Here is a 144,179-nt window from a genome sequence, read left to right as displayed (position 1 = left end):
AGTGTCCACTGGTTTGCTCCACTGTGAAGTTACTGGTCTTTTCTCTTGTAAATTACAAGCTATTTGTGAAGAGATCAGGGGATTTAAGTGTAGGGAAGCTCTGAGCATATTTGAGGAGGAAGGAGCCAGTGGAGAAGCAAAATTAGGGAAGATAATTGAAAAGTATGGAATCCTGGAGGTTGGGAAGAAGTGGTTCCATTGATCGTTTGATTCATTCATTCATTTATTCATTCATTCCATTGTGTAACTTATTCACCAAGAATTGTAGATCTGATTCACATATAATTCACAGTTGTTATTCTGTGCTTTTGTGTGACATCTGGATGATGAACCTTGGGATCAGTTACATTGCTCATTATAGACTATAGATTACAAAAGAAAACATTTTCTTACTGTTCTAAAAAGTAGTTTGATAATTTCTTCTCTTTGCAAGCTCAATTTGGCCTTGGAAATCAATGCTAATATGGCTCGTAATTATCAAATGTTATATTTGTAGTATTATCAATATTTTGTTTGAACACATCTATTTTTCCCTTTATCTATTTTTACCTTTCCTCTGTCTATAAATCTTTTTAATAAACTTTTTATTCTGAGAAAGCTGATAATGCAGAGGGAATTCCCTGGTGGATCAGTGGTTAGGACTTGACACTTTCACTGCTGTGGGCCTGGTTTCCATCCTGGTTGGGAAACTAAGATCCCATAGTCTGCACAGCATGGTCAAAAAAATAAACTAAAATACAGAGAGATCCTATGTAGCCTTCACCCAGGTTCTTCTCATCTTGCAAAACTAGAGTTTAGTATCCTAATTGTGTACCATTGAGACTGAAGATTCAGAATATTTCCAGCATCACAGAGATCCCTTATGTTCCCCTTTTATAATCATTCCTACTTCCCTCTCACCCTTATCCTTCCACTACACCTGTGAGCATAGCTATCATCAATATGTGAATGTGTGTTTAATGAAGCCAAGCTCTTTTTGGATGTGTGCTCCTATGGTATAGGTAAAGAAGTATAAGAGATCCTTTGCTTCTCCCTCCCTTCATATGCCTCAAAAAGTCAAGTAAATAGCAAACATTCATCATCATCTACAGCAAAAACTAGCGGGACTTACTGTATTTTTTTTTAATTAAAAAAGTAAAAAAAAAAAATAGTGGCTGTGTTGCACAGCATATGGGGGTCTTAGTTTCCTGACCAGGGAGTGACCCTTGCGCCCTGTATTGGAAGTGCAGAGTCTTAACTATTGGATTACCAGGGAGGTCCCACTGTGCTTTTTAAAATAAACCATACATTTTGTAATAATTTGGATTTCCAAAAAAGTTGTAAAGATAGTATAGTGTTCTCATATATCCTTCACCTGGTTTCTCTTAATGTTAACATCTGACATAACCATGATACCTTTGTCAGAAGCAAGAGATGGATACTGGTACATTACTACTTACTAAAACTCTTGACTTTATTTGGATTTCACCAGTTTTTATCACTAATGTTCTTCTGTTTCAAAATCTAGTCCATGATACCACAGTAGATTTAATTATGGCATTATTTAAATTATAAGAATTCATCATGTTAGACAATTTAAAATTATAGAAAAATTCTTTCTGATACTAAAATACTTGCATGTGAAGATGATATCCAAATCCACCCATTTAACAAATAATATTGATTTAACACTCTTGTAGGAAGAGATGCCCTAGTACCCAGAAAAAAGAATTGAATGAGTAAATTGATCAGCCATTAGGTATTTCAAACTACTTAAGGAATTGTGCTCATAATATTTCACAGTTATTTGCTTGAGAGAGAATTCAGTTCAGTTCAGTCACTCAGTCGTGTCCGACTCTTTGCAACCTCATGGACTGCAGCACGCCAGGCGTCCCTGTCCATCACCAACTCCCAGAGCTTACTCAAGCTCATGTCCATTGAGTCGGTGATGCCATCCAACCATCTCATCCTCTGTCGTCCCCTTCTCCTCCCGCATTCAATCTTTCCCAGCATCAGGGTCTTTTTGAATGAGTCAGTTCTTTGCATCAGGTGGCCAAAGTATTGGAGTTTCAGCTTCAGCATCAGTCCTTCAAATGAATATTCAGGACTGATTTCCTTTAGGATGGACTGGTTGGATCTCCTTGCTGTCCAAGGGATACTCAAGAGTCTTCTCCAAAACCACAGTTCAAAAGCATCAATTCTTTTGTGCTCAGCTTTCTTCATAGAGACAGAATTAGAGCTGGAATATTTTTTTTGTAAATTATTTATTTGACTGCGCCAAGTCTTAGTTGTGGCACATAGTATGTTTAGTTGTGACATGTGAACTCTTACTTATGACATAGGGGATCTAGTTCCCTGAAAAGGGATGAACCCATGCCCCCTACATTGGGAGCCTAGAGTCTTAACTACTGGACCACCAGGGAAGTCCCAGAACTGGAGTATTTCTAAAAAGAAAATTTGAAGTTTCACCAAAACAAATACCATTGTCTATCAGCTTACTCCCACTTTCTGAGTGGTGGGTGTATAATATTGATGTATAATATGATAATATTTTAGAAGTCTTCCTTCTACACTATTTTAGAAGTCTTCCTTCTACACTATTCATCATTCATTTAGTTCAACACTCTTTCATCAGATATTTGTTGAAGGCCAGCCATATGCCCAGTACCATTTGAAACCCTTGGGATTCCTTGGTATAGAGGGGGCATCTTGATTATAAAGGGTTCTCTCCATCTCCACTCACATATCACAGCAACTGCATCTCTATAGCTTTTATTGATCCCATTTTCCTCTTCAGGTCTATGTTGGACTGAAATATTAAATAGACACTTACCTCCAATGGGACTATACTCAGGAGTAAATCCTTCTTGTCATATAAACAGTGTTTCCCTTTGCTTCTATGACAGGGGTTTTTAGGGCTCAGCCTAGCTTTTTTGATAGGAGAACACTCTTTTTGAGTTAGACTTGGAAAGGGACTCCTTATATTCTATATTTGTTTTTGCATTTGTTTTTTTTTTCTGAATCCCACCATTAAATGTCATCTGGGCTGTAACAACCTTAGTTGAAAACTGTCCTCTCAACAAAAAACAGCAAACAAACACCCCGCAAAGTATGATGCCTCCATATAAAGGTTAAAATAGGCAAAACTAGTCTATGACGATACATTAAAATAATGGTTACCCTTTGGGGACAATAAATGTGGAGAGGACACAAAAAAACCTTCTAGGTACTGAAAATGTTCCATACTGTGATGTGGTTGGTGGTTACACGAGAGTCTATATATATAAAGTTTTTCAGACTGTGCTCTTAAAATTTATGTACTTTTGCATACTATTAATAACTTAAGGAAACAGTCCCTTATCCTCTCTCATTAAAAGAATTCTTTTCTTGACATCTGTGACATTATGATTTATAATGAGAAATGTATATTTAGTCTTTGTCCCTTTGCTGGCGCAGAACTAACATGCTTGGAATTTCCTTAGGAATGAGAGTGATAAAGATGCCTTTGTTATGTTAAGGGTAGTTCTTGGAAAACCTCTGTCTCCAAAAATGGGGGCTGGTTGCCAGGGGAATCCACACGGTGATGAGAAGGTTGAACCTTTTAGTCCCACCCCCAGGTCTCTTGGAGAGGAGAGGTGCTGGGAATTTAGTTCAGTTACCAGTGGCCAACGATTTAATCAATCATGCCTCCATAAACACTCAAAAGTGTTTATGAGTTTATGGGTTGTAGAGCTTCCAGGTTGGTGAACATTGGGAGATTTGGGGGGAGTGGCTCACCTAGAGAGAGCATGAAAGCTCCGCCCCCTTTCCCCATGCCTTGTCTTACTCATCTCTTCCGTCTGGCGGTTCCTGAGTTTTGTCCTTCTATCATATTGTTGTTCAGTCACTCAGTCGTGTCCGATTCTTTGCAACCCCATGGACTGCTGCACGCCAGGCTCCCCTGTCCTTCACTGTCTCCCAGAGTTTGCTCAAACATGTCCATTGAATCGGTGATGCCATCCAACCATCTCATTCATGATCTATTAATAGACATTTCTCTGAGTTCTGTGAGCTGCTCTAGGAAATTAATAGAACCTGAGGAGGGAGTTGTGGGAACCTCTGACCTATGACGGGTGGGTCAGAACAACAAGTGACAACCTGGATTTGAGACTGGCATCTAAAGTGTGTGTGTATATGTTGGGGAGGAGCAGTCTTGTAGGACTTAACTGATGTAATCTCATGCTATCTTCAGGTTGATAGTATCAAAACTGAGTTGAATTGTAGGACATTGGTCATTGTCCACTGAAAATTGGAGTGGTGTTACACAAAAAAACAGACACCGGCCTCTCTCTCTTCCACTTGATCTCATGTTCCACTTGGTCTCTTGAGTCCATATTTATTTACATGTGTATTTTTTCCCCAAAATTTCTCTTGTACATTCCCCTCTAGCTTTGCATTATAGAGTATTAGTAAAATCCCTGATCTGGTACTGTGGTTGGGATTCTGGAGTAAACTGGAATAATGTAGAGAGTTAAAAATTTTCATTAAATAACAGAAACCGTTGCTGGCCAAAATCTTGGGCTTCTCTGCCCACTGAAGCCGAATGAAGTATACGGAGAGAGAGTTTGGGGGAAATAGAAAGGTGGCTTTTATTCTCAGCCAGTAGAGAGAGGAACAGAGTAGGCTCATGCCTCAAGAACTGTGCCCCCTCTCCATGGGGAGTCTGGGGACTTATATAAGGCAAGGGCTCAGAGTCAGGAGTTGATAATGAGTAACAAAGGTAATGAGGTAATAGGATCTTGATTTCTTCCTCTTGCATTGTTTCAAAGACAGCCATAAACTGGAGTCAGTACCCAGTAATTGAGTCTGGCAGTTCGGTGGCTCTACGGCCTACTTTCTGATATGTAACTACAAGGGGAAGCATTGTTGTAAGGGTAAAACACTATATAGGGGATGCATTTAACATAGAGCCAATAGGAGAAGATGTGAATTATAGCTCCTGCAGAGTTAGGGGGCAAAAAAGCAGACTTAGTTACAGACGTGCAGACTTAGGAGCAATTAAAGTGAGAAACTAAGAATGTTCAGGCCTGCTCACTGTTCTCTTTATCTTCTTTGTTCTCAGAAAAGGGAAAAAGAAAAATTCATTCCTCTTTTTTCATTTTCATAACAACAAACCCCGCATATGTACCACAAACAGATGCCATATACTTATATGCTATAAACTGGAACTTGGGGGGGAGGGGGCGGTTTCCTAGAACTAAGAGGAAGAGGTGGAAAATGAATCCTGAGGCACAGTTAGGAGGCTGTATAGACCAAGTGTTTCTGGGGATCCCAAGCCCCTTATATGTGTCCATAGTTCTGGTAAAGAAGGCTGTCCTGGCTAGAGGAGCTGGTGTTTCAGTGATGAACCCCTGGAGCTACAGTTCTCAGCTATGCCATCTTGTTCATTCCTGATGATGCAAAAATTTCTCTACCAGTTATGTTCCTAAAAAGAAAGGGCACAGGACCCTCTGGTGTTTTTCTCAGAAAGAGGAGGGTCCCAGAGAAGGGTCCTGGGGCCTGGGAATGTTTACAGTTAGTTCAGCTCATGCCTGCAGGCTTTGTTCTCAGGGCAAGGTACCCCTCCTTGGAAGTTTAGGTCAGCGTGGCTCTGGCACCACTACACAAGTGTATTGTCACCATAGGGTCAAAATCATCACTTCCTTTCAACCCTCGGCTCAGACTGGCTTGCTGTACCAAGCTTCTCTTTACCCTATGACCAAATCTCTCTCAGTGGTCCCATTGTTTGCTATTATTGGTGTATTGTTGGCTTTCTCTAGTTGCAGTGAGTGGGGGCTACTCTCTAGTTGTGGTGTGCAAGCTTCTCATTATGGTGGCTTCTCTTGTTGTGAAACACAGGCTCTAAGTACACGGGCTCCAATAGTTTGGGGTACAGGATTTGTTGTCCTGCAGCATGTGGGATCTTCCTGGACCAGGGACTGAACCTACATCCCCTGCATTGGCAGGTAGATTTTTGACCACTAGGGAAGTTGGCCATTATTCATTCATAAAATATGACTATATTCAGTTGCCCATCCTGTCTCCCAGCAGCCCCCTCTGCTCATTGACTCAAGTATCCCATACATTCATTCAACCAAGTCTTTATTAAGCATTTATTATTAATGTTTACCAGGCAATGTGTACACTTCATATGTATATACAAAACATTAGTGGGGATGTAGGTTGACTTGCTTTTGCCCTGAGTTGTCCTTTAGCAGCACATCTATCAGAGGATGGACTTAGGTGGTAAGAGGGTGTTGCTCAAATCTACCTACTGCAAGAAGAATCAAGTCCCATCCCAAAGTCAGCCAAAATGCTCAGTTACATTTTCTTATAACTGAGACAGAGAATTTAGATTATTCCACGTGAAAAGCCTGTCCATTACTCAAAGTAAATGTGTTAAAAATAGTAACTCAGTGTGAGAATTGCAAGTGAAGTTTTATTTGAGGCAAAACAAGGACTGCAGCCCCAGAGGCAGCATTTCAGATAGCTCTGAGAAACTGTTCACAGGAGGTGAGGGGAGGAGCCAGGTTATATAGAAGTTTTGCAACAAAGGGCAGGTACTCAGGAACATCAAAAGATTGTTGTTGTTGTTCAGTTGCTCAGTCATGTCTGACTCTTTGCAACCCCATGGACTGCATGGGCTTCCTGCATGCCAGGCTTCCCTGTCCTTCACCATCTCCCAGAGTTTGCTCAAACTTATGTCCATTGAGTCGGTGATGCCATCCAACCATCTCATCCTCTGTCACCCCCTTCTCCTGCCTTCAGTCTTTCCCAGCATCAGGGTCTTTTCCAGTGACTTGGTTCCTCACATCAGGTGGCCAAAGTATTGGAACTTCAGCTTCAGCGTCACTCCTTCTAATGAATATTCAGGATTGATTTCCTTTAGAATTAAATGGTTTGATCTCCTTGCAGTCCAAGGCATTCTCAAGAGTCTTCTCCAACACCACAGCTCAAAAGCATCAATTCTTTGGCATTCAGCCTTCTTTATGGTCCAACTCTCACATCCATATGTGACTACTGGAATAACCATAGCTTTGACTAGATGGAACCTTTGTTGGCAAACTAATGTCTCTGCTTTTTAGTACACTGTCTAGGTTGGTCATAGCTTTTCTTCCAAGGAGCAAGCCTCTTTTAATTTCGTGGCTGTAGTCACCACCTGCAGTGACTTTGGAGCCCAAGAAAATAAAGTCTGTCACTGTTTACATTGTTTCCCCATCTATTTGCCATGAAGTAGTAGGACCAGATGCCATGATCTTATTTTTTTGAATGTTGAGTTTTAAGCCAACTTTTTCACTCTACTCTTTCACTTTCATCAAGAGGCTCTTTAGTTCTTCACTTTCTGCCATAAGGGTGGTGTCATCTGCGTATCTGAGGTTATTGATATTTCTCCTGGCAATCTTGATTCCAGCTTGTGCTTCATCCAGCCCAGCATTTCACATGATATACTCTGCATATAAATTAAATAGCAGGGTGACAATATACAGCCTTGACATACTCCTTTCCCAGTTTAGAACCAGTCTGTTGTTCCATGTCTCACTTTAACTGTTGCTTCTTGACCTGCATACAGGTTTCTCAGGAGGCAAGTAAGATGGTCTGATATTTCCATCTCTTTAAGGATTTTCCACAGTTTATTTTGATCCACACAGTGAAAGGGTTTAGCGTAGTGAATGCAGAAGAAGTAGATGTTTTTCTGGAATTCTCTTGCTTTTTCTATGATGTTGGCAATTTGGTCTCTGGTTCCTCCACCATCCAGCTTGTCAGCCTCAAAACATTATTGTTAGTTAAAATCAGATATCTCAAGGAATATAGCACTTTTCTATGTGTGGGAAGATTCCAGAGTCTGGGCTCACAGAAGCCTTTCCTTTGATATGCACCTCAACTATCTGGGGTCAGGATCCTGTGTTATCACATCCTGAGTTCCCTCAGGGCTCATCATGGGGAGTGGCTGCAGTCCAATAGCTGGTAGATGGAAGGGGTTCTTTTCCTTCCTAAGTGTCCTCAGGGCTTGCCTGCTCACATTGGAGGACTGCAGTTAATGACTGTGGCATCCTTTGTTTACTGATATGGCCAGAAATATTCCATTTCTCATGGTTATAGTATTCCGATAACTAGTTATCAGAAAACAACTGAGAAAAGTAAGCCTGTGTGTGTGTGTGGTTTGTGTATGCATGTATGTAAATTTTTGAATGAGAGAGAGAGTTCTTTCAATTTGACTTTTGCCAAAAACAGCATCACAAAATTTGTCAGTTTAAAAAGAGAGTTAATGATGTAAGGGTGTGTGTGTGTGTGCGCTCAGTTGTGTCTGACCCTTTGCAAACCCATGGACTGTAGCCCTCCAGGCTCCTCAGGCAAGAATACTGGAGCAGCTTGCCATTTCCTTCTCCAGGGGATCTTCCCGACTCAGGTTTTGAACCCATGTATCTTGTGTCTCCTGCATTGGCAGGCAATTCTTTACCACTGTGCCCCAATGTAAGGGTACTTCAAGCCAAATATATTTTGATAAGCATGTGATTGAACCAAATCTATGATCCAGTTCCAATGAGGATACGCTCAGAAGTCTCACAGGGAAAGAGCCCCACTCCCACGAGATTGGCAAAGTTAAATTGTTGAGACACTTGCTTCATGCACACAGGATCTCAGGTATTTCACTGAAGTATGTGGTATGTCAGGAGGGCAAAATCCTAGTGCTCGGACATTTTAAAGTAAAGAAGGCTGGTCTAGTCCAGTGGTTCTAATCCTTGGCTAGAGATTACCATTGACTAGGGGACTTTGTTAAAATACTGATTCCATTCTGATTCAGGTGGACTAGGGTGAGGTCTGACTGAGATCTAATCCTGTAGAGCAACACTGTGCCTTAGAAGGTTGGGAAATAAATTTCTGTCATCCACCTTGGTCTAAAAAGATAATAAATGGACTAAAACAACAAGCCATCCATCAACTGAAATTCCATAACTTCAGCAATCTTAGGGGAACCAATCATCAGGTATCATTCTCCAAGCAAATGTCCTTAAAGACCGAACCAAGGACAAAGGTCATCTGCTCAAAGCTGGGGGTATAAAACTTAATCTCATTGAGTTTCTAAGATAGAGATGGACTAGTTCCATCTTGTTGGAGTTGAGACATAGGGTTCGCTGAGAGGAGACCTAGAGATCAGAAATGAGATCAGCAGGTGCTTTTGTTAAAAAAAAAAAAAAAAAAAAGCAAAACTCATTTGTGAGGTACATCACACTAAGGAACATAAAAAAGCAGTCCTTTGAAGAGTCCTAACTTCTTCACTTCTTGTGAAGTCATCTGCTGCTGAAGTTTGCCTAATCCTACTTCTGTGAAAAACTGTAATGATTTTTAGCTTGGTTTTGAAACTGTGAGCTTCAGTTACAATTTTGTAAACCTATTTTTTTTTTTTGTAAACCTATTTTTTTTTTTGTAAACCTATTTTTTTTTTTTTGGTGTGTGAAACAATTCAAAAGCCTTAAAAAGTAGACATATTTTAAGTGATAGCATTTTGAGACACACACACACACACACACACACACACACTTTTACACTTACAATATACGTGGCTTCATTTATTTCATTTCAGCTTCCAGGGGGAGAGAGTATGTGGAATTAATTTCCAATAGGAAAGTAAGGCATGATGTGTAAGAAATTGTCTTTAGGGCACACATAATAATATTGGGGGAAAGTAGAAATGTAAGTAGATAGGGTACATCTTTTTGGTGTCCTATGTTTCTCTATGAATGGAACAAAGTTGCACATTCCCAAGAGCACATGCATGTGTGCTAAGTTGTTTCAGTCATGTCTGACTCTGTGAAACCCTATGAACTATAGCCCGCCAGGCTCCTTTGTCCATGGGATTTTCCAGGCAAGAATAATTTAATGGATTGCCATGCCTTCCTTCAGGGGATCTTCCTGACCCAGGGATCGAACTCATGTCTCTTATATCTCCTGCCTTGGCAGGAGAGTTCTTTACCACTAGTGCCACCTGGGAAGCCCTGAGAGCACAAGGTCATGTAATTTTTAAAACTGAAGTAAAATTGTCATACAATATTACATTAATTTTAGGTGTACAACACAGCAATTTGATGTTTGCGTATGTTGCAGAAGGATCTCTATGATAAGTCTAGGTAACATTCATTAACCATACATAGTTATAGGAATTTTTTCTTTGTGATTAGCACTTTTAAGATTGACCTGCTTAGCAACATCCAAGTACACAATACAGTACTATTAGCTATAGTCACCATACATTACATACTTACTTATGTTATAATGGGAAGTGTATACCTTTTGACTTCCTTCATCCATTTGGCTCATCCCTATTGCCTCTAACCCTGTCGCTGGCAAACACCAATATGTTCTCTGTAACTATGAATTTGGTTTGCTTTTAATTCTGCAGATATGTAAGATCATACAATATCGTCTTTCTCTGACTTCATTTAGCATAATATCCTCGAGGTCCATCCCTGTTGTTGTAAGTGGCAGAATTTCCTTGTTTATGGTTTAGTATTGTTTATGCCACATCTTGACTCATTCACCCATCAAAGGACACATAGGTGTTTTCATATCTTGCTGTTATAAATATTACTACAATGAACATAGGGGCGCATATATTTTTTCAAACTAGTATTTTATATTCTTCAGATAAATACCCAGAATTGGAATATCTGGGTCAGAAGGTAGTTCTGCTTTTAATTTTTTAATTATATACTGTTTTCCATAGTGGCTATACCAATTTATATTCCCACTACCATTGCACAAGGGTTCCCTTTTCTCCACATTTTCACCACACTTGTTATCTAAAGTCTTTTTGATAATAGCCATTCTAATGGGTATGAAGAGGTGTCTCATTGTGGTTTTAATTTGCCCTTCCCTAATGATTAGTGATATTGAGCATCTTTTCATGTACTGGTTGGCCATCTGTAGGTTGTCACTGGAAAAATGTCTAGTGAGATCTTCTGCCGATTTTTAAATTGGATTGTTCCTCGAGCTGTGGGGGGGGGGAAGGTTGCTAGTTATATTTATGAGTTCTTCATATATTTTGGATATAACCCCCTTATCAGGTATATGATTTTCAATATTTTCTCTCATTCAGTAGGTGGCCTGTTCATTTTTTAAAATAATTTTATTTATTTTTGGCTGTGCTGGGTCTTCGTCGCTGTGTGGCCTTTTCTGTAGTTGCGGTGAGCAGGGCCTACAATTCAGTTGTGGTGTTTGGGCTTCTCTTGTTGTGGAGCGTGGGCTCTAGAGCACAGGCTCAGTAAGTGGGGCACATGGACTTAGATGGTCTACGGCATGTGGGAATTCTCGGATCAGGGTTTGAACCTGTGTCTCCTGCGTTGCAAGGTGAATTCTTAACTACTGGACACCAGGGAAGCCCCTGCCTGTTCATGTTATTGATGGTTCCTTTGATGTGCAGAAGCTTTTTGTTTGTTTGATGTAGTCAGATTTATTTTTGCCTTTGCTTTTGGTGTCAAATCCCAAAAAATTATCACCAAAATCAATGTCCAGAAGCTTGCCAATTTTGCCTTCTTTTAGGAATTGAATGGTTTCAGGTCTTAATATTCAAGTGTTTAATCCATTTTGAGAAAAGCCTGTGTACAGAGTAGGACAGTGTTCCCGTTTCAGTCTTTTGCATATGGCTGTCCAGTTTTCTCAATACCACTTATTGAGTATTGAGATCATCAATCTCAATGAGTATAAGAGATTGTCCTTTTCCCCTTGTATATTCTTGGCTCCTTTGTCATAAGTTAATGGATCACATATGCATGGGTTACTTTCTGAGCTTTGTCTTCTGTTGCAGTGATCCGTGTTTTATTTTTCTGTCAGTACCATACTGTTTTGATTAACATAGATTTTTTCTTTTATTTATTTATTTTTCAAGTACCACTGGCTTGAATGCAAGGATTACTTAGAAACAAGAATGTGACCTTTTTCATTAATTTTATTTATTCAGCCATATCAGATCTTAGTTGCAGCATGCAGACCCTTAGTTGCGGCATGTGGGCTCTAGTTCCCTGACCAGGGATCCATCCCAGACCCCCTGCATTGGGAGTGTGGAGTCTTAGCCACTGGATCACCAGGAAAATCTATACTATAGATTTTTAAAATAGTTTGAAATCAGGATGTGACAAAGACATATCCCCAACAGAAAAATGACATGCAAATTTTAATGCCGTAGATTTTAAAAATGAATTAAGCAATGTTTCTCTTATTTTTTGAACAATTTTTTTTACTTATTTTTTATTAAAATATATTTTATATGTGATGTGTCCATTTAAGGGATACAGTGTGTAAATTTGATAAATTTATGGATATATATAGTAATATGATTGCCATTTTAGCACTAACTAGCACCCCATCATGTTATATAATTATCCCTTCCTTTTGTGGTTGGAATAATGCCACTGTTTTTGTTTTGTTTTTGCATTTGTTATCAGGTAAGCTTTAGAAAATTTTTTTCAGGTGAGTTTTGAATATTCAAGTGTAGTTGTTTTAGAATGTTGGGTTAGTTTCAGCTATACAGCACAGTGATTCAGTTAATGCAACACACATTGTTTCTCAGATTCTTTTCCCTTATAGGTTATTACAAAATACTAAGTATATTCCCTGTGCTATGCACCAGGTCCTTGTTGGTTATCTATTTTCCATATATAGTAATGTGTATATGTTAACCACAAACTCCTAAATTATCCCTTCTCCCACTCTCCTTTCCCTTTGGTAACCATAAATTTGTTTTCTACATCTGTGACTGTCTATTTCATAAATAAGTTCATTTGTATCATTTTTTAGCTTCCACAAATAAGTGATATCATATAACATTTGTCTTACTCTGCTTTGCTTACTTTGCTTAGTATAATAATTTCTGGGTCCATTCATGTTGCTGCACATGGTATTATTTCATTCTTTTTTTTTTGAGTAATATTCCACTGGATATATACCACCCATTCTTTATCCATTCATCTCTTGATGGATGTTTAGGTTGCTTTCTTGTCTTGGCTATTAAAATAGTGCTGCAGTGAATGATATGGTATTTGTATTTTGTCAAATTATGGTTATCTCTGGATATATGCCCAGGAATGGGATTGCTGGGTCATATGTTAACTCTACTTTTAGTTTATAGGACCTCCATACTGTTCTCCATAGTGACTGTAAGAATTACATTCCCACCAGTAGTGTAAGAGGGTTTCTTTTTCTCCACGCCCTCTCCAGCATTTATTATTTGTATACTTTTTGATGATGGCTATTCTGATTGGTGTGAGGTGATACCTCATTGTAGTTTTGATTTGCATTTCTTTAATATTTAGTGATGTTCAACATCTTTTCATGGGACTTTTGGCCATCTGTGTGTCTTATTTTTGTTCTAAGCTTTTTCTCTTTTGTCACAGTTGTTTTTTCTTTTTTTTAAAAAAGTTTATATTGGAGTTTAGTTGATTTACCATGTTGTGTTAGTTTCAGGGGTGCAGCAAAGTGATTCACTTATACATATACATGTATCTATTCTTTTTCAGATTATTTTCTCATTTAGGTTATTATAGAATATTGAGTAGTGTTCCCTGTGTGATAAAGTAGGTCCTTGTTGATTACCAATTTTACATATAGTAGTGTGTATATATTAATCCCAAATGCCTAGTTTATCCCTCCTCTTATGTTTTCCTCTTGGTATCATAAGTTTGTTTTCTATATCTGTGAGTCTATTTCTGCTTTGTAAATCAGGTCACTTGCATCATTTTTTACATTCCACATAAAATTGATATCATATGATACTTGTCTTTCTCTGTCTGACTTATTTCATATAGAATGATAATCTCTAGGTCTGTCCATGGTGCTGCAGATGGTATTGTGTCATTCTTTTTATGGCTGTGTAATATTCCATATATATATGGAATATATATACCACACACACACACAGATACATATGCACATCATTTTTATGTATTGATCCATTTGTGAACATTTAGTTTGCTTCCATGTCTTGGCTATTGTAAATAGAGTTATAGTGAACATTGTGATGAATGCATTTTTTAAAAATAGTTTTTGTCTTTTCTGGATATATGCCCAAGAGTGGGATTGTGGATCATATGGTAACTCCATTTTTAAATTTTTTAAGGACCTCTATATTGTTTTCCATAGCAGCTGCACAAATTGTCATTTGTGCCAACAAATGGAGGAGGATTCCCTTTTCTGCACACCTTCTCCAGCTCTTCCTAATTGTAGAGTTTTTATGGTGACCATTCTGACTGCTGTGAGGCTGCTCTGGTGGCTCAAATGGTAAAGAATCCGCCTGCAATGCAGGAGACCTGGGTTAGATCCCCGGGTTGGGAAGATCCCTTGGAGAGGGGCATGGCAACTCACTCCAGTATTCTTACCTGGAGAATCCCCATGGACAGAGGAGCCTGGTGGGCTACAGTCCATGGGGTCTCAAAGAGTCGGACATGACTGAGTGACTAAGCACAGTTAAAGATGAGACCAGATGCATTCTGACTGGTGTGAGGTGTTAGCTCATTATAGATTCGATTTGCATTTCTCTAATAATTAGTGATGTTGAATTTCTTTTCAGGTGCCCTTTGGCTATCAACATGACTTCCTTTTTTTAGTTTTTTTATTTTCTCCCAGCTTTCAGAAAATTTTATTTTATACTAGAGTATAGTTGATTTACAACTATATTGTGTTAGTTTCTAGTGTACAGCAAAGTGATTCCCTATACATATATATGTATCTTTTCTTTTCAAATTGTTTTCCCATTTAAGTTATTATGCAATATTGAGTAGTGTTCTCTGTGCTATTGTTGTTCAGTTGTTCATTCATGTCCAACTCTTTGAGACCCCATGGACTGCAGCACTCCAGGCTTCCCTGTCCTTCACTATCTCCTTGAGCTTGCTCAAACTCATGTCCATTGAGTCAGTGATGCCATCCAACCATCTCATCCTTTGTTGACCCCTTCTTCTCTTGCCCTAAATCTTTCCCAGCATCAGGGTCTTTTCCAGTGGTCGGTTCTTCACATCAGGTGGCCAAAGTATTGGAGCTTCAGCTTCAGCATCAGTCCTTCCAATGAATATTCAGGGTTGATTTCCTTTAGGATTGACTGCTTTGATCTCCTTGCTGTCCAAGGGACTTTCAAGAGTCTTCTCCAGCACCACAGTTCAAAAGCATCAATTCTTTGGTGCTCAGCCTTCTTTATGGTCCAATTCTCATATCCGTACATGACTACTGGAAAAACCATAAATTTGACTATATGGCCCTTTGTCAGCAAAGTGATGTCTCTTCTCTTTAATACAGTGTCTAGGTTTTAATACACTGTCTAGGTTTGTCTTTCTGCTATATGGTAGGTCTTTGTTGATTCTCTGTTTTACATATACTAGTGTATATATGTTAACTCCAAATGCCTAAGTAATCCATCCCTTAACCTTTACCCTTTGGTATCATAAGTGTGTATTCTAAGTCTGTGAGTCTGTTTCTGTTTTGAAATCAGTTCATTTATATCATTTTTTAGATTGTACATATAAGTGATATCATATACTTCTTTGACTTCACATAGTATATAATCTCTTGGTCCATCTGTGTTGCAGCAAATAATGCCATTTCTTTTTATGGCTGTGTAATATTGCTATATATATGTAGTAGTCTGTATGTGTTCATCCCAGATGCCTAGTTTATCCTTCCCCTCACCTTTCCCCTTTGGTATCATAAGTTTGTTTTCTAAATCTGTGAATCTGTTTTGTAAATCCATTTGTATCTTTTTTTAGATTCCACATATAAGTAATATCATGTGATATTTTTGTTTCTCTTTCTGACTTTACTTCCCTTAGGATGGTCATCTCTAGGTCCATCCATTTCGCTGCAAAAGGCATTTTTTCATTCTTTATATGTCTCAGTTGTATATTTTATATACATATACCACATCTTCTTTATCCATTCATCTGTTGATAATTAGGTTGCTTATATGTCTTGGCTATTGTAAATACATTTGCTGTGAACATTGGAGTATGTGTGTCTCTTTGAATTACTTCTTTTGTGTTTTCTGGATATATGCCCAGGGGTGGGATTGTGGATCATATGATAAGTCTAGTTTTAGTTTTTAAAGTGGCCTCCATATTGTTTTTCATAACAGCTACACCAATTTACTTTCCCACCAACAGTGTAGGAGATTTCTTTTTTCTCCATATCCTCTCCCACATGTAATGTTTGCAGGCTTTTTGATGATGGGTATTCTGATATGAGATAGTTTTGATTTGCACTTGCTAATAATTAGCAATGTTGAGCATCTTTTCATGTGCATTTTAACCATCTGTATCTCTTCTTTGAAAAAGTGTCCATTTAGATATCCTGCCCAATTTGTGGTTGCTTTGTGTTTTTTTATATTGAGCTATATGTGCCATTTGTGTGTTTTTGGGGAATTTATCCCTTGTTGATTGCATTGTATTGCACGTATTTTCTCCCATTCTCTAGGTTTTCCTTTCATTTTATTTATGGTTTTCTCTGCTATGCAAACACTTAAGTTTAATTTGGTCCCATTTGTTTATTTTTGTTCTTTCTTCAAATACTCTAGGAGGTGAGTCCAAAAAGATATTGCAGTGATGCAGGTCAAAGAGTGTTTTTCCTATGTTCCTCAAGGAATTTTATAGTATCTGTTTTTACATTTAGATCCTTAATCTGTTTTGAGTTGACTTTTGTACATGGTACTAGAGAATGTTCTAATTTTATTCTTTTACATGTGACTGTCCAGTTTTCCCAACACCACTTACTGAAGAGACTGTCTTTTCTCCATTGTATATTGTTGCTTCCTTTGTCATAGATTAGTTAACCATAGATGTGTGGGTCCATTTCTGAACTTTGAATCCTATTCCATAGATCTTTATTTCTGGTTTGCACCAATACATACTGTTTTGATTACTGTAGCTTAGTAGTGTAGTCTGAAGTGAGGTAGCCGGATAGTTCCAGTTATCTTTCTCAATATTTTTTTGGCTATTTGGGGTCTTTTGTGTCTCCATACAAATTTAAATTTTTTTTGTTCTAGTTCTGTGAAAAATGTCATTGGTATTTTGATAGGGCTTGCATTGAATGTCTTTAGTATAGAATTTAGACAATATTGAGTCTTCCAATCCAAGAACATGGGCTATCTTTCCATCTATTTCATCTTCAGTTTCTTTCATTAGTGCCTTAGAAGTTTCAGAGTACAGGTCTTTTGCTTCTTTAGGTAGATTAGCTTCTAGGTATTTTCTTATTTTTGATGCAGTGATAAATGGGACTGTTTCCTTAATTTCTTCTTTTTATCTTTTGTTGTTAGTGTGTAGAAATGCAATAGATTTCTGTGTATTAGTTCTGTATCTTGCAACTTTACCAAATTGATAGATGAACTCTAGTAGTTATCTGGTAATGTCTTTAGGATTCTCTATGTTTAGTACTGATGCTTGTGAACTGTGGTGTTAGAGAAGGCTCTTGAGAGTCCCTTGGATAGCAAGGAGATTCAACCAGTCCATCCTAAAGGAAATCAGTCCTGAATATTCATTGGAAGGACTGATGCTGAAGCTGAAACTCTTAATATTTTGGCCACCTGATACAAAGAACTGACTCATTTGAAAAGAGCCTGTTGCTGGGAAATATTGAAGGCAGGAGGAGAAGGGGATGGCAGAGGCTGAGATGGTTGGATGGCATCCCCAACTCAATGGACATGAGTTTAAGTAAGCTCTGGGAAGTGGTGATGGACAGGGAAGCCTGGCATGCTGCAGTCCATGGGGTTGCAAAGAGCCGGACACAACTGAGTGACTGAACTGACTGACTGACTGATGTATAGCATCATGTCATCTGCAGTGATATTTTTACATTTTTTCCAACTTGGGTTCCTTTTATTATGTTTTTTCTTCTTTGATTGCTGTGGCTAGGACTTCCAAAACTGTGTTGAATAAAATTGCTCAGAGTGGACCTTCTTGTCTTATTCCTGATTTCAGCTTTGCACTGATGAGTATGATGTTAGCTATGGGCCTGTCATATTTGGCTTTCATTATGTTGAGGTGGGTTCCTCCTATGCCAACTTTCTAGAGAGTTTTTATCATAAATAGATGTTGAATTTTATAAAAACTTTTTCTGCATCTGTTTTGTTGAACATATGCTTTTTATTCCTAAAGTTGTTAATGTGGTATATCACACTGACTTGAGAGTATGGAAAAATATGGAAAAATCCTTGCATCCATGGGATAAATCCCAGTTGTTCATGGTATATGATCTTTTAAATAATTTGTTGGATTTTGTTTGGTGGTATTTTCTGAAGAATTTTTGCATATACATGTTCATCAGTGATAGTGGCATGTAATTTTCTTCTTCTTCTTTTTTTGGTATGTTTGTCTAGTTTTAGTATCAGAGTGATTGTGGTCTCATGGAATGTGTTTGGAAGTTTTTTTGGAATAGTTTCAGAAGAATAGGTGTTAACCCTTTGATAAATGTTTGATAGAATTCATCCATGATGCCATGTGACCCTAGACTTTGTTTGTTGAAAGTTTTTAAATTACAGATTCAGTTCTTGTAATTGGTCTGTTCATATTTTCTATTTCTTTCTGGTTCATTCTTGGGAGATTTTTTCCTAAGAATTTGTTTCTTCTAGGTTGTCCATCTTATTGGCATATAGTTGCTGGTAGTAGTGTCTATGATTCTTTGTTTTTCTATGGTGTATGTTGTACCTCATCCTTTTTGATTTCTAATTTTATTGATATGAGTCCTTGCCCCTTGTTTCTTGATGAGTCTGGCTAAAGATTTATCAATTTTAATTATCTCCCAGCTTTTAGATTCATTGATCTTTTTATTATTTTTTAAAGTCTCTTTCATGTATTACTACTCTGATCTTTATGATTTCTTTCCTTCTCCTAACTTTGAGTTTTGCTTGTTTTTCTTTCTCAAGTTGCTCTAGGTGTAAGTCTAAGTTGTTTATTTGAGACTGTTCTTGTTTCCTGAGGTAAGCTTGTATTGCTACAAATTTGTCTTTTCTTTTTTTTTAAATTTGTCTTTTAAACCTGTGTTTGCCTTGTGCCATAGGTTTTAGATCATTGTGGTTTTGTTTTCATTTGTCTCCAGGTTTTTTAATTTTTATTTTCTCTTTGAATTCTTCAGTGATCCATTGGTTGGTTAGTTGTATATTGTTTATCCTCCACATATTTGTGTTTTTGCAGTTGTTTTTCTTGTGCTGTGCTTAGTCACTCAGTTGTGTCCAACTCTTTGGGACCCCATGGACTGTAGTTTGCCAGGCTCCTCTGTCCATGGAAATTCTCCAGGCAAGAATACTGGAGTGGGTTGCCATGCCCTCCTCCAGGGAATCTTCCCAACCCTGGGATCAAACCTAGGTCTCCCACCTTGCAGGCAGATTCTACACCATCTGAGCCACCAGGGAAGCCCTATATTTTTTTGTTGTTGATTTCTAATCTCCTAGCATTGGATATCCCAAAGAAAGGCAATGCCAAAGAATGCTCAAACTACTGCACAATTGCACTCATCTCACACACTAGTAAAGTAATGCTCCAAATTTTCCAAGCCAGGCTTCAACAATATGTGAACCATGAACTTCCAGATGTTCAATCTGGTTTTAGAAAAGGCAGAGGAACCAGAGATCAAATTGCCAACATCTGCTGAATCACTGAAAAAGCAAGAGAGTTCCAGAAAAATATTTATTTCTGCTTTATTGACTATGCCAAAGCCTTTGACTATGTGGATCACAAAAAACTGTGGAAAATTCTGAAAGAGATGGGCATACCAGACCACCTGACCTGCCTCTTGAGAAACCTGTACACAGGTCAGGAAGCAACAGTTAGAACTGGATGTGGAACAACAGACTGGTTCCAAATAGGGAAAGGAGTACGTCAAGGATGTATACTGTCATCCTGCTTATTTAACATATGCAGAGTACATCATGAGAAATGCTCATCTGGATGAAGCAGAAGCTGGAATCAAGATTTCCAGGAGAAATATCAATAACCTCAGATATGCAGATGATACCCTTATGAAAGAAAGTGAAGAAGAACTAAAGAACCTCTTGATGAAAGTGAAAGAGAAGTTAAAGTTGGCTTAAAGCTCAACATTCAGAGTACTAAGATCATGGCATCTTGTCCCATCACTTCATGGCAAATAGATGGGGAAACAGTGGCAGACTTGATTTTTTGGGCTCCAAAGTCACTGCAGATGGTGACTGCAGCCATGAAATTAAAAGATGATTGCTCATTGGATGACAAGCTATAATAAACCTAGACAGCATATTAAAAAGCAGAGACGTTACTTTGCCAACAAGGTCCATCTAGTCAAGGCTTTGGTTTTTCCAGTAGTCATGTATGGATGTGGGAGTTGGACTATAAAGAAAGCTGAGCACCGAAGAATTAATGCTTTTGAACTTTGGTGTTGGAGAAAACTCTTGAGAGTCCCTTGGACTGCAAGGAGATCCAACCAGGCCATCCTAAAGGAAATCAGTCCTGAATATACACTGGAAGGACTGATGTTGAAGCTGAAACTCCAATACTTTGGCCACCTGATGCAAAGAGCTCACTCATATGAAAAGACCCTGATGCTGGGAAAAATTGAAGATGGGAGGAGAAGGGGACGACAGAGGATGAGATGGTTGGATGGCATCACCGACTCAATGGACATGAGTTTGAGTAAACTCCAGGAGTTGATGATGGACAGGGAGGCCTGGCATGCTGCAGTCCATGGGGTTGCAAAGAGTTGGATACGACTGAGCAACTGAACTGACTGAGCATTGGACAGGACTGTGTCCAGGGGCATCTGTGGGCTCAAGGGGTCTTCCAGCAGCCTGTCTGCTAGTGGGTAGGGCTGTGTGGTCACCTGGCTAGTTGACTGGACTGAGGTTTCTCAATACTGGTGCCTACAGGCTAATAGGCGAGGGTAGGACTGAGTCCTGAGGTTCACAAACTAGATGGGGGATTCCAACATAGCACTTGCCAGCACCAGTGTCCACATGATAGAACAAGCTCCCCCAAATGGCTGCCACCAGTGTTTATGACCCCAGGATGAGTGCCACTGGCCTCCTGCCTCTCTGGGAGACTCACCAAAATCAGCAGGTAAGTCTGACCCAGGCTTCTTTAAAATTACTGTTTCTGCCTTGGGTCTCAGAGTGTATGCATTTTTTGGTCTTTTAAGAGTGGACTCTATTTCCTATAGCCCTTTGGAACTCCCATAGGTAAGCCTTTCTGGCATTCAAAGCCAAGTGTTCTAGAGTTTAATATTACTGCTGCAGCACCCTCAGGCTGGGGAGCCTGATGTGGGGCTCTGACCCCTCAGTCTTTGAGGAAAACCTCTACAACTGTATTATCTTCTGATTTGTGGGTCAGCCACCTGGGGTTTGGGTCTTGACTATACTATGGCTCCGCTCCCCCTACCCATCTTGTGGTTTCTTCTTTACGTCTTTAGTTGTAGAAGGTCTTTACTCTCTACTCTTTTTTGTTGTTAGGTGTTCTTAGATAAAATTTTGGTGTACCTGTGAGAAGAAATGAATTCAAGGTATTGGCCAATCTGCCATCTTGGCCAATTTCCTTTCCTTAGACTTTTTGATACTTGTGATTACAAAATTATTACATGCCCGGTCTTCCCTGGTGGCTCAGCTGGTAAAGAATCCACCTGCAATGTGGGAGACCTGGGTTTGATCCCTGGGTTGGGAAGATCCCCTGGAGAAGGGAACATCTACCCACTCCAGTATTCTGGCCTGGAGAATTCCATGGACTGTATAGCCCATGGGGTCGCAAAGAATTGGACACGACTGAGGGACTTTCACTTTCACTTTTCATCATAAAATAAGAACAGTCCAATGATTTCTTTTTTTAAAACTTGCCAGAACTGGACCCACATTCAGTTTTTAATTCTTTGTTTTGGGTTGCAGTGGGTCTTTGTTGCTGCATGTGAGCCTTCTCTAGTTGTGTTGAGCAGGGGCTACTCTTTGTCGTGGTGTGTGGGCTTCTCATTCTGGTGGCTTCTCTTGCTGGGGAACACAGGTTCTAGGCTCACAGGGCTAGTAGTTGTGGCTCGAGGGGTCTAGACTGCAGGCTCAGTAGTTGTGCACGGGCTTAGCTGATCCTTGGCATGTGGGATCTTTCTGGATCAGGGATCAAACCTGTCTCTCCTGCCCTGGCAGGCGGGTCGTTTACACTGAGCCACTAGGGAAGTTGATGGACCCACATTTAGACTTAGTTTAAATGTTGCCAAACTGATGTCTAGCAGTGTGGGAAGGCCCTCAAGTTCTGGGTATTACATTTTTCATGTATCTACTGTAGTATTTGTTTGAATAGATTACTGTTGAATTCAAACTATATTAGATTGATTCTTCTGACCTGGACCTCTAAACAGAGAAAATTATAATTAAAGAAATCGCTACAAATAGAAAATACACTAACTTTATTACAGGTGTAGTTTAAAACTAGGAAATAAATAAACCACAGGTAATGCTGGGCAGAAATAAGAAACACTGTCACTGGTGGTTTGGTCAGCAGTATAGGAACTGAATTTGTGGAACTGATTACTTAATGAAGAAAGATCAGACAGTGAAATAAATCAGTGCAGGATCAAAGAATAAAGGGGAAGGATAATAATTAACACTGGATAATCCTACATTTAAAAAGTATCCATTAAGCAAGAAAAGGGCCCTGTGAAACTATAACCAAATGCTATGTTTTAATACATGAAAATTTTTATTTTTTTTAATTTTTTTAATTTTTTTTAGAAAAATGAAAGCTGATTTTTATTTTATCATCAACAGCCATTCTTTAAACATGAACATGCATACGTAATATTCTATGCACACATCACAGTTTTTTAACGTTAGTTAATAAAGGTTAAACACACAACATACATCCTTACAAAAATTTTTAAATGTACAGCTTATAGACACTCAAATGTAAAATAAATTTGCCTTCTAGTAGCTCAAAATATCATAATTAACTTCTCACTCTTTATAGAAGATAATGCATCCAATTCAGAAAAAAAGGGATTTCCAATTATGCATTGTTTATATTTAGATTTTAATATGCATTTTAAAAAATGTGCAACAGGTACACCAAGGGATTCTCAAAAAATTTCAAAACTCAGTATATTTTCCTTATGTTCATCAAATTAATCTATTAAAATTGAAACAAGTTGAATTTTGAAATTGTCTTTGGCAACATAAAAACACCAGATAGTTATTTAAAATTAATTTTGAAAATGTCTCAAACCAAAACCAGTGTCTTTGAATTTTCTCTATAATACTGAGTTCTGTACAAGCATATCCATTATACTTCAACAAAACAATGTTAAAACTTATATACTGTTTTGCTTTTTATGAGAAACTTTTATAGTCTAGTTAAATATGTTAAGAAAAATAGCCCAAATAGCTTAGAAATGTAAAATTTCATTTTTTCTCCATTGGTTACATATTGGTCTATTGGGCTTACAAACAGCAACACTCTTGGGCTGATATTCTTAAGAATTTTGCTTACATTTTGAGGAGGGAAAAAAATTTCCTAGGTCAAAAATGAATCATGAATAGATTATATGTTGATACCCATAAGATAGATTCTACTTAAATAAATGAAAGGCAGTAGTGAATGCAAAATAAAAATGGAATGAAGGCGGCTTGAAAATTAACAAATTAAAAAGCAAAATAGCACTCTATTCAGATGTATTGCCATAGTCATTCATTCCTTTAAAAGCTGTGTGTATAGACTTCAAAAGCAAAATGTTGAAACAAGCATTGCACACTGATGATGCAGAAAGTTTTACCAGAGATACTTTTGTTTCCTAACACCTAAGAGACATACAAGCAATTTTCTTTTGCTCACAAAGTCAGTTAACTGTGGCTACCACCCCCTCCAAATTAACTCTTATTCCAGCTAACCAAATAAGTATCTGCTTAAAGAGTCTGATTATCATCTGGTTAAGTCATTTCAGAAAGCCTGCCTCCCAGCTATAGTTTTGTTTTTTTTTTTTCTTTCAAAAAGCCTCCCAGCTATAGTTTCCCATACTGGATGTTTCCATATGGAATCTAGCACTGGAATATAGAGTTCTGCCTTGACTGGACTTGGATTTTATGATTCTTTCCATTTTTAATAGCTTTGTGTTTCTACATAACAAATGGCCTTACCCGTAAGATCGAAAGTTTTTTTTGTGCTGAAATGTTCCCACAGACAACTGCCTATTACGGTTTTCCCCTGCACACTTGGAGAGTGTGGGATAGGAGAGCTAGAGAGCATGGGTCTCCTTGAGGCCTGGAAGCTTTCCCTCAGTAAGCCTGCTCTGTGAGAGGTCAATGTTCTGGGTTGGGTCAATCTTTGTCCACTCTTAGACTTACGGCTTCTCTCCACTATCTGTCCACGTGTGAATCTTGAAATTGCAGAAGCTGTAACTTGTCAATCACATAAATCACACTTAAAGGGTTTTTTCTCACCACAATGAATGATGAGTAACCTGGCATTTTTGAGCAAAGCCTCTATCACATAATTCTTTCATATGGTTTCTCACCAGTATGAGTTTTCAGCTGGTTACACCAGGTGAATCTCTTCCCACACATGTGGCAGAGGTAGAGTTTGAGTCCTTTGTGTATACTCACGTGCATTCTCAAGCTGCTGGCTTCTAAAACCACTTCTCCATATATGTTGCACATCAGCTTGCCTTTGGAAAACCTCCAATCCAGCTCTTTCCTGGAGCTTTCCAGCTCCTAAGGATTCTTAACACTGGCTGTATTTTCTCCTGGAGTATAGTTGAACTGACTGCACATTTTGGTTTCACTATTAGTTAGCACAAAGACATCTAATGTTGGAAATGTATTTCATCAACTCAAGTTCTGAATTATTTCTTTGTGCAGCTTGTTCTGTTACAAGTGTGGATGATGTATCTGCATCTAGAAATATTTCAGTAGATGCATTTTCTAAAACATCACTGAGATACTACATTTTTTAATCTGCCATTTTCTGGGAGTTCAAAGCTTGCTTTCAACATAACATCTTTGCCAAAGCCTCTTGTTGAGGATTTGCCTGCACTAAATTTGACTTTGTTTTCAATTCTAGTTTTTGGATGAAGAGCTTTAGCTTTTTTTTTTTCTTTCCTTTTATGTTGTTGTTGTTTAGTTGCTCAGTCATGTCTGCCTCTTTGAGACCCCATGGACTGTATGTAGCCCACCAGGCTCCTCTGTCCATGGGATTTCCCAGGCAAGCATACTGGAGTAGGCTGCCATGCCCTCCTCTAGGGGATCTTTCCGACCCAGGGGTTGAACCTGGGTCTCCTGCATTGCAGGCAGATTTTTTACCATCTGAGCCACAGAGTTTACTCAAATTCATGTCCATTGAGTGGCTTGATTTGATTAAGTAAATTTTAAAGCTTTAATGTCTTGCAGTCAGAAAAATGTGGCCTGTATAATTATTGTAAAAATTGAGATTTTCTTGATAAATCTATTTGTAAATGGTGAGCATTTGAAAAAACGTTTAGTTCACATGAGATAGAAAATTTTATTATATGGAGATTTAATTATACTGATTATAATATGTTCTAGTCTGTTCTGCATGTCAAAATTAGATATGTTCAAGTTTTACAAATTTAGAATTCTGATGTCACCTTTGTTTATTGTTTGATAGGTAATATTTTAAAACTCTCATCCCCATGTTTCTTCTGTATTTCTTGCCTCTCTATCTGCTGTGTTCATTCCTTCTGGCATGCCTTACTGTATTTCCTGGATCTAGAAATCACATTTTTTTGTGTGTTAGCTCTGAATTCTAGAATAGTTTCTTGACTCATTTCTGTAAAGTCTCACTACCTACATTTTTGGTTTAGAACTTCAGAAAAAATTTTATTCAAAAACAACCATTCCTGATCTGATTAATGCTTTTTGAAAGATATGACATAGCAGTAAATTATGCTTTGAATTGAAATCAGAAATCAAAGTTTGCTCTTCTGCTCTGATTCTGGTTAGAATGAAGTCCCTTTTCCAGGAGACTAAATGTTTTCATTTGTTGACTGATTTTAAGGAATGTTTAAAAAGATAATGTGGTCATACTGCTTCAATCTTACAATCCTAAATGACAAAAAAACATTAAGTTTTCTACTTTTTTCTGTAGCTTCTTCTCAGAAACTACTTGGTTACAGAGTATAGGAAAGATGTGTGCATGCTAACTCGCCTCACTTGTGTCCTACTCTTGGTGACCCCATAGACTGTAGCCCACCAAGCTCCTCTGTCCATGGGATTTCCCAGGCAAGAATACAAGAGTGGGTTGCCATTTCCTCCTCCAGGGGATCTTCCTGACCCAGGGGTCAGACTTGAGTCTCTAATGTCTTCTGCATTGTCAGATGGGTTCTTTACCACTAGCACCCCCTGACATCCAATGTTTTGCTAAGCATTTGCTTCTAGCCAGTCAATAAGCAAATGCCGGCGGGTGCTGCTTTTAGGTGTTTACTGCAGGGTTGAAGCTTGCTCCTTGCAATGTTGAGCTAGGCTAAGATTTTCCTCCATATTCACATGGCAACTTGAAGTGACTTGAGTGCCTCAGGCTCCTTAACAACGTGGCCAAACAAGTTGCTCTAAGTAAACCTTTCTTAGTCAGTCAGCTGTGGGGCAAGTGAGACAGAAGGCAGTTGCCACAGTCTCCCAACACTTTCTGCTCAGCACAGATCCATGTGCTACTCAGAATCTAGGGGTCTTTATAGCCTCCATTTGGGAGCCCCAAAGATTTGATTTATAGGTTAACCTTCACTGGCAGCTGGCACTGTGCGCTGCTTGACACTGGTTGCTAGCACCCTCAGTACACCCCCCGTCTGCATGCTGACTCACTGGAAAAGACCCTGATGCTGGGAGAGACTGAGGGCAGGAGGAAGGGAGCGACAGAGGATGCGATGGTTGGATGGCATCATTGACTCAATGGACATGAGTTTGCGCAAACTCTGGGAGGTGGTGAAGGACAGGGAGGCCTAGCGTGCTGCAGGCCATCAGGTCACAAAGAGTTGGACATGACTGAGCAACTGAACATCTGCATCTTGTCATTTCCTACCCTGAGTGCAGCCTGACCTGTTCTCCAACCCTTAAAAATGTTATCATTAGTTATTTCAATAGAATTTGGGAAGAGAAACTCAAATGATACTCTCGGAATAGGAGTACCCCTGCCAGCTGTGACCATTTGATTCATTGTGAGAGTGTACAGAGAATGTAAGGTATTTCATTATGCTGATCAAATTTTCTCCTCCCCCAACCTCAAGTGCCTTTCAAATACCTTTTTTTGAGTCATGTACACCCAGAGCAGACTATTTTTAGTGACTTAAAGAAATAATAACTGGGGGATGGGATTTAGAAATGGCTATGTTAGTGGTTCTTGGTCAAGGGAATAGGAGTACCTCAAATCAGGTTCAGTCTCTAAGTGAAAAGAAAGCAAAGTAATACAACATATAGTGAGTAGTATATTGTTCCCTGATGCAGAGAGCTGACTCATTTGAAAAGACCCTGATGCTGGGAAAGACTGAGGGCAGGAGAAGGGGACGACAGAGGATAAGATGGTTGGATGGCATCACCAACTCAATGGACGTGGGTTTAGGTTGACTCCGGGACTTGGTGATGGACAGGGAGGCCTGGCGTGCTGCAGTTTATGGGGTTGCAGAGAGTCGGACATGACTGAGCGACTGAAATGATATTGTTCCCAAATCACCATATGAAACCGAGTAAGCTAGGCTGCATCACCTGATGTTCCCACATTCTCTTTTCTTACCGCTAGAATGTCAGGAGAGGCTGGCTAAAAGTACACCCACTGCTTTTCTGAAGGCAGAACAAGTGAGATGGTTTGAACACTCTGAGTCTGAAACTGGCGAACCCAAATCCCACCCATACATTATATATCATATTAAAACCTTTAAAAGCTCCATCTTGACATACCACCTGGACAGTGTCTTAGGAAAAGGCCTCTTGGTCCAAGTGAAGTCAGGAAGTCTTGGGAAGAATCTGAGTGTGAGACAAACACATCCCACAGCCAGCAGTCTCCCCACACTTCTGTGTGGGAAACGGAACTGGTGAGTACTGAAGGGAAATCACTATATGGGCAGTGGGATTACAGGTAGATGGTGGAGGTCTCACAAGATGCCTAAGTAGCAGAGTGAGCAACATAAGGAAATCACTATTATGGTATTGAGATTTGAAGTAAGTTTCTATTTCAAAACAGATTGTTTAAAAGGGACAACACAGGATGTGGGCAATGATGAGAAGAGGGGGAAAAAAACAAACCTCACATACTATGTTTGAAGTCATCTTTGATGTTCTTTGTGTTACTTTACACTAAGATGTGATGGAGGGTAACCAAATACTTGATGAGGTAGTTTCCTTATAACTTCTGAGAGGGAGCGAAGGTATACATGCAGGTTAAAGATGTACGATACAGAAGAATCAATTTCAAGTAGTCTCAATATTGAAACCCCAATTTAGACATGCTTATAAAAAATGGTGAAACCGTTAGGGAAATTTCACACTGGATATTATCTTGTTAAGATGTGATAACATGCTTATGTTCAAGTTTATTTACAGAGGAGTTGCTACAATGTCTAGGGTTTGTTTTAAAATAATGGAGGGTGGTGGTGGATGAGAATGTAGATGAAATAAGATTGCTTATATGGATAATTTTGGGAGTGGGGAAATGAGTAAACAAGGATTATAGGATCCTTCTGTACTCATCTTTTTGCCTTTTCATACTGTTCATGGGGTTCTCAAGGCAAGAATACTGAAGTGATTTGCCATTCCCTTTCTCCAGTGGACCACATTTTGTCAGCACTCTCCACCATGACCCATCTGTCTTGGGTGGCCCTACACTGCACGGCTTATAGTTTCATTTGAGTTAGACAAGGCTGTCGTCCATGTGATCAGATTGGTTAGTCTTCTATGATTCTGGTTTCTACTTCTGCTTTATTGACTATGCCAAAGCCTTTGACTGTGTGGATCACAAGAAACTGTGGAAAATTCTGAGAGATGGGAATACCAGACCATCTCACCTGCCTCTTGAGAAATGTATATGCAGGTCAGGAAGCAACAGTTAGAACTGGACATGGAACAACAGACTGGTTCCCAATAAGAAAAGGAGTACGTCAAGGGTGTATATTGTCACCTGGCTTATTTACCTTACATGCAGAGTGCATCATGAGAAACGCTGAGCTGAAGGAAGCACAAGCTGGAATCAAGATTGCCAGGAGAAATATCAATAAACTGATATGCAGATAATACCACCCTTATGGCAGAAAGCAAAGAAGAACTAAAGAGCCTCTTGATGAAAGTGAAAGAGAAGAGTGAAAAGGTTGGCTTAAAGCTCAACATTCAGAAAATGAAGATCATGGCATCCAGTCCCATCACTTCATGGCAAATAGATGGGGAAACAATGGAAACAGTGACAGACTGTTTCTTTGGACTCCAAAATCACTGCAGATGGTGACTGCAACCATAAAATTAAAAGAGGCTTGCTCCTCGGAAGAAAAGCTATGACCAGCCTAGACAGTATATTAAAAAGCAAGAAACATTACTTTGCCAACAAAGGTACGTCTAGTCAAGGCTATGGTTTTTCCAGTAGTCACGTATGGATGTGAGAGTTGGGACTATAAAGAAAGCTGAGTGCCAAAGAATTGATGCTTTTGAACTGTGGTGTTGGAGAAGACACTTGAGAGTCCCTTGGACAGCAAGGAGATCCAACCAGTCCTAAAGGAAATCAGTTCTGACTATACATTGCAAGGACTGATGCTGAAGCTGAAACTCCAATACTGTGGCCACCTGATGCGAAGAACTGACTCATTGGAAAAGACCCTGATGCTGGGAAAGATTGAAGGTGGGAGGAGAAGGGAACGACAGAGGATGAGATTTTTGGATGGCATCACCAACTCAATGGACATGAGTTAGAGTAAAACTCCAGGAGTTGGTGATGGACAGGGAGGCCTGGCGTGCTGCAGTCCATGGGGTCACAGAGTCGAACATGACTGAGTGACTGAGCTGAACTTGTATGTATGTCCGCCAATTTTCATATATGTAAAAAATGTAGTGGAAGTTATTCTGACTTTAAATAAGCCTAATCATTGAAAAAGCTGTCTTCAAAAATTCATCTGCCATATTCTCTGTGTACAAGTTGGGAAGGGTGACTAGAGATTAGGAGGGTGATTGTTTCCCTTTGAAACAAATTATATAAAGAAAAAGAACCAGTCATTCTTTTGTAAGTAAGATGTATTAATGAGGAGTGAAAAATGTAAATTCTTAACCTATGCCACCTTTTATATAAAATTTGCTTATTTATACTTTTAACCAATTTCTAAGTTACAGCAATGTACAAATACTACCCCAAATATAACATGACTACATTTTCTAACAGAACAGAGATGCAATGAAAGATGAGGTTTCTGAGACAGCCTATTTCAGTCCAGAAATATGAATGTAGGAACTAGACTGGTTTGATATTATAAATCATTTCTAGCTACACAGAAAGGATACAGAATGTAGTGTTTGCTTTTACTTTATTAATTTATTTTGCAGGACTCTTTGACTTTCCGAATATGTACTGTTTGGAGGTTTGATGCATGCATAGCCTTTTAAAATGCCTTTGTCTTAATACAATTTCACCTCAAAATAATTTGATTCACAGCATACACAGAAATCTAAAAGAGACACGGTATTTACAAGATTTAATAAGTTCTTGCTGTTGTAGGCAAGAAACTGATCAGTTCTTTTACAGTAGGGAAACATGGACATTGGGTGTCATTATAAATAAGAATTCAGAATTGTTCAGTCTCAAAGCAACATTTCATGGCTTTAGAAATTAAAATTGAGTCATCATTCTGTTAATCTCTGAATGCTCAAGCCGTGCAAAACCTACTTGTATTAAATATTTGGGGATGCAAATAATACAGGAAAAAAAATACATGTCTGGTGAATGTGAAATTATCAGAATTATCTTTTACAATAAGAAAATACTGTTAATTCTTTCAAAAAGATACAGTAGTGGTGCAACAGACAGTGCCAAATTTATTCTGATTTTAAAGTTACATTTCAATTGTCATTTTTCTCTATGGATATACAGACACACACTGTAACGACTCATTCAAAGTCTGAAGAATGATTACAATATTCAAATAAATCAATTTAAACTATAAGGGGACATCTTCACATTCCAGGGTACATCATTGATATTTTCAAAGGACAATTTTTCTAGGCCTTATATTCTTGCTTTTTGTTTATACTGTCAAAAACATTACAATTACCTTTTAAAATACTATATAAAGTTCAGTTGCCACAGAAAGTTGGAATATGAACCTTAGATAACCGGGACAAAGCAATGTCAAAATTTAAGGAAATATTGATTTCTTATAATAATTATAAGTACTAAAGTTGAGACCAGCTCCTTAAAATTATTAAACTGCTCATCACACTCCCATCTTTTCAGGGAAATAAACAAATTAGCAACACTTTCCCCACCATCATTAATCTGCTCTAAAACTACCTTTATTACAATGCATTTCTTTTGTTTAAAACACCACTGCCTCTAACTCTCTCAAACAAGGTCATTATTTGAAACATTTTACAAGGCTTAGAAAGTTTCTGGCTCCTCTTTTGCCACTTTAAATTTTTAAGACCTACCTCAAAATGTAAGGGGCAATGTACTGGGACAAAATGACAAATGTGCTTTCAAAAAACTCAGTTTACAAAACGGTGAAATAATGTAAAATGTATAGTCAGGTCTATGTTACCAGATACATCAAACTGGTTGTAATTTAAGAAAACACCTTTTTACTAGGAACAAGAAGTGCACCAACTGATCCAAAAAGCATAGGCACCTCAGCAGCCAGATCCTTCTGAAAAGGCATCTTGAAAGGTGACAGATTTCTTGTTCAAACTGGTCACAAGCCAGAAGTAGTCTATATATGGGACATAGTTAAACATATCAAATGTATCGGTGTCAAGTAATTTTGCTAATTTTAAAAACTGACTACAGCCTATGTTGGTGTATGAAACGTGTGCAGAACCAGAAATGAACGTATACAAAACTCCCTTAAACATCATCTCTGATGTCTCAAACCCCACCCTCTACACCTATCAAATAAGACTGGTATCTCATTTTTCCTGGCAGGTGAAAACAATGATTTACTAGATAGATCACCAAAGGACTGGAACCATGCATCTACTGTGTGATAACAGTTCAATAACCTGGATGTATGTTCATGCAATAGTTTTAAAGTCATCTACATGGTTTTAATAAAGCATCAAACTGTTTTCATACATGCTACCTTCACCCTCAACTGACAAGTGCCAAGTTAACTGCTGCCACTTCAGCATATCACTAAGAATACTGGGTAAACCTTTAGCTAGAACATCAAGCAATATATGTATTTTTTACCCTATTTTGTTACTTAATACCAAGTGGGGTTTACCATCTCTAAAGAGATATGAAACCATACAAAGGCAAAGGCATTGGCATTATTACAGAACAGCAGGACTGATAGACTTACTGGAGATTGACAGACACCAGTGCTACAAAAGCTTTTAGAGAATGAGTGCTATTTTCAGGTCAATGCTTTTAAGCCCATCTGCTTTCTCACCTTTATTTTCACAGTTTTGCCACAGTTGTTATATGAGAGATGTTTTATCAGTGTAATTACATAGCCACGCTGACTCTGTGAGACAAGTAGATACTTTCAGGACATTTTCCACATATGAAAAAAATGTTTTCAGAGCTGCAGGTACAGTGTGAAATTGTGATTTTGATGGAAAGCTATGATAAGTTATTATGCCTTTGGTTTCATTATGCTATTAAGTGCAGCTTGTTTTTCCAGATCTGCCAGAGATTACTGCTAAATTAGCATATAATGACAGCTTGAAGCGAGCGTGCGTGCCTGTGTGTGAGTGAAAGAGAAGGGGGACAGCTGGTATGGGAGAGCAGATACTCCTCAGGTATTTTACCTGAGGTAAAATCCTTTAGGATTAGGAAACTTACCAATTTTATTGCTGTTTACTTGTACCCAAATAAGGGGAGATTCCAAAATCCAATTTTGAGCTTGGAAGAAACGTCAACTGCCCTAATTCAGTGTCCTATTAATAATTTTCTGGTGGTGCACTTTAGTGAGTCAAATGATTTTATATCTCTTCAGTTATTTATACCCTAAGTTTCTAACTTCATAAATAAGGAGTGCTTTAGTATCATCTGAACTATCTGAACAAACTTAGTATCATCTCTGAATACAGTATGGTAAAAATTAAGTTCTTAATTTCAAAGTCCTTTGTATTCACCTTTCTCTTAATCTTATTTCTTAACTAGCCTTTTCTTCCTCCCCAAATAGCGCAGTGTGCAACTTTATGATATTGGCTAACTATAATTTTCCTCACACTGATTTGTTAACATATGTGCAAATACATCTTTATTGAATGAGTAATAGTAATTTTTTTCAGCTAGATTAGGATTATGGCACAAGTATTCTCTGTGCTGTAAACATCATGAACTCATCACAAAATTGGAAGGCAGGGCCGGGTGGGGAGGCTCTATGGACTGCAAACGTTTCTTATAGAACCACAGCTGAGCTCAAGATTCCAAGTGGATTTTGGAATGGATTTACATTCGGCATACATTCACTATGCTATTGGCAAAGCGCAGTTTTATGAGAAGGTCATTCATAAAATCAGAATTCATAAGGACTTGTTGGTTATTTTAAAAAACGAGTGGCCTAATAAAAGCATGCAGTAACTTAAAAAATCTATCTATTCTGCGGCATAATTAGGTCTTAGTTACCAGTGTTGATATAGCTTGATGAATCATTGTACAAGCAAAAGGAATCTTATCACCTCTGATTGTACTTTCGAACAAAGGGCACGATATGCCAAATTCCTGACTGCTACAAGTCACATTTTAAAACATCTTGTTTCTGTGTTTGAAATTACCCCTGAAAAAAGCAGCAATTACAAATACCCTTATTGTTTTGCTCCCCACCAAAAACATCCTCTGAGTGCTTTCCCTGTCCTTTTCCTTAGTAGGAAGCAACAGGAAGAAGCCTGGGGAGCCTGGGTTTTCCAGAGATCTGTGACCAGGTAAGTCTGCTCTGGCAATTCACAGTTTGTCTGCATAAACTGTAACATGTTACACCATTATTCAAAGTTCTAGTTTATAAAATAAGGGTCACTCAGCAGTAACTTGAATGATTGGGGTTTCACAGAAGAGCTCTTGACTTCTCTGTGTACATTCTTTCAGGAGTGAATCCTTTCCCCATTTCAAGTATCCCTTTCTATCTCTAACTGCACTGAGTTAAGACAGCGGGGGGGAAAAACCCTCCCCATTTTTCATTTATTGAGCACAAGTGGCTACAGTGTCCTTCTCCCCACCCCCCACCCCATGTTGTCTGAAATGAAAAGGCTGGGTAGATGAACAGATTCCCCAGGTTTCCTTTTCTTCTAATGGGTGCTCAAAGTTACACTCTCAACCTAGTGCAGACTCCTGGGAATTCAAGTGTACCGTGGCATCTCACACTGCTCACAGCGATTTAGTGCGGGGTGGTTCAGAAAGGTGCAGCTATCACAATTCCACGGAGCCCCTTCATAGTCTTCATCTCGGGGTTGTGTCCGAGGACTCTGTTTGGAGCCACCTGGGTGCTCTAAGAGAAGTAAGGAATGAAAGAGAGAAAACAGAAAATAGACTGAATTTTTTTTTCGAAGTACAATCCAAATGGAAATTGAAAATTACCCCCCGCCGCAAGCAAGGGAAAAGGTTTTGTGAAATGAGAAAACCAAGTCGTATGCACAGCTGCTAGAAATGAAGAACCAAACAGTAAGTTTATGATACACAATCTAATTTGTTCTCAACTATTTTATTCCTCTAAGTAGCTAGAAGTCCAACACAGACTACCTTCCAAGTTTATTGTCTCTAGGTGCACAGTGACTGCTGCTGCTGCTGCTAAGTCGCTTCAGTCGTGTCCGACTCTGTGTGACCCCACAGACGGCAGCCCACCAGGCTGCCCCATCCCTGGGATTCTCCAGGCAAGAACACTGGAGTGGGCTGCCATTTCCTTCTCCAATGCGTGAAAGTGAAAAGTGAAAGTGAAGTCGCTCAGTTGTGTCTGACTCTTCGCGACCCCAGGGACTGCAGCCCAGTCCATGGGATTTTTCAGGCCAAGAGTACTGGAGTAGGTTGCCGTTGCTTTCTCCACAGATATGCTCTATTCCAGTCAAATGGAAAAAAAAATGTTATACAGCATGTTAAACTCTACCTTCTAAGTTCTCCCTCACAACCTCAGCCTGCCAGTGACTCCCACCACCCACAGTACTAGCCATAGTATATCAAACATCTCATAAAATGTGTGCCTTCTTCCTTGAGACTTTCAGCTCCAAAATATGCATGTTTTTAACAATCATGGTTTGTCAGTGGTGCGACAGTTCATAAAAGTTTCTCCCAGAAAGAAATATAAAACAGAAATATAGAAGACTGTGGTTTTTCATGAAGCTAAATTCATTCAATATGACTTTTATCCTCAATTCTTCCCTGCCTTTTGTCAATAAATTTAAAGATCTTTCAGATGTGAGTTATTAAACATGTCTATACCTGGCAATATAAAATGCTGGCAGCCTTATGCTGGTCCTCAGGATTTAAAAAAAACTTAAAATTTACATTCCTCCTAGGTCCTCATTCTCTCTGGCCTTGTACTCAAAAAGGTTCTTTGCTTTTAGAGTTGCCTTCCATGAACAGTACCTACTGAAAGTGGGGTTAGGGACTAGCAGGCTCCCAAGTTCCAGCTGGAAAACCACCCTGGAATCTGAACAAGGTCAGCAGGCTGGCGAAATCTACCCATACACCTAGAAATCCTCACTAAAAACTGCAAATGGAATTAAGATCTAAGGTAAGCAGCCTTCCTAAGCAGGTGACAAAAGAAATTGAGATCTGAGGAAGCTTTAATCAGTTACCATCTGGGGTTAAGCACACTGCCCATTGGAAATATGCTTTATCAGTTGGTCTTTAATGACAAATCGCTGTGTGACTATTCCCCAAGAGGTAACGAGAAATGAGTTCTAGACCCTGAATCTTTTTGCAGGTATAGTAAGGCTCAGGCTCAATCAGGAAGGTGTTCTCAACCTTCCAGTAGAACAGAAAAACATTGGCTTTTCCAGCCTATTCTTGACTATAAAAAGGAGATGGGTTTGTTGACTCTGGCTTCAACTATTGCTTTTAACTGCCCATTAGCGTCCACCTTGTATCTTTTGGCTTGATGAAGTAATAGTTGTATTTTATGGCATGCCCAGAATTTAAACAGAAAATTATTTTCTGCCTGTTTGGGCTTCCTCCTTCCCCTTTAGTCTGTATTGTGCATCTGTATCAACCCAACCTCCTTAGGAGATACTATTCCTTCTCAATCTTGTAGAGGGTCAGGATGACCCACTCCTCACTTTGTACATGCAGTTCTGGATTGTATAAACTGTTGACACATCATCTGAAGTATAATCCTTTGTCTAAAACAACTTACAGAACTGTGCTTGGACACCTAACAGTCCTCACAGCTTTCTGTTTCCCAGGTTATAATCCTCAGGTAGGTTCAAATAAATTTTCCATTTCTTTCTCAGATCAACTACTGATTTTTTCATTAATATATGCATAGTGAAGCTGGCAGGATATCAGAGATGCTCACGAGGACAGCTGGAGTCTACCCTGAATCAGCACTCGATGCCAACATGGGTCCATTAAGCCCCACCAGCTTCTTGGTCCTTCTTAGGTGTTCCAGTGAGTTCTTCTGATATCTGGATCTCATTGCCTTGATAATCCTAAAAAATTTTATTTGAGCTGTTTTTATTTAAGACTTGGACTCTTAAGAGTCCCACATGCATTTCCTATGCAAGGACGGAGGGGATCTTGGGCGGAGACACAGGGAAACACAGGTGGTTGCGTTTTTGGTAAACTGGCCTAAATAAAGAAAAAAAAAGTTGCTATATGGCTGGAAAAAAAAAAAAACTTCTGGTAGTAAAACAAGAGACTGCATTATTTAGCTCCTAAGAACACAGGACATTTGCTCCTTTCAGCCATGTGGCATTCTCAGGTGACTGACAACCTAGCGTTAGTGTCTGAAGATCAATCCTTGTGACTGGCAGTGGTGGTCCAGCAGGGGAACTGCACTGCAACCGTAAAGTAAATACTGCTCTTCTAAGGATGCACATGCTAAGGATAAATCATCCAGTGCTCTGATGACCCACAGGCATAGTAGACTGTCAAGAGGGAGAAACTGAGCCAAGGGCAACTCTTTGGGGAACTACAGTCAGAAGCAGCATCTATCTGATCCACCACAAGGTCCTCAGAAAGCTCAGATCACATGCATATTGAAATGAGACCGCTGAATCAGTACTGGAACCTGTGCCTCAGGCCCCACAGCTTCCAGGCGGACAGCAACCTACTGGATACCAGCTGGGTTTCTGTATGCTCACAAGTACTTACATAATTAGGAATTAAAGGAAATCCCGCCCTGGAATGGCCAAGATGGGATTCTTGGGCACTCCAAAACTGCACTCAGAGAAAGCCCAGCAGAACAGGCTTGTCATGTCACTCTCTCCTGGATCCCTGCCTGCAGGGTCTACTGGAAATAAAAGTGATGAGAGTCGTTCTCTTTTCCAAACTGAGGTTAGCAGGAGAAAATATAGGGCTAGCTCCTTGGATCCTTTAAATTGGTTAAGTCTTCTAAATTGTTAACATTTAAGCGAGTTCTCATCCTGAAGTACTGTATTAATAGCTATTTTAATTGGTATGCAGAAGGCCCCAAAACTCCCAAAATAACCTCAATGAAAGATTTATTGTTGAAGGCTAAAAGTTAATGATATAAAAGGTACCTAAACAAAAACTTTATAAGCTGACATAATTATGCTCTCCTCTGTCCTTTGAGTCCTTGTATTCTAGTAATTCTCTGAATTACCCTTCCACTCTGAAGAGAGTAGTAAATGATTAGAAATGATACCACCTAAGACTGTACGCAAGCGTCTTCAGATCAAAGGCCAAACTGAGTGCTCTAGGTAAAGAATTTCTTAAACCCAGCATGGATCCTCAAAGGTTTTTGTAAACAGATAATCAAGATGGGAGGCCACTTCTGACTAAACTGACATGTATCTGATATTGAGAGCCTGACTGGATTTTTTTTTTTGCCTTCTCCCCAAACTAAACGGGACTTTCTCAGGTGGCTGAGTAGCAAAGAATCTGTCTGCCAATGCAGGAGACACAAGAGGCACGGGTTTGATCCCTGGGTCGGGAAGATCTCCTGGAGAAGGAAATGGCAACCAACTCCAGTATTCTTGTCTGGGAAATCCCATGGACAGAAGAGCTGGGTGGGCTACAGTCCATGGAGTTGCAAAAGTCAGACATGATTGAATGAATGGGCATGCACGCACAAAGTTAAATGAGGAAATGAGAAATATTCTACCAAAGGTGGATGGGCATATCAGTCCTTTGATGTCATTAAGGTGGCCATGCACTTCTTTGAGAAATTAAAAAGAGCTGTGCTTGTTTTACAAAACAAGTTTTTACAGAACTAGAGGTGTGGTTCCAGGAACAGTCCAAAGCCCACAATCCTTTAACATGCCCCAAATCTCTTCTATTTATCTTAAGAGGCTTGTGTTAATAAAAAAAAGAAACTGGGTTATCATGTATGTCCACAGTTTGTCATGTCAGCATTTCCTGATTGGCAAACAGTTCATAATTACTTGTTTCTTAAGTTTTTGCTAGAAACTAAGGTTTCTAATAAAGAAAACATCTTTGTATGCGATTAGGATGGGGAACACATGTAAATCCATGGCTGATTCATGTCAATGTATGGCAAAAACCACTACAATATTGTAATTAGCCTCCAACTAATAAAAATAAATGAAAAAAATGTAAAATAAAAAAAGGAAGAAAAAGGTATAGGAAACAAAAATGTGTTTTGTTAATGGAATGGGAAGTAATTTTGTCATAAAACTGGTTATTTCTAAATGGGAAAGAAAATAAGGGACAAATTAATATGAATATAGAAAGTTGAAGAAAGTTTATGAGAAAAGAATCTTTAGAAAGGAATTCTATGGGTGGTCAGGACTAAGTAAATTTGAGTATATGAATTTTAATATTAAAGGGAAAAATGGTACAAAACCTGAATTTGGTTTTCAAAATTTTCTTCTAATATTAATCTGCTTCTGATAACATATTGTAAAGTTCCTTTACATTTTAAGCAATGTGTTATACCTTTCTGTATTTGGTTTTGAAATCTTTTATTGTCATTTTGACTAAGGGAAAATAAGCATTGCTTCACAGTAATCGTGAAGCATGATCACGAAGTATTCGTGATCCCGTTTGTGACTAAGTGCTTTGAAACCTTAATATTTTTGACAAAATTCCTTAAGATCACATTCTAAGTGAAATTCATTTGACTTCTTAGGTAACTTGAGGTTTTTCCAAAGGGCCCCTGGAACACCTCAAGAGAAGTGTTTACTTATCAAAGAAAAGATAATAAATTAATTAGGCTTATCTGGTATGTTAAATTACATGGGAAGCATGGTCAAATGGTGACAAATCTTAGGTTATATTATGTGGGTAGATGTTATTTATATAGATACTCTAGAAATTATATTGAGTGCCTAAAAGTCTGGTACATGGTACACACTAGCAAAATGTTATCAGTCATAATTCTAGTTATTATCATAAATCGTGGTATTCCACAGAAATAGGAAAATATTTGTTCATTTGCACTGTAGTCAGATCTTTTAAAGATGCCTTTTTAAGTCCTGTAGAGACCTTTACTGCTTTATTCTTTTTTTTTCCTTTTTAGAGATAATTTATTTCAGTTTCCACCTTCTGACAATCTGAGATGCAATATATGGACTTTTTTTTCTTCACAGGAAACAGCTTTGATTTTTAGCGCTGTTTTGAGAGCTCAATCTTGATACTGCTTTATTCTGATGCATTCTGCAAAAAAAAAAAAAATGCTTCATCTTCACGAAGATATATAGAAAGGACTTTCTCATTGGTATAGATAGGTTTCTATTAACTTTCAGATCATACCACTGAACTGGCTAAGAAATTAAAAGAATGACAAGCCTGATGGCTTCTTAAATCTGATTAACAGAATAACAAGATCAAAGAATAGTCACATAGGACTCAGTGAATTGATGAACATAAGTATTTTTCCCTCTGAAATATTTTGGGTTTTAACTTGTATTTTCCATATATAAGGAAACCCTTCCCTTCAAGCTAATTATGACTTACAGCAACTTTCAAGCACAGTCAACTTAAAAGAGTCAGTATGATAAATTATACTTATGTAAATAATCAGGCCAAGTTTACTGAAGCCAGACTTATTTTGCAAATCTTAATTTGGTGATATTCTATAAAAATGAGGGTAGTTTTAGAGGGAAAAATTCTACTAAGGACATTATGTTCTCATGTTGTCTTTAAGGTTTTTGTATTTATTGCCCAAGACTAATTACTGTAAAGGTTGTTTCAGTAATCTGTCTTTGGATGAAGATCAAATGCCCCATGACCTGCAACGAGGAGAGTATGCATACTGGAAAATACATTAGATAAAGGATTCTTTACAGCCACACTGGAAGGGGCTGTATCAGGCTCTGCAACTCCTACTTCTGACACCCCAAACTGAGGAAGACCAGTGTTGCCAGATCACCAGGATGAGAAGACACGCAGGAAGTAGACAGCTGATCCAAGATGCTGGGCCAGGCCAGTATGCCAATTAATAATTGTTCACATGTTTGCTTAATGAACCCAATGGTATTCTTCCTTATAACTGTGCTTTGACCTCAAATGGATGGAACAGTCCTCAGTACTTTCTGAAAGACTCTCCCAGATTATAATTCTCAGGTTGGCTCAAATAAAATTTTTCATTTCTTCTGCAGAACAACTATTTTTTTTTTTTGCATCGACAGGCTCACGACTCCTAAAGATGTAATAGTTGTATCTTTTGTCTTATATGGAAGAATAAAAGACACTTCTGTTGAAGCTTCTGTTTGAGGAAAAATGTGCTGTATACCATTTCCATAAAAGGTCCTCTCTTGAATAGTAGTCTTTATGCTTTTCTAGGGCAGGCAACTTGTTATTTTGTGAAGAATTTATCACAGTCAGAAAAGTTCAGATGTTAAACCCATAAACTGTTATATTCCATCTTTCTGTGCTAACTAACTCCAAACACAGCTTTCAGTTTTAGATTGTGGCAACGCAAATGTTTAATATGTAAAGGTTTTTCAAACTCCTTTTTTCTAACCTACAGAAATAACTGGAAAATCTTTTAAACTAACTAATCTAGGGTACCTGGGGCTCTCTTCACTGTTTTGACTGTAGGGGAGAAAAATTTTTTTTCCTCTACCTTTCTGAGTTCTTGGCTGAGACACCCCTGCAATAAAAGATTAAAGTTTATTAACATGTATACGCCTGTATACATGAGTGATACCCAGCAAAACTGAGTAACTTGCTGGGATGGCTGAAATCTTAGCATCTTCAGCTAAGACAGAAGAGGTTAGAGTGTGTATGGGAGTTTACCAGGAAAAGCAGAGTAAATAAGCACAAGGTTTAGTCAGTGCCTTCTCCATTGATGCTCTTGTCATTTACAGTCACAAGGGAGACACAGAAGGAGACTGCCTTTTTAATGTAAATGTCCCTTACAAAAGGGTGTAACTAATATTCTGTTTTCCAAGCTTTCTAGCATCTGCAGTTGCTCAGAATAATCCTAATGCCAAAGAGGCATATTTTGGGATGGCATGTTCTGTTACCCTTCAATACCATAACAATGTAATTTGGAATAGCAAGTCATGCTGAATTAACTAATCAAAAAATATGTAAAAGGCATCTAAGAATTATTGTTGGTCCAAAAAAAAGACACTGCTCATTTCATCATAGAGTGCATGCTTGTGTGTTAAGTCACTTAAGTTGTGTCCAACTCTCTGTGACCCTGGGGACTGTAACCTGCTAGGCTCCTCTGTCCATGGAATTCTCCAGGCAAGAATCCTGGAGTGGGTTCCTGGAGTGCCATGCCTTAAATCTCCTTCAAGGGATCTTCCTGACCCACAGATCAAACCAGTGTCTGTTGGGTCTCCTGCATTGCAGGTGGGTTCTTTACCACTAGCGCCACATTCCCTGCTGGCTCAGATGGTAAAGAATCCATTTGCAATGCAGGAGATCCAGGTTTGATCCCTGGGTTGGGAAGACACCCTGGGGAAGGGAGTGGGTTCCCGCTCCAGTATTCTTGCCTGGAGAATTCCATGGGCAGGAGCCTGGGGGGCTACAGTCAGTCCACGGGGTCGCAAAGAGTCAGACACTGCTGAGCAACTAACAGTCATTGTAGAGAAACTGCTTTAATAAAAGCAAGTAAAGTCCCAAAGACATTTTAGATGTTTGCTTTCATTTGACCTAAGGTGTGAAATGTTTTATGGAATATTAAAAAGCAAAGATGTCTCATGCCTCGTGGAAAACAAAACATCTAAAGAATATGCATATTTATATACAAATAAGAACTGAACGTTTAAGACTATTTTAAAATGGATTAAACTTAATAGGCTAATTTTTCGTAAAAATGACTGTCCTTACAAATGTCAAAAGTTAGCAACTTACAGGTTAATCCATATTGTTTATATTATATAATAATGGGAACACAGGAGAAACTGATCAAAAGGATGCAACTCAAACTGTAAACAATTCTCAACATTTTCTATAGTTTTACAGATAACCTCATAGAAAATTATTTTTCAAATAACTGGAAATATGCCAACTAGGCAAAGAAAGGAGGATTTGTTCTGTAATTATATGAAGTACAGTGTAGTTTCATGCTTGGTTTGTTCCTATAGTGGAGACCTTTTCACCTAGTTATATACTATTTCTGCATTAAGGGGAATTTAAGAAGTATCAAGTGTGGCCTTGTTTTCTGTGTTGAGTGTGTTAGTCACTCAGTCATGTCCAACTCTTTGCAACCCCATGGATTGGGACATGCCAGGCTTCTCTGTCTATGGAGGTCTCCAGGCCAGAATACTGGAGTGGATTGCCATTTCCTTATCCAGGGGATCTTGCCAACTCAGGGATCAAACCTGGGTCTCCCGCATTGCAGGCAGACTCTTTATTGTCTGAGCCACCTGGGAAGACTAGACACTATTATTTTACAAGAATCTGTCCAATATGGTGGGTCACTAGCCACTTGATATGCAGTCACTCTGAATTGAGATGTACTGTAAGTAGAAAATATATACCAAATTTTGAAAAGTTAGTATGAAATAAAGGTAAAAAAAAAAAAAAAAAACACTTCACTCTTATAAAACTTTGGCTAAGAGAAAATTTTAAATCATGTATGTGGCTCTAATTGTGTTGCTATTAGACTGCACAGCCTTAGAAACTCAGTAAAGAGTAATGTCTTAAAGGAAAAAAAGGTTGACCTTTACTTATGATAACTCTACATGGGTTAACACATGTGGTTGGACACTGCACAAAGTCTAGACATACAAGTACAAACCATCTGCAGCTGCTGCCTGGGTGTCATGGACGTCCTCCTGTACTCTGGAGGTCACGCTAATTCTTCGGGCTTTTCTCTCAATTGTGCAGGGGTCTGATGAGTCTGCATGAGAAGAAGCAAAGCCAGGAAGAAGGGATCAAGCCGTTCATTAGAAGAGAGTGGACAGGCTCTCAAGAATCTTTCACAGGATACATGCAGTATTTATTCTTTGTGTTACTTGATGCTACCATTAGTTCTCCCAGGAAGGCAAGGGCCATATTTAATACTGCTTTTACAACCTATCCAGAATGGCTCTTAAAAGTTTTTTCATCCTCTCTCATTACTTGGAATGCATGCCTGATTTCACCAATTTCCCAGGCTCGAGTGAGTTGGAGTGCAAACTTAGTGCTAATAATTAAATGTCAGTATGAACACAAAATTTGGGACATTATACTTGAGAAATTCCCTGATTAACCAACAGTTACTAGAAAATTATGGGTTTAAAGTCCACTATCCACATTAAAGGTAACAGTAGACTACAGCATTTTATGAATAAAGAACCAAAATAGTACTTGAAAAATCAAAACCAACTCAAATATTATGTACTGGTAACACATATTCCCCAGTTTTTCATAAATTCCAGTTACCTATATGTGCAAAAGTCCAGCAGCCCTCACAACATGGACTGAAGGCATACCCCTTTCTGGCTAGAATACTGTTTTTATTAATTTTTAGGTAATCAGTAAACCGTGTTTTGTATTAAGTAAAAACAGTAGAGTCTGGCTGCAATGCGGGAGACCCAGATTCGATCCCTGGGTCAGAAAGATCCCCTGGAGAAAGAAATGGCAACTCACTCCAGTATTCTTGCCTGGGAAATCCCATGGTCAGAGGAGTCTGGTGGGCTACAGTCCATGGGATCACAAACAGTTGGACAGGACTGAGCGACTAACACATACACAAAAGTCAAAAAAGGCAGACTTCATATTATTTAACCTTAAGAAACAAAAATTTTAAATTTTGTAATCAGCTCTGAGCCTATAAGCAGTCCTCTAGTTCAACCAACCTTTGAAGATCAGTGTTTCACAAATGCCAAGTGTTGTGAAGCAGAGTAAACATCTCCTTTAGGCTCCTAAGAATAAGTTCTATTTCTTAGATTTGTAACCCCCTTTATAGCATCACATACCTCCTTCTCACTGATTCTTATAACAACCCTGTACAGAAGCTAAATATTTGGACTGATCACCTCTATTTATGTACAAACTGGATATAAACAAGGTCAGGTGGCCAAGACAACCAGAACCAGTGCTAAAGTTGTATGACAGCAAGGTCAGTGCCCTCTCCACTGTAAGTCACGGTGGGGGGCATACTTTCTGAATCAGCTGAAGAGCTTACACACACGTTGCTTAACTGCAAAGTCTAGTCCAAAAAGGTTTCTCTGTCTTTCCTTCTTTCTCTTATCACACCTCTTATTCAGATAAACATCTATATTCCACTTGGTTATTCTAAGTCTTGTGCATTTCCATATGAATTTCAGAATCAGATTAATGCACACCAAAAAAAGAAAAGTTAGTTAAAATTGGTATTTCATCAATATGAAAAGAATAGGTATCTTAACAATACTGATTAAAAAAGACATGGTTTATGACTTCATGTAGGCATTGTTTGATTTCTTTTGGTAGTGTTTAATCATATTCAATATACATATCTCTGGTTAAATTTATTTAGTAAGTGTGTCACTTATTCTAATTGTTTCTGGGTATCTCTAGATTTTCTTCACAAATAATCATGTCATCTGGAATGGCTGCTGAATTCTATCAGATGTTTTTTCCTGTATAATGAAATGATATTGTATGCTTTTTCTCCTCTACTTTCTGAACATTGCATTCTTGAGCTAAACCCAAGTTGGTCATGATATATTATCTTTTTTATATTGTGAATATTTTATTCGATTTTTTTGTTTGGCTTTTATGTTCATGACGATTTGATTTGTAAGTCTGTTTTCTTTTTGGGAGGTAGGTAATGTGCATCAGGTTTTGGAATCAGAATCCTACTGGCTTCATAAGAAAATTAGATGCTTTCCTTTCTTCTCTGTTTCCTCAGAGTTTGTATGATTGGTATTATCTCTTCATTTTTTTTAATCTCTTCATTAAATACTTGATATCTATGGGGATCACTAGTGTAACCATCTAGTTATGAAGTTTTCATTGTGGGGAAACTTTTGATAATGGATTCAATTTCTTTAATTACATACACAACTATTAAGTTATTTCATCCTATCTTTTCATTTCTGATTTTGATAATCTGTTTTTTTCCTGTTTTTTTTATCCTTCGAAGATCAAATGTTTGGTTTTGATAACTTTCTCTGTTGTTTTTGTGAGATCAATGGTTCTTGTCTTGATTCTTAGGTAGAATTGTATGTCACTGATATTAGATTTCCTTGTCTTACATGAGCATTTAAAGCTATAAAGTTCCTTCTATGCACTACTGTAAAGAATCTGGCCTTGCTCAAAGAGAGGTCTAGCTTTGTCCCTAGCTCCTGGAAGATTACCTCTAAAATTTTGAAATTTCCCAAGAGACAGAAGTATTTTTATTAAATATGGTGGGCCCTCCAAACCATAGAATTTATGCTAAAAAGGTGGTGCACACTGGATATATTCCTTAAATAGGATGATTCTTCCATGACAGCCCTTGAATCAATTCACTGGATTACCACTAGGTAATCCAGTAGACACAAATCTGGTACTTGGTAGTCATCCATTAAGATTCTTCTTCACACTGTTTTTAGACAGCAGGAGGCTATTTTAAATTCAGGTCAGTTGAAATATCCATAGTACTATTAAACAATGGAAAGAACATGTACTTCATTGAAACCTATAAATGAAATACGTAAAACATTTTGTACTGAGTGTTGCACACAAAGCTGTTCAACCAAAATTTAAGTACTGTAGGGCAGCTAACATTATTTGTGTAGAATTTTCAATTCTGCTTTAAGTTTTGAGATTATAAAATGTTACATCCTTAGGTAATGCATTTTCCATTATCAATATTATGTCTTTATGATCAGTCTATTTTGAGTTGCTTAAAGCAAAAAAAGATTAACCAAAAGAGATTAAGATATGAAATGCATAGTTCACGACATTCTTGAGAATTACTAGAATGGAGAAGAAAATGATTAATTGGAACTTCAGTATATCACACAGAAATGATTTAAGAATTATGCAAAAGTGACCCCTCCAAATCTTGCTTATGTAGCATTTATTTTGTCCTTGATGAGGAGACACCTAGTGTCAATCTAATTGCTATGCCCACCTGTTAAATACCCAAGGATTCTTTTGTGGCCTTTCAAATAATCCTAGATTTACTGCACATCAAAGTTTCCATTTTAAAATAACATTTAAATTCCCATCATATTGTTAGAACTATCTTTTAGGACTATAGTCTTTACAGTGCTGACTGCATTTGTAACATTCACCACCTAACACCCTTTTGCAACTTATTTTCGGGGAAGGGAGACAACACAGCAGAGTAAAAAGACTTGAGCTCACATCCTCTCACAAAGACACCAAAATCACAAATAACTGCTGAACAACCTGTGACAGGAAAGACTGGAACCTACCAACAAAGATATTCTACGTTCAAAGACAAAAAAAAGCAGCCACAACAAGATGGTATGAAGGACACTTTCACAATATAATGACATCTCATAACCACCAGGAGGGCAACCCACAAACTGAAAAATAATTTTACTGCTGAGGTTCTCTCACAGGAGTGAGGGAGTGTAAACTGGTACAGCAGCTGTGGAAAACAGTATGGAGATTTCTCAAAAAAAAAAAAACAAAAACAAAAAACAAAAAACCCAACACACAAAAAACAGACCTACCATATGATCCAGCAATCCCACTTCAGGACATATATCTGGAGATATATGACTTAAATAACTCATAACTTCATAAAACAGTGCTGGAATGAACACTGGGGTGCATGTGTTTCTAACAGCCAGGATACAGAAGCAAATGAAATATCCACTGAGAGAGGAATGGATAAAGAAGATGTGTACAGTGGATATACAGTGGAATATTACTTAGCCATTTGTAGCAACATGGATGGACCTAGAGATGGTCATACATAGGGTATCTCTTATACATGGAATAAAAAAAAAAACTGACACAAACAATTTACAAAATGAAAACAGACTCAAAAACTTCCAAACCAAAGATGTGGTTATGAAAAGGGAAAGGTGGGGATAAATTAGGAGCCTGGGGTTAACAGACACACTACTGTATATAAAGTAGATAACCAACAAAGAACTAGTGCATAGCCCAGAGACTTATACTCTATAATGACCTCTATAATGAAAAGAATGTGCAAAAGAAGAGATATATGTATCTGTAAAACTGAATCACTTTGCTGTATACCTGAAACCAAGTAGGAAAAGGAGTTCATCAAGGCTGTATATTGTCACCCTGCTTACTTAACTTATATGCAGAGTACATCATGAGAAATGCTGGACTGGAGGAAGCACAAGCTGGAATCAAGATTGCCGGGAGAAATATCAATAACCTCAGATATGCAGATGACACCACCCTTATGGCAGAAAGTGAAGAGGAACTAAAAAGCCTCTTGATGAAAGTGAAAGAGGAGAGTGAAAAAGCTGGTTTAAAGCACAACATTCAGAAAACTAAGATCATGGCATCTGGTCCCATCACTTCATGGCAAATAGATGGGGAATCAGTGGAAACAGTGCCTGACTTTATTTTTCTGGGCTCCAAAATCACTGCAGATGGTGATTGCAGCCATGAAATTAAAAGACGCTTACTCCCTGGAAGGAAAGTTATGATCAACCTAGATAGCATATTAAAAAGCAGGGAGGGAGGTGGGAGGGGGGATCGGGATGGGGAATACATGTAAATCCATGGCTGATTCATGTCAATGTATTACAAAAACCACTACAATATTGTAAAGTAATTAGCCTCCAACTAATAAAAATAAATGAAAAAAATAAAATAAAAAGCAGGGCGATTACTATGCCAACAAAGGTCCGTCTAGTCAAGGCTATGGTTTGTAAGTAGTCATGTAAGGATGTGAGAGTTGGACTATAAATAAAGCTGAGCACCGAAGAATTGATGCTTTTGAACTGTGGTGTTGGAGAAGACTCTTGAGAGTCCCTTGGATTGCAAGGAGATCCAACCAATCCATCCTAAAGGAGATCAGTCCTGGGTGTTCATTGGAAGGACTGATGCTGAGGCTGAAACTCCAATACTTTGGCCACCTGATGCAAAGAGCTGACTCATTGGAAAAGATCCTGATGCTGGGAAAGACTGCGGGCAGGAGGAGAAGGGACGACAGAAGATAAGATGGTTAGATGGCATCACCGACTCAATGGACATGGGTTTGGGTGGACTCCGGGAGTTGGGGATGGACAGGGAGGCCTGGTGTGCTGCGGTTCATGGGGCTGCAAAGAGTCTGACACGACTGAGCGACTGAACTGAACTGAAGCAGAAGATATTAAGAGGTGGCAAGAATACATAGAAGAACTGTACAAAAAAGATTTTCATGATCCAGATGATCACGATGGTGTGATCACTCACCTAGAGCCAGACATCATGGAATGTGAAGTCAAGTGAGCCTTAGGAAGCATCACTACAAACAAAGCTACTGGAGGTGATGGAATTCCAGTTGAGCTATTTCAAATCCTCAAAGATGCTGCTGTGAAAGTGCTGCACTCAATATGCCAGCAAATTTGGAAAACTCAGCAGTGGCCACAGGACTGGAAAAGGTCAGTTTTCGTTCCAATCCCAAAGAAAGGCAATCCCAAAGAATGTTCAAACCACCGCATAATTGCACTCATCTCACACGCTAATAAAGTGATGCTTAAAATTCTCCAAGCCGGCTTCAGCAATACGTGAACTTCCAGATGTTCAAGTTGGTTTTAGAAAAGGAAGAGGAACCAGAAATCAAATTGCCAACATCCACTGGATCATAGAAAAAGCAAGAGTTCCAGAAAAACATCAATTTCTGCTTTATTGACTATGCCAAAGCCTATGACTGTGTGGATCACAATAAACTGTGGAAAATTCTGAAAGAAATGGGAATACCAGACCACCTGACCTCCCTCATGAGAAACCTGTATGCAGGTCAAGAAGCAACAGTTAGAACATGGAACAATAGACTGGTTCCAAATAGGAAAAGGAATACGTCAAGGCTGTATATTGTCACCCTGCTTATTTAACTTAAATGCAGTGTACATCATGAGAAATGATGGGCTGGAAGAAGCACAAGCTGAAATCAAGATTGCCAGGAGAAATATCAATAACCTCAGATATGCAGATGCTGCTGCTGCTAAGCCTCTTCAGTCGTGTCTGACTCTGTGCGACCCCATAGACGGCAGCCCACCAGGCTCCCCCGTTCCTGGGATTCTCCAGGCAAGAACACTGGAGTGGGTTCCCATTTTCTTCTTCAATGCATAAAAGTGAAAAGTGAAAGTGAAGTCACTCAGTCGTGTCTGACTCTTTGTGAACTCATGGACTACAGCCTAGCAGGCTCCTCCGTCCATGGGATTTTCTAGGCAAGAGTACTGGCGTGGTTGCCATTGCCTTCTCTTGAGATATGCAGATGACACCACCCTAATGGCAGAAAGTAAAGAAGAACTAAAGAGCCTCTTGATGAAAGTGAAGGATGAGAGTGAAAAAGTTGGCTTAAAGCTCAACATTCAGAAAACTTAAGATCATGGCATCTGGTCCCATCACTTCATGGAAAATAGATGGGAAAACAGTGGAAACAGTGGCTGACTTTATTTTTCTGGGATCCAAAATCACTGCAGATGGTGACTGTAGCCATGAAATTAAAAGACACTTACTCCTTGTAAGGAAGGTTATGACCAACCTAGACAGGATATTAAAAAGCAGAGAGATTACTTTGCCAACAAAGGTCCATCTAGTCAAGGCTATGGTTTGTAAGTAGTCATGTAAGGATGTGAGAGCTGGACTATAAATAAAGCTGAGCACCAGAGAACTGATGCTTTTGAACTGTGGTGTTGGAGAAGACTCTTGAGAGTCCCTTGGACTGCAAGGAGATCCAACCAATCCATCCTAAAGGAGATCAGTCCTGGGTGTTCATTGGAAGGACTGATGCTGAGGCTGAAACTCCAACACTTTGGCCACCTGATGCAAAGAGCTGACTCACTGGAAAAGACCCTGATGCTGGGAAAGATTGAGGGCAGGAGGAGAAGGGACGACAGAAGATACGATGGTTAGATGGCATCACCAACTCAATGGACATGGGTTTGGGTGGACTCTGGGAGTTGGTGATGGACAGGGAGGCCTGGTGTGCTGCGGTTCATGTGGTCGCAAAGAGTCTGACGCGACTGAGCAACTGAACTGAACTTAAAGTTATTTTTAAAAAATAAATTATATATTCCATTTTAGTTACCCTTGACAATAACTCTCAGAGTTAGTTTTTGTAATTTTTAGAAAGTAAAGTTTATCAACAGAATAACATTTAAAATGCTATCTCTAATGGAAATTTCTTTAGCTTTTTAGATGAACTCCCAAATGGCTTTCACATACATTTCTGTGATGTCTGTGACATCTTGCTACTCACCTTTTTTAGGCGGCTTGGGTGGTACAACTGGACCAGGTTCTATGTTGTCATAAAAATTATTCATAGCTTTTGGATCAAAGTTTCCTATAAAGAAAATAAAATCAGCAGGCATTTAGGGGTCTTTCTCCTGTTACATGCATTTTTTTGTTAGGGAAAATACAGGAGGAAAAATAAACACGTAAATAGGGGAGCTGGTTTTCCAGGAGTTTATAATTCATTATAGTATCCTACTGTTCTCTCACTGAAAGTGTTTAAGCATTATGAGAAAAGACCCAAGCATCTTTCTACAATGTATCACCTAAAGGAACATTTTTTGACTATAAAGCTTATCTGTTTTCACAGGATTAAGTATGTGGCACAGCTAGCTAAATGAAGAAGAGAAATCAAAGGTGACTGAACTGATTTCCCTGTTTGTTTTGATGTTAATAAACAAAACCATGACAAAGCTTATGTTTCTGTCTGTTGTATTTACCTTAAATTTTTATTCATTATAAATTCAGGTAAAGAAGCAGCTATACATATACACTGATAAAGATTACTCAAGTTGATATGATATCAGCAGCTCAGGGATTCCAATCTTTAAGAAAAGGAGAATCTTAAACGTTGCCTATGCTGCTGCTGCTGCTAAGTCACTTCAGTCATGTCTGACTCTGTGTGACCCCACAGACGGCAGCCCACCAGGCTCCTCTGTCCCTGGGATTCTCCAGGCAAGTATAGTGGAGTGGGTTGCCATTTCCTTCTCCGAACGTTGCCTACAGACTTATCAATTAAAAAAAAAATGATATGCTGTCAATTTCAGAATAACAGAACAATCTCATCTCTCTCAATTTAAACTGTTTACTCCTTAATACAGTCTTTGTTTCAGCTCCTTTTCCTGACATGATTCCTCTAAGGTCGGTTTTGATCCAATGCCAGCTTTGGGTCCTATGTTCACATCTGTGAAACTGTCACTGCACCCTGCCAGAAGTTCTGCACAATTCCAGTTAAGCTTTTAAACTGTACCCATGCTTATTCACAGAGGATGTTGTGTGGTACTGATAGCTTAAATATATTGAATCTCCTGAATTTTAAACCCAGTTTTTTCCCCCAAGAAAGTTTTGCTCACCAAAAGTAAAAATAAAGCTACCTTTTATCAAGTCATGTACTGATAACTATCAAATCCAAATGCTGCACCTCAGAAAATGTCTAGAATCTCTAGATGAAAAGCTGAGGTTGGAAACTCAGTACAAAATTTTCCAGAGGATGTAAGAATGAAACAGTATAAAATAGATATATTTGGACCCCTTAAGAAGGGAGATTAGAATCTGCCTGCAATGTAGCAGACCCAGGTTCGACCCCTGGGTTGGGAAGACCCCCTGGAGAAGGAAATGGCAACTCACTCCAGTATTCTTGCTGGAGAATTCCATGGACAGAGGTGGGCTACAGTCCATGGGGTCACAAACAGTCAGACACCACTGAGCGACTAACACAGCACCAAAAACAGCTCTTTGTAGCCCACTGGAGACCAAAAACACAGGTAGGTCTTTGTTTATAAAACCTTAAGAACGGTTTTCCTTGCAGTACTTTTATTCCATTTAGGTATGCTGTGTTTAATAATTTTCTGAAAACAAATCCCATGATGGCTCATGAAAGCCATAATGGTACTTAATTTATTAATTAGATCTTTTTATGGTTTAAGATGCTGTTTATGTTATTTCTTCAATTTCTTGAGTTATAGCTGCTGATTTAATTTCTAGATCCTATAAGGCCTTTACTAAAAATATCCTAATGAAATGTTTCAGGGATTCTTGTTTATCTTCAAAGAACACAGAAACAAAATAATGGATGCAGCCTTCTAATATAGTAACAGTAGTTTGTATAATCTCCCATACAGTGTCTTTCACTGCTTTACAGCTACTAGGCTGTAGATTTCCTAGGCTTCTGAAAATAAGGGTACTCAACCAGAGTCCTCAAGTTTCACATGGAAATGTGCTTCTGTCTATTGTACAAAGTTCCATATCTTTTTATTCTCCTGCCTCTACTGTGTAATCTTGCTTTAAAATGGTAACAGGGTACTTGAAAAGAGAGTAGAAGCTCTCTCAGCTGCCATAATTTAGAACAGTAAGTAATGTTGGGTTGGCTGACTTGCACACAGAATTGTTAACAATCACACAATAACGTTAAGGATAGAAAAATAGGACAAAAGCCATATTACAGTGTTAGACCAAGACCTTTTCTTTGTGTGTGTTGACCAGACTTCTATATTGTCTTTCAGAAATAAACTCTACCTGTAATGATGACCTAAAGTGGGGGTGGGCAAACTTCTACTGTAAAGGGCCAGACAATAAACATTTTAAGCTTTGTAGTCCTGAAATACAGTTGTAAGCCCTCAACTGCGGTGTTGAAACACAAAAGCAGGCCCAGACAATATGTAGAGAAATGGGTGTGGCTATGTTCCACTGAAACTATTTACAAAAACAGACAGCAGGCTAGTTTGCTGCACCGCGATCTATAATTTCCTGTTTTCATTTTAGAATGGAGCAAAAAAAGATATTTTAAGAACAGTTAATTTGAGACTAGAATCCTATTAGATGTTTATGATTTTCCTTCGTAGCCCTTTTCAGTTGTTTTCACTGTATCTAATTCACAGCCTCTATGTTTTTGTAGTGTCTGCCCTTGAGTCTTTATAAAGCATCTGCCTATCGTTTTAATAGAAAGAGCAGCATTTCTTACATCCATATCCATTTTAAAAACATTATGTCAGTTACCATCCTTTTGTAATCTAAGCAGGTTTGAGAACGGGCACAGCTGTCTGTTGGTAAGCAGACAATTCAACTGATGGGAGCAATAGTACGTGGACTTGCCAGAATGCAGCCTCATGGCTGGATATTTTACAGAGGAAAATGAAGCATACCTGCTGAGCTGAGTAAATCAAAGTGAATTCAGGGAACTTTTACTGTAGTAGACTTCCATCAGAAAGCCACAAAAATGAAATCTCTAAGATACAGTTGAAAGTTTTCATGTAACAGATAACAAAGAAAACGGCATACAGATTTTCCTTTTAAACTGAGTAATCTGATGTTCTGAGTTGGGATCCCTGTTTGCACAGACATCTTAGATGACTATCACATAAATCTACTGTGTTTTAGAAATAAAACCCAAACAGTTTATGAAATAGTCTATACTAGAAGAGGATAAATATAGAGTGCCACCATCAAACAGTCTAAACAGTAAGAACTTAATGATGAAGTTGTGAAAGTAAAATTATTTTTGATCACCCAAATCTGATCTGACTGTGGGGTGAGGGATGTTTATACCAGGACTGTGATCTTGTAAAAGGTAGTTTTTATCCATTATATCTGTAAAACCAAAATGATTGCCATTGAAGCAGCATAACACACCACAGTATTACTTATGGTTTACCAAATAATCAAGTCTATACCTCTAGATTGAAGGAGGTCAACTTCTTTCAGTGTACAGTCAACATTTATCTGGAGTTGTCTGTTCATGCTTCTCAATCTTGTCATTTCCTCAGGCTAGTAAGAAAGGACCCAAAATAGCAATTGTGGGAAAGTCATTATCAAGCCCAACATTTAAGAACTGGTATTCATGTTAACTGTTCTGATAGGTAATTACCAAGAAAATGGCCTTAATCCCTTAAAGGGCATGTATAAGAAGTCTTTATACTATGTTTTCCAAGGAATAGGTGAAATGGTGACATCAATATGGACACATAAAAACAAAATCCTCATATAATGTGGCAGGGCTATCACACTACACTATGTTCTCTCATACAAATACTACCATATATTAATCACAGAGCATTGAGAATATTTTCTTTCTACATTTGCATGGTAAGGGAAACTAAGCATCAACCTTGTAAACAAGCAGTGTCCATGATTTTAGTCTTGTCAAAGCTGGTAAAAATTACAATGGTACTTCTTTTAATGAATAGTTACTAATTGTCAGGCACTATGGTCACCAGAAGTCTCTCATTCTTGCCTCAAAATAATCTTCCCAGGTAAGTACTGATATCACCCCCAGTGTATATATGATGAAGCTGAGGCACAAACAGTTTATATAATTTTCCAAAGGTTCTTAAAAACTTGTAATGGGCAGATCCAGGATTTATATAGAAGTCTTTTTTAGAAACTTCTCTAGGAATCTTTGCATCTTCTGTTTTTTCTAGATAAAAGGAGGCTAGTAGCCTAGTACATGAAAATTGCGGGAACAAATAGATTCCATTCTCCCCCCAAGTCTGTTTCTTTCCACCTTGACATGAACATGAGATGTTGAAATGTGAAGAGAGCCCTATTTTTCGATTAGGTAAAGCTTTTTAGAAGCCTCTACTTCCCCCAACGTTCTGAATGTCTTTACTATTCACATATATGTACAGTAAAAAATGAAGTTAAGAGTTTAGACTCTAGAAGTAATGAAGCTTTCAGCACAGTACAGCTAGGAAACCAGTTACTAGGGTGACTCTAACTACATGAAGTAAAAGATAAATATTTGCTATCACAGGAAGACAGAAGAAAATCTTCTTCTGTTAAACATGGTGTTTTACTAAAAAGGTAAATATAAAAGTGAAGGAAAATCTGGGAAATGGGTTAATTTCGAATGACGCAAGATACTATCCTGTTAGGACATCTCAGAATATCTGGGGTGGTGTCAAAAATTTTTATAAAGTGATGTAACAGGCAGTCTATAATAAGTGCAACAATCCCTTGGAATGATAGGCGAACAAAAACATCATTGAGAAATACTTATTATGGATTGCTCTTCTCATTCCTATGTTAACATGTAAAATAAATGCTTACACTTTGTCTATATTAACTTAAAAGTGTAAAACACATCTGAGCATTGTAGTAAAGCACTTGTTCAAGGGTTTCAAAAAGTGATGCTATCTTCCTAGGAACATATGAAAGAATCTAGTCTTTGCTTTGTAGAATTCTGGAGAACGTCAAGTACCTGAAGGAGCAAATCCTTCTAACATATTTGCGGGCAGAGGGGGCTATTTCAGGCATATTGGTCTTAAACAGTGAAACTGTGTAATAAGGTATGGAAATAACTATAATAAATGTTATAGTCAAGAGGCCAGTGCACATTTGCTGGTAACAACAAAAAGGCTCTTGTCAACATGCTCATTTCCAAAGACAACAGAACCCTTGGTACTCACTAAACTACAATTTTATCTGTCAGATTCCTATGCCTCCTAACAGCCTTGGAATGAGGGGACAATAGCTGTTTCTGGATCATTACTACTATTTGTAGGAAACTATACTGTACTTTCATGAAGGTGGGGTCAAGATGGGTTTGGTGTAATTTAACCTTGCTTGTTTGTAAAGTTCCAGAATACTTAACATCTGACATTTCTAAGGGAAAAAATAGCCTTTTGTACAAAATGTGGCAGAAATACCTTAATTCACCTGTTCTATCAGTTGGAGAATATTTGTCAGAGAAAAGAAGGTTGAAGACAAGTGATGTTCTTTCATAGTTTGGCCTTGATTATGCATCCGGACTGTGGGTTGGTTGATGCCACCACCCAATTAATCAGAAGACCAATGAAGAGGAAAAAACTTGTGGGGTGGAGTAAGTGGAAGTGCTGATGAGTAAAATCTTGCTTATCCTTCAAGGTATAACTTAAATTTTCCCTTTCTCCATGCAATTGTCACATCTTTGAACTCTACTAGCAAGAAGCTAACTGAGTTCTATCTCAGAACTCTCAAAGTAGTTAATATCATTACCATGCAGTTGGCCAGCACTATTGATTCACTGTGTTACATTAGCTTTTCTTCCCCCATGTACAGGTTCATGGATCTATGTATGTCTTTTTGCATACAGATGTGGTTAAGTGATGGCATCTCTCACAGCATTTAAGAAATGGCTTTGCAAACAACAGCCTGAGAGAAATGATGGCTGTTAGGCATTTTTCACTTCAGTCCTCCTTGGAAAGATTATTTTGCTGATCCTCTAAGTTTCTGTAACCTATAGTTGGTCACAAATATGCATTTCAGTTTGACGAGGCACATGGGTTTCTAACCAGGTTTTCATGCACTACTGGTTAAAGAAGCCATATAAGCATTAGCAATGAGCCTCTAGGAACAAAAAGGGAATTCTGACTAAATGTTTTGACATTTATATGTTATACAGGTTCCTAAAGTGAAAAGAAAATCAAATGTTTTCAAAATATTTCAGATTTAAGCACATTTTTCCACTGTCTTGTAAACCAAAATTCTGTAGTCAGAAGACTATTTGTTAGACATTATATAAACTGTGTAATGTATATTATCGTAGGTTCTTCTGGAAATGTAAAAAAGTTGTATGAGATGGGTAGTCATAGATATTGTAGAAGAGAAACCAAATACAAAGAAAGTAGCTTATCCAAGGAGGTATAAGTGAAATAGGAGAAGAGAGAATCAAAGTCACATGTGCACTGGGAGGGTTTTTTCATCATAAAATTGATTTTGAATTGAAGTATGATGAATCAGGTTTGTAATCAAGTGTCTCCTGTCTCCATAGAGGGATTCTATAGAAGGATAATATATCAGGTTTGTAATCAATAAAACTGTGTCATCTTCTTTCCCTGTCTCCATAGAGGGTTTCTATAGAAGGATAATGAACTAGGTGTGTAATAAATAAGTGTCATCTCCTGTCTCCTTTGTTTGCTGTTGACAGTCTCCTGTTGCCTGTGCCTCCTGTCTATATACACATATTCTATAGAAGGATACTAAATCAGGTTTGTAATCAATACAGCTCCTGTTACCTGTCTACAAAGAGGGATTCTATAGAAGGATAATGAATCAGGTTTCTAATAAGTAAGTCTCCTGTCTCCACAGAGGTATTCTATAGATGCATAATGAATCAGGTTTGTAACTAATGAAAGTGTCTCCTGTATCTTGTCTCCATGGAGAGATTCTAAGGAAGGAAAATGAATCAGATTTGTAATCAATAAGTCTCCTCTCTTCTGTATCCATAGAGCGTTTCTATAGAAGGATAATGAATGAGGTTTGTACACAATAAGCTTCCTGTGTCCATAGAGGGTTTCTACAGAAGGATAATGAATGAGGTTTGCAATCCCTAAGTCTCCTGTCTCCAGAGATGGATGCAAGAGAAGGATACTGGATCAGGTGTGCAATCCTTAAATCTCCTATCTCCGGGGATGCTAGGGAAGGATAATGCAACAGGTTCGCAGTCCCCAAGTCTCCTGTGATGATGCTAGAGAAGGATACTGTATCAGGCTTGCCATCCCTAAGTCTCCTGAGATGATGCAGGAGAAGGATACTGCATGCGGTTTGCAATCCCTAAGTCTCCTGTCTCCTGTGATGCTAGAAAAGGATACGGCATCAGGTTGGCAGTCTATAAGTCTGCTGTCTCCTGAGACGATGGGAGAGGATAGTGCAAGAGGTTTGCCATCCCTAAGTCGTCTCGGTCTCCTGTCTCCTGAGATGATGCTAGAGAAGGATACTGCATAAGGTTTGTAATGCCTAAGTCTCCTGTCTCCTGAGACAATGCTACAGAAGGATACATCAGGTTGGCAGTCCCTAAGTCTCCAGAGACGATGGGAGAGGACAGTGCATGAGGTTTGCCATCCCTTAGGCATCTCCCGTCTCCTGAGATGATGCTAGAGAAGGAATACTGCATGAGGTTTGTAATCCGTAAGTATCCTGTGATGCTAGAAAAGAATATGGCATCAGGTTGGCAGTCCCCAAGTCTCCTGAGAGGATGCTAAAGAAGGATACTGCATGAGGTTTGCAATCCGTAGGTCTCCAGTGATGCTAGAGAAGGATACGGCATCACCTTGGCAGTCCCTAAGTCTCCTGTCGTCTCCCATTAGAGCTCGTGTCTTACTTCCCTAACCAGAAATCAAACCCATATCCCTTGCCTTCGGAGGCAAAGTCCTAACCACTATACCAGCTAGCAGCTCCCAAACCCTTAGCTTCTCTTTCCCTCCTTTGTCTCTGAACTTAACCGTGGTCAAAAGAGGTTAAGAATGCCTGCAGGTAAAATAATAGAGCAAGGTGATTCCTCAAGAACACACAAGAGTTCTACACAGAGAGCTTCAGAGGACGCCTAGTGAGAGTAAAGTACATGGAGGATGCAGATCGACTAGTTGAAGTGACTTCTCGCACGACCTCACAGATCACTTACCATATACAGTATTCAAGTTATTTCTTGAGGGATGACTCGATTCTTCCCTCTAGCAGGTATGCACTAAACTCCTTGCTTTGGACCACACTCATAAGCTGTAAAAATTGCTTGCTAAATCAATGTTGAAGAGTCAAATGATATTTTGGATCCGAGGTTTTTAAGAACTGTTGAACTAACATAGCTACCAATTTGTTAACAGTATGTGGCCCAAATCTATGCATGATAGTACTCCTATAACCCCTGTTACAACTCCTGTTCATACTGTTATCTTAGTTTCTACAATTATCTACACTTCAAAATTACTCTGCTTGATAATGATCTAGAGTCAACACTTTCCAAAGATGCATACTGATCTTGCTCTAACTCATGTACATGAATGTACTGAGAAAAATAACTGTCTTAAATATATATGTACATAATACACAAAAGCATAAATGAATACCTGTGAACACTTATAAAGCATTTGGTCAAGTTTTACTTCTCATTTCTATTCTAGAAGAAAGCAATCTACAGTGACTGAGCTGCCATACATTAATTATCTTTGAAAATACTCATGAAACTGCAGAATTCCCCCAAGAGAACAAAAGAAACTATCCATTTATTTGGTTGAGAACAAAAGGCAAACATCCTTCATGTGCTGCTGACAGAACAAAACTCTACCGGGAAGAGAACATCAGAAGAAAAAGCCCAGACAGGCAACATGCCCGCCCTGCCCCCGCCCAATACATCCTAGTAGATCCTACTTACCGTTGGGATCGCCGTGGTGCAGCTGACCCTTCTGAGCCGCCTCTGCATCAGGTCATGCTCCATACCATTAACTTCTGCCTTCAAGCGCTCTAGCTCCTCTTTCTCAAGTTTCAATTGCTTTGCTAACCTCTCCATCCTTGCTCGCTGATGTAACAGCAAGGCTATAGCATTACAGACAAAGTCATTGCAGAAAATAACACTGAACAAGTCACAGGGACATCTGTACATGCATGGCTAATGTATGAAATACCCATAAAGACCTCTGTCATTCAACTTCAGTTGACATTTATTCTAAAGTCTTGCTAATGTGATTTGGCCTTCCTATGTGCTTTAATTCGGATCCTGTTCTTTCTGCCAAAATAATATCATCTATACATTCCTCCTCTTCTAGTGTCCTTAGTTTCCCTAAGATTCTCTTTAACGATCCCTGGGTGTTGTTTCACATATACTGAAAGAATAGTAAATTCTCCCCTACCTTTTTAACAAACTTTTAAGATACTTTCTTCTCTTTATACTGAGTTAGGTCCACTGTGAACTACTCCAATAATGTTCTTCATTACCAACCCTACTTCCCATAAATACACAATACTTAAAACTTCCTCACCCTCTTCAGTGCATCTGCTTAAAAAATACTCAAATGTTTCCCTGTGATAAACTTTAGGCCACCCTCTATGAGTCACTTTTTCCCACTCCGTACTTGGCGTTTTGGACCATATTGATTTCACTGGCCTACGATTTTCTCCCAATGAATGCACTTCTTTCTTAACACACAGTCTTTGAGGGCACTCTAATCATGACTGCATTTTTCTATTTTAAAGTAAAATCTGTAGATGATTCTCAAGTGCTAACCCTATTCTTAATAGCAATACTACTGCTGAATATTTAATACATAGTACATTAATTAAACACCTAATATAAATTATTTACTTTTGAGTAGGAGATTGCCATCACCCCACAAAGACATGTCATATAAAAGGGCTGAAATTACCTTGTGTATAGGCATAGTCATCAGATCCAGAACTGGAACTTCTCTGATATTTATGGCTTCCCTTTTCTCCCCCAGAGCCTGGTATCACTGAAATGGGCTGAATAGGTTCTGGGGCTGCAGAACGTTCTTCTTGGTCCACTAAATTTAACAGATTTTCAGTCGTGGCTCGGCCTACAGTGATTTTAAAAACGGTTGTTGGGTTTGGTATCATCCGAGGAGATGGTGATGGAACACAAGAAGGTCCAGTGGGCTGTGTATATGTAATATACACAGGATTGACAGTAAACGGAGGTTTCGGTTGACTGGATATCCCTCTGGAAGGAGAACTTGACGGTGGTGTGGTGGCTGTGTACAATGAGTGCTGATTCCGTGGAGATGGCTGGTTACTGATAGGTGAAGGACTCCTATTCATGGCTGTTCCAGATCTCTGAGAGGGTTCTACTGTAATTTCTATCTTCTTCATGGATCCTTTGGGTAAGCTAGATGTTGTATATGGGAGATAGGCTACCGAATGGCTTCCCTGTTTCTGATAGCTAGGAGGTCCTTGTTGATATGGATGGGGTGGCGTCGTTGAAGGACTAGGTGGCATAAAGACATGAGAACTGGGGTGGCCCAACGGAGACGGTTGTACTTGATGCTGAGGAGAGCTGAAGGGTGAAGGACATTGAGAAGGAGGTGGTGAATGGTAAGCAGGTTGAGGGATCTGCTGTTGTTTGGGAGAATACTGAGAAGGTGGATAGTTTTGTTGATGTGGATACACAGGTAAAGGACGCTGGCTATAATGAGGCACTGGGCCCTGTGGTGAGGACTGCCACGGCGTATTCTGAGGAGTCTGTCTTCCTGATGAACTCTGAGATGTCTGTCTAATATAAATAGAACCAGGAGACCCATACAGATTGCTCGGAATTTGTGGAAGAATTTGTAAAGCTCTTGGTACAGTCTGTCCAGAAGGGAGGTTTTGGGATACTGTAACAGTAATTGGATTGGTACTATACCGAGGTATGTGCATGTAGGAAGGAGGTGGCGGTGGTGGTGGTGAAGGCCCTTGCATAGCAGATGGAGTCATTCCTGTTTGCATGGAGGATGGCTGTTGAGGTGGCTGTGAAGGAGGAGTAGCTGCACTTCTGTTCTGTTCATTCATAAAAAAAGGATTGTAGTTGGGAGTAGCAGCGACAACAGCTGGAGCTGAGTGTGGTTCCTGAACTAAACATATCAGCTGTTTACCTGCTGCATGCTGTGGATCAATATGTCCATCACTTGAGCTATGTACCAGCGTTCGACCGCCATTAAGTTGCACACCATCTCCTGGGTGGTAGCTACTAGGAGAATGAATACCCAGGTTAATATGCAAAAGACGGTTTCTATTCATCCTGTTGTCATCTGGACTATGGTATTCCATATATAAGTATTTGCTACTCTCCTGGGAAAGGGCTCGGCAACAGGCTTCCAGATTGTTGTTATTCTAGGGGAAAAAAATGGTACACAGAACATTGGCAACATTAACAGATCCTAATAGTGGAACTGAAGCTTTGCCACAGATTTATGTAAACACAATTGTCAGAAGATAAGTAGACAATAATATTTTTATACACACAAAGTTTCACGGTCATCGATCCTGAAAGGCAGATCCCAAACCATTCATATTATTTTACAGACATTTAGCTCACATAACGAGTACTACCGCTACTGCTACTGCTACAGAAATGTACAGTACCTACTAATGAACCTTGTGACTCAACCCCAACTTTTCTGACTCCAAATCCAGGACTCATCTTACATTTGTTGCATCTCAACAAATTACAATGTTGGGCTAATCTTGGATTCACCACACTTGCTGTAATCTACAAGTATAAGTCATATCCATTATTAATATTTACACTAATACACAGGAAAATAACCATGCATTAGTTTTCAAAAGGCAAACAAACCCCAAAGTGAAAAAATAACAATACAACTCCTAAAGATTCAAAACAATAAAAATTCTCAAGCAGTCTATACTTTTTATTATTTCACCACAGTTATCCCTATATCATTTCAACTGTTTCATTATGAAAGATTAAGTTAACAGAAGAAATCACTTAAAAAAAACAAAAACAAAAAACAACAAATCCACTCTTTGAATTATGTTTCCAGGAGTATGCCAAACTTATAGTAATTTAACACAAAACCCACCCAGTCTTGACTGCCTTAATGAAATTCATTCACATTCCGACAGTCTCAAACGTTTTTACTTGCTCAAAAGTAGCTTGGTAAACTTTCAAAATTTCAATTTTTAGAATTACATACACACACAAAGATGGTAAATAACAACTGCCATTTTAGATGTTCCAATCAACAGCGATAAAGCAGTATTCCATTAAATAACAGAATTCAGAACTATTGTATTAGTCTAAAACACATTTATTCATGGCCTTTGAAGTAATCTGTTAAAGTTTCTCAATTATCATGACCATCTCTGTACTTCATAAATATATATACAAATATGCACATATACACGTATTACTGTACTTTAGGGAGAAGTACATTTTATTAAAAGCAAACACTTCACTTCTGCTGAGAACCGAATACAGCTAAATAAACAGCATGACATAAAATGCTTTAATTTTAGAGGGAGAACTCGTAGGGTTTACTGATTCCAACTCAACTCATTCCCAGATGAGAAAAGACATGCCTGGAAAGTTCCAAGACTTGACAAGTACTTAACTAGTTAGCTGGAGAGCCAGTTCTAGATTCTTCGTTTCCGGACACCCAGTGCTCTTTCCATTGTCATAAAGTAATTTCAGGGGCTAGTGTATGATGCTAAAAGTACACTGCTATACTGAAACTTTAGGGAGTGAAAGAAAATTCAGTCAAGCAAACCTGTGTAAGATGAATTCCCAGAAATACAACAAATTGGCTTTATCAAAACGCCACAATAACTTTTCTCCTTTTCCTTCTATAAACCTTTTGATACTAAAATTCAAATACTTTTTACAATATTACCTGAGCCAGGGAAAAAAGGAATTGTTGGCATTGAAAAAGAAAAGAATTACGTTTGGGCTTTTTCTTATCCTGCTTTAAATCATGCTGATCAAGGGCGGAGAGGACACAGATATTAACATAGACAATAGATATTGTTAGATAGTCAGTGAATTTGGAGCCAAAAGATTCAAACTGGCTGCCGAATAGACAACGTCACTGACAGATGAAGGGACGGGAAGAAAAAAAAGAAGAGAGAAAATAGCTCCTTCAAGGTTTGTATAAATCTATGGATTAAAAGGAGAACAAAATCTAGAGTTTTATTTGAAATCTAAAGCAGTTACAGCCACTTTACTATTTCACTTTTTTTTAAAATCAATTACCCTAAAATTTCATGTTTTCTACACTGATTTAGTTTCCACAAAAAAGAACCAAATTCTAATGGTACAAAGTTGGAAGTTGTCAGCCTATTCATACACATGTCTATAAGTGACAGGCTGAGTATATTTTCTTAGGAAGAAAAATTTAAAACCATAAATAAAAGATGGTTAAGTGTTTTCTTTATGGAAATATTTTAATAATAACACCACAACAGATTCAAACATTGTATCAGACCTGCTAAATGTTTTAAAAAGAAAAAAGAATAAAAAATTTACCAAACAGTAAATATGAATAAAAAATGATAATCTGTTTAGCCAGTCAAAGAGGTCAGAACTTTTAAGAAAACATATATGAACACTCCTGAAAGGACTGAGGCAATAAGGCATCATATCCCACAAAACTGATCCTCCATTGGGGGATGACAGCCTAGAGGGATGCTTTAAAGCTTGTTTATTAAATTCAAACTACTGGAGAAAGAGGGAGGGAGGGAAGGAATATGTTTAGAGTTTGGGATAAAACAGATAAACAAGGACCTACTGTGTAGCACAGGGAACGATCTTATATTCAACATCTTTAATAACTTATAATGGAAAAGAATCTGAAAAACAAGGGATATATATGTACCAATTCAGTCGCTCAGTCGTGTCCGACTCTTTACAACCCCATGGACTACAGCATGCCAGGTGTCCCTGTGCATCAACAACTCCTGAAGCTTGCTCAAACTCATGTCCATTGAGTCAGTGATGCCATCCAACCATCCCATCCTCTGTCATCCCATTCTCCTCCCACCTTCACTCTTTCCCAGAATCAGGGTCTTTTCCAATGAGTCAGTTCTTCACGACAGGTGGCCAAAGTATTGGAGTTTCAGCTTCAGCATCAGTCCTTCCAGTGAATATTCAGGACTGATTTTCTTTAGAATTAAATGGTTTGATCTCCTTGCAGTCCAAGGGACTCTCAAGAGTCTTCTCCAACACCACAGTTCAAAAGCATCAATTCTTCGGCACTCAGCTTTCTTTATAGTCCAATTCTCACATCCATACATGACTACTGGAAAAACCATAGCTTTGACTAGACAGACCTTTGTCAGCAAAGTATTGTCTCTGCTTTTTACTATGCTGTCTACATTGATCATAGCTTTTCCTCCAAGGGGCAAGCATCCTTTAATTTCATGACTGCAGTCACCACCTGCAGGGATTTTGGAGTCCAAAAAAATAGTCTGTCACTGTATCCATTGTTTCCCCATCTATTTGCCATGAAATGATGGGACTGGATGCCATGATCTTCGTTTTCTGATGTTGAGCTTTAAGCCAACTTTTTCACTCTCCTCAAGAGGCTCTTTAATTCCTCTTCGCTTTCTGTCATAAGGGTGGTGTCATCTGCATATCTGAAGTTATTGATATTACTCCTGGCAATCTTGATTCCAGCTTCTACTTCATCCAGCCCGGCATTTCGCATAATGTATTCTGCATATAAGTTAAATAAGCAGGGTGACAATATACAGCCTTGACATACTCCTTTCCCGATTTGGAACCAGTCTGTTGTTCCATGTCCAGTTCTAACTGCTGCTTCTTGACCTGCATACAGATTTCTCAGGAGGCAGGTCAGGTGGTCTGGTATTCCCATCTCTTGAAGAATTTTCCACAGTTTGTTGTGATCCACACGGTCAAATGCTTTGGCATGGTCAATAAAGCACAAGTAGATGTTTTTCTGGAACTCTTGTGCTTTTTTAATGATCCAACAGATATTGGCAATTTGATCTCTGGTTCCTCTGCCTTTTCTAAATCCAGCTTGAATATCTGGAAGTTCATGGTTCATGTACTGAAGCTAGCCTTGGAGAATTTTGAGCATTACTTTGCTGGCGTGTGAGATGAGTGCAGTAGTTTGAACATTCTTTGGCACTGGAATGAAAGCTGACCTTTTCCAGTCCTGTGGTCACTGCTGAGTTTTCCAAATTTGCTGGCATATTGAGTGCAGCAGTTTCACAGCATCACCTTTTAGGATTTGAAATAGCTTAACCGGAATACCATTGCCTCCACTAGCTTTGTTCATAGTGATGCTTCCTTATGCCCACTTGACTTCGCATTCCTGGATGCCTGGCTCTAGGTGAGTGATCACACCATCATGGTTATCTGGGTCATGAAGATCTTTCTTGTACAGTTTTTCTGTGTGTTGTTGCCACCTCTTCTTAATATCTTCTGCTTCTCTTAGGTCAATATCATTTCTGTCTTTTATTGTGCCCATCTTTGCATGAAATGTTCCCTTGGTATTACTAATTTTCTTGAAGAGATCTCTAGTCTTTCCCATTCTATTGTTTTTCTCTATTTTTTGCACTGATCACTGAGGAAGGCTTTATATATGTGTGTTTATATATACATATAAGCTGTATCATTTTTCTGCACACTTGAAACTAACACAACATTGTAAATCAACTATACTACAATTAAAGGGAAAACAAAGGTAAACTACTGTGTCTTATATATATTACCCACAAACAGAAATTTTCCAGAGGGAGTAGGTGGTAAGTGTCCATAGTGATAAACAACAGTAATCCCAAATGAAGAAAAGACTAAAAAACTGAAGACAATGTAAGTTATCAACACATCTTCAATGTAAGTTATCAACACATCTTCACTGAGTTGAGTTTAAAGTTCCATTCTTTTAACTTAGTAAAATGAAAACAAGCCATGAATAGACTACAGATAATAAAGGGCTAAATTAAATTATATTCAAAAAACAAGGTCAGACCTAGGTGGGGCCCTAGGTTAGTTATGAAACTGACTGCTAGTAAGTGGTTTACACCACAAGGATTTCACTCCAGAAACCAAAATGGGGCTAAAGAGTGGAAATTCACACTGGAATTGTATGTGAGAAAAAATAAAGACAAGCTCTAACACAAAAACAAGACCTAGTAGAAGGGCTTGCAAACAAAGAAAGCACCTCTGTTACCACCACTGATCTGGGAGTCTCTAGCCTCAAATAACCTCACCTACATCTAGGTTTATATTATATCCCGGGCAACTCACACTGCACGGGAGAGCTTGCAGATTGTATACAGTAAGGTGGAGTTTGAACTGGTCGTGTAAGGAAATTCAGTGGGGAGGACAGAAATGCTGCTCTCAAAGCTCAACCAGCTAGGGAAATGCTATAACCCCAAACACACTGAGATTCTGTGAAGGATGATGCAAAACTCAATAGGTGGAGTGTTAGGCCTATTTCTCTGCTGCCCTTTCAATGGGAAGACACATTCTATTAGAGAAGAAAGATTTATTTCAATAGAAGACAATAAGACAAAACTAACATGATTAAAGAAAGAAGTCTTATACTTAAAATTGGATATTAGTGAGCATTTATCAACTAGAAAAACAGGAAAAAAACTGGTGGGGGGCAAGAATTCTCTAAAAACTTAAAAAAAATAGGCTTAAAAAGGTATATGGTCTATGAAGTTATAATGATAATCTCACAACTCAAAATTCAGTTCTAAGGACTTGGGGCCTGATAGCACAAAGCCCAAAATGTAAGAAGTGAAATGCATGAAAACTTCTCTTCTTTTTGCTACATGCCTTTGTTCTTTTCTCTACATCACTGGTTGTCAGTGGGGAAGACTTTGCCTCCCGTGGAACATAGGAGATTTTCGCTGCCATGTAAACATTTTTGATTGTCACAAGTGCAGGGATACTAATGGCATTTAGCAGGTCCTAAACATCCTACAATGCACCAGGCAGATCCCTACAACAAACACTGTATCAGCCCACAATCTTGACTGTGCCATGATTGAGAAATCCTCTAGATGTCTCTCCAACTTAAACAAGAAAACTGAGTTCTTCTCACTACGATACAAAGCCAGCTCTAATAAGGAAAACTGTCATGTAATATCACTATCATTGGTGGGTAATCTACCTGTAACATGCACTGAGACACCACACCCTCTGGAATCTCAGGGAAACGTTGTCGGAGGTCATGGAGAACCTGCATATCAAGCTGAGGACTGCTTTGCGCCATGCCAGAGCAAATGGAGGTCAAGTTTCTCTTAGGAAATGGATGCTAACCGGCCTTCCAATAGTAATGGTCTTCCAATACTGCAGTCATTTTCTATTGAAAAAAATTAAAGTATGGTTAAATTTATTCATGTATTTCACTTTATTCCGAAAGAAACCATCAATACCATAAAATAGAGAGATCTACATATTCTAAGTATACCAAATTCTACAGTTGAGACATTGACAAATTCTACTTAGCCAAAGATTTTTCTGATGTAATATATAGCTAATCACTGGTTTCAAAACAAAAACAACAAAAAAAGTCCCAAAACTTCAGTTCCGTTTTAATAGTTAAAAACTGAAAAAAACAGCAGCTATATTAAAAAATATAGAGTATTACTGTTTGGTGACCGTATTTTTCTCAGTCTTGACAAGTCCTACTTACATATTATCACTCATGTTTTCCTAAGGCCTATCAAATCAGTCACTCCACTAAAGGGGGTTCATCATTTTCAGTGTCTGAAGTAATACAACAGGAATTGATAATAACACCACAAATCAAACACGTCCTGTTTGTCTTACATTCTTCCTGTACTTTGAAGTCAAAAGGTTTGAATTTTCAGTTTGAGTAAAGGCAAGTCAATATCTAAATGAAACTATTGAACAAACAAACATGGACATGTAGAATCCTTTGTTTTCAAAGACAATGCTGGTGGCCCGTCAGTAGCCTGACGTGCCTGGCTATGTTCTCACCTACTTATGGTGCGACTGGCCCAGGTGCTAAGATGCCAGGATTTGAGGGCACACTTTGAATAGAGGCAAGTGACCCCCAATCTCACTGGTACAAGTTAGGCACCCATGTAATTAAAGGCAACTCGTGAACTTAATAATGAAATCATAAATCAAGTGGCACCATCAAATATCATTAACTGATCCCTTTTTTAGTCTCTGTTTTCCATTTTTATAAGGGGAAAACTGTTCAGTGTATACCACACAATCTCATAGTATTTCTGCTGTGATCAATCATGATAGGGTCAAATATTTCTAGGACTGAGAAGCATCTTCCTAAGATGCATGGAAATCATGACTATCTAACATACAAGGCTGAACAACACACACAAGGGAGGGTCATCTCACATCAAATCTGTCTCTTGTGCACAGGTCCCCCCTGAACTTTAAATAATACCATTGCCTGGGGTACTATAGAAACTACAGAGAATATTTTACAACTTTAAAATGCTAAAGGAAAATACTGAATTACTTTTGCTGATTTATAATAAGTATATAATTAAAAATAAATACCATGAATTATCCTTTGATTAAAAATAAATAAATTTAAGAAAAAAAGGAGAAAAAAAATACCACGTAAACTCTAATTTGACTTTAATTATAAGCAGTGACCTTCATTTTGCATGCAATCTGTTGACTTTTACTGGGCATCAAGCTCTCTCTTTTCTTCCTTCTAAGCCAAGACTGTCAAGAGTAATCTACACTCTTTGTATCTATGAGGTGGCAACAAAACCCTATGTGTAAGACTCTGCCTAACCATAGGTAAAAATAGCTATTAGGACCACTTTAATGATGTTCAACATCAACATGGAGGCTACTTAGTGAACCTAAAAAAAATACAAATATGGGAAAATAATACAGATACAGATAACACACACATGCACAGATTAAGGCTTTCTGGCCTCCCTATGCAATTCTGCTCCCTGCAGTAAATCTGCTCTAATCTGGCTCAAATCACTGATCAGTGAAATTGTCTCTTCATCATCTTTCCACTGCTAAATCCAGACGATATATCTTCTGGAGTCTATACTCCCTAACCTCTGCAGCATCTGACACTACTGATCAAACCTTTTTTTTTGTCAGTCTCTATAACATCACAATAGCCTGTTTTCCACCCATCTTTCTTGTCACATTAATGCTCACCTGGATTTTGCCCTCTTCTTATTCTACATCTTTGTGCCCAGTAATGGCACTCACTACTAATGTTTCAAAAACATTTAAAGGTGATGGTTACCAAATTGCTATCTTAAGTACCATGTGAGCTGCTTCTAAGACTCTAGACAGAGAGTTTACTGCCTACACACAGCACCACCTGGATATTTGCAAAGATATTAGTCAGTATGTACAAAAAGGAACTCTTGACCACAATCCTTCCCCAAACAGTGTTCTATAAATACTACTACTATTCAGTTAACATAACTAGAAACCAGAGTGTGCTCCTCGACTTCCCATTCTTGCACAACCAACTAAACAGAAATAGTAAATCAAATGGGTGATGATATATACCCTGGTTCTGCCATTTAGTAGTATCTAGGAAAGAGACTCCAACTTTATGCCTTTAAAGCTTCATATTTAAATTGGAAATAGTTGGAGGGTTGTAGCAAAATTTAAATACCAAACAGTAATAAGTCAGGAAGCATCAGTTACTATTATTTAGGGCATGTCTGAATACTGTTCTCATCAACATTACACCAGCAACTTCCTGCTGTTCTTCCTGTCTCAGGTCTTGCCTTCCCCCACATCATAGCCAGAATATCTGTTTTCTACTCTCAACCAGAGGAGCTATGTGTGATCCTGTGCATGGCTGCCCCACACTGTCTCCTCTCAGGGCATTAGCCCATGATATTCCATCTGCCTGAGATGCTTTTCTTTTTTTTTTTCAATGAGATGCTTTTCTCTTTTCCTCCCTCTTCAATGCTTCTCCAAGCCATATTGGTGCTGCAAAAGTCAGTATTGATGGCTCTTCCTCCTCTAAGGAGGCTTCCATTGACAACCACCCTCCCCCAACTTAGTCCTGCTGCTATAACTCTCCTCCTCCTACACTGGGCTAAAGGATTCTCCACTATACTGCCACAGCAGGCTGTGCTAATCCTCATAGGAGAGCCAAACACAGTGTACTGAAGCTACGCATATATGAAGTCCTTGCATATGGAAGTGTAGCTCCACCTAGAATGTGTTATTCCAGAGAGAGGGGAAGTATTCAAATGATGATTGGAGCTGGCCATAAGGACCTGAGAGTCAGCTTGAAAAGGTTCCCACTGGCCAACTCTGTGACAATTTGAGCACCAATAATGGAAAATAATGAATTATAGACCTGTATGAAAGAGGAACCCATGAGTCCTAATACATAAAGAGTTATATAGCCCAATAATAAACAGTTAAATACACACATGCACAAATGAAAGGAGAATTGAGGGCTTTTGCTTACAGTGGAATCCAACTGGTAAATATGTGCAGGAAGCGCTGGAGCTGGAGAAATGATCATTTTGCAGCCATCACAGTACAGACTACTTCAAGAAATCACCAATGGATGCTGCACCTAAGGGGAAATTTGGATGAAGTTAGGCTATATTAATGGTCTTAAAGTGTCTCCCTAGAGAACTGCTTATTAGCTAGCTGCAAGGGGGACATTTACCTATACAATGGAGAAACTGATCATCATCTCGGGTAATCAAAATTAACATCACCAATGAGGGACAGATGGACAGTGTACACCACCAGATATGATACCCCTAGAAGAATGTATCACTTTATAATATTCCAGCTAGGAATATGTCATCTAAAACTATTCATGAAAAACAGACAAATCCAAAATGAGAAACATTCTATTAAAAATAAAACCCAGGGAGTGGAAAGGTGAGAATGTCATGTTAAAAAAGTGCCAATGTCCTAAGAGACAAAGGCTAGAAAAATCAAAGATTAAAGACAAGAGTAGAAGCATGACAACTAAATGTAATATCAGATCACAGACTGCATCCTATAGTAAATGGAGAAAAAATTATAAAAGAAATAAATGGATTAGTGGACAAAACTGAAATGTGGACAATACATCAAGAAAAGTATTCTACCAATGTTAAGGTTGTATATTGTCACCATGCTTATTTAAATTATATGCAAAGTACATCATGAGAAATGCTGGGCTGGATGAAGCACAAGTTGGAATCAAGATTGCCAGGAGAAATATCAATAACCTCAGATATGCGGATGACACCACCCTTATGGCAGAAAGTGAAGAACTAAAGAGCCTCTTGATGAAAGTGAAAGGGGAAAGTGAAAAAGCTGGCTTAAAGCTCAACATTCAGAAAACAAAGACCATGGCATCTGGTCCCATCACTTCATGGCAAATAGATGGAGAAACAGTGGAAACAGTGGCAGACTTGATTTTGGGGGGCTCCAAAATCACTGCAGATGGTGACTGCAGCCATGAAATAAAAAGATGCTTACTCCTTGGAAGAAAAGTTATGATCAACATAGATAGCATACTAAAAAGCAGAGACATTACTTTGCCAACAAAGGTCCATCTAGTGAAGGCTATGGTTTTTCCAGTAGTCATGTATGGATGTGAGAGTTGGACTATAAAGAAAGCTGAGTGCCGAAGAATTGATGCTTTTGAACTGTGGTGTTGGAGAAGACTCTTGAGAGTCCCTTGGACTGCAAGGAGATCCAACCAGTCCATCCTAAAGGAAATTCATCCCGAATGTTCATTGGAATGATGTTGAAGCTGAAACTCCAATACTTTGGCCACCTGATGCGAAAAGCTGACTCATTTGAAAAGACCCTGATGCTGGGAAAGATTGAAGATGAGAGTAGAAGGGGACGACAGAGGATGAGATGGTTGGGTGGCATCACCGACTCAATGAACATGAGTTCGAGTAAACTCTGGGAGTTGGTGATGGACAGGGACGCCTGGCATGCTGCAGTTCATGGGCTCGCAAAGAGTCGGACATGACTGAGCGACTGAACTGAACTGAAAAGATTTACTGACTTGATAATTGTGCTGTGGTTATATACAAGAGTATCCTTATGTTTAGGAAGTAGGCAATTAGGAGTAAAGCGCATGACATAAACACCTTACTTTCAAATGCTCTGTGAAAAGAAAAAATCAACATATGTATATATCTGCATATATACATCATGCATGCACACACATGTACACAGAGAGAGGGAGCAAGTTACAAAGCACATGGGGAAAGGACATAAAACAATATGGCAGAGGTGGAAGACTCTGAGCTCACCTCCTATCATGGGCAAACCAAAATCACAACTATTTACAGCGCAACTATTGATGAGAGAGTCAGCAATCTATCAGAAAAGATCTACAACTAAAGATATAAAGAAGGAACCACACAGATGAGTAGAAGAGATAGTCGCGGTACACTCAAGACCCAAAACCCTAGGTGGGCAATCCACAAACAGGAGGATCATTATAACTGCAGAGGTTCTCCCCAGATAGCAAGGGATATGAGCCCCATATGAGGCTCCCCAGCTCTGGTGTCCTGCAGTGAGAAGACAAGCCCCCCAGAATATTTGGCTTTGACGGTTCTCACCTTCAGAAGAACCAAGGGCAGTGGAAAAGAGAGACTCCACTCTCTTAAATTCACACATTAAATCTCACAAGCTCCAAAAACCCATGACAGAAACAGAAATTGGGAAGGAGCCTGAGTCAGTCACACCCACTGACCTCAGAGACTCTCCCAGGGGAAACTGGTGGCCCCCATTTTGGGAAGCTGCTTCTATTATATACACACTGGGGCTGGCATGTGCCATTTTGGAATCCTCCATCTAGCTTATAAGCCTCAGGATCCCACTCTGTCCCTTCCACCAGTCTATAGGCACCAGTACATGTCTCAGGCCAAGCAACTAGCCAGGTGGGGACCAGCCCCTACCTACCAGCAGAGCAGCAGTACCCACAAGACCCACCAAGTCCCATCCCCACCCACCACCAGGCCCACACCAGCTCTGAGACACCTTGAGTCCATCAGACAGACACCCTGGGATCCAGCCCCACTCACCAGCAGGTCAGCATCAGCTTTGAACACCATGGAACCCATAGCCAGTCGAGTGGAGAACTGACTCTAATAACCAGCAGGCCAACACAAAAGCAGGGAACCCCAGCCCCATAACTACCCACCCTTGAACATGGGTCTGCCTACACCAGTGAGCCAGCACTAGGCCAAGGACACCTGGCATTCCACAGCCAGTTGCCTCCTGACCCAGCCCACCCACCCAATGTCTGCACAAAGCAGGGCCTGGTGCCCAACTAGACCAGGGGCCAGACACACCTACAAAACAACAGCCAGCCTGCCACAAGAGAAGGACCCATACAACCCACACAGGGGGCTCTCCCCAGAGAATATAGTTGATGACCAGAGGGGAGTGTGCTGCTAAACCACGTACAATGTCTCCTACAAAAGGCCACTTTTCCAAGGCTAGAAAATATAACCAATCTACCAGATACACAGAAATAAAAATGGCAAATTAGAAACACTGAGTCAACAGCGTAACATGCTCCAATCAAAGGAACAAGATAAAACCTAGTAAGAAGAACTAAATGAAGTGGAAATAAACCTAATAAAGAATTCAAGGCAATAAACTACAGTTGATCAAAGAATTGAGAGAATAATGAACACAGTGAGAAGTTTAACAGAGTTAGAAAACACAAAAAAGAACTAAACAGAAATGAAGACTATTGTAAGTGAAATGAAAATTACGCTAAAAGGAATCAACAGTAGACTAAATGACACAGAGGAATAGATCAGCGAGCTGAAGAGAGGATAGTGGAAATCACTGAGCTGACCAAATGTTAAAAAAAAAAAAAAAAAAAGACATGACGACAGTTTAAAAGGACCTCTAAGATACCGTCAAGTATACTAACATTCAACTTACAAACATCCCAGAAGGATAAGGCAGAGCAAAGGGGCACAGAACATATTTGAAGACATAGTAAGTGAAAACTTCCCTAACACAGGAAAGGAAATAGACATCCAGGTCTAGGAAGCAAAGACTATTCAACTGGATAAACCTAAAGAGGTCACACCCAGATACAATGTAATTAAACTCACAAAAATTAAAGACAAGGACAGAATATTAAAAGCAGTAAGGGAAAAGCAAAAGTAGCAAGGAAAAAGAAGTTACATATATGGAAACTTCAATAAAGCTATCAGCTAGGATTTTTTGGAGAAGCTCTGCAGGCCAAAACAAAATGGCATGATCTTTTCTAAAGTGAGGAAAGAGAAAAAACAACAACCAAGAATACTCTGACCAGCAAGCCTCTTATCCACCTTTGATGGAGAAATCAAAAGTTCTACAGAGAATTGAAAACTAGAAAGACTTCAATACTACTAAACCAGCTTTACAAGAAATGTTCAAGAGTTTTTTCTGAGAAAAAGAAAAGACCACATCTAGAAACATGAAAAATATGAAAGACAAGACAAGATCAAGATGGCAGAGGAGTAGGAAGGACATGGATCTCACCTTCTTCAACAAACACATCAAAAATACACCTACATGAGGAATTATTATCACAGAACATCTACTCAATGCAGACAAGGCAAGAAAATCTCCATGTAACTAGACAGGACAAAAGAAAAAAAAAGAGAAATCTGGAGCCTGTAGGAGGGAGCTGTGAAAAAAAAAAAGTATCCACACACTGGGAAGTTCTCTCAGAGGTAAGACGATCATCTGTGACAGAGAGGGAGCTTCGGAGCCTCAGAGTACAGTGCAAAAACCAGTCTGTAGAGGGCAAAGCAGAGTGAGACCTGTAAAGATGGTTGGTCTGGACACCCAGCACTTTCCAGCCTGAGATGCTTGTCCCCTGGGGCAGTCAGGGTCTGGGTGCTGAGGCTTGGGCTTTGGAGGTCAGAACTGGGCAGAGGACTGCACTTGGCTGCGTGGAGATAGCCTGACGGAGCTAGGGGGTGGTGCACCACACTGAGGGAGTACTGGAAGAAGACTGGGCCCACCACAGAGGAAGGTGCCATTGCTGTGGGGTGCACAAGGAAAAAGGAGGGATCGCCATAGTAGTTTCTTTCTCTGCATGTGCTCTCAGGCAACAGGGCACCACCTATACAAGCTTTGGTATGAGCATGAGCCGTCACTTCCATCTCCCAAGGCAATAGAAATAAAAACAAAAAATAAACAAGTAGGGAACTTCCCTAGTGGTTCAGTGGCTAAGACTCCACGTTCCCAAGGCAGGGGCCCCAGGTTCGATCTCTGGTCGAGGAACTAGATTCCACATGCAGCAATTAAGTGGTCGCATGCCACAACTAAAGATCCCGCATGCTGCAATGAAGATTGAAGATCACTGCAACTAAGACCCAGCACAGCCAAATAGATGGGGAGGGAGGCGGGAGGGGGGTTCAGGATGGGGAACACATGTAAATCCATGACTGATTCATGTCAACGTATGGCAAAAACCACTACAATATTGTAAAGGAATTAGCCTCCAACTAATAAAAATAAATGGAAAAAAAAAAAAAAACAAAAACAAATAGGACCTAATCAAGTTTACAGAAACAATAAAAAAAAATGAAAAGACAAGCTATGGAATGGGAAAAAATACTTGCAAATGATGCAATGGACAAGGGCTTCATCTCCAAAACATACAAACAGTTTCTATAACTCAACAACACAAGAACCAACCCAATCGGAAGAAAAAGCAGAAGACCTTAACTGACATTTCTCCAAAGAAGACATATAGATGGCCAGTACGCACATGCAAACATGCTCAACATCACTCATTATTAGAGAAACACAAATGAAAACTACAATGAGGTACCACGCCACACCAGTGAGCATGGCCATTATTAAAAAGTCTACAAAGAACAAATACTGGAAAGGGTGTGGAGAAAGGGGACTCTCCGACACTACTGGTAGGAATGTAAGTTGGTGCAGCCACTGTGAAAAACAGTATGGTGATTCTTTACCAAACAAAAAACAAAATTAGCGTATGATCCAGAAACCCCACTCCTAGGCATATACCCAGACAAAACTGTAACTCAAAAAGATACATGTACCCCTATGTTCACAGTAGCACTATTCCCAACAGCCAAGACATGGAAACAATCTAGGTGTCCATCAACAGACGAATGGATATAGAAGATGTGTTACATATAAAAAATGGAATATTCTGAGCCATAAAAATGAAACAATGCCATTTCCAGTGACATGGATCCAACTATAGATTGTCATACTAACTGAAATAAGTCAGAAAGAGAAAGATAGATACCATATGATATCACTTAGACATGGAATCTAAAATATGGCATAAATGAACCTATCTACAAAATAAGAAGAGACTCAAACACAGAATACAGGCCCATGGTTGCCAAGGGGGAATGGGGGAGGAAGAGGGATGAACTGAGAGCTAGGGGTTAGCAGATGCAAACTATTACATTGAAAGTGAAAGTGAAAGTCACTCAGTCGTGTCCAACTCTTTGTGATCCCATGGACTATACAGTCCATGAAATTCTCCAGGCCAGAATACTGGAGTGGGTGGCCGTTCCCTTCTCGAGGGGATCTATCCAACCCAGGGACCGAAACCCCAGGTCTCCTGCATTGCAGTCAGATTCTTTACCAGCTGAGCCACAAGGGAAGCCCAAGAATACTGGAGTGGGTAGCCTATCCTTTCTCCAGTGGATCTTCCTGGCCCAGGAATCGAATCAGGGTCTCCTGAATTGCTGGCAGATTCTTTAACAACTGAGCTATCAGGGAAGCCCAAACTATGACACTGAGAATGGGTAAACAACACTGTCATACTCTACAGTAGAGGGAACTATATCCAATCTCTAGGGATAAACCATAATGAAAAAGAATATAAAAAAGAATGTATATATGCTTATAACTGAGTCACTTTGCTGTACAGCAGAAATTAGCACAACACTGTAGATCAACTATTTTTCAATAAAAAATTATGAAAATAAAAAGTTCATTAGTAAAGGCAAATACATAGTAAAGGTAGCAAATCAACCAAGTACAAAACTAGTAGGAAGGTCATAAGACAAAAGCAGTAAAATCATCTATATCCTCATTAAGGGATAAAAAGACAAAAAGATATAAAATACTACGTCAGAAACAGTAATTGCAGGGGGACTGGAGTAAAAATAAAGGTTGATATAATGCATTTGAAATTAGAGATCAGCAACTTGAAACAATCATGTATATATATATATAGATGACTACATATAAACCTCATGATAATCACAAACCAAAAAATTTGCAACAGAAAAAAGAGAAAGGAATCTAAACATAACACTAAATTTGGTCATCAAAGTGGGAGAGAAAAAAAACAACAAGAAAACCCAGAAAACCAGTCCCCAAAAAACTTGCAAATTGGCAATAAGTACACATCAATAACTATCAATAATTACTTTAGGACTTCCCTGGGAGTCCAGTAATTAAGAACATGCCTACCAGTGTAGGGGACACAGGTTCCATCCCTGGTCCGGGAAAACTCCACATGCCGTGGACCGAACAAACCCATGCACCACCACTACTGAGCCTGTGCCCTAGAGCCCAAGCACTGCAACTGTTGAAGCCCCTGGGCCCTACAGTCCACACTCCTCAACAAGAAAAGCCAACACAATGGGAAGCCCATGCACTACAACTGGAGAGTAGTCCCTGCTCACGGCAGCTAGAGAAAACCCAAGTACAGCAAGGAAGACTCAGCAAAGCCAAAGATAATAAAGTTAACTAAAAATAAATACATACATAAAGCCAACTTTATTATTTTAAATACTACTTAAATGTAAATAGATTAAATGCTCCAATCAAAAGACATAGCTGAACAGATACAAAAACCATATTTATACTGCCTATAAGAGACTCACTTCAGATTTAAAGACACACACAGGGGGACTTCCTTGGTAGTCCAGTGGTTAAGAATCCGCCTACCCAGAGGAATCGGGTGGAGAGGGAGGTGGCGGGGGGATCGGGATGGGGAATACGTGTAACTCTACGGCTGATTCATATCAATGTATGACAAAACCCAATAAAAAAATAAAATAAAATGTAAAAAAAAAAAAAAGAATCTGCCTTGAAATACAAGGGATTTTTTTTTTTTTTAGTTCTACCAGTTTATCGCTACCAACCCATCTCCCTCCACCCTCCTCATGCATGCGTGCTCAGTCACGTAACACCATGGACTGCAGCCCACCAGACTCCTCTGTCCATGGACTTTTCCAGGCAACAACACTGGAATGGGTTGCCATTTCCTTCTCCAAGGGATGTGGTTTTGATCCCTGGTCAGGGAACCAAGATCCAACATGCCACGGAGCAACTAGGCCTGTGTGCCACAACTATGATTCAGTGCAGCCAAAACTAACAAACTAAATAAATAAATATTTAAAAGCAAACAAACAAAAAACACAGACTGAGAGAGAATGGAAAACAGTATTCCAAACAAATGAAAAACAAGAGAGCCAGGGAGCAACAGACACACCTATCAACAGAACAGAGAGCCCACAAATAAACCACATATGGTCAATTAATCTATGACAAAGGAGAACATACAGTTTCTTCAATAAGTACACTGGGAAAACTGGTATCTACAAATAAAGGAATGAAATTTGAACATTTTCTTACACCATACATAAAAACAAACACAAAATTGATTAAAGACCAAAATATAAGACTGAAAACCATAAAACTCCTAGAGTAAACCATAAGTAGAACACTCCTTGACCTAAATCATAGCAACATTTTTTAAAAATTTGTCTCCTAAGACAAAAGAAACAAAAATAAACAAATGGGACATAATTAAACTTAAAGCTTCTGCACAGCAAAGAAAACCACTGCTAAAAGAAAAAGACCTACTCAATGGGAGAAAATATTTACAAATGATATGACCAGTAAGCAGTTCTTAATAATATCCAAAATATACAAACCACTCATACAACTAGATTAAAAAATGAGCAGACATCCTGAATAGACAATTTTCCTAAGAAGACATATAGACATGTCAATCCAAAGATTGACAGGCACATGAAAAGATGCTCAACACTGCTAATCATCAAAGAAATGTAAATAAAAACCACAATGAGATATCACCTCACACCTGTCAGAATGGCTATCATCAAAAAGACCACAAATAACCAATGTGGGCAAGACTGTGAAGAAAAGGGAACAACTGTATACTGCTAGCAGGAATGTGTATTGGTACAGCCACTGAGGAAAACAGTATGGAGGTTCCTCAGAAATCTGAATATAGAGTTACCATATGATCCAGCAATTGCATTCCTGGATATATATCCAAAGAAAACAAAAACACCACTTTGAAAAGGTATGTGCACCCCAATGTTCACAGCAGCATTACTGACAAGAGCCAAGATATGGAAGCATCCCAAGTGTTCGTCAAGAGATGAATGGATAAAAATGTTCTATGTGTGTCTGTGTATAAAGGAATACTATTCAACCATAAAAAAAGAAAACTTGCCATTTGCAACAACATAGATGATGAACCTAGAGGATATGATACCTAGTGAAATAAGTCAGAAAGCGACATATGTATGCTATTTCTATGTGGAGTCTAAAAAATAAAACAAACTAATTACTATAACAAGACAGACTCACAGATACAGAAAGCAAAGCAGTGGCTACCAATGGGGAGAGGAAAGGGGGGAGGGGCAAAATAGGGGCAGGGGATAAGAAATGTAAAAACTACTAGGTATACATAAGTTACAAGGATATATTTTACAGGAAAGGGCATACAGCCAATATTTTATAATAACTATACATGGAGTATAATATACAAAAATCTGAATAATTATATCATACATCTGAAACTAATATAATATTGTAAATCTACTATCAGTTTTTTTAAAAAGCAAACAGCGACAAATGTTAACAATCGTAAGTCTGTGCAAAGAGCATACAGCATTCTTTGTACCATATTTATTCTCGCAACTTCTCTAGCTTTAGAATTATTTCCCAAAAACAAAGCCGAAACGAGACAAAACTGAAAGGAAAGCCCGTCGTTCTATTCAGGGATTATCCCTCGTTCACCACTGCATTCCAGAGTCTGACCTAGTACCTGCTCAAATGTTTGCTACATAATGAAGAATGAATTTCACAATACTAAAGCAATCTAGCTAGTAAGATAAGAAAAATATATAGATGAACCTTGCCCCCTACCTTCTGGACACCCCATCTCCCAATAAAAAAATGGGGGATCAGGGATCACCTATGTAATGACTTGTGAATGCTAAGGGAAAATGAAAAGTAAGTTTAGGCTACTAAATTATTGGGTATAGTTTCTAGTTTGCCCCTTTTAAAGCCTCTCAGATCTGAAATGCTAAGAGATTCTACCAGTTTAAGCTTTAATTTAAAATGTAAGTATTTACACAAGAGAATATTACTCAGCCATTAAAAAGAATACATTTGAATCGGCTCTAATGAGGTGGATGAAACTGGAGCCTATTATACAGAGTGAAGTAAGCCAGAAAGAAAAACATCAATACAGTATGCTAACGCATATATATGGAATTTAGAAAGATGGTAACGATAACCCTGTGTGCGAGACAGCAAGAAAGAAACAGATGTATAGAACAGTCTGTTGGACTCTGTGGGAGAGGGCGAGGGCGGGATGATATGGGAGAATGGCATTGAAACATGTATATTATCATATGTGAAATGGATCTCTAGTCCAGGTTCGATGCATGAGACAGGGTGCTCCGGGCTGGTGCACTGGGAAGACCCAGAGAGATGGGATGGGGAGGGAGGTCAGGGGCAGGGCTCAGGATGGGGAGCACATGTACACCCATGGTGGATTCATGTCAATGTATGGCAAAACCACTACAATACTGTAAAGTAATTAGCCTCCAATTAAAGTAAATTAAAAATAAAATAAAATAAAATGTAAGTATTTAAAGTCTTTAGTGTTTACTTAACTGTTTTTTCAGAAACAAGGTTTGAATTTTCCACCTTTTTGATCAAAACAAACACTACCTGCCATTTTCACAGTAAGGTGATCTATATCTTGCACTAGTCACAGGAGTCCTAACTGGGTGAGTAAACTTGCCAAGTCATTGAAGCACTAAGGCAGTGCAGTCCAATTAAACCATAATGTGATTTGTTTTAATTGTCCTAGGAGTTACAATAAGTAAAAAGAAACAGGTGAAATTATTAATAATTTGAATATATTTAATCCAAGACAGCAAAAAGACTACTGTTTTTAACATAAATTCAATATAAACATCACTGCTATTTCACAAATTTTTTTTCAAACTAAGTCCTGGGAGTGCAGTGTATACTTTATAACGCATTGCAAGGGCTCAGTATCCACCTGAAGTTACTACCCTCTTCCAACAACAAAAGAGAAGACTCTACACATGGACATCACCTGATGGTCAATACCAAAATCAGACTGATTATATTCTTTGCAGCCAAAAATGGAGAAGCTCTACACAGTCAGCAAAAACAAGACCAGGAGCTGACTGTGGCTCAGATCATGAACTCCTTATTGCAAAATTCAGACTTAAATTGAAGAAAGTAGGAAAAACCACTATACTATTTTGGTATGATCTATATCAAATCCCTTATGATTATACAGTGGAAGTGACAAATAGATTTAAGAGATTAGATCTGATAGAGTGCCTGAAGAACTATGGATGGAGGTTCGTGACACTGTACAGGAGACAGGGATAAAGACCATCACCAAGAAAAAGGAATGCAAAAAGACAAAATGGTTGTCTGAGGAGGGCTTACAAATAGCTGTGAAAAGAAGCTAAGCAAAAGGCAAAGGAGAAAAGGAAAGATATACCCATCTGAATGCAGAGTTTCAAAGAATAGCAAGGAGAGATGAGAAAGTCTTCCTCAGTGAACAATGCAAAGAAATAGAGGAAAACAATAGAATGGGAAAGACTAGAGATCTCGTCAAGAAAATTTGAGATACCAAGGGAACATTTCATGCAAAGATGGGCACAAGTAAAGGACAGAAAAGGTATGGACCTAAGAGAAGAAGATATTAATAAGAGGTGACAACAACACACAGAAGAACTGTACAAAAAAGATCTTCATGACCCAGATAACCATGATGGTGTGATCACTCACCTAGAGCCAAACATCCTGGAACGTGAACTCAAGTGGGCCTTAAGAAGCATCACTATGTCATACATTGACTTGAATTAGCCATGGATTTACATGTATTCCCCATCCCAATCCCCCCTCCCACCTCCCTCTCTACCCGCTCCCTCTGGGAGCACCAAAGAATTGATGCTTTTGAATTGTGGTGTTGGAGGAGACTCTTGAGAGTCCCTTGAACAGCAAGGAGATCCAATCAGTCCATCCTAAAGGACATCCATCCTAAATATTCATTGGAAGGACTGATGCTAAAGCTGAAACTCCAATATTTTGGCCACCTGATGCAAAGAACTGACTTACTGGAAAAGACCCTGATGCTGGGAAAGATTGAAGGCAGGAGAAGGGGACGACAGAGGATGAGATGGTTGGATGGCATCACCGACTCCATGGACATGAGTTTGAACAAGTTCCGGGAGCTGGTGATGTACAGGGACGCCTGGTGTGCTGCAGTCCATGGGGTCACAAAGAGTCAGACACAACTGGGCGACTGAACTGACTGACCTTACTGGTCAGCGCAACTCTAAGGCCTTCAGATTTTGATTTTAAATTACAGGCTAAGAGCTACAACTCTTAAATCTCAAGTCAGTATCTTCTTTAAGAGTATAAAATTTACTGGGCACAGGGCCTAGCACAGACAAGGTGTTCAATATTTCTTAGGTGAAATGAACAAAATGCAATTCATTACATTTAATGATAGGAATGACTTTATGGTCTTCCCTCATAAGTCAGTTGGTAAAGAATTTGCCTGCAATGCAGGAGACCCTGGCTTGATTCCTGGGCCAGGAAGATCCGCTGGCGAAGTGATAGGCTACTCACTCCAGTAATCTTGGGCTTCCCTTGTGTCTCAGCTGGTAAAGAATCCACCTACAATATGGAAGAACTGGGTTCGATCCCTGAGTTGCGAAGATCCCTTGGAGAAGGGAAAGGCTACCCACTCTAGTATTCTGGTCTGGAGAATTCCATGGACTGTATAATCCATGGGGTTGCAAAGAGTTGGACACGAATGAGCGACTTTTGCTTCACGCTTCATGACTTTAGGTAATCAAATCTGCTGATATTTATAGAAATGATAATGGCTTTCCTACCAAAAAGGGATTTAACCACATCCAGACCACCTGATGGCTATTTAATCATCATCAATAAAGAGCTTCAGAAGCACCCAAAGGCTTCACTCAAGCTTTCCAAGGGGCTTCAAAGAACGGTTTTTATTAATTTTTTAACCCTACTTTCAAGTCCTTAAAATATATGGGCAAAACAACTGCCTTTTTATAAGAAAGAAAAATAAAGGTCAATAAAAACAAGGATAGTTCAGATGTCAAGAGCCTGGGATCCACAGACTACTTCAGACCTCTTTGGGGTTTCTAGATCCTGGGTAGCTTTATTACCATTCAGAACCTCAGGTGCACTGACAGCAAAGTTACTACTGCCTTTATCACCATTATTTATCAGCTACCATTTACTGAACAACTATGGTATGCCCTGAAAAGTAGTTATAATTACCTCCACTTTACAAATACAAAATCAAACTCAGAGAATGGGCACATGGCAGATTCGTGACTCAAACCCAAACCTGCCTTCTTCAACGTTTTTTCTTTCCACAATGTCACTGGTAGCTATCAAGGATGTTCCCAGCTGAGTGATGTCAAGCACTCTTCTTTCACTAGCTGATAGGGGGAAAAGATAGCAAACTCTCATCAATTTATCATCCAAATAGTGGGGTACAGGTGTGTAGGATGTGGAAGACAGAGAGGGCAGGAAAGAATCCTTCTGCAAATAAGCTGTTTTCAGACATACAAGAAACAGCTGAAGGGGAAAAGCTGCCATTTTCTTTTTTAAGGATTACAAATACTTGCCTTCGAAAAAACATTAAAAAGCATCTTTACAATTGAGGCCAACAGCTTGCTAACCCACAAAGATGGCTACCATCTGAAAAGATGATTAATAGTAGATCTACTTTTCACAAGGAGTAGGAATCTAAACTGATAAAAGCTCATTCTCTTCAAGGGATTGTGTGAATAATCTTAAATATGATAAGTAGTCTGCTCTGTACAAACATTCACTCACATAAGCAGTAATTAACATGAATAATCAATTATGTATTTCACAATATATAACATTCTCAAATAAACTTGACTTTTGGGGATGATAAAATACTGAAATACTTTTTAAAAAGCTATTTCCTTTCTGCTCAGAGGGAGGTTAGGCCAACAGATAGTTTACAAACAGAAAATATTCCAACCAATAAGATCAACCAATTTCTTAAAAAAAAAACACAAAGTTTTATAGTAAAGTACTACAATGGATTTGTGTATTTAATCTCATAGAATACAACTAAAATTACACACTGTCATATAGGATCTCATATTATAGATTTGAATGATTCAGATTAAAACATACAATTGATTCCTGCTCATATATACTACAGTATTTAACAACTATGCAAAACACATACAGACTTTATTACTTAACAATATTATAATGGGCTGCTACTTTTCATATCATTAAAATGAGTCATGATGTGACACCTTAAAACCAGCCAGAAGATGCAAGTAGTATTTGAATTGTACTAGGACATGGGAAAACTCCTGGGACACCCCTGAAAACAACCCCACTACACCACAGATGGCCACAGCTGTGGACTGTGGAGCTGTGTAGGCGGTAACCCTAGATCAAGAAGGAACAAATATCGAAGGCATAAACCCTACGACTGTCACACAGTTCCATAGCCACATAAACCAGGAGATTCTGTAGCACTGAGCCTTTGTTGCCTGCAAGCTTTGCAGGATTCCTTATTTCTTAGGGCACTACAGCAACTGGAGGGCTGGGATGGTATGCTTACCTAAGGCGTCCTCCAGCGGTGCAGAATTTCTCTCAACAGAATTCCTCCTTCCAACCAGAGAGGAAGTTCCCCCAGAGCTCTACTCTGATGCCACAATTCTCTACACTATAGAAGATGAACTCAACACCTAGCGCTTTGTCTTCACAGCCTTTTCTGAGCTCAGCAAATATTCAGGGCTGTGATGACCCTAACTGTTTACCTCTGCCAAAATTTTAGCTGATTTTCTGAGATAACTACGTCACAGGTTATAACCCAATGGTCTGTGGGCCAAAACCAGCCCACCAATCTGTTGGGTTTGGCCTTGGTGTGATAAAAAGAAAAAAAGTTGAGCCACACTTTAGGACAATTTTACATAACACTTTGGGTATCCAGCTTTTGTCCGAAAAGTCAGATTTACCAGGAGTAGTCAACAACCAGCTGAAGCTAAGGACACATACTTTCTAGCGTGCCTAATCCCTACACTCCCCTCACGTGTCCCAGACAGAGGCCATGCCTTACTCCATTCACTGACATACTTGTTGGGTCTCTTGACAGCGGAAATGTGTTCAACAGAGAAGCTGAAAGGTAGTATTAGTCTGCCTAGTGTGTCTCAACAGTATGCTACTGATGTGGTAACGTGAGGCACAATGATTCACCATGCAAGTCCGCTGCACGTGACACAAGGTGTTTGGCATTCTGGTCTCCCCCTGGAAAATCCCAATAGCACCTCCAAACGGCCCCAGGAGAGGTAACAGTATCTCTGGCTGACAATCACTGCTAGCATGTTAAGTTTAGTGAAGTGAGCATTTCCCAGGTTTGAAAAAAAGTTAGCCTTATAGTGAGAGAACTTTTAAGATAATCTTTCAGTCGAAAGCTAAGAGGATTTTTCATACATATACCCGTAAGGATGCTACCAAAAAACAAGTGAGAAATAGTAATAGGATAGTTATTATTTCCCCTAAATGAGCCTTCCAAATAATTTCTAAAACTATCCTACAGGATTTTCATTCATATTAGAAACTATTTTGACAGTCACGTATTCACTGCATCTATCTCAAATTGTTATATTCTCAAGAGACTATAGACCAAAGTAATATTCATATTCAAAGATTCATCAAAGCTATTTTCAAGTTAAATATAAATCCCCAGAAAGAAACAGAAGCATATTCAGATTAAATGGAAGCTTAATGCCCCTCCCCATGAGTATCTATTTGCCAGCTGCCACCTATACAGGACATACCATACATGCCACTGCCTGCCTTCCCCCACCAATCTCCCCAACAGAAATAAAAATAAAAGTACTTGGTATTTCCTCCCAATTCTGAGGCTGGTAACAAAGAGGTTGGATATTAAAAGATAAACAAAGCTTAAAGACCTTATATAGTGGTAATGGACAAAAGAAATGGGAAAGCCTTGATTCTTATTAGAAATATTTTGTTCAATTAAGAATGAGTTGGTGGTAGGAGAGAAAATGGTATCTTGGTTAGAGAAATCAAAGATTTCCTTTATAAAGTGACTTTAAAAATATTTCAAGAACATTCTAGAAAAGGCAAAACAATAGAAGGCAGTAAAAAGACTAACAGTTGCCAGAGGTTTGTGGGGAGGATAGGAGAGCTCATAGGTGAAATATAAGAGATTTTTAGGACAGTGAAATAATTCTGCATCACACTGTAATGGGAGGTACATGACATTATGCACTTGTCAAAACCCATAGAACTTTTTAACACAAAGAACCAACCTTAAAGTACACAAATTTTTAAAAATCTTTTAGAAGTCCCAGGAAGGAATGGAGACCATATGACAAAATCTAACTGCATTACTAGCATAGGAAACAGTTATCACTGCAGGGGATGGGGGAAAGCTGCCAATCTAAATAACTTCAGACTAGTCTGTAAAGCTAAATACAAAAGGAACTGTACATGAGTATTGTATTCCAGCTGATCAAGCTGCCACAGGGGTCCAGGTTAACAAAACTGATACACAACTATGCATGTACAATGGGATTAAACAACTAAGTAAATAGACGGTGAATGATGGGAGCCAGATTTCTCACTGTTGGAGTGGGAGGTTGCAGAAAAGCAAGGGGAGGAGGCTAGAATGACTTATGTCATAATGGATTAGACTTGGAGACATCAATATGAACTCATGTTTACCTACACACACACACACACACAGAGAAATGAATAAACAGAAATACTTACAGATAGGCATAAATATACAGGTAACATATACATAGGATTTCAGCTAAGAGGGCCTAGAAACAGGAAAACCCTAGTAGCCACATGCACACCTAGCACCCAGATCTTCATTTCCAGTAGCATTCTCTAATAAAAGAAACCTGGTCTTTTAGTACCAGAAAGTTAAGGACATGTTCCAAAAACAAAAAAACAAAGAAAAACCAAGAAACACATGAAGATGAGGGCATGCCAGAGTGAAACAGGAGCTAACCAAGAGAGTTCCTAATGGCCAAAACATAAAAAAGTTGAGCAACGAAATAAATAAGGTGGTATTGGATTATGACCCACCATAGAAAAGAAATATCCATAGGCCCGAACTGATAAACAAATGACTGAATAAATAAATAAATAAATCTCCCATGTAGAATTCCCAGTAATTTATGTAGAACACCCTCAAGAAGATAGAGCAAACTTCCCACTCCTTAGAACTAAGATAGGACTACACTTAGTGACTTACTTCTAAACAACACAGCATGGAACAAAGTTTTTATTAAAAATAAAAAGTTAACTTTAGTGCAGAGAAACTTGACAAATATATTCTTAGCCAGGTTACAGAGTGAACATTAACAGTGATAAATCATGATGATACCCTGTATATAACATAATGAGAATGATACTTTACTTCTATGGTCTTCCTCCCCCAAACCCGTAACTCCAGTCTAACCATGAGAAAAACATCAGATAAATCCTAATTGAGGGACATTCTATAAAATACCTGATCAATTATCTTCAAAACTGACAAAGTCATCAAAACAAGGAAAGTCTGAGAAACTGTCACAGCCAAGAGGAGCCTAAAAAGACATGACGATAACTGAAATAGGGTACCCTGGTGGGATCCTGAAAGAGAAAAAATACATTAGGTTAAAAACTAAGGAAATCTGCATAAGATATAAATTTTAGTTAATAACAGTTTTAATATTGGTTAATTAATTGTAACAAGTATACCATGCTACTGTAAGTTATTAGTAACAAAGGAAATCGAGTGCAGGGTATAAAGGAACTATTAACTTCTCGATTTTTCTGAAAAATTAAAACTGTTCTAAAAAATAAACTTTGGTTTTTAAATTACCTCAAAATGGTTTATGAGCCGTGGCACAGGACTCTTATTCACATCTCCAGCTCTCAAAGCACATTCTTTTCAGTAGACTGGAAATCTGACAAAATGAGGAGATAAGTTGTCCTTTTATTAACTTCCTAACTCAATACAGTGACTTAAGCAGACAGGGTGCTAGACCACACTTTTGGGGCAAGTGGTTCTTTCCCAAGTATCATCATAATCAGACTCTTCTTTTCCTTTAGGTCACAAATATCTTCTACAGTAAATTCTACATTATCCCACAGAATAGAGCAGTTCAGAAAGACAAAAAGTCCACTGCCTGTTTCCTCATAAGGCTTGTGTAACACACCTGGTTGTGATTTACCACCTTGAGCTCCCCATTCCATCAAGAGTAGAAAGGATGAAGCCCAGGCCTATCAAGCATGTACAAAATTTTCAATTACACAGGCAAATAGTATATAACTTTTAAAACAATGCTACTGTATAACCCATTTCTGCTCCACAAAGAACAATTTTTATATAGTGATCTTACTGGCTTATTTTGACAGATGAGCATTCTTTCTCTCCATAATTTAGAAACTATATTCATTCTTAGTAAATCTTAATAATTCAACGTTAACCTTATCATTTTAGGGCAAATACTGGCTTGTGTTACATATCAGAGTCATCATGCATATAAGTTTCCAATTAATCTACTGACTCAACCTCTTTATAACCACAGCAGAGCTAAAATAACATTTCTTGTTTATAATGTATTTTTTCAGTGTTTTACTATATATTTAACTTCTCAGTTACTTTATCTTAAATAGTACCTGAAAACTTAACTTCAAGTATGAGCAAGAAGTGCTTGTACCTACATGAAGTCTGTTTTCTACCATGTGAAATAGTCTTTTCAGATGTCTGATATGACAAAAATCCACCCCGCATTCATGTTAACCTTATCCCCATCGACTTTAATCAGAACAGTCTTCTCTCCTTCCTAAATGACTATAAAAGCTATTGTGTGTTTGTTACCATATTGAGCACTTGAAATAACGTTTATCAACTTTTTTTTTCCTCTGGGTTTTATAACTGTAAACCTTGAGAATGAGAACCAAACATGTTCTTTGACCTACAGTGCCTTGTGCACACTAAATAAATAAATAAAGTTCCAAATAAGTGCAAATCTAATTTGCTTTGGTTGAGGTGTTCCAAGGTCTTCCTTAGGTCAATTATTAAAAGACATCATCTAAAAAGACACAGGACAACCTACTTGTAACCTATACAACAGGCAAATCATCTTGACATTTTATTACTTCAAGAGTTTACTTTGAACAGTGTTTTACAAATGGTGGGCTGTGACAGTAAACTGTCTAGTTTATTATCTAGGTGATTAGTATTTAGGGAAATAAATATAATAGAAAGTATCAGAGTGCTTCAAAATTGGGGCTTCCCAGGTTTGATCCCTGTGTCAGGAAGATCCCCTGGAGAAGGAAATGGCAACTCAATCCAGTGTTCTCACCTGGAGAATCCCATGGACAGAGGAGTCTGGCAGGTTACAGTCCATGGGGTCGCAAAGAGTTGGACATGGCTTCACACTTAGTTCAGTAAATATTGACTCAAAATACTGGTATATGTGTACTAGATCAAGATTAAAATGTATTTCTTACTATGGGCTGCTTTGAGAAATATGGACTTAGACTATGAACTATGATGAGATATTCTAGCTTCTGTAGGAAAATTATTTACTACCTTTATTTTTTTCTATTATCTGAATAGATGGCACCTTTCTAATTAACAAAGTGGAGTCATTTGAAACACATCTGGATATGACAGTTGGAACAATTCTATTATGAATTTTCATGAGACTTTATTTGTTGCAAAAGCAACCTCAATTTGTTTTGTGTAGCTCCCACAAACACTTTAGGAGACTCCTGCCTTTCTTAAAGATAAAAAAATGTGAGTTGTCAATCTCACTAACCCAGAAATTAAAGATCAGAAACTGTGGTAATTTCTGATTGGAAAGATTAACAACAAAAAAAGCCATTTTAAACATTTATTTTACCATGTCTAACCTTCAATACTCCTGAATCCATTTTTCATTCATTTAATAAAATCAGAGCACTCAGCTTGGAGATAAAGAAGGCCAATACCCTCAGAGTGAGAGAAATGCACTGAGAGAGACAATAGAGTGAGGTTAAATCCTATAATTTGCCAGTAAAAGAATTAATTAAGAACCAAAAAAAAAAAAGGGGGGTGGGGAGCAAAGCTTCATGGAGATGACGACATTTAAACTGGGTTGCAAAGAGCAGGATTTTTAAAAATAAAAACCATAGAATTATAAAGCTGGAAAGAAATCTACACATCATCTAACATAGTGTTTCTCAACTGGGGATGCGTTTTGCCTCACAAGGCACATTTGGCAATGTCTGGAGACATTTCTGTTTGCCATAGTTGGGAAAGTTGCTGTTGGGATGTGGTGGGCACAGGCCAGGGATACTGCTCATCATTCTACAGTAAACAGGACAACCCCCGTTAACAAAGGATCGTCTAGCCCAGTATGTCAAGAGCTCCGAGGCTGAGAAATCCTGAACCCAACCTCCATACAATGCTCTTGTTTCACACAAGAAGATAACTGAAGGTTGCTGCTGCTGCTGCTGCTGTGTCGCTTCAGTCGTGTCCTACTCTGTGCAACCCCTTAGACGGCAGCCCACCAGGCTCCGCCGTCCCTGGGATTCTCCAGGCAAGAACACTGGAGTGGGCTGCCATTTCCTTCTCCAATGCGTGAAAGTGAAAAGTGAAAGTGAAGTCGCTCAGTCGTGTCCCACTCTTCGCGACCCCATGGACTGCAGCCCACCAGGCTCCTCTGTCCATGGGATTTTCCAGGCAAGAGGACTGGAGTGGGTTGCCACTGCCTTCTCCAACTGAAGGCTAGAGGGATTTAAAAACTTGCTAGAAAGCTAAGACTACAAAACAGGTCTCATAACATCTCCAGTGTTTAATTCACAACACAAACCCACATATGTGATTATACTAGAAAACACATGTTAAAAAGAATAGGAACATTATTATAAGGAAGAAAAATAAACTATCCATAGACATTAAAGCTGACACTGTTATACTGTTGTTTAGTCACTCAGTCATGTCCAACTCTGCAACCCCTTGGACTGCAGCACATCAGGCTTCCCTTCACCATCTTCCTGAACTTGCTCAAATTCATGTGCTTTGAGTCAGTGATGCCATCCAACCATCTCATCCTCGGTCGTCCCCTTCTCCTGCCTTCAATCTTTCCCAGCATCCGGGCCTTTTCTAATGAGTCAGCTCTTTGCATCAGTGCTTCCAATGAATATTCAGAGTTGATGTCCTTTAGGACTCACTGGTTTGACCTCCTTGCAGTCCAAGAGACTCTCAAGAGTCTTCTCCAACACCACAGTTCGAAAGAATCAATTCTTCAGTGTTCAGCCTTCTTTACAGTCCAACTCTCACATCCATACATGACTACTGGAAAAACCATAGCTTTGACTATACAGATCTTTGTTGGCAAAGTGATGTCTCTATTTTTTAATACACTGTCTTATGTTTGTCAAAGCTTTTCTTCCAAGGAGCAAACATTTTTTAATCTGTCACTACTTCCACTTTTTCCCCTTTCATTTGCCATGAAGTGATGGGACTGGATGCCATTATCTTTGCTTTTTGAGTGTTGAGTTTTAAGCCAGTTTTTTCACTCTCCTCTTTCACCTTCATCAAGAGGCTCTTAAGTTTCTCTTTGCTTTCTGCCATATTGGTATACAGTCTTTCTTGACATAGATGTACTAATAGAATTAGGCTATAATACCATTTTAAAATTATACTCTTACTTTTTCATAATACTATACTTTTCATCTATATAACTCATTTATCTGAGACTACAAATATTACAATAAAAACCAGCAAGTTGGAAGATAAGCATAGGCACACACACCCAGTTACTCCTTGGGGCAAAATGTCTTTTAAATCTCACCAGCTCAAACCACTGGGGTTCTGGGACCTGGGTAGGATTCAGCTCAGTTCAGTCACTCAGTCGTGTCCAACTCTTTGCGACCCCATGGACTGCAGCATGCCAGGCCTCCCTGTCCATCACCAACTCCCGGAGTTTACTCACTCATGTCCATTGAGTCGGTGATGCCATCCAACCTTCTCATCCTCTGTGGTCCCCTTCTCCTCCCGCCTTCAATCTTTCCCAGCATCAGGGTCTTTTCCAATGAGTTAGTTCTTCACATCAGGCGGCCAAACTACTGGAGTTTCAGCCTCAGCATCAGTCCTTCCAATGCATATTCAGGACTGATGTCCTTCAGGATGGACTGGTTGGATCTCCTTGCAGTCCAAGAGATCTCAAGAGTCTTCTCCAACACCACAGTTCAAAAGCATCAATTCTTCGGCGCTCAGCTTTCTTTATAGCCCAACTCTCACATCCATACACGACTACTGGAAAAACCAGATCTTTGACTAGATGGACCTTTGTTGGCAAAGTAATGCCTCTGCCTTTTAATATGCTGTCTAGGTTGGTCATAGCTTTTCTTCCAAGGAGCAAGTGTCTTTTAATTTCATGGGTAGGATTAGTCCTTTTTATTCAAAATCAACAGCTAAGTTACTCTTTCATCTGCTGATGAAGTTTCTAATAGCAAATGAAATGGACAAAGAACTTGCTTTGGGTCCTGATTTAGGGCCTAATTTTTAACATATGAACCTATCTGGACATCTATCTTTTATTTTTTCATCCTTGTTATTAAATGTACAAAAGGGATGGGGGCAAGGAGATGGGGTAAAAAAACATGTTGACAGCAATACAGATTAGTTTTCAAAAAACTTTTCTGCTCTAATATGATTACAAAAACACACAAACACAGAAAATACATTCCTTATCTTCAATGTTTGAACTGGTGAAACTTCAACTAAAACACCTTGTCCAGTTTGACATGCAACAACAATTCAGGGTAAAAAAAAATAAAGAAAATGCTGAAGACACTGTCCTAAACAAATGAAAGACTGAAGAGGTATGATTCAAACTATGAAAGACTTAAAGAAGGCTACATGAGCAAGTGATACAGTATACAAATAAAAGATCAAGAAAAAGGAAAGCAGCCATTTGTACACATTCACTACCTGAAATTTCAATGAATGATGTTTATATTCAATCAGTAACAAAATGTTCATCTGACTGCCTGAGCCACTCTGATCCCCTTCCCAGTCAGTCACCTCTAGTGCCTAAGGCACAGCTCACAACAGCTGAAGGAATGGCCAAAGCTTTTCTGAGGTTTCTGCTTCATCCCTGGCAGACCAGCAGGGGTCCTTGCAGCACCGCATGATATACTAGTTATTAAATTTTGATGTGTTTGATTACAAAACTGTGCTAAGACAGTTTAAAGGCCATAGATCTTTAAATGACTCTATATGAGTCTATACAGACTCTATATTGAGTCTAATTTATTCTCTGGGAAAGTAGAAGAATGTTTAAAAATTTCCATACCTCAAGTGAGCGCCACACCCTCAGCACAAGACCCAACAGTGAAGAGGGTATGCTTGGATTATTTTTCCCCCTTGTCTCCCCATCCTCCACACCCCACTACACCTTAAGAGAATTGCGACTGCTCACTTAGGACTGGGAGGCCCTCCCAATAAACCAATCCACAAAATCATTAATCTTCCATTCAAGAATAACTTTTAACTTCCTCAGGAAGGAAGAAAAGTACTTTATTATAAGCCTTGGTGAAATAATATAAAGTCTTAACTAAAAAAGAAAGCAGTCTTCTTTCCCCACAGAGGATATTAACAACTCAAGAACTACCGAGATATTTTAGGTTAACCAACTAGTCTAAGTGAATGAGTAAAAAGTTCTTTGAGACAAAAGTTTCAGCCAATAATGGCAGAAGTGACCAATTTACAATACTATTTTGCAATTTTTAATTTAATAACTAATCCATACAATTGTAGGGCTTCCTTCTGTGGTGGCTCAGAGGTAAAGAATCCACCTGCCAAGCAGGAGACCAGAGTTTGATCCCTGGATCATGAAGATCCCCTGGAGAAGGAAATGGCAACACATTCCAGTACTCTTGCCAGGAAAATCCCGAGCTCCTGTGTCCATGGGGTCGCAAAGAGTCGGCCATGAGTTAGCAACTAAACAGCAACCACCACCACCATGCAATTGCAGATAATGAATCGTAAAAGCATTAGGTGAAAATTGGGGCTTTGTGAAGGGATCAGGCTGTCAACATCTGAACCTTCTCATGCATCAAACAGACTGACTACAAAAAGAAATTTTTTTTAGATAACTAGGAAAACTTGAACATGGATTAAGAAGTATTATATATGTAATTAAGGAATCACTATCAAATGCGTTGCATATGACAACACATTGCAGTCATGTACAAAAATGTGTTGTTTTACATACATGTCACCTAAGGATGAAATAATGTCTTGGATATGCCATAAATTCTCAGCAAAAAAAGAGCGGTAAGGGGACGATGACACAACTATGGTGAAATGTTGATGAATGCAGCATAGATGTTCACTGAACTTTTTCTCCTGTACATTTCAAAATGTTCCAAATAAAAATTTAAAAAGAAAATGATCAACTGAAGGTCACTACAGAGTCCTTTAAGGAAGGAAAAAAACAATGTATTCAAAATAATACTTAAAAGCTGATGATTTTAATTCTTTTGTATAGAGATCACATAAAAAGAAGCTTAAAATACAAAAACGATTGAAAGGATTAAGGCAGTCCAGAGATGATAAATCCTTAGAGACAAAACCATTATATTTAAAGTCAGTTAATATTAACTAATATTATGATTAATAATTATATTACTCAGAAATTATAAACATAGTTTACAATTATGTTAAATTCAAACTTTTAAATATTTATTGAATCTTTTTATATGCAAGGCCCTGCAATAAATAAGTGATAAGGCAAAATGGTGAAGCCCATGCCCTTTTTATTTTTTTAAGCTGCCCATGCCATATCTTAAAGCTTACTCTTGAGCTGGTTAAAAATAACATACACACTCTGTACCCTGATAACAAAAAGAGTTCAGAGAAAGGAGAGATGGAGTGAAGTAAATCAAGTATTCTGAAGAAAAATAAAGCAGACAACAGAAAAGATAGAGGATTAAAAGAGAAGGAAGAGGGAAAAGTGCAAAGGGCTGAAATAGGAGGACATTCAAAAGATACTGGTACCAATCACAGCTCTATCAACATTTTAAAGCATGACAGTTTTGTGAGTGAGATGGGGAAGAAAACCAATGAATGAACTTCCAAGAAAAGAAACCTTGGATAGTTAGAGGGAGGGCTTCCCTGGTGGCACAGACTAAAGAATCTGCCTGCAATATGGGAGACATGGGTTTGATCCCTGGGTTGGGAAGATCCCCTGCAGAAGGAAATGGCAACTCGCTCCAGTATTTTGGCTGGAGAATCCCATGGACAGAGGAGCCTGGCGGGCTACAGCCCCTGGTGTTGCAAAGAGTTGAAGTGACTTAGCAGAAGCAGCAGAACGACTGATTTGTGTTGATGCTTGGCAGAAACACTGACACTACTGCTAGGAAAAGCTTGAGGCATAAAAGCTTTTTGCTTTCCATAAGATTCAGAGGATCGGACTCTGTGGGAGAAGGCAAGGGTGGGATGTTTAGAGAGAACAGCATCGAAACATGTATATTATCAAGGGTGAAACAGATCACCAGCCCAGGTTGGATGCATGAGACAAGTGCTTGGGGCTGGTGCACTGGGAAGACCCAGAGAGATCGGGTGGAGAGGGAGGTGGGAGGGGGGATCGGGATGGGGAATACATGTAAATCCACGGCTGATTCATGTCAATGTATGGCAAAAACCACTACAATATTGTAAAGTAATTAGCCTCCAACTAATAAAAATAAATGGAAAAAAAAAAGATTCAGAGGATCAAAACAAGTAAGATTTAGGCTAGGATAACATAAACAGTGATTAGAAAAGAAAGGAAAGCTTACAGAAAATACCCAGTAAGGTCAGAGACTTTGAGGTTAACCATGAGTGACAAGAAAGATGACAAGTACATTGGAAACAAAAGAGACATCTTTTTTAGAATTAGAAAAATTGAGGTATGAGCAAACAGGGAATGGGTTTAACTATCCATGTGGGGTGATAAAGGATCAGTGACAAAGCAAACTTTACAACAGAGCAGAGGGGTTGGCAAATTCTAGTGCATGAACATATTCTAGAAACGAGGTAAAGTGAGAGGCAGTGAGGATGAAGGAATAATGTCCCAATTATCTCAGTCTTTAGGACACAAGTCATGAGATCACTATATTACATTACATGGTGCACAGAAAAAAGAAAGCATAATGTGACAAAACTGGGAAATCAGTGACATATATAGGTGTTAACTGGCCACAATAGCTGAAATGAAACACTGTAATAGTCACGGACGACATAAACCACTCACCAGCTGTGGGGCCACAGACAAGTTTCTTAACCTCTGTTAGCCCCTGTTTCCAAATCCTTTGCTTAATACCATACCTCACAAGATGTTGTAGAAATTAGTTTTACACAGAAGGAAAATGTCTGTAATTTGTAAAGCACCATATTCATTCAAGAGGAAGCTTGCTGCTGCTGCTGCTGCTAAGTCACGTCAGTCATGTCCGACTCTGTGCGACCCCACAGATGGTAGTCCACCAGGCTCCCATCCCTGGGATTCTCCAGGCAAGAATACTAGAGTGGGTTGCCATTTCCTTCTCCAGTGCATGAAAGTGAAGAGTGAAAGTGAAGTCACTCAGTCGTACCTGACTCTTCGCGACCCCATGGACTATAGCCTACCAGGCTCCTCAGTTCATGGGATTTCCCAGGCAAGAGTACTGGAGTGGGTTGCCATTGACTTCTCCGAGAGGATGCTTGAGAGCTTTAATAATACATCAAACAAGAATCTCAACAGAACTGCCTCCTTTTTTCTATTTCACCAAGACAAACACATTATATTTACAAATGGGCATACTAAAACAGAAGTCATAATGGTAATAGTAGAACCAGAAAACCATTCTTATCAACAAGTGAGGGAAAAAATTTAATTGATATTGTATACCCCAATTTCAACATTAATTAAAATGACAGACTTCACGTTCTGTCATTCCATAGACTTATTTTTAGCTGAAACTTTAATTTGTCCATTGTCAAGGACTAGAAACTTGCCTAGGTGTAAGAGACTAAAATTCTGCTGAGTATTCAGGTAATAATTTATTTATAATCACACACACACATATGGGCTGTAACCTTTTAATTAAAATGAACAAAGTTAACCAAGTGACTACAGCTACATGAAACAAAATTTAATGACAACAAGGGTCTGAGTCTGACCTAGAAAATAAGACAAAATCATATTCTGTCATAAGAGCCAAAGGGAAGGCTCCTTCTCTTGGTTATGGCATATTAGCTAATTTGAACCAAACTTCCCACTAAAGACAAATAATAAAGCTGGACAAAATATAAAAAATGACTTTCTTAAAGGATCAAAGAATGAACGGGATAATGCTTTCCGATCCATTAAAGGACTGGAATTCAGAGAGGTGAAACCAGCAATTCAGAAGAAACTGAAAGTTAAATTGTACCTTACAGCTAGGTAGGTCCAGAGGGACAACAGGAAAATCCTCTTCACTAACCTCAGATTAGAAACCTGAAGAATATAGGTGAGCCAGAAATTAAACAGTCCATAAATTGAAAGCAATTTGGCCCTGAGTCATCTGGTTAGGCCAAAAATATCTTGAGAGCAGAGATTTGTCTAAGTAATCCTAGATTCCCTCAAGCAGATGCCACTACCCCTGACCTCCCCCAAAAAAATCCTTCCTGGAAGATATCATCCATGGCTCATGATTTCTCAAGTAATTTTTCAACTTCAATGCCCAGTAAACAATTAATGACAACCAGGCACTTGGGGAAACAAGACACATAAGATCAAAAGCAACAGAAACATAAAATAACAACAAGAGGCTCACAGAGACTCCAAATAATAGAATTAACAAAGACTTTATAGTACACTTAACATGTTCAAGGAGATGAAAACTTTAAAATCTCAACAATGAACATGAAACCATAAAACCTGATATACCAGATTTTCATTAGAAGCAAATAATTATTTTGTTGAAAAATACAAAAACTGAAATTAACCATTCAATGAACAGGTTTAACAGCCAATGGACACAGCTGAGAGGGTGAGTCAGAGAAGGGCTGGTAGGAAAAAGGCTCAGATAAAAAGACAGAAAGAAACATGGGGAAATGGTGTGAAGATCTAACATACAATACAGTTAATTGGAATTCCAGAAGGAAAGGAGAGAGAGTACGGGGTAGAAGCAACATTTGAATGGCTGAAAATTTCCAAAACTGATGAACAATGTCAAGCCACAAATTTAAGAATATTAATGAGTTATTAGCTGAAAATGAACAAAGAAAAAGCCACTAAGGCATCCTAAGGTGGAAAGATGATTACTTTGAAAGAAGCAACAATGCTTAATTCTCAATGATAAAGATGGATGCTAAAAACATGTGTAATGGAATCTCTAAGTAGCAAAAACAAAAACAACTGCCAACCTAGTATTCCCATACAGAGAAAATACCAATCAAGAGTGAAAAGTAAGGGAAGGGAGACACAATGGCAGAGTAGAAGAAAAAGAGCTGGCCTCTTCTTATAAAAAGATCAAAATCGCAACTAACTGCTGACTGACCATTGAAAAAAACAAACAAAAACAAAAAAACACTGGAACCTTCCAAAATGATATTCTACATCCAAAGACAAAGAAGTCACAAGATGGTAGGAGGAATGCAATCGTGATAAAATCAAATCCCGTAACGGCCAGGTGGACAACCCACAAATTAAGAGAAAAATTATACCACAGAAGCTCTCCAACAGACATGAAAGGTCTGAGCCTCAAGTCAGGCTCCCCAGCCTGAGAGTAGGGCAACAGGAGAAGCACACCCAGAGAATCTAGCTCTAAAGGCCAGAGGGCTTTGACCGTAGGAATTCCACGAGACTGGGAGAAACAGAAATTCCCAGAGGAGGGTTAATACAAGATCTTGTACACACCAGGACCCAGGGCCAAAAAGCAGTGACTCAAAAGAGCCTGAGCTAGACTCACCTGCTGGTATTTCAGGGCCTTCTGTGGAGGCAGGGGGTGGCTGTGGCTCACTGCAGAGACAAAGACACTGGTGGCAAGAATTCTGGAGAGTACTCATTGACATGGGCCCTCTTGGAGGTAGCCATCTTCTCACCAAGACCTGGCCCCACCCAACAACCTACAGGCTCCAGTGCTGGGATGCCTCAGGCCAAACAACAGGGCGGGAACACAGCCCCACCCATCTGCAGACAGGCTGTTTATAAAGTTTTCTGGAGCCCACAGCTGCCTGATAAGCACAACACCTGACAGGACCCTGCCCACCAGAGGGACAAGACCCAGCTGCACTCACCAATGGGCAGGAACAAGGCCCTCCCACCAGGAAGCTTGCAGAAGCATCTAAGACAGACTTATTCACCAAAGGAGACAGCAGAAACAAGAACCACAACTCTGCAGCCTGCAGAATAGAAGCTACTACAACAGAAAGTTAGGACAAAATGAGATGGTAGATGAGTATGTCCCAAATGGAGGAATAAGAGAAAACCTTAGGCTTCCAGTTCAAGATAGTGGAGTACAAAGAAGTGCACTCATCTCCTCCCATGAGAGCACCAAAATCACAACTAGCTGTTGAACAACCATCGACAGGATGCTGGAACCCACCAAAAAAGATACTCCCACGTCCAAAAACTAAGAAGAAGCCCAAGCAAGACGGTAGGAGGGACATAATCACGATTAAAAATTAAATCCCATTCCCACCAGGTGGGTGACCCACAAACTGGAGAAAAATAATACCAAATAACTTCTCCCACTGTTGTGAAGGTTCTGAACCCCATGTCAGGCTTCCCAGCCTGGGAATCTGACAAAGGGACTGGGAATCCCCAGAGAATGTGACCTTGAAGGCCAGCTGGATTTGATTATAATATTTCCACAGGACTGGGGGAAACAGAGACTCCAGTCTTGGACGGCAAATATAAAACCTTGCATGCATCAAGACTCAGAAGAAAGGAGCAGTGACCCCATAGGAGACTGAGCCAAAACCAGCTGCTAGTGTTGGAGGGTCTCCTGTGGAGGCATGGGTCAACAGGGGCTCACCACAGGGATGAGGGAACTGGCAGCTGCAGTCCTGGAAGACTCCCCTTGGTGTTAACACTCTTAGGGGTCGCCATTAACCCCGAAATGGAGCCCAGAGCCCATAGAGCCCATAGGGCTCGGTTGTCTCAGGCCAAAAAAACTACCAGGGAGGGAGCGCAACCCCACCCACCAGCAGATAATTGGATTAAAGCTTTACTGAGCAAGGTCCTGTCCACCAGAACAAGATCCAGTTATTCCCACCACCAGTCCCTCTCATTAGAAAGCTTATACAAGCCTCTGAGCCTCCTCCTCCATCAGAGGGCAGACAGAAGCAGCAAGAATCACAGCCCCAGAGAGAGTAAAAGAAAAGCCACAATTACAGAAAATTAATCAGCATGAAAAAGCAGAAAGTTATGTCTCGGATGAAGGGACAAGATAAAACCCCTGAAAAATAATTACATGAAGTGGAGATAGGCAAACTTCCAGAAAAAGAATTCAGAAAAATGATAAGTGAAGATGATTCAGGATCTCAGAAAAAGAATGGAGGCAAAGACTGAGAAGATGCAAGAAATGTTTACTAAAGACCTACAAGAACTAAAGAAAAAACTGACAGATGAATAATGCACTAGAAGGAATACATAGCAGAATAACTGAGGCAGAAGAATGGATAAATGACCTGGAGGACAGAACGGTGGAAATCACTGCCACAGAGCAGAATACGGAAAAAAGAATGAAAAGAAATGAAGACAGCCTAAGAGACCTCTGGGAGAACATTAAACACACCAACCTTCGCATTATAAGGGTCCCAGAAAGAGGAGAGAGAGAGAAAGGATCTGAGAAAATATCTGAAGAGACAATAGCTGAAAGTTCCCTAATTTGGGAAAGGAAATAGCCTACCAAGTCTAGGAAGCACAGAGAGTCCCAGGCAGGATAAACACAAGGAGGAACACCCTGTGACACATAGTAATCAAACTGACAAAAATGAAAGACATTGAGAAAATACTAAAAGCAACCAGGGAAAAATGACAAATAACATACAAGGGAACTCCCATCAGGCTATCAGCTTATTTCTCAACAGAAACTACAAGCCAGAAGGGAATGGCATGATATATTTAAAGTGATGAAAGGGAAGAACCTACAGTCAAGAATACTCTACCCAGCAAGACTCTCCTTCAGATCTGATGGCGAAATCAAAAGCTTTCTAGATAAGCAAAAGTTAAAGAGAATTCAGCACTACCAAACCAGCTTTACAACAAATGCTAAAGGAACTTCTCTAGGCAGGAAACAAGAGAAGGAAAAGACTTACCTATAGAAAATAAACACAAAACAATTAAGAAAAATGGTAATAGGCTCATACATATTGATAATTACCTTAAATGTAAATGAATTAAATGCACCAACCAAAAGACACAGACTGGCTGAGAAGAAGAAAACATGTGCATGTATGAACTTCCACTTACCACATCACTCTGCTTGACCCCTGAAATTGCATGTAATTATTTCATATTGTTAGGTTAATCATGTTCCTATTACTGTTTGCAATTGTATTATCTTTTATTTTTTGTGTGGCTATTGATTGTGAAAACTAATAAACATCTTTTACTACTGTGATTATGTAACTATTACTCACTCAATACCATTGTATCATGACTGGTCAACAGAAAAATAATAGAATTCTGTATCACCAAACTACCATTCAATAGAAAGATCTGTAATCACTTTTTAAAACAAGATGCATACCAGAATTATCTTGGAATTTTTTGAAAAATACAAATGCCCAGGTGTTGCTTTTTTTCACTAGAGCTCCAGATATGTTTCTAGTGAGCAGTCATATTTAAAAACAACTAGACTATATAAGGATCTTTTACTTTTATCTAGTTTGTTTCACTTTATCTATTTCATATTCAGTGCTCCCATTTCACTTAGTTTATGTTTTCCAATTTCTCCATCTCTTTTGTTTTGATGTTCCTTCTCAAGCCTTTTAGGGCTTCTCTGATAGGTGAGTTGGTAAAGAATCCACCTGCAATGCAGGAGACCCCAGTTCAATTCCTGGGTCAGAAGATCTCCTGGAGAAAGGATAGGCTACCCACTTCAGTATTCTTGAGCTTCCCTGGTGGCTCAGTTGGCAAAGAATCCGCCTGCAATGTGGGAGACCTGGGTTCGATCCTGGGTTGGAAAGATCACCTGGAGAAGGGAACAGCTACCCACTCTGGTATTCTGGCCTGGAGAATTCCATGGAGAGAGGAGCCTGGCAGGCTACAGCGCATGGGGTCACAAAGAGTCGGACATGACTAAGGGACTTTCACTTTTTCTTTCTCAAGCCTTTATCAAACATAGTAGAAAAGCTTTTGTATACATATATAAATAACACATATTATACATATATTTTAGAAAACTTATGAATTTTTGCCTAGCTAAAAAATTTATGACATTTTGATTCCACCTGTTTCAATTATTAACAGAATGCTAGATTTCTAATTTAAAAATTAGATATGCACCAAACAACAAAGATTTACTGTATAGCACAGGTTAACTATAGTCAATATTTTAATATTTTAATAACCTACAATGGAAAATAATTTCAAAAATAATATATGTGTATATGTATAACTAAATCACACAGAAAAAGAATTCTACTTTTTGAAATTTAGGAGTGTTTTACCTTTTTGCCAGTTTTTCAAAATGTCCTGTAGAAATCTAATAACAAGGTATGAGATACAGTATTTTAAATATATTTGTGTAGGACAGAAGATTAATATAAATTGATATAAATACAAATCTATTATATTGAAATTATTAATGACATCATTCAAGATGCTCTGATTCTTTTTTCTGCACTTGATAAAATATTCTCAGAGGAATGTTAATATGTCTCAGTATGATTATATATATATATTTTCTTTTCCCTTCTATTTCTTCTGATTTTTGCTTTATGTATTCTTAGTTATAAGGTGTCTAATGGTTTATGAGGTCTATCTTCTTTGTGAATTGTACCTTTCATCATTAAAAATGCTCATCTTTGTTTCATTTAAAAATAAATAAAAAGAAAAAAGATAAAACCCTAGAAGAACAACTAAGTGGAGACAGGCAAACTACCCAAAAAAGAATCTGGGGTCATGGTAGTAAAGATGATCCAAGGTCTTGGAAAAAGAATGGCTGCACAGATTGAGAAGATACAAGAAATGCTTGACAAAGACCTAGAAGAACTAAAGAACATACAAAATGAATAATACAAATACCTGAAATAAAAAATGTATTAGAAGCAACCAACAGCAATGGCAGAAATCACTGCTATATGATAAAGAAAAAAAGGATGAAAAAAATGAAGACCGTCTAAGAGACCTCTGTGTTGTTGTTCAGTTGCTAAGTCATGTCTGACTCTTTGTGACCCCATGGACTGCAGCACACCAGGCTTCCCTGTTCTTTACCATCTCCTGGAGCTTGCTCAAACTCATGACCATCGAGTCAGTGATGCCATCCAACCATTTCATCCTGTGTCACCTGTTCTCCTCCTGCTTTCAGTCTTTCCCAGCATCAGAATCTTTTCCAATGAGTTGGCTCTTTGCATCAGGTGGCCAAAATATTGGTGTTTCAGCTTCAGTCCTTTCAATGAATATTTAGGATTGATTTCCTTTAGGATTGACAGGTTTGATCAAACCAGCCAACCAGCCAAGAGACCTCTTGGAGAACATTAAATGTACCAACAACTGCATTACAGGAGTCACAGAAGGAAAAGAGAGAGGGAAAGGACCTGAGCAAATATGTGAAGAGATAACAGCTGAAAACCTTCCTATCATGGGAAGGAAACAATTACCCAAGTCCAGGAAGTACAGAGAGTTCCAGGCAGGATAAGTCTAAGATGAAGCATGCAGAGGCACGCAGTAATCAGATTGACAAAAAATAAAGACAAAAGAAAAAAATTAAAAGCAACAAAGGGAAAGGCAACAAATAGCTATAAGATAATTACCACAAGATTATCAGTTGATTTACTAGCAGAAACTCTGCAGATCAGATGGAGAAGGCAATGGCACCAGACTAGCAACAAAAGACCAGAAAGACAAATTAAGGAAACAATCCCATTTACCATCACATCAAAAAGAAGAAAACACCTAGGGATATACCTACCTAAGGAGGCAAAACACTGATACTCTGAAAACTGTAAGACAAAGATAAACGAAATCTAATATGACATAGAAAGATGGATAGATAGATCATGTTCTTAGATAGGAAGAATTAATAGTCAAATGAGTATACCCCCCAAAGCAATATACAGATTCAATGTAATCCCTATCAAATTACCAATAGTATTTTTCACAGAACTAGAACAAAAATTTTAAAATTTGTACAAAGATACAAAAAAACCAAAGCAATCTTGAAAAAGAAAATGGATCTGGAACAATCAGGCTCCCTGACTTCAGGCTATACTATAAAGCTACAGTCTTCAAATCAGTATTATGGTACTGGCACAAAAAGAGAAATACAGATCAAAGGAACAAGACAGAAAACCCAGAAATAAACCCACCCACCTATGGTCAATTAATCTACAACAAAGGAGGCAAGAATATATAATGGAGGGCTCTTCAATCAGTGGTGCTGAGAAAAACGTGACAGCTACATGTAAAAGAATTAAATTAGAAGATTCTTGGGACTTCCCTGGTGGTCCAGTGGTTACAAATCTGCCTGCCAATGCAGGCAACATGGGCTTGATCCCTGGTCCAAGAAGATCCCACATGCCTCAGGGCAACTAGGCCCATGCATCACAACTACTAAGCCCACACTCTAGATCCCATGAGTTGCACATAATGAAGCCTGCACACCTAGAGTCTGTGCTCCACAACAAGAGAAGCTACTGCAATGAGAGGCCCACACAGAGCAATGAAGAGTGGCCCTTCCTCACACCAACTAGAGAAACTCCATATGCGACAAAGACCCAACACAGCCATAAATCTGTCAATCAATAAATGAATAAAAATAATAAACTGGAACATTCTTTAATACCATTTACAACAATAAACTCAAAATGAATCAAAGACCTAAATATAAGACATGATACTATAAAACTCTTACAGGAAAACATATGAAGAACACTCTTTGACATAAATCACAGCAGTATCGTTCTCGATCTGTCTACTGGAGTAATGGAAATAAACACAAAAATAAACAAATGGGACTTAATTATACTCAAAAGCCTTTGCAAAGGCAACCATAAACAAAAGGAAAAGACAACTCACAGAATGGCAGAAAATATTTGCAAACTATGTGATCAACAAGGGATAAATCTCCAAATCTACAAACAGCTCATGCAGCTCAATACCAAAAAAACAACTCAATCAAAACATGAGTGGAAGACCTAAATAGACATTTCTCCAAAGAAGACACAGAGATGACCAAGAGAAACATGAAAAGATGCTCAACATTACTAATTATGAGAGAAATGCAAACCACAACTACAATGAGGTTATCACCTCACACCACTCAGAACGGCCATCATCAAAAAGTCTACAAATAAATGCTGGAGAGGGTGTGGAGAAAAAGGAACCCTCCAATACTGTTAGTGGGAATGTAAATTGGTACAGCCACTACGGAGAACAGTACGGACATTCCTTAAGCTAAAAATAAAGCCATATGACCCTACAATCCCACTCTTGGACATATATCTAGAGAAAAACATGGTCTGAGGGAATACATACATCCCAATGTTTACTGCAGCACTGTTATTATCAATAACTATAACATGGAAGCAATCTAAATGTCCATCGACAGAGGAGTGGGTAAAGAAGATGTGGTACATGTATACAATGGAGTATAACTCAGCCATTAAAAAAAGGTGAAATACTGCTATTTGCAGCAACATGGATGAACTTAGAGATTATTACACTGAGTGAAATTAAGTCAGAGAAGGAGAAATATCATCAGACATCCCTTATGTGCAAAATCTAAAAAGAAAATTATACAAATGAACTTATTTACAAAACTGAAACAGACTCACACAACTTAGAGAATGAACTTATGGTTACCAAGGGAAGGGTCGGGGGAAGGGATAGTTAGGGAGTTAGGACTGACATGTACACATTGCTATATTTAAAATGGATAACTGACAAAGTCCTACTGTATAGGACAGGGAACCCTGCTTAATGTAATGTGGCAGCCTGGATGGGAAGGAAGTTTGGGAGAGAACAGATAACATGTATGGCTAAGCCCCTTAGCTGTCCACCTGAAACTATCACAACCCATTGTTAAGTGGCTATATTCCAATGTAAAATAAAACGTTAAAAAAATAGAGGGAGGGAAAAAAAGGCAATATACCTAGTATCAAGAATGAAGACGGTCCAAGAAAAATGAATACATATATCTACCCAAAAACTTGTCCATGAATATTCATGGCAGCATTATTCCTACTAGCCAAAAAGGAAAAACAACTCAAATGTCCATCCACTGATGAATGATCAAATGAAATATGGTATATCCATACAGCATATTATCTGGCAGCAAAAAGAAACAAAGTACAGTTGACCCTTGAACAACATAGGGATTAAGGTTGCTAACCCTTCACACAGTTGAAAATCTGAGTATAATTTATAGTTGGTCCTCCATATACATGATTCCTCCATATACATAGTTCCTCTATATTCACTGTTCCATATTTGCAGATTAAACCAAATGTGGATTGTGTAGTACTGCAGCATTTTCTACTGATAGAAGTCCCCATGTAAGTGGACCCACACAACTCAAACTCCTATTGTTCAAGAGTCAACTGTACTGATATATGCTACAACATAAATGAACTTTGAAATCATTATGCTAAGTCAAAGAAGCCAGCACCAAAGGACCATAAATTGCATGGTTCCATTTATATGAAAATTATAGAAGAAACAAATCTATTCAGGCAAAAAGATTTGTGACTGCCTAGGGCTGATGGGGCAAGAAGTAACTTGTGGAAAATGGGGAGTGACTGCTAATGAGTGCAGTGTATCTTTTTGTCCTGAAATTGATTATGCTGATGGGTGTACAAATCTGTGAATGTTATAAAAACCACTGCATGGGGAAGCTGTATGGTTATACCTCAAGACCATTTAAAAAAAGAATAAAAGGAGGGATCTTCACTGAGGAATCTGAAGAAAAACAAATGATAGAAGTATAATTTTAATGCTGATAAAGCTGAAAATTCAGATTAAAAGGACAAATTTTAAAAAATATAACTTACCAAACAGTTTTGTGAAGAAATAAACCCATATCAAGCATCTTTCCCAAACATGATATAAATTAGAAATGAATCACAAGAGGAAAACTGAAAAATTCACTAACATGTGGAGATTAAACATGTTACTGAACAACTAATAGGTCAACAGAGAAATCCTGGTGGCTCAGATGATAAAGATTCTGCCTGCAATGCAGGAGACCTGGGTTCAATCCCTGGGTTGGGAAGATTCCCCTGGAGAAAGAAATGGCTACCAACTCCAGTATCCTTGCCTGGAGAATTCCATGAACAGAGGAGTCTGGCGGGTTACAGGCCATGGGGATGCAAAGAGTCAGACACGATTGAGCAACTAACACAAACATGCAAAAAATACCCTGAGACAAATGAAAATAAAATACACCAAAATTATGAGATTCAACAAAGTAGTTCTAAGAGGGAAGTTCATAGTAACAAAGGCCTACCTGAAGAAACAATAAAGATGCAAATAAACAACAGAACATTACACTTCAAGGAACTAGAAGAAGAAAAAAGGAAGTCTGAAGTTAGTAGAATGAAGGAAATAACAAAGATCAGAGTGGAAATGAATGAAATAGAGACCAAAATGACAACAGAAAAGTTCAATGAAACTAAGAGCTGGTTCTTTGAAAAAGTAGACAAAACTGACAAATCTTTACAAGGGATACCACAGAAAGACAAAGGATCATAAGAGACCACAATGAACAATAACAATAAAGTGGACAACCTGAAAGAAATGAATAAAATCCTACAAACACACAATCTTCCAAGAGTGAATCATGAAGAACTAGAAAATGCAAATAGATCAATTACTATTAGGAAGACTGAATCAGTAACCAAAAATCTCCCAACAAAGAAGAATCCAGGATCTGAGAGCTCCATTGGTGAAGTCTACCGAACATTCAAAGAATTAATACAAATCCCTTCCAAACTCTTTCCAAAAAACAGAAGAGAGAAAAAACAACAACAAAAACCAGAAGAGGACACCTCCAAACTCATTTTAAAAGGCCAGAATTGGGCCGATACTAAAACTAGACAAGGATACCAAAACAAAGGAAACTATAGTCCAATATCCTTGATGAACATAGAGGAAAAATTCTCAACAAAATATTAGCAAATGAAAATCAACAGTACATTAAAAGAACCATATACTATAATCAAAGGGTTTATTCCAGGGAGGCAAGGATGGTGCAATACTTGCAAATCAGTTAATACAATGTACTACATTAACAAGATAAAGGATAAAAATCATATGATCATCTCAATAGATACAGAAAAAACATTTGACAAAATTTAACATTCGTTCATGATTAAAATTCTCAAGAAAATGGGTACAAAGGGAGTGGAAAGATATATGTACAGGTCTACCGCTAACATCATATTCAAAAGTATAAAGCTGAAAGCTTTTCCTCTATGATCAGGAACAAGCTAAAAATGTCCACTCTCATCACTTTTATTCAATGCAGCATTGGAAGACCTAGCCAAAAAATTAGGCAAGAAAGAAAAAGCATTCAAACTGGAAACAAAGAAGAGCTATCAATATTTGCAGATGACATGGTATCATATATAGAAAACTCTTTTAAGACTCCATCAAAAAACTGTTACAACCAATAAACGAATTCAATAAAACTAACAGATACAAAATCAATACACAAAAAACTTTTGTTTTACTAATAAAATGATGGCTCAGTCAGTAAAGAATCCGCCTGCAATGTGGGAGACCTGGGTTAGATCCCTGAGTCAGGAAGATCCCCTGGAGGAGGGCACGGCAACCCACTCCAGTATTCTTGCCTGGGAATCCCCATGGACAAAGGAGCCTAGTGGGCTACATTATAGTCCATGGGGTCACAAAGAGTCGGACATGACTGAGCGACTAAGTACAGCACAGCAGAGAGAAATTAAGAAGACAATCCTATTTACAACCACATCAAAAAGAATAAACTACCAAGGAATAAATCTAATGAAGGAAGTTAAAGATCTATATAGTGAAAACTATAAGACGCTGTCGAAAGAAACTGAAGACAGAAAAAAAGATAGTACATGCCCATGAACTGGGAGAATTAATATTGTTAAAATGTCCATACTACCTAAAGCAATCCACAGATTCAATGAAATTCCTATCAAAATTCCAATGGTATTTTTCACAAAAAGAGAACAAACAATCCTAAAATTTATATGCAATCACCAAAGACTTCCAATAATCAATGCAATCGTGAGAAATAAAAATGCTGGAAGCATCATGCTTCCTGGTTTCAAACTATATTACAAAGCTATACCAAGCAAAACAGTATGGAGTTGGCATAAATACAGACATATAGATCAACGGAGCAGACAGACAGTCCATTACAACACAGAAGCCAAGAATATATATTGGGAAAATGACAGTCTCTTCAATAAATGGTGTTGAGAAAACTGGACAGTCACACATGCAAAACAATAAATGGACCACTATGTTACACTATACACAAAATTAATTCAAAATGGATCAAAGACTTGAACATAATACTCTAAACCATAAAAGTCCTAGAAGAAAACATAGGCAGTAGTCTCCTTGACATAGGTCTTGGTAATTATTTTTGGACCTGACATCAAAAGCAAAAAAACAAGTGGAATTACTTCAAAACAAAAATGCTTCTACACAGAGAAAAAAACCATTAAGAAATGAAAAAGAAACCTATAGAATGGGAGAAAATATTTTCAAATCACGTATCTGATAAAGGACTAATATTCAAAATAGACAAAGAACTCACATAACTCAATAGCATGCAAAAAAATCTGATTAAAAAACTGGCAGAAGATACGAATAGATATTTTTCCAAAGAAGACATACAGATGGCCAAAAGCTACATGAAAAGCTGTTTAACATCACTAATCATCAGGGAAATGCAAATCAAAACCACAATGAGAGACCACCTCACATCTCTCAGAATGACTACTATTAAAAAGACAAGAAATAACAAATGCTGGCAAGGATGTAGAGAAAAGTGAATACTTGTGCACTGTTGGTGGTAATGTAAATTGGTGCAGCTACTATGGAAAACAGCAGGGAGGTTTCTCAAAAATATTAAAAATAAAACTAGCATATACAGTACAGCAATTCTGTTGGGCTATTTATCTACAGAAAATAAAACCACTAATTTGGAAAGTTATATGCACCCCCCCCCATTCACTGCAGCATTATTTATAATGGTGAAATTATGGAAACAACCTCAGTGTCCATCAAGGAATGAATGCAGGAAACCGCGGTATATATACACAATGAGGGCTCATTTCTAGCACATAGTAAAGAACTTTTACAAATCAGCAAGTCAAAATAAGCAAGGAAGTACATGACACATTTCTGAAGGAATTCCATCGAAAACAGTTATAAAAGCACAACACCTAGATCTAGTTATAAATATTGACACTTTAAGATTCACAAAGTAAAACATTTTACCATATATCAATGGTTTCAAAATTGTTTACAGATGCCAAGCCAGTTTTCTCATTCTCTAGTCACAACTCTAAAACAAATATGTATCATTGAAAAAGTCCTGTTTAAGAAATTTTTGCCTACTCCAAAGTCAAAAACTGAGACCTACCTACATATCCATCAACAATAGAATGATACATAATGATATAGTCACACAATGAAATATACAGTAATGAGAAAGAACAGTTAATAACTATACACAATATAGATAAATCTCACATTCATAATCTGAGGTTTATCTATATTCTCATGTTGCACAAGAGACTACAGTAGGATTCTATTTATATAAAATACAAAATAGGCAAAAACAATTTCTGATGTTAAAAGTCAGGGAAATTGTTAGAGGGCAGTAAGTGACCAAAAGGGTACACAAAGGGGTAACTAATTTTCAAAACTGATTAGAGGATATGAGAGCAAAAAAGTTTGAAGTCCACTGCTTTCAGGGCAAATCACAGAAATTAAATAACAAAAATTTAAAAAAGCAGGTATCAGACAATATGCTAATTGCTAGAGCTCTCAAACCAACTGGAGATTCTTAAACTTACAGTAACAGTGGTTTGTAATTATTCAAACCTCAAAAGATAAACTGATTTATATCTAGATTAGTGACTAATGCTGATTCATAAAGATGCAAGACAAGCAACATGATCTTATAAGAGTTTTAGTTCATTTTATTCAAGTAAGTTGATTTACAATGTTGTGTTAATTTCTGCAGTACAGCAAAGTGATTCAGTTATATATACATTCTTTTTCACATTTTTCTCCATTATGGTTTATCACAGGATACTGAATATAGTTCCCTGTGCTATATAGCTTTTCATTAAATAAGAGGTTCTTTCAAATCTTAGAAATGAATAGACTGACACATCTAGTCAAATCTCCTAAATTCACAAACGAAGAAACTAAGGTCCTTTGAAATTGGGTGATTTGTCCAAGGTCATAAGCAGCTCTTGATAAGTAGAAACAACTGAAGCTATTTAAGTTCTCCCCTCTCCCAGTTTTCTATAAGTTCTAGGGGACTTCAACCCACCAAGGGTTTGTTTATTGGCAGGGTCCCTTAATACATACCACATTCAATTAAAACATTTTCATCCAAATGTTACCAACCCAAAATTAATTTTTTTGCCATCCATGACTAATAGCCAAATACTATTTCTGGGGCAGAAAAGATAAGACTTTCTAAAGTAAAGTTCATGACGTGCAACCTAACAGATAACTTTCTGTTTACACTAAATGATGACCGTGACATCAACTGTAAGGCATATGTGATAATTTAGAATGACAATGGCACCTATAGCATACAGTACTCCTGAAAAAGACAAAATAAGATCAATCATGACCTCACACTGAGGTCAATACATATAAATAAACAAATGTGCTAAATTAGCAACAAGTTATTGTACAAACTTAACATTAATTTCTCAACCACAATTACAAGTACTTTCTGCAATTCATTGCAGTTAGTTTCTATATCCAATATGAAGTATGCCTTTTATACATCTTTAACGATTTAAAAAGATGTCTTGTCATTCTGAAGCTAAATCTATCGAAAACGAACCAACAGCACATGAAATAACCCGTTTAGTCCAACATATTTCTAAATTATAAAAATGCTTTATGCTCCACCCTAACACCACAGCATTCTTTCCTCTGTCGTAGGACTCTTCTTTTATTTCAAACTATAAAGTTCACTGCCAAGATGAATCCCTGAACTAGACATCCCCAGGGGAAACACCTGGCCTTTTGAGGACCTGCAGAAAGGTGAAATCAGAAAATGGTTTTATGGCCACAGAAACGTATCCCCTAAAGATTAAAAATGACCTAGTAACTAAATATAACATGGTACCCTCAAACGGATCCTAAAACAGAATAGGACAGTAGTAGGAAAACTAGTGAAATCAAATAAATCTCAGTTTAGCTAATAATAATATACCAATGTTGGTGTCTTAGTTTTGACAAACATACCATTGCTACATACACCTGGATGAAGAGTACATGGGAACTCTGTTCTATTTTTGCCTGTTTTAAAAAAATAACTTAGCAAGAACTACCAGAAGGCAAAAAGTTTATATCTCAATTTTGATCCACAGTCAATATTTTCAGGCAATGCATCTCCACATCCCTACAAGGATCCCCCCTAAAACGGGGATGAGGAGATATACACAGAAGGGACTCTTTACTTAAGAGTCACCTATTTCTCCAATGCTTCAATATTATAAAATAAACTCCCAGAAAAGCCTCAAAAAAAGATGCTTATTTTAGGCAGGGATGAAAATAAAAAGCTATGAAAGTACTTCTCAGTGGAAAGGGAGGAGAATAATACTATTTAACTACAACAGATACGTGCAATGAACAGCCAAAGCTTAATAACACACACACACACACACACACACACACACATATATAAAACATTTCTTATGCACTCACCAATGGGCCAGGTGCTGTTTTAACTGCTTTATATGTATTAACACATTTAACACTGCCCCAAACCTTGTGAAGTAAGCAGTACTTACATTTTACATGAGAGGTTCTGTGACAGAACAGAAATTTGACAGCAACCACTAGGCGTGCTGCAATCCACAGGGTCACAAAGATTCAGACACAACTTAGCAACTGAACAACAACTACACTACACAGCTTTTGGAGGAGACAAGCCAAGAAAAACCTCCTGCCTTCTAGAGACCAGGTCCCACTACTTACCCTGTGCTTAGCTTCCACCAGAAAAGAAAGCTCTCTGCCCAAGGCTTGGGAGTCCTTGCTAGAATTGTGAACGAATGTGACCCCAATACGCCATCTTCAAGATTGTGTTCATAATCTCTCTGTACCCGATGAACTCAGTGCATATTCTTCTTGAGACATTGTTATACATAGAAGTTCATTTTTATAGTACTATCAGTCCTCAAATTCAGATATGTTGGGCTGGCCTGGGAATCTGAAGGCCATATGGGACATTATTTCTGTGGGAAATTGGTGCTGATTTTCAAAAAGTAATACTTATAAACGAACCATTTAGAAATTAAGGCTCTGGCTACATAGACTCTGGCCTTATACTTACACAAATTTTAATAAAGACACTGTGGTTACTCAAATAACCCAGTTTTGCTCATAAAGTCAAAGTGGCGCAGTTCCTTTTATCTAACATAGTAGAAACAGTGTTACTGGGAAAAAATAGTTTAATATTTTATGGATCTTCTGTACTGTGGCTGATTTTGGACATATCCAACAATGAATATACTGCTCTCCCTGCCACTCCCCCCAAGTTTTGCATTAAAAAACTATTACAGAATAAAAAAATATATCTTACACATACACACAAACTCCCAGAACAGAAGGGGTATCATATCAGAAGGTAGCTAAAGGAGTAATAGCAGCAGTAATAATGATGATGATAAAGTAATAACAGAACTAACTCTTTTTGAGCCTTTACCATGGCCAGGCATGTTCTAAATACTATGCATCCTCTGGCTCATTTAACCTTCATGAAAATCCTGTGAGGTAGATATTACATTATTCCAATTTCAAAAATGAGGAAACAGGTCAGAGATTAAGCAACTTGCCCAAGATCACAGAGCTAGTTAGTGTGAAAAGTAAGATCTGAGTATCTGAGAATTTTACCCCTAGAGATTACATTTTAGCCACTGCAATCTGTGTGCAATTAAATAATTTGGTAAACTCTTAAACAAAGGGCATGAGAGTGTGCTCGGTGGCTCAGTCATGTCCAACTCTTTGTGACTCCACAGACCGTAGCCCGCCAGGCTCCTCTGACCATGGGATTCTCCAGGCCAGAATACTGGAGTGGGTTGCCATGCCCTCCTCCAGGGGATCTTCTCCAGGGATCAAACTGGTGTCTACTGTGTCTCCAGCACTGGCTGGTGGATTCTTCACCACCTTAAATGAAGGGCACTAACTCTAATTCATTTTTAAAATGAGTGGCTTGGAGACAAAAAAAGGGGGGCCCACCTTGCCTTTTAGTAGGAATAAGTGAAAGTCGTGTCTGACTCTTTGCAACCCCATGGACTGACTATACAGTCCATGGAGTTCTCCAAGCAAGAATACTGGAATGGGTAGCTGTTCCCCTCTCCAGGGGATCTTCCCAACCCAGGGATTGAACCCAGGTCTCCCACACTGCAGGTAGATTCTTTACCAGCTGAGCCACAAGGGAAGCCCAAGAATACTGCAGTGGGTGGCCCATCCCTTCTCCAGTGGATCTTCCCAACCCAGGAATCGAACTGGGGTCTCCTGCATTGCAGGCGGATTCTTTGCCAACTGTGCTATCAGGGAAGCACTTATTAGCAATATGTCCTTCAAACAAACTAAGACTGAACACATTTAGGGATAAAAAAAATTTAAATGTGTTTTGCTTTGCTTTTATCACTTTGAAATTCCTTACTTGTTTGAACAATAGAAACGGTGGTAACAGCATGCAACTTGAACAACAAACTAGTAAAACTTAAAACACACTGTCCATGTTTATCACTAAGTAAAGAAACTTGGGTTAAATAACTGCAATAGTTCCAATACCCTTGAAAAGTTTCAGAACAGCAGCAAGAAATAGTGGGAACAAGATATTCTTTTATGATAAAGAAAAACTCTGTTCTTTCCACAACACTGTAACATCTGCTCCAAGGACAAACATTAATTAATCCTGGATAGACTGAACTTCAATTGTATTTCAAAACATGTGTCTAAATTCAGAAATTCTTCACTGACCATCTAAAAAGACTATCAGCTTATCTCTGAAAAGAGCCACCTGATTCCCCTAACATGTAATTTTGGATAGCTAAACATCTGCTCCCTACCATCCCACTGAGTAACAAAAAGCACACAACCCCAAACAACGTCTGGAGCGCAAGCTGGTTTTTTCAGTCATCTACTTGAGCCTCGAACTTGCCTTCCCAGGAAACAAAGATCCAATGTGCCTAGCTTTCAAGACAGTCCACTAAAGCGTAAACAACCATAAGGATACAGAAATATAATAAAACACTGAACCTTCATGAGCAATGTTTCTATCAGAAAACTCATTTAGCAGTCAAGAATAAAAGAATATCCCTGCCCCACTAAACCTTGGAAGTAAAAAAGAATTCTTCCCTCATCTTAACTGAGTCAGCTTCCCTAGAACCACAGGCCTAGGCTTCCATGATCAAGACCAAGCAGGAGGAAAGGTATGAAAGAGGGCAGTGGACAGTGTACTAGGCTTCAGAGTTAGAAGGACAAAAAGGCAGCGCTGTGGTGGAAGGAGATCCTGGGACGAGAAGGCAACACTTACTTGGGAGTAAAGGAAGAAGGTGGGGGGGGGGGGATGGCAGCTAAAAGGAGCAAGGCAAAAGCATGTCAGGGTTGGGCTGGACTGCAAAAGACAAGGAGGGAACAGTGGCTACTCCGACAGCAGATGGGCTGTTACAAGCTTTCCCCCTTAATGCTTAGGAGAGACAAGGAAAAAAAGAAACCACAGGAAGAGTCTTGACAAAGCCTCCCTCTTTTTGGCTACTCTTGTTCTCCTGTGCAATAAAGAATGCAGTGAGTTAAGGGGTCTTATCCGGGTCCCTCTTGACCTCAGAGAGCACATGGATCTGGAGAAGGGGAGCGGACCTAGAAGAGTTTCGTTGCCCTCTTTGTCATCATCCATTCTGCCGAGGACCTCAGTGTCAACTGAGAACTAAGGGAAAGCTCCAGGTACCAACAAAAACAGGGTCAGAAAGAGAGGAAGAAACGTTAGGACAGAAATTTGAAGCAGGGGGGAAATAAGATATTGGAGGGTCAGACAAATAAATTAACAGAATCGCCAATGAATCAAAGTATATGTTCTTAAATATTTAGAAATCATTTTGGCTGTTTCAAATATGTCATCAGGACCATTTCACTTTCTGACATGAATATGTGGTCATAGTAATAAACTGAGGCTTCTTATGAGGAAGGTATGAAGCTAAACTTCTAAATACATATGAGACAATTTCCTGGTATCTTTTTTTTTTAATACAGTGGCAATATAAATCATTTCAGAAAATCTTTTTTATTTACTTGGTGAGCACTCACTTAACATTATCATTTATTGACTTTTCTGGCCCAATAACCCAAATATCATGAGTAATTAACCTTCACAAATAAGGAATTTATTTAACCCGTTCTTTTCTTAATAAGAAAAACTTGCTCAATCATTACCAAATATGACCCATGAAGACTTCAAGATATTATATTACAAGCAAAGCTCCAAACTCCATAAAACATGAACTGATGCGTCCTGAGGAGTGCAGGACTTCTTTTTCCTCCACCCTCTTATGCCCATGTTTCCAGAACTTCCAGCCTGGGTTAATTAATTTGACAGGTAAACTTAACCAAATGACCTGCTAGAAGATGAGTGCCAGCACTTAGCATTTGTTTTCTTTTTTTTTTTTTAATTTCAGCTTTCAGCGGCTACTCTTCCAGTTGAACTCTCTCTTGAGCAGAGATAACGGTCAGGTAGGCAAGTTCAGCATCGTGACAAACATGCAAGAGCAGAGACCAGTGGGGGATGAAAGTGAACAAAGGGCCACATGATGGGAAGATGTTTCTACTGTTTCACCAACATCTCAGATGCTCTTTCACTCCCTAGCCCTGTAAAAGATTATGCTGGATCCCAGAACAGCTGCTGTATTTTTCTGCAAAATACAAACTCGGTCCAAAACCTCTGTACTAAACTAAAGAGAAGAAAAACAGCATCTGCTATCAAGTACTTCACTTGCTGGAGAAGGTAGGTGGGTGGGTGAGCAGGTGGGTGGATATGTGTGCATAAACCTCCAAGTTATGATAAAGCAAATTCAAATCCTTATAAATAGTTTATATTTTATTTTAGTCATATAATTTCAAAAACTACTCAGGACCAGAATAAACAAGATATTTGATCTCTGAAGTATCTTTGGCATGCTGAAACTGAAAACATCTGAATTTCAGATAGGTCACTACCGGCTACTAGGAGCTCTCACTAATCAGCAGGCTTGTGCTAAAATGTTACCCTGGCTAGAAAATTGACACATATGAAAAGGAGAAAAAATAGATAATTTTCAACCAAGGACACCAACTGCTTTCAAGATTACCAACAGAACTGAAAGATTTCTTTGTAATAAAAATTTCCATTTTCCCAAAATGTGTATTAGTCAGCACATATACTTATGCAGAGTACAGTAGAAAAAGCAGATATTCTAGAATCAGACACACATCAGTTTGAGTTCTAGCTCCACAATTTACCAGCTATACGACCTACTTAGTAAAGTTACTAAAGAATACTGAAGGTTAGTGTCCTTATCTGTAAAACAAAAATAATATTATTACCTTTAGCACATGGTAACTATGAGGATTAAATGCAAACATACATAACCCACCAAGCCCAGTGTCTGAATACTCAATGTTTGATCCCTTTGCTCCAACACAAACTGTACAGAGTGTGCTGACAGTGTCAAAGAAACATGTGGAAGAAAATTTAGAGTGACAGAACAAAGATTATTTGTCAACACAGATACTGTCAAATGTAAAAACAAAAATCACATATGTAATATTTACCTTCACTAAAGCCCATTGACTAAGAAGGCTGTAAGGGGGAAGGGGCTAAAATGGAAACACTTCCTATCATACCGGCATTTAAAATTATGTATGTATATGTTTGCATTCTTCAGTTATTCATAAAAGATACCATCACAAAACTTACCATGGCTAACACAACACTGTAAATAATCTATACCCCAATAAAAAAATTTTAGGTACGTTAAAAAAAAAAAAACCTTACCAGAGGTGATGCCTATGGTACTGCTTTTAAAAGCTAGGATGATGCCTTTAAAAGCAAATACTGTGAAACATTAAACTCTCCTCTCAAAAGCCCTTTCTTAATAGAAATGTTTCTTCCTTCTTACAAATGTTCTGGTATATTATTGCAAAATATCTGCAAAGCAAAGACATAAACTAAATCCCCTTATCGTTCTAAAAGGAAAAAGTGTGTAAAAGAAACTAAGTTTGTCAAGTTGTTCTTCTTGCCCATTCATTCTTGTTCTTTTACAAACCGAAATACATGACAAGCCAAAATTACTGTCTGATTGACAAATGTCACTGAGGAACTCGGGGAATTGACAAGCCATGTCTGGACCAAAGGTGACAAGTTTCCTTAAGCAATTTAAAATAAATTACGTTTCAGTAAGGACAAAAATGCTTTGCATCAACGGTATGAACTTTTGACTTTACATGTAGCTTACTTTTTAACCCATCTTGTCCCCCATTCCCCCAACCCCGCCCAAGTCCTGCGTTTATTTAGGCACTTTAATGTGCTGGCACACAGCACTAAACTATAGAACTCCAACTGGGAATAACTCTGTTTTGGACCTCTGAGGACTGCTTGTGTGATCTTCTTTAAAAGAACGTCGACAGTATGTTCGCCTTACTCCACACCTGCCAACAATCACTGGCAAACGTCTTTTCGAACAATTAACTCCTATCGCTACTAGTCTTCCCCAGGTTCTCTCAACACCCTCAACCACCCCAACCTTGCTAGTGTTCATTCCCAAACGCTTTTGGGGGGGCTTGAAGCCAGTACACAGAGGTTCACTATCTGCAATGCCCAGGGTCCGGCGAGGAAGGACCATCATCCCCTCTGCTGGGGGGCGAAGGCCAACCCAGGCCCCCGGCCACTCCCTCTCTTCTCGGCCTCCCGGGGCGTCCCGGGCGGGCGCGCCAGGCCCTGCGCAGACCTCCGGCAGCCCTGCAGTGCTCCGAGTCCGCCGCAGCCCCAGGCCGAGACGAGTCCCCGGGACACCCGCAGACCAGCACACGCCCACCGCCCGGGAGCGGGGTCACCGAGACGACCCCGGGGCCACTCCCGACGCCCCGGCTCGGGCAGGTGCCGGGCCTCCTCGCGGGCACTCACCCGCAGCCGCTGCTCCCTGTTGGCCGCTGCCGCCGCCTCGCCCTCACACCAACCGCCAGCTCCCGCGGGGGGTCCGGGCCCGGCGCCGCTTCCCCGCCCGACCCCCCTTGGGTGCGCGCCGAGCGGGGCCCGAGTCCGGTGAGAGCCGCCGCCGCCCCCTTTCCTCCCTCCTCCCTCAGTGCGTCCCTCCCACCGAGGCCCGCCTCGTATTTCCTGGATCCGGTCTCGGCGAGGGCTTGGCAAGCCAACCTCCAGCTTCAGAGCTCGCGTTGAGCGCCGTCGCTCGCCAGGCACAAAGATGGCGCCGCCGGGGACGGCCGGTGGCGATCTCGCGAGGCTTCCCCCACAAACACGGGAGGGGGGGGACCCATGGGAAAGGCGGTCAATGAGGGTAGCCTGAACTGACTTCAAACGCTACCCCAAATCGGAAACGGGCAGCACCAGACGAAAGTTACGGCGCCTGCGCGCGGAACGACGAGGACGCATGCCCCAAACAACTACTGAACTAGTACCCAGTTCTCCGTGTTTTACCTGTTTCCTCGGAGGCGCGGGGCAGAGACGGAGGGGGCGGAGTAACCTGAACTGAAACCCGGGCAAAAACTGGGCGGGACCCGGAGGCGAAGAGAGCGACGTCACTTAAGGCTTGGTCATCCCTCGAGAGCTCGTTTACAACCTGCACACTTTGGAGACTCTGGGGATCGTCCAACCCTTTCCTCTCCCTACTCTCCCTGTCACCGAGTCTTCTTTGCAAAAAGCCTCAGCTGCCCCTTCGTCCTGTTCTCGGTTCGCTTGCTGTGTGCAACCACAGTCCTCCTGTTTCCCACGGCACCATCTAACTTTCTCTTTCATTTTGGCGCTACAGGAGCCTTCCAAATCTCATACTAAAACAGCTGCTTTTGTTCCTGTTTTATTTTTCCTCGCTCTTTCTTTTATTTATCCATTCAAACTCAGTGTTTTTCAAAGTTTTTCATATGTGCCAATCACTGAGGAAACATGTGCTCTGACCTCAGGGATTTGTTGGCCTAGGATGGAGACGGGCAAGGAAAAAACTATGATAGTTCAGCACAGTGAATTCTATGATAGAAATGAGGAGAGACTGATACTGGGGGTGAGAAAATTCTTGAGGGGTGTCTCACAGTCATGGGATTTTAGTCCAGTGAATTAGACGGGGAGATGTCAGGAAACAAACCATCCCGATTATTTTCACGGAGAGAATTTAAAGAATTGATCATTAGATGACTGAAAAGGCAAGTTCAGTTCAGTTCAGTTCAGTTCAGTCGCTCAGTCGTGTTGGACTCTGTGACCCCATGAACCGCAGCAAGCCAGGCCTCCCTGTCCATCACCAACTCCTGGAGTTTACTCAAACTCATGTCCATTGAGTCAGTGATGCCATCCAACCATCTCATCCTCTGTCTTCCCCTTCTCCTCCTGCCCTCAATCTTTCCCAGCATCAGGGTCTTTTCCAATGAGTCAGCTCTTCGCATGAGGTGGCCAAAGTATTGGAGTTTCAGCTTCAGCATCAGTCCTTCCAATGAACACCCAGGACTGATCTCCTTTAGGATGGACTGGCTGGATCTCCTTGCAGTCCAAGGGACTCTCAAGAGTCTTCTCCAACACCACAAAGGCAAGAGAACTCTTTTTAATATGTTGTTGACATAGCAACTGTGTGAAGCAGCTCCTATGCCTAGAGCTGGTGGAACCAAGGAAAGCAGTTAGGATTATTCCAGTCATTATAATTTGGATATTTAGACCTGGGGCATTGTGGAGCTGAAACCGCTGAGCTGGAAGCAGCATCTCCTGATGCTGGAATCTCTGAGGGAGGCTTGAGATGCTGTGTCTGCAACTGGGAAAACGGCAAACTGCTTCCAACTGCTGCTATGGGAAGGAGCCACTGTCCTGAGCGCTTCCAGTCTCCTTGCAGCCTGGGAATGAGAATGAGACACAGGGCAAAGCTGAACCTGATCCACGGCCTGAAGCAGAGCAGCTGCAGTGTTGAGAACCACTTATTTTGGAAGCTGGGTGTGGTCAGAAAGGGGGCCATTCAGTCAGGTCACACACCCACACATAGTGGGAACCAGTGTGTTAAAACATTTGTAGCAAACCTGCTTCAAGTTCAAGGATTCAAACCAAACAGAACTGCCCCAGCCAACTCAAAAAACCATGAGTGAGCAATAAACCTGTATTGTAGTACAGCACTGAAGCTTTTGCTTATTACATATCATATGTGGACTAATACAGTAGCTCTGTGCCACAAAGTGAGCAAGAGCTGCACACTAAGTCACTTCAGTCATGTCCAACTCTGTGCGACCCTATGGACTGGGGCCCACCAAGCTCCTCTGTCCATGGAATTTTCCAGGCAAGAATACTGGAGTGGGTTGCCATGCCCTCTTCCAGGGGATCTTCTCGACCCAAGGATCAAACCCAGGGATCTCTTACGTCTCCTGCATTGGCAAGTGGGTTCTTTAGCACTAGCGCCATCTGGGAAGCCCTGAGCAAGAGTTAGTTTCCTTCTATCCTGTTCCTTCACCACCCTAGACTGCCATCCTGGTATATTTGGTCCAGTATGGCTGAGCATCACATGACATTCTAGTCATTAGGAAAAGGAAGGCCTCCCCATTTCCTTTAAGGCGACTACCATCACTTAACCATGTTATTGTATCTATATGCAGGGTAGACTGGAAAATAGGGTCTTATTCTAAGCAGTCATGACTTTAGAAAAAAGGTTGGGAACACAACCAGCAGCTCCACAAAATGATCAAAACTCAGACCTTGATTTAAAATTGCTTCTTCTCTCTCCAGTTCGGTCCTGCCCTCAGTGAGGAGCTTAAAGCCAAAGAAGCAGGTATAACCCTTATCTTTCTGTTCCTTAGGCTTCTATTTCTCCCCTTGTTTTGCTAACCACAGTCTTTTCTAGGAAGAGGGTGGCAATGAAGATGGTAAATTATCACTTGACAGGTACAATCATAGGATAGCTTTGTCCTCTCTGGACATGACAGATGTCTAAAATTAGCTCTTTCGCTGTTTCATTTGGGGGTTCTTCTTAGGCTCCCACTGAGAAGATGTGATAGCACATCCTAGGACATAAATGATGCTCGTTTCTTCTATTTGGCCTCTCTCTCCTCAGCCCCTTGTCTCTTTTACTTTTTGATGCTATTTTAAGTCCTCTCTAGGCTGTCAATTTCTTCTATGTGACAGGCATCCAAATGCTGGCTCTCTCATGGGGTGAGTATGATTCTTCAGCACCTTCCTTGTGGCTCAGTTCTTTGATATGAATCAAGCTTTTCTAATTTCTCACTTCCTGCCTCCTGTAGAATACCCACAACTTCTTACTTCCAGTATCCCCTCATCCACTGGCAGGGCACAAGCAAGAGGCTCAACCTTTTTTGCTTTCTGTGAAAGTCACTAGATCTGTGAGAAACTCACATGTTCTGGCCATGCTGAACAACAGATGTGGCGCCCTGTCACTGCTGCTCACCAAGCTTCCAGCCTTCAGAATTCTTCTGGCAAGAAGCAGGCAGTATTGTCTATGTTGCCACAGGTCTCCAAACCCCAAAGATACGTGGTTGACTCTCCCTAAAATTCTCTCTAGATTGGACCTATAGGTGTTAACAGCTGCAGTTCAGTAACCAAGCAGCTGGACAATGACATCTTGAAGACACTCCTCACTCAGCTTTCAGAAGTCCCCTCACTTAGCTTTGCCTTCCCCAATGGAAGAGAAAATCTACAACACTCTCAAAGGTGATAACTAATAAAAATTTCCCTTCTAGTCTTCTCTCATTTAAGCTACAGGAAGTGTTTAAGTTTTACATAGTCACAGAACCAGTTTTGCCACCTCTTGATGAGCCTTTAGGGAAGGGCCTAGAAGCTCTCTCCCCAGTGTTCATTGTAGCACTATTTACAATAGCCAGGACATGGAAGCAACCTAATCTGGAGGAGGGCATGGCAACCCACTCCAGTATTCTTGCCTGGAGAATCCCATGGACAGAGGACCCTGGCTGGCTATAGTCCACAGGGTTGCAGAGAGTCGGACACCACTGGAGCAACTTAGCAGCAGCAGCAGGAAGCAACCTAAATGTCCATCGACAGAGGAATGGATAAAAATGTGGTACATATATACAATGGAATATTACTCAGCCATAAAAATGAAAGAAATAGTGCCATTTGCAGAAACGTGGGTATACCTAGAGATTGTCATACAGAGTGAAGTTTAAGTCACAGGAAGAAAAATATAATATAGCTCGTGTGTGGAGCTAGAAAAATGGTACAAGTGAACTTATTTGCAGGGCAGGAATAGTCACAAATATAGAAAACAAATGTATGGTTACCAAGAGGGGAATGTTGGGAGACTGAGATGGACATATATATATGCACTACTCTGTATAAAATAGGTAACTATTCCCTGGTGGGAACTGAAATGGGAAGATCTCACATGCTGGAGAGCAACTGTAAGAGTAATTGTGTGCCACAATTACTGACCCCGCCCTCCATAGCCCATGCTTTATAACGAGAAGCCACTGCAATGAGAAGTCCACACACCACAACTAGAGAGTAGCCCCTGCTTGCTGCAATTAGAAAAAGCTCACACATAGCAACAAAGACTCAGCCTAGCCAAAAATAAAAATAAATTATTAAAAAAAACCCAGAGTGGATATCAGTTCAGTTCAGTTCAGTCGCTCAGTCGTGTCCAACCCTTTGCGACCCCATGAACCGCAGCACACCAGGCCTCCCTGTCCATCACCAACTCCCGGAGTCCACCCAAACCTATGTCCATTGTGTCGGTGATGCCATCCAACCATCTCATCCTCTGTCTTCCCCTTCTCTTCCTGCTCTCAATCTTTCCCAGCATCAGGGTCTTTTCAAATGAGTCAGCTCTCCGCATCAGGTGGCCAAAGTATTGGAGTTTCAGCTTCAACATCAGATCCTCCAATGAACACCCAGGACTGATCTCCTTTAGGATGGACTGGTTGGATCTCCTTGCAGTCCAAGGGACTCTCAAGAGTCTTCTCCAACACCACAGTTCAAAAGCATCAATTCTTTGGCACTCAGCTTTCTTTATAGTCCATCTCTCACATCCATACATGACTACTGGAAAAACCAAAGCTTTGACTAGACGGACCTTTGTTGGCAAAGTAATGTCTCTGCTTTTTAATATGCTCTCTAGGTTGGTCATAACTTTCCTTCCAAGGAGTAAGCGTCTTTTAATTTCATGGCTGCAATCACCATCCGCAGTGATTTTGGAGCCCAGAAAAATAAAGTCAGCCACTGTTTCCACTGTTTCCCCATCTATTTGACATGAAGTGATGGGACCAGATGCCATGATCTTAGTTTTCTCAATGTTGAGCTTTAAGCCAACTTTTTCACTCTCCTCTTCCACTTTCATCAAGAGGCTCTTTAGTTCTTTTTCACGTATATGTATAACTGATTTACTTTGCTGCACACCAGAATGCAACACAACATTGTAAAGCAACTATACGCCAATAAAAACTAATTTAAAAAAAAGATGTGATAGAATTTGTAATATATCCTCTTCAGTTGTTTCAGAGACATGTACCATTTAAGATATTTTTGGCTTCATTTGTTGAATTAATAAACTATTGCCACGTAACCAAAGCACTCTAAGACATAATAGCCTAGAATAATAACCATTTTATTTGCTCATTATGCAACAGATTTGCAATTTGGGTTGGGCTCAGCTGGCAGCGCTTCTGGTCTCACCCAGGGTCACTTAGGGTGATAAGAATAGAGGCAATTCATGGTACCAACAAGGGCTGCCTCTCACCAAGTCACCCCAACTCTACAGAGTATGGTCTAAAAGCTAAAAAGTTAGTTGGGCCTTTAATGGGCCATTTCTTTAGGCTGTCTGAGGTATGTGATGAGACCAGTGATTCTGATGGTTCTGTGCAACTTCTTTGCAGTTAACATGGGTCCATTGCTTTTAAGCAATATGGTGTGGGAGACCACATCAATAGGTGACCATTTTGTAAACTCTTGAATGGTGGTGCTGCTGGGGGAACTGTGAATAGGAAAGGCAAACTCATAATGAGAGTATGAATCAGTTCTGGAAAGAATGAATTTCTGCCCCACAGTCACACACACACCCCCCATGTGGAAGGGATCCAAAGCAATCAATTTGCTCAAGTGACTGGCTGGTCTCCTTGAGAAACGGTGCCATAATGTGGCTCAGTGTTGGTTTCTGCAGGTGGTGGGTTGGGCCGACAGTGGCTAATTGTGCCTGAGTGAGAGGGAACCCTTGTCAAACCTGAAGAGCCAGCCTGGATTCTGTTGACAGGATGACTGGCTCTACGTTCTCGTAGAGCAAGCCTACGAGGAAACATTGGTGATAGACAGCTGGGTGCCAGGAAATCTGGGTTTGGGGTGCCAGCTGCTTAGTGGCATTGTCTGGGACTCTGAGGCTGAAGAGATGTGACAGTCCTCCTGTGAGAGAAGGAAGTCCCAAGGGAAACTGAGCTCCGGTGCAACCCACCCCTTTGGGAGAAGGGCAGGTCTCTGGTTCCAGTTAGCTTTATGCCTGAATTCCAGCATGAATTTTTTGTTAATTTATTTTTAATTGAAGGATAATTACAATACTGTGTTGGTTTCTGCCATACACCAACGTGGATCAGCCATAGGTATACATATGTCCTCTCCTAGCGTGAATTTTCAGAATCATTCAGACAAATTTGTTTTAAAAGTACTGGTTTTAAATTATGTTAATTTTCACTTCTGTGTAAGCCCTTGATTCACTTTTACTTTGTGATTTGGTGGGTCTCAATGAGAAAGGGGTTCCTTATAATCTAAATTTTCTCCTACAATCTACTTTGCTTCCCACCTAACCTTCATTTAGCACTTCCCTCAGTATTGGCCAGCATCCTAATAATGAGGGTCTCAGAATGCTTTCTGAGCTTGCTGAAAGAACTAAAGGTAGCCTGTGCTTACTTTTCCTATCATAACCACAATGAAAAACAAAATTGAGCCTTTTTATACCAAGACACCTAAAGAGGGGAAAAATTATTAATGAAGTGCAAAAGACAAAGAATGAAGAGACACCAGTTGCCCATCATCCCCACCCTTTTACCCCTGATCCCAGGGCAGAATGTACTCATTGTTTCAAAATTCTCTAACTTGACAGTTGTGTATCTGGGGATGGATAGTGGGTTAGTGCTCCTCCTGGTACCTGACTCACCTACACTCACCATGACTATTTTTGGAACAACCCAGAGGAATAGAGTTGGGCTCAGGCTGTGACCTGAGCTGGATGCCTATAGTACAGCAATCTCAGCAACTTCAGCTGATGACCAGGATCAGTCCTTTCACATTCCTCCCTTTCTCTGCTGGCCCCCATTTCTAAACACCAATGCTCCTATCCAGTGGTCAATTCCTCACTGGATCATTTCTGCCAAGGCAGTCATCTCAGCAGTGGTAACCTTTCTCTCAGAAGAAAGAGTCTCATTAAAATTGGCTCACCATCTGATTTTCTTGTCTGGGGTCAAAAGTCAATTAATAATAGGAATAAAAATATGTACGGAGTCAGTTCTCTAAACCAGTACAAAGTTATCTCTAATTTCATTTCCCTAAAGTCCATTTCAAATAGAAAATATGCTCTATATTTACTCCTAAATAAACGTATTGTGACTTTCCTTCATGCTAGATCAGCTCAGTGATGCTGTAAGAGAATCCTCATCCACAGGCTGAGAGAGCTCACTTTCCCCAACCATTAGGTTGAAAGAATCACAAATAGATTAAAAAAATATATATATATATCTTCTCTAGAAAGCCAGCAAGGTATGTTTGCTACAGATCCAGTGGGTTGATAAATGGTATATAGGACCCTTCCTAGACAGGAGAGGAAGACACCATTTCTGACTAGGCAGGTGGAAGAGAATGAATGGATAGGTAAATTAGGAAGAATTTCACATGGAGTGACCTCCCTAAGATTACAGCAATGGTACAGAACATATGTAGTGAATACTGTGATGCCACCAAGATTTCCTCTTCAGGGCAATGTACCTGTTCCTAAGTTGCTGGAGCTACTGGTTTCCAACAGCTTACATCTATGTCCCTTGCTGGGAATGACCTGCCTCCTGAGCAATCTCCATACAGGTCAAGAAGCAACAGTTAGAACTGGACATGGAACAACAGACTGGTTCCAAATTGGGAAAGGAGTACGTCAAGGCTGTATATTGTCACCCTGCTTATTTAACTTATATGCAGAGTACATCATGAGAAATGCTGGGCTGGATGAAGCACAAGCTGGAATCAAGATTGCCAGGAGAAATATCAATAACCTCAGATGTGCAGATGACACCACCCTTATGGCAGAAAGTGAAGAACTAAAGAGCCTCTTGATGAAAGTGAAAGAGGAGAGTGAAAAACTTGGCTTAAAGCTCAACATTCAGAAAACTAAGATCATGGCATCTGGTCCCATCACTTCATGGCAAATAGATGGAGAAGCAGTGGAAACAGTGGCAGACTTTATTGTTTTGGGCTCCAAAATCACTGCAGATGGTGACTGCAGCCTTGAAATTAAAAGATGCTTACTCCTTGGAAGAAAAGTTATGATCAACCTAGACAGCATATTAAAAAGCAGACACATTAGTTAACCAACAAAGATCCATCTAGTGAAGGCTATGGTTTTTCCAGTAGTCATGTATGGATGTGAGAGTTGGACTATAAAGAAAGCTGAGCACCGAAGAATTGATGCTTTTGAACTGTGGTGTTGGAGAAGACTCTTGAGAGTCCCTTGGACTGCAAGGAGATCCAGCCAGTCCATCCTAAAGGAAATCAGTCCTGAATATTCATCGGAAGGACTGATGCTGAAGCTGAAGCTCCAATACTTTGGTCACCTGATGCAAAGCACTGACTCACTGGAAAGGACCCTGATGCTGGGAAAGACTGAAGGCAGGAAAAGGGGATGTCAGAGGATGAGATGGTTGGATGGCATCACCAATTCAATGGACATGAGTTTGAGTAAGCTCTGGGAGTTGGTGATGGACAGGGAGGCCTGGCGTACTGCAGTCCATGGGGTCACAGAGTTGCACACGACTGGGGGACTGAAGAGAACTAAAGACAAAGTTTCTGGCTTAGAGGTATTTTCCAGTCTTTTGGAGAAAAATGTGACATCAACAAATAACTATAATGAAAGTGAAAGTTGCTCAGTTGTCATGTCTGACTCTTCATGACCCCATGGACTATATAGGCCATGGAATTCTCCAGGCCAGAATACTAAAGTGGATAGCCTTTCCCTTCTCCAGGGGATCTTCCCAACCCAGGGATTGAACCCAGGTCTCCCGCACTGCAGGCAGATTTTTTTTACCAGCTGAGCCACAAGGGAAGCCCAATAAACATAATGGAGTGTAGAAAATGAAGCCATAGTTCATGCCTTTGGTGTTCTAGAAACTATGGAGAAAGTGTTTGGGAGAGGGAAAATTGGGAAAAGTTACAGGAAGAAGACATTTGGGGAGATTGTTTTGAAAGAGGTCATGTGTAAACTCAAAATAAGTAAATATATGCTCAGTTCTAATAAATGAAACAATAAGTATTCAGTTAAAGTATATTGTTATTTCAATTTTACCAAGGAGAAATTACATGTAAAATTTTTTAGAATTTGTCCTTTTTATACCTAGAAAGATCACTGATTGTCTCTCAAATCCTATGTTCCCAGAGGGAGCTCTTCCTTAACTTCTAACTGTATAATCTTCTGACCTATGGTCATCAGCATACAAAATTGGAAGGTGATAGCTGGGAGATGATAAATTAGGGTATATGACAGTGAGTTCTTGCGATATTGTGATTGTTAAAAAGGGAACAACAGGCCTAAAATGGAGTCACTTGTGCTAAGCTCACAACACCAAACTGAGACTTAATATCTAAATTGCAGTTTCAACCTCTTTCAGAAATGGAATCTTCAACCAGTCAATCTAGAATTACCTGGTCTGTAGTAGTGAGGTAATCTGTCTGATAGATCCCCTTCTGTCCCCCAAAGAAAGATGACCTGGCTTGAAACAATCAGCTCTTTGCTAGAATAACTTCCTTGTCCTGCCTCCTTCTACCTAGAAGTCTTCCACTTCTTATAGCATTCTGGAGCTCCTTTCTATCTGCTAGATGGGATGCTGCCCAAGGCATGCCTTGTTTTCTTTTTCCTTTTGGCCATGCCATGCAGCATACTGGATCTTAGTTCCCCAATCAGGGACTGAATCTGTGCCCCCTGCTTTGGAAATGTGGAGTAACCACTGGACCGCCAGGGAAATCCCCCATAAATTGTTGAATAAAGACAATTTTACTCGGTTGAATTTTGTTAACTTACCCCTACATATTTTATTCTTTCTGATGCTTCTGCTGTCTTTTTTTTTTTGGCTGCACTGCATGGCACTCAGAATTTCCCAGGCCAGGGATCAAACCCAGGCTCCCTATAGTGGAAGCTCATAGTCTAAACCACTGAACCACCAGGGACGTCCCAAATTTTATTTTTTAAACTTATTAGCTAATATCTGTTCATTTTTTCAAAAAGTTATTTATTTATTTGGCTGTACTGAGTCTCACTCATGGCTGCATGTGAAATCTTCCCAGACCAGGGACTGACCCCATGACCCCTGCACTACAAGGCAGATTCTTTACCACTGAGCCACCAGTGTGCGCGTCACTTGCTTAGTTGTGTCGGACTCTTTTGTGACTTCATGAACTGTAGCCCACCAGGCTCCTCTGTCCATGGTATTCTCCAGGCAAGAGTGGGTGGCCATTCCCTTCTCCAAGGGATCTTCTGGACCCAGGGATCAAACCCTGGTCTCCTGCCTTGCAGGTAGACTTTTTACTGTCAGAGCCACCAGGGAAGCCCTGGGAAGTCCTCCAATTTTATTTTTTAATGCAATTTATAATAAGGAATATATGTGGTCTTTGTCCCTATTCTTGGCACAGAACTCTAAAACCCTTGGAATTTCTTAAGTGAAGCTCCTAATCACCAGGGCTGGTTGAAAAGGGTACCAACAACAGCGATTAGAGGGTTGGAAGTTTCAGTCCCATCCCCCATCCTGTGTTGTTGTTCAGTCATTCAGTCGTGTCTGACTCTTTGTGACCCCATGGACTGCAGCACATCAGGCTTCCCTGTCCTTCACTATCTCCTGGAGTTTACTCAAACTCACGTCCATTGAGTTGATGATACTATCCAACCGTCTCATCTTCTGTCACCCCCTTCTCCTCGTGCCCTCAATCTTTCCCAGCAGCAGGGTCTTTTCCAATGAGTCAGCTCTTCACATCAGGTGCCCAAAGTACTGGAACTTAGCTTCAGCATCCGTCCTTCCAATGAATATTCAGGTTGATTTCCTTCAGGATTGACTGGTTTGATCTCCTTGCTGTCCAAGGGGCTCTCAGGAGTTTTCTCCAGGATCACAATTCAAAAGCATCAGTTCTTCGGTGCTCAGCCTTCTTTACGGTCCAACTCTTACATCTGTACATGACTACTGGAAAAACCATAGCTTTGACTAGATGGACCTTTGTTGGCAAAGTGATGTCTCTGCTTTCTAATATGCCGTCTAGGTTTGTCATAGCTTTTCTTCCAAGGAGCACATGTCTTTTAATTTCATGGCTGCAGTCACCATCCAGTGATTTTGGAGCTGAGGGGAGAAGGACTGGAGGTTGAATTAATCACTAACATCCAATGATTTCATCAACCATGCCAACTTAATTCAGTCTCCATAAAACACCAAAAGGACAGGGTTGGCAGAGCTTCCAGGCTGGTAAACACATGGAGGTTGTGGAAGGATGGTGTGCCCTGAAAGGGTAGAGAAGCCCCGTGCCCTTTCCTGATACCTTGCCCTAGGCATCTTTATCATCTGGCTGTTTCTGAGTTATATCCATTTAGAGTACACAGGTAGTCTAGTAAATAAATTGTCTCCCTAAATTCTGTGATCTATTCTAGCAAAATTAATCAAACCCAAGGAGGGGGTTATGAGAACTTCCAATTCATAGTCAGTCGTTCAGAAGCATAGGTGATAACCTGGACTTTGAATTGGTATCTGAAGTGGAAAGGGATGGAGCAGTCTGGTGGGATCTAATGCTATCTCCAGGTAGATGGCGTCATTGAGTAGAACTTAGTCATATGACGTCTAACTTCATATGCCCATGAAGCAGGTTAGAATGAATTTCAGTATATGTATTTTTGTAGATTCTTACTTTACCTATCATTATATCAAACATTTTCTGTGTTATTTTCAGTCTTCATTATCGTCGAAGATGTTATTATTTCTGAAGTTATTTGTTATCCTTTTCCTCTGGGGCCATCCCTAACAGAACCAGTTCCTGGTGGGCCTCCCTGTAGGAGTGACATGGCATCTGCCCCATTGATATCAGGCTTGGTCATGTGACTTGCTTTGGTCAGTGGAATCTGACATATCCCACATCTGAGCATAAGCTTTAAGAGCTATTGTACTAATCTATCCTCACTCTTTCTTCACTGCCTTGAGACCAATATGGAGCTAGTTCTTCCAACTGGGTCCTGGGATGAAGCAGAGTTGCAACTGAATTGCAAAAGATGGGTAATCGAGTGAGAAATAACTGTGATAAATCACCGAGGTTTGGGGATTATCTGCTACTGCAGCAAAATCTAGCAAAAGCTGACTGGTACAATAACAACTGTATATTATTCCATTGTGTTATGTACCCTGTTTTATTAGCCCACTCTTCCAATATTGGACATTTAGATGGTTCCCAATGTTCTGATACTGTATTATTAATATAAATAATGCTGAAATGGACACCTATGTACAATTTTTGTTGTTGTTTCTCTTCAGTTATTTCCTTAGGAACCAGTTTTCATCACCGAAAACTGGATCAGCATGTATGAACATCATTATAGCTCTTATTCCCCAAAGAGGTATATTGTCTGTGTATTGAGTCACATTTCAGCAAAAGCCATGAAAACCACTCTAACACTTTTAACAGAGGGAAAATAAAGCAGAAAATTGGCTTTACAAGTAATGGAGAAGCTAAGAAGCCAAGAGTGAAATAACCCGGTGATTGGCAATAGCAGAAAGATTCTGCCAACCTTAGGGATGGAGGGAACACTTGGATGAGCTGGTATTACCAGGGGCAGAAACCAGGACCATCTAAACAGAAATAGAACTATGATGGGGTCTGTCTGGTCAGACTCTCCATTAGTAGCTGGGATCATCAAGGAAGGTATGGTTTGGGAAAAGGTGGATCCATGGAAGATATGTGGTAAAAAACAGAAAAAGTGACAGAGAAAAATAGTTTGGACTCTTCCATCTTCTTGCTCTCCAATCTTCTGCAAGTATTGTCCATTGAGCAAACCTACTCTGAAGCCAGAGAACAAAGGAACTTGGAAAATATAGTTTTCTATGACACAGAGGGCAAGAGAAGGGCAGTGAGGTGTCTGAAAGCAAACTGGACAGTAATGATGAGTAAACCACTTAACCAGTCTTTCCAACATTGTGCATTATCATTGTTATAAATGTTGCTATCGTAGCATGAGATGCAATGCAATTTAGTGGTTGAGAGTACCGACACTGAAGTCAGACACTCTTGGATTTGAAACCTGCTCAAAGCTTTTCCTAGTTATATGACCTGCTAAACCTCAGATTCTCTTATATAAAATTGTTGTGAAGGAACTTCCCTGGCAGTTCCGTGGTTAAGACTCCATGCTTCCACTGCAAGCAGCATAGGTTCAATCCCTGGATGGGGATCTAAGATCCTGCATGCCACGTGGCATGGCCAAAAAAAAAAAAAAAGAAAAGAAAAGAAAATATTGTGAAGATGGGAACTCCCTGAAGTTCAGTAATTAGGACTACTTGCTTGCAATGCAGGATTCAATTCCTCGTTAGGGAACTAAGATCCTGCAAGCTGTGTGGCCTGGCCAGAAAACAAGATGTGAAGACTAAATACATGAATATAAATATAGAATACTTAGCATAATGTGTAGCATGAGATAGATTGTATGGTCAGGGCACACAAGATAGTTGTTCTCTTGCTCTCTGTACATCCTCTGGCTGACCACTGTGCCTGCTTCACCTCTACCCTACACACAAGACTGACCTTCTTCTGTATTGATACTTGCCCCAGACCCCAGCTAACGATTGTTCTTACCCTATCTTATCATCTTTGGTGTGCCCCTCTATTCGTTTCCCTGGTAACTATTAATGAACCCACCTGATGTCAATTCCCCTATAACTGGTATTCCCCCTCCCTCTCACAGACCATTGGCCAGAACTTAGTTCCATGACCACATCTAAGTACAATGGAGACTAGGAAATGAAGTTTTTATTTTAAGTGGCCATCTACTCAGCTCAAACTTCTATTATGATAATAGAAGTGGTAAACAGGTATGGGGTGGGGGCGGGGAACTACTGGCCTCTCCCATTCTGCTATTCTGGCCATGCAAACATTTATGAGTGCTCTTCTTCCCATATGTATTAATGGAACATACCCATTGCCAAGGGAAACTTTCAAGTACAATCCCATTTTACTGAAGGGCAACAACATTTGCTACTCCCAAAATATGATTATCTTGGGCTAGTTAAGTTCAAGTAGGAAAAGACAGGAGAAGCTCTGAAAACAGAGTAGAAGTTACTCTTTTGTAAGAGATATTTACATTTATAAGGGAAATCTTCATTTAAAGTAAGGGTTTTTCCCTCTCTGTACCAGGAAAAGGAAGGTGACTAAAACTTTAGTCTTCTAGTAGAGAAGGCAAAAACTTAGATCTGCCTCACAACCTTACCCATGATTACTGTGCTTTTCCTGGTCACCTCCCGTAACTGGCCTCCCTGTTCCCCCAACATCCTTCTTTTGTCTTTAACTGAAAATGCTGGTTGCTTGGACCATTTCAGGAAACTACTCAGTTTTCCTGGGTCTCATCCATATCTACAGGAGGTATCCATGTTACTAAACTTCTATTTTTCTCCTGCTAATCTGTCTTTTATTCAGGGAGGTGGATGTTCAGCCAAGCACCTAGAATGAGAGAGGGAAAATGATTTTTCCTCCCATAAACTACATACAGCTTAAAATCCACGACCTCTGAGTGATATGTGACCCCCAATGTCAGGATCAGATGTGTTTCCCTGTGATCCTGAAACCTGTAAAAACTCTATAAAAAATAAGATGGTGATGTGCCCCATCCACATCATCATGGTGGAGTAGGAGCAAGGTGACAAACACAGAAACACCAATAGAAAGGGAGAGGGGGGAACCACTCAGGAGTCATCTGTTCATGGCAATTATTGAATCCTGGTTTGGAAACGCAAAAACTGCTTGTCCTAGCATTGGATTAAATCCCTTAATTAGCTCATATGATAGTCTTTAGCTTTACTCTCTTAAAGGAACGCCATGTCTGTTTTCCTCTATGGCCCTTGTCTTTGCCCTCTGGAAGTTTCATTTCTATTGGTTATTATGGCCACATGTGAAGTGGGTCTTTCTTGGGGATTGTTCAATTTTCACAGCCTGTTTCCTGCTGAGCAGTTTGGGGGTCTTAACACTGCTTGGAGGTAAAGCATGTGTGTTCAGTCATGTCCAACTCTTTTTGACTCCCTGAACCATAGCCTGCCAGGCTCCTCTGTGCATGGGATTTTCCAGGCAAGAATACTGGAGTGAGTTGCCATTTCCTACTCCAGGGGATCTTCCTGACCCAGGGATTGAACCCACATCTCTTGTGTCTCTTGCATTGGCAGGTGGATTCTTTACCACTAGCACCACCTGGGAAGCTTGGAGGTAAAGGGGAGCAGAATTTATGATCCCAAAATATGTCTCTTTGGCATAAGGATTATTTTGAGCTGATAGTTTTCCAGAAACAGCAGACACAGGAAAAACTCTGAAAACCAAGTAGAAGTTATTTACCCTTTTTAAAGAGACATTTCCATTTATAAGGGAAAGCTCCATTTGTAAGGGTGTCTCCCACTTGGTGGACTTCCCAGGTGGCACAGTGGTAAAGAATCTGCCTGCCATGAAGAAAAGGAAAGAGTTGTGGATTCGATCTCTGGGTCAGGAAGATCCCCTGGAGGAGGACATGGCAACCCACCCCAATATTCTTGCCTGGAAAATTCCATAGACAGAGAAGCCTGGTGGGCTACTGTTAATGGGGTTGCAAAGAGTCAGACATGATGGAGCACGCACACACATACACATACACACACTCCCTCCCTGTACCAGGACGAGGAGAATGATTCTAAATATTTGGAAACTGTAATCAAGGGAGAAGGCAGTGACCTATATCTATATACCCACCATACCCTTATTCACACTGCTTTGCCTGGTAAACTCCCCAATCTGACTGCCCCTGCTCTGTCCCTCATGCACCTTCCCCAGCCCCATCCTCTTTTTGTCTTTAGCTGAAGATGGTATTTAAGTGATGGTTCAGGTCATTTGGGGGGAGTCACTCAGTTTTCCTGGGTATCTCAAATGTATACAGGGAAGTACACATTTTACTAAACTTCTGTTTTTCTCCCATTAACCTTTCTTTTTTTTTTCATTTATTTTCATTAGTTGGAGGCTAATCACTTTACAATACCGCAGTGGGTCTTGTCATACATTGACATGAATCAGCCCTGGAGAGGGTGTGAAGAAAAGGGAACCCTCTTACACTGTTGGTGGGAATGCAAACTAGTACAGCCGCTATGGAGAACAGTGTGAAGATTTCTTTAAAAAATGGAAATAGAACTGCCATATGACCCAGCAATCCCACTTCTGGGCATACACACCGAGGAAACCAGATCTGAAAGAGACACGTGCACCCCAATGTTCATCGCAGCACTGTTTATAATAGCCATTAACCTTTCTTTTACTACAGGAGGGTCTCAGCCAAGAACAAGAAGGTTAGAGGGAAAATGACTTTTCCTCCCCTACAGTGGCTCTTAATAATAATCATGGTCATTTGCCAGGTTTCTGGTCTCTTTGGCTTTCAAATTCCTGTAACACTTAATAGGCTTCTGTTCTATTTGCTGCTTGTGAATTACATATAGAAGTAAGGAGCTGCTAGGCAGCAGAAGTCTGTCTTGACCATGAACTTCTCTGGATGAAGAAGGCAGAAGGAAGTAAGGGCCCAGGGATAAATGGGCTCGCAGTCTCCAGGAACTAGACCACGTGATGCAAGTGCCCAAGGCCTGGTCCTATGACCTGTCATGGCCCCTGGAGCTGCGCTTCCCATGGAGCCAAAGCCATCCTGCCCCAGGTACCCTCCCACAGCTGTCCCAGTTCTGCAGCTTCTCAGCTGAAGATATGCAGCAATGGATGGACACCAAGGGGAAATAATGGTCCCCCCTGCAACCAGGGAAGCTCAGCACTGGCTCTCATCTGGGCCAGTCTGGGTCTGGATCTGATTGATACCCTTGGTAATCCCACAGGCCACGCTCTGGATGCTCGCTTACAGAACATTCTGGCAGTACTGGCCACCCATCCTGCTCAAAGGCCCGTCCTGCTGGGGAAGAGGCATCCACTTCACCTCAAATGCATCCACCTCACCTCAGCACTCCCCTGGGACCATGGTGTCATCAGTGGCATGTGGCCAAACTGCGAAGTGGCCGTGTTCATTAATGGGCCCTTGGCCCTGGCAGACGAAATACCCTTCTTCCTCTCTGTCAGTGTGGTGATCCTGATTCCAGGGAATGCTAACACCTTCCTGTTTCCCAAGTATTTCCAGAAGGCGTTGCAGCTATGCCTTATGCCAGAGCCTCTCTCCTTGACTGGTAATGAGTAGACAGTGTCAGAGTGGCCCCAAGCACAGCTCCAGAGGGTAAAGGTTTATCCAACAATAATATATTCATTTTTAAAAAAATGTAAAAAGATAATCAAAAAAGAAAAGTTAAAGAAAAAAGAAGAAAAGGTAACCACAGCCCAAGATCTCTTCCAGGCAAATTCTCTTAACTATTCCACTCTTCTCTGTGCTGACTCATCTTCCTCTCCTTCAACTTGATGGCTACTTTCTTAAGCTCTTCTTAATAGGTTTGGGTGGGAAATTGACATCCTTAATACAGTTGTCCCTCAGTACCTTAGGGAGACTTGTTCCAGGATCCCCATGGTATGCAAATCTATGGATGTTTACATCCTTTATATAAAATGGCATAGTATTTGCATGTAACACATACACATTCTCCCATATGCTTTAAATCATCTCTAGATTACTTATGATGTCTAATATAATGCAAATGCTATGGAAATAGCTACAAATACAATGTAAAATGCCACATAAATATTTGCCAGTGTCATAAATTCAAATTTTGCTTTTTGGAACTTTCTGGAATTTTTTTTTTCCTTGAAGATTTTCTATCCTAGATTGCTTGAATCCACAGATGCAGATCCTGCAGATACAGAGAGCTGAGGTATGGTCTTTACCTCCGCTCTGGCTCTCATTTACTGGTTGAGAGGGAAGGTCCTTGGGGAGCCACAGTATTATCTCTGGCCAAGTCTTCCTCTCCAGCAGCCCCTTTAAACAGCTTCACTGTGGAGTTGCAGAAAGCAGTTGACTTTTTCAATTGTGTGGGGCTCTGAAATCACGAGAAACATGCAAAGAATGACTCCTGACCAAGCTAGGTTTTCTTCCATTTTGGGTTGCTGTCTGGCTAGCTCTAACTGGGGTCCATCCCTCTATAGGATGTTGCTAAAAGTAGGAAGAAGCCACAGACTACTCAGCTTGTAAATCTTTCTTATTTACCCCAATGCTATTGCTTCTGAAGCCTGTGAGCTGCTTTCCAAGATCTTGCCAACCTTGGTAAATGCTGTGCCTAGCTAAGATTCTATTTCCTTAAAAGAAAGAGCAAATACATGCCGGAGGAGAGCTAGCTTTCTGCCACAAATGCCTATTGATTCAGACAGGTTCTTAATTCCACCCTATAAAGTGAGTCAGCAACTTGCAGAAGGCACAGGGGCCAGCAAAATAGAAAACTGGCAACCTCAGATTGCCATATCATACAGCAGCAAAGGACTCGCTTTCAAAAAGGAAACAGCTCCTCCCACAAAATAAAAAAAATTGCAGCTAAACTTTTGCTAGTTTTGGTATGATTGATATAAATGCTCAAATTGTGTCTCATAACTAGCAATGAAGCTGACTTTCTGGGCTCTATCAAAAACTTGATTTTGAAAGTTGAGTAAAACAGCAACACAGTGACTTCCGTAACTGTGAACATGAGAAAAACATGCACCATTATAAGTTTTTAATATGCTTGTCAGACTGCTGATGTTACTTCCCAAAATTGTCTTATTCTTTTTCAGATATATTTAATGTGAATTTGGAGGTTGGAACATATTCGAAGTACCTGATAATGTTTCCTCCCTTCTTATAAAATAAACCTTTATTTTAAAAGGATGAAAAATTAATGATTGTCACAAAGAGATTTTTCTCTTCTCAGCACATTCATTTTTATTATATGTTGTTTTGTTGATGTTCATTTTGTATGCTAAATCTATCCCAGATTCCTTTATCTCTTCTAGTACTAAAGATAGCTTCATCAATTTGCACTGTCTAAATACAAATTAAATACCAATTCTATTTGAGAATGGAGACAATGACCATTCTAAAAGGAAGTTCTGGAACAAAGTCACAGATTTTAAGAAATTTGTATTATTATAGTTATTTATACTGGTATGAAATATAAGGGTCTACTTGGTCTATTTTGTTCACTGCTCTATACCTAGTACCTATAATGTTATTTGGTGGACACTCAATAAATTTTTATTTGATTAATGAATTAATGTACTTTCCTTTTAATAATCCTAAAATATACTGGAATATATTTAACCAAAGTAGTTGCAAGAGAGTTGGATCTTTTCTAGTCTAACAAGGAGAAGGCATGGCGGGATTATATAATTCAGACTATTAAAATTCATGAAAGCAGTCACAATGGGTAAAAAGACATTTAACCTCACTTTAATGTCTCTGAATATTCAACCAGGAGAGAGGACTAAGGATACAAACTGTGGAAACACAATTATGTGATAACAGTGTCTCAGTTCTGTATCTCTGGTGGGAGATAATGGCTGAGAAGACACCAGACTAAATGACTGGCAACATTAATATGACAATTAACATTTTCATGCTCTTCATATAGTCTCCTGGTCTCACAACAAATTAGAGAAGTGCTTTCTATTACTATTCTATCCGTATTTACAAATGTGGAAAATGAGCTTCACACAGGAGAATAACTTGCCTGAAGTCCCATAGCTCATGATTGGCAGAGCCAAGATCCAAAGGTCTTTAACAACCAAGTGCATGTTTGATAAAATTCATGCTTTTGCTCCACTGGCATGCAGCTACTCTGTGATTCTCTCTTTGCCCCTCAACCACTTCTGCAGCATATCTCCCTTTCTTCTTGTTAAGAATATTGTATTAATGTTGTAATGTCATTATGTGCTCTAAGTTAATAAAGGGCTTCTTTCCTCTTAGTGTCCAAAGTGATACATAGTATTTGCTGAGTCTTCAAGAAGGAAATAATGATGATGGGAGCCAAAGTCCCAGAATCCCCCACAAGCAATCTGCCATGTTACACATTTCTGGGAAAGCTGTTTAGTAGGAACACTCTATTACAGACTGAAGCTTTGTCTCCCTCTTCACCACTGGTACTATTTTTCTCCCTGAAATTTACTTTAATATTAATATAATTGAGCTTGCCTGGTAGCTCAGTGGTAAAGAACCTGCCTGCCAATGCAGGAGATGTGAGTTCTATCCCTGAGTCGGGAAGATCCCCTGGAGAAGGAAATGACAACTCATTCCAGTATTTCTGCCTGGGAAATCCTGTGAACAGAGGAACCTGGTGGGCTACAGTCCATGAGGAAGCAAAAGAGTCGGATATGACTTAGCAACTAAACAATAACAATTAATAAAACCACTGTAGCTTTATTTTGATAAGGGTTATTTTGATATGGTATATATTTCTCTATGCTTTGCTTACACTTTTAACATATTTGCATCTTTAAATCCAATCAGTCCTAAAGGAAATCAACCCTGAATATTCATCTGAAGGACTGATGCTGAAGCTGAAGCTCCAATACTTTGGCTATTGGATGTGAACAGCTGACTCATTGGAAAATATCCTGATCCTGGGAAAGATGGAGGGCAGGAGAAGGGATGACAGAGGATGAGATGGTTGGATGGCATCACCAACTCAATGGACATGAGTTTGAGCAAGCTCGAGGAGTTGGTGATGGACAAGGAAGCCTAGCGTGCTGCAGTCCATGGGGTCACATAGAGTCAGACATTACTGAGCGACTGAAGAGCAACAACAATAATCTTTAAATCCAAACTGGGGTTTTGAAGGCCAAGTATTGGATCTTGCTTTTGCATCCAATCTGATGATCTCAAAAATTGTTAGAAGTTCTACACATGCTTATTTTCTATTTCAAGCATTTAAAAATTCTTTACTGTGTTTGTGTGCCTAAGTATATATTTTATAAAGGGACACACACACACACACACACACACACACACACACATATATATTAGAGAGTGTGATCAAAAATCTTTTTAGTAATAGGGTAAACAATCAAAAATTTATGGAGGGATTTATCTGGTGGTCTAGAGGTTAAGAATCTACCTGCCAATGCAGGGAACATGGATTCCATCCCTGGTCTGGGAAGATCCCACATGCCATGGAGCAACTAAGCCCGCACTCCACAATTATTGAGCTACCCTCTAGAGCCCATGAGAAGCCACTGCAATAAGAAGCCCGAGCACCATAATGAAGAGTAGCCCCTGCTGGCCACAACTAGAGAAAGCCTGTGTACTGCAACAAAGACCCAGTGCAACCAAAAATAATTTTTAAAAATTAAATATTAAAAAAAATTCATGGAAGCCATGGCTTTAAAGGCAATGTGAACAAGTGACCCATTTCAAGTGCACAGAAATAGAACTGGAGGGTGAGGCAGGGTCTACACAGCACATGGCTCTAATTGAATGGCACCTTTTGGATCAAGTATGTGAATGTTGCTCCCCAGAATTGTGCTAAGCTATGGACCCATTTAGAGGAAAGAATTAGAGTCACACATGAAAAAGGATGTGAGGGATCTGTTCCAAAGTGGACACAGGCAAAGCAACTGGTCCCAATTCACATCATTGTGCATACAGAGGAAGAAAACTAACTTTCCCTCTAGCCTTTCAGGTTCTTGTCTGAGAACCCCCCTGTAAATAAAAGAGTAACAGGAGAAAAACAAACATAAATTTAGTAACATATCTTCCTCCTGTATACATGGGAGAGACTTAGGAAAAGTGAGTAACTCCCTGAAATGGCTTAAGCCACCACCGTAAATACCACCTCCAAGTCAAGAGAAAGGAGGATGCTGGGAGGACGGGAGGGCAGCCAGTTATGAGAGACTATCTGGAGAAGCACAGGAATCAAGGGTAAGGTTGTTCTGAAGACTTAATCCCCTGCCTTCTCCACCGATGACAGGTTCTAGAGACTTCAAAGTCATCCTCCTCTTTCTGAAGCAAAGAAACAGGAGCCCTGACAAATGGAGATTTCCTTTATACATGTCAATATTTCTTACAAAAGTGCATCTTCTCTGTTTTCAGAGATTCTCCTATCTGAAGTCTCTCAAAAATAATCAGCTCAACAATTTGCAGACCCTTTCACTAAGGATGCAGATTTCATTCAGCTCAGCTCTGTAAATGGCATGACTATTTTTAAGGGCTCCCAGGTTAGTCCTAGTCTGCAGCTTCAGGTAAAAGGAAGAATCGCTAAGGAATCAGTTTTCTTCTAAGGGGATGGGGACTTCCCAAGGTTCTGAGCTGGGGAAAGACACATTTGGACTTGCTTTTAAAACCACCTAGTGGAAAAGAAGTGGGCAGGAAGGAGACACCAGAGGAGGTGGCTGCGACCACCCAGGCATGGGCCAGTTTGGACTGGTTGAGGGAGCTGAGCTGGAGAGAACTGGTTGGATCCAGGTATGTTCTCACCAGCCACTATTTAAGTCAGGTGGTGAGAGATAAAGGACTGGACCTAGAATTTGCCCGAGCAGCTATAAGCCTGTTTTTCCCTTTGAGATAAAGGGCACAGGACACAGAGTTTGGCAGATGGGAGCAGGAACCTAGTTTTGGACATCTTCAGTTTGAAGTCTAAGTCAAAAGCTGAATAGCCAGGTGAGAATGAGAACTGAGGTCATTCATCTAGAAAGGTAACCTTTACAGGATTCCTTAGAAGAAATAAGGCTCATACTCACCCTTACCTCTGCTGATAGTCGTGTTTTTTTACCCCAAAACAAAGGAAGTTTATGAAATGAGAAAAAATAATAATAATCAGCCCCCCAAAATCAATATGCCAAAGAGGCATATGTTGGGGTGGCAAATTCTGTTTCCTTTCACCTGTGAATGC

At 39.4% G+C, this 144,179-nt stretch overlaps 1 protein-coding gene and 1 pseudogene across 5 annotated transcripts; one reads left to right on the top strand and one right to left on the bottom strand.

Annotated features, from left to right (window-relative positions):
* Positions 1-30,448: 30,448 nt before the first annotated feature.
* On the bottom strand, positions 30,449-121,020 carry TAB3 (TGF-beta activated kinase 1 (MAP3K7) binding protein 3). 5 transcript variants are annotated; one of them, XR_009692023.1, is made up of 12 exons: positions 120,886-121,020; positions 89,177-89,261; positions 88,823-88,944; positions 71,405-71,515; positions 68,108-68,299; positions 60,872-62,333; positions 59,884-60,044; positions 54,431-54,524; positions 51,010-51,093; positions 43,432-43,533; positions 34,836-39,890; positions 34,447-34,584 (listed from the first exon to the last, which is right to left on the bottom strand). XR_009692023.1 is itself a non-coding variant. In XM_061137106.1 (11 exons), exons 5-11 carry the CDS (start codon positions 68,207-68,209, stop codon positions 34,536-34,538), a joined length of 2,064 nt encoding a protein of 687 aa, XP_060993089.1. In that variant the 5' UTR covers positions 68,210-68,299; positions 71,405-71,515; positions 88,823-88,944; positions 89,177-89,261; positions 120,886-121,020; the 3' UTR covers positions 30,449-34,535. The 5 variants fall into 5 exon arrangements, 4 of the variants coding, with proteins under 4 accessions (XP_060993089.1, XP_060993087.1, XP_060993090.1 ...); XM_061137106.1 differs by lacking the exon at positions 34,836-39,890 and having other exon boundaries at positions 30,449-34,584; positions 43,422-43,533; XM_061137104.1 differs by lacking the exon at positions 34,836-39,890 and having other exon boundaries at positions 30,449-34,584.
* A 16,947-nt stretch (positions 121,021-137,967) lies between these two features.
* Positions 137,968-138,635, top strand: LOC133052854 (tRNA 2'-phosphotransferase 1-like; annotated as a pseudogene).
* Positions 138,636-144,179: the final 5,544 nt, after the last annotated feature.

The sequence above is a fragment of the Dama dama genome, chromosome X (genome assembly GCF_033118175.1).
Source record: "Dama dama isolate Ldn47 chromosome X, ASM3311817v1, whole genome shotgun sequence".
NCBI classification, from domain to species: Eukaryota; Metazoa; Chordata; class Mammalia; order Artiodactyla; family Cervidae; genus Dama; species Dama dama.
This window is presented reverse-complemented; position numbering and strand designations above follow the sequence as displayed.

What these genes read in the sequence shown, in the direction of transcription:
- TAB3 (XM_061137104.1), bottom strand. Translation starts at nt 68,209, where the DNA reads ATGGCGCAAAGCAGTCCTCAGCTTGATATGCAGGTTCTCCATGACCTC. An exon ending in TGACCTCCTTCAATCTAGAG is followed by an intron (nt 51,094 to 54,430) that starts GTATAGACTTGA and finishes TTTTCTTTATAG; the next exon opens with GAAACTTTGATCCAAAAGCT. An exon ending in CCAGGCAGCAGCTGCAGATG is followed by an intron (nt 34,585 to 43,431) that starts GTTTGTACTTGT and finishes TACTTCTCTTAG; the next exon opens with AGCACCCAGGTGGCTCCAAA.